Raw genomic sequence first — 129,559 nt, 5'->3', positions numbered from 1 at the left:
GGGTCTTACTCAAACATTAGGCTGCAGGGCCAAGGCTTGTAAGGAAACACCCCTGGCCATTCAGGAGCTTTCCTGCCTAGTGGCACAGGATAAAACTTCTCAGCTACCACACACCAACGAGCATCTTCTGCAGAGGAATTGGTTATACATGAGAACTTTTTTTTTCTATTTTGCATTCTCATTATATGATTTCTAAGTTAGTTGATCACACAGTTGATGAGCAAACAATAGAGCAAACTAATTTGATAAATCTTACAAATATGAAGGTGTCAAAAAGGAAGATGGGTAATCAGGAAGATTTGGTGCAGAAAAAGCATGCTCCAGACATGACTTGATTTAATTCACAGGGGGTTTAATTGATGTAAAAACAAAAGAATATTAAGAGATTGTGAGATACCGTAATAAAATTTAAACAGAAGTATTCTAAGGAATATCAGTAGGAATTACAATCTCTTTGCATTTATGTTATATTCATTTCAATGGTCTCAGTTCTTGTTTTGCCATTTTAAATTGTCTTGGGACAGGAGACAAGTCTTTATGCTTAACTGTACAGCATTAAACATGCAGCTCATGCAAAATAAATATAAAAGTAAATCATGACAGGCATTCTGGGATATTAAGTAAATCAGCACACACCTACTGCATAGTCATTCTTATTGAATATCTGTGGATGACTGAGGAGCCTGAAGAAAATGGGACATCTTCAGACCTGTGAGAAAGCATCAACTGGATAATGCTGTAAGCATGGGACAGCTTAAGACCCTGGTATCAACTGAAAAGAATTCTTTGATCATTTAATGTTACAGTAAATACAAGATATAATTCTGGACGTGGGCCCTGCATAATATTGCAGTTTTGCTGAAATTTTCTGCTGTCAAGATCATGATGGGATGTAGCACATATGCAAAAAAATATATTTGTGGGAGTAATATGATCCATGAATTTACAGCTATGCTTCCTAAGGTGGGGCATTGATGCAGTTCTGGAGATGAGGCCCTTGATGGCTGCTATGAATTCAAGCAAGATCTCAGCTCTGGAGCACCAGCTGGGAACAACTCATTGATTTGGGAGCCTCAGTTCCCAGGATGGCCATCAGCAGACCATCAAGGTAATCATGTGGGGATGATGAATTTAAAGCGCATAAAGATCACATTGATCCCCAGGTACTGGAAGATGAGAGGAAACCACTTAAATCACTTTCAAAGCCATGGAGAAGTTGTTTTTAAATTCTGTTCTTGACATAATTTCCCTCTCTTTCCTCCATGACATTTTCACTGTTTGTGAAGACTTGCAGAGGGACACAGAAGACTTTGGAAAACTTCTGTAGCTTTTCAGAAACACTGATGTACAGCTAATTTATTGAAAGCTTGTATGTGTAAGAGTTCTTCTTGCTGCTGTAGCTGACAGAGCAGCATCATTACTTGCCACCTGCTGAGATGCCTATCACAGATTGGCTCAGACAATTGCTGTTTACCACTGTCTGGGATTAAGACAGACTCACAACGAGTATTAAAACATAGCTCTTGTCAGACAAACTTGATTCATTATTCCTTTCAAATGCACCAAAGAATTAGTGGAAGAAAGGAATGGGACAGCATAATAATTCCTGGTTTCAATGTCAAGAAAGCTTACTTGTAAAATTAATTCAAATTGATTTGGAGTGGAAGTAGAAAGCTGTGGTAGAGATGATGATCAGTCTTATTGAGATGAGGGGAAGGGCATAGGGATCACTGCAGAGATAACATGAGTTTTTCAGAAATAAAAGAAAAAAAGAGTTACATGCTCAAGTCTCAGTAAATGCCTCAGGGAATTTGAGATCTCTTTGTGCCTTTGAAGATCTCTTTCATATGTTTTGCTTGCCATCTTCTCAAAGTTAAAGTAAATGGAATGTTCATGAAATTTGATTAAAAAAAAAAAGACTCAAAAGTAATTAGAAATAGAGAGAAAAGTAAAATATGACTGAACATTTGAATAAAGCAGCCTGGTTAGAAATAATTGAAAATCTGGGCTGTATATTTCCAGGAAAAAGCAATGGGGAAAAAAATGAAAGAAAAAAGGTGACATAATTTGCAATATAAAAGCAATTAATAATTCTATATATGGAATCACCCCACCACTTTGCAGGAAGGGAATAATCTTTTTTCCTTTCTCTGTCCTTCCATTACTGACCAAAACTAGAATATGTGCATCCTCTTTCCAAAACACTATTGAACAGTTGGAAGAAGCTCAAGAGTTGTGAGATCTATTTGAGACAACAGTCCTTAAATTGCCACAGAAGCTTCAGGTAAGTGTTCACATAAAAGTGGAGACTTCAGTGACTAAAATAGAAGTCAAGCCTACATTTTCATCAGAGAGCAAGAAGGTGCTCTTTAATTTTTCCATTGGGGCATTCAGGACTGGCATCATAAAACCTGTGAAAGAACAACTTTTTTCCTGAAGACTGGTCCTAGTTCTGCAAGACGGTGAAAGCAAGCTTGCCCTTGGCAAAGGATACACAAGGGCCCCTCATCCCTCCTGTGACAGAGATTGAAGCATCACATGACATGTCCTGGAGGGACTGGGGCTTTCAATCCTTTGGGATGCCTCCAAATCCACATGGCATGGAGGACTACTCTTACCCCTGTCTTCTTTGAGCTCGTTTCTCAACTGTGTGGCAGGTGTTCAATCACTCAGCAGTCACCTAAACTGCTCGTGTCAGAAGCTTACTAATGTAATTTAAATCAGGGGTAGGTATAAATCAGAGCAATTCAGGGCCACACTGTCAGAGACTATTTTGTGCTGCATTGAAACAAATGCTACCTTCAACAGAAAAATGACACCATATGAAACACACAATTCACCTAAATAGGAAGAGAAACAGGGCATAAAGCTTTTAAGGGTCATTGATTGATAGTTTTCACAATTCCTCCTAGGACAAACTAGCAATCCAGGAGGGATGAAAAATATTCTATCAGGTGTTGCCTGCTCTCAAAACTTTACATTTACTATGTACAGTATATATTTATTAAGAGAACAATCTTTCAGCAATATATCAGGAGGAATCTAAGTTTGGAGCACATTATCAATTGATTGGTGTTAAAATAATGAATTGCATGCATGCTAAGCAGATAAGAGGTAAGTGATAGTATTTCAGAATTAAATGTTGCTTTGGAATCTGGAAAGATTATTTATTGCATATTTATGATTTCCATTCCTTCTATGTAAATTTAATTTACTTCTTGTTACTGGCACTCATCTGTTCTGGGGTGACTGCTTGCTAAAAATTACACTGCACTGTAATTGAAACAACATGCTCACTGCTAGAACTTCATCTAATATGTCTGTGAAGGATTTTATGAACTAGGGTCTTAGAACGAATTCCATCAAGGTATTTCTACATTTCCCTTTTATGTCTATAAAAGAACATAAAGTAACATTAACATGGTGAAGAAACAGAAATTTTAATAGGGAATACAACATAGAGACATAGATATTCCCACTATATCCATCTGGTCAATTATGTTTTTCTGTAATTCCTTTTTCTTATTATCTGAGGCAAAGAGATGTCCCAGTAAGAACAGGAAGAGTCCCTAGGGAAGGAGAAAACTCTCAAATACTTTTTCTGTTATATTCATCACTAACTGTATGGAGTCCATTTGTGCCTTTCCCCAGTGTGCCTTACACAACCTAATGCCTGCAGCTGACGACTGCTAGGTTGCCAGGCTCCAAACAGATGGGAACACAGTCGGTGCTGTTTCTCTTCTGGGCACCATTTGTACTCTTTTCTCAGCACCCCATTTCATGCTGTCACAAGCCCAATTTCAAAGAAGGAAGAGTTTGCTAAAGCAGGAGAGATTGCCATCTTCTGCAATGGTTCTACACATAAGAATACTAGGATTTGATCCCACTGAATGGCTGTTTTCTGTGCAAACAGTAATGATCCACCAGAATAAAACAAGAATCCCACTTCAGATCGTGATGCAAGGAGTTCTGGTATGAAGGCAAGTACCCACTACAGCAGCCTGCAACAAACTGTATATCCCTACGAATGGTGTGAGGAAAAGCTCTCCCAGCTCTTGCCTGCCCCAGCCTCGTGCAGCCCAGCAGCACCATCTCTGAACTGGGGTGTCCAATTTAGCTGCAGTACCAACACACAGCAGGTGTAGGTGGCCAACAGGACCCTGACAGCAGCGGTGGTTCATTCATCAGTGAATAATGACTTTGTGGCTTGTTTCACTGGAGGACTGGTCTTTGCTAAAGGAGGCGCCACCTGACAGTCTGAAACAGAGCACCAGCTGTAGGGCAATGTGACTTTGCCTTCCAGCTTGTGCTTTATGGCATCTTCTTGCCAGCAGTGCTGAAGTTATTCAAACCAGTAACACTGCCAGCGTGTCCAGCTTTCCCCACCAGTTTCCAGTGTAGTCTAGTCTCCTCTGAATTTGAGTATGTGTTTTCAGGCAAGAAAGAGATAAGCTCTTAAATAAAAGTGACTGTGTGGATGTCCATGGTAACAATGAAAAAGAGAGGGGCAGAGTGGAAAATATGAAGCAGGGTGAAAGCCTCTTCTAGATAACAGATCCTGGAAAATGAGAAACTACTTGCTGGCCCATAATATATAAGCTGAAGTAATGTGTGAATGTTATTTTTATGATGAGCCACATCAGTGGGACAATCCTGCAGAAACCTGAAGTATTCTTGATAATTTCTGAGCATCCCAAAGAGCCTGGTTCAGGACATGAGTCACTTTTAAAAGGAACTCAACATTGCCCTCTCGTTACTAATTTGGGTTTTCCACCTCCAGTAGGAAGTATATTTTTAAATATCATTACTTGAACAAAGACAACATTAGCAAATCAAACTATATTGCGTAAGTACTATTTTTTTTACAGGAGGCCATAAAATTATGCATTTTATGCAATTTTTCATATTGTGTTCATTGAAAGAAAATCAAAGTGAATTCTAAAATTCTATTTTAGAATTAATTTCAATTTTTCTAATACTTAAACATTTTGGTTAATGCAATAATCCTTCAGTAATACACTAGTTGAGCATGTCATTCTGAGCTTTGTTCACACATTTTCAAAGGTAAACATCACTGTATGGCAAAACTATCTCTAGTCCCCATAATTCAGTTAGAACAATAAAAACTGCTGCATGTAACAATTATGATGAGGGCTTAAAACTCACTTGTCTAGCAAATAAGTATGAGCAATAATAACAACATTACTGTAGCACCAGATTCTAATTAATTACTCTCATTAAATATTAGCTGAACTGTGAGATTACTTATAAAGGAAGATTTTATTTTTATCAGTTTCAAATCTTTAGTCTAGTCTATACCAATCAATATTTCTGACCATGTTAAATATTAAGAAATAAACTCATTGAAAAAACATAATGGGATATGTATTCCACGCTGAATTCTCAATAAGACCAAAATGTAAGGAACTGTGTTGATTTAGACAGAAAATCTGCAGAAGCAAGAATTCTATTGCTTTCCTTCCAGAAATATGCTTGCTTAATTTACATGTTAAATTACTTCTTTGTATTTTTTCTTATTTAATTTTTAAAATAAATTTTATCAAAGCAGTTACCACCTAAACCTACCACTAAATCATTCACTAAAATGACTTAGTTTTTAATTACACTAAACAAAATTTGCACCCATCTTTGAAAAGGATGCATAGGAAGTACTGACCTGTCAGCCTCACCTCTGTGTCCAGGAAGATCATGGGACAAATCCCCTTAGAAGCTGTGCTATGGTAGACAGCCAGCACAGCTTCACCAAGGGATAGTCCAGCCTGAACAATCCAGGGGTCTTCTATGATGGAGTGACTGCATCAGTGGAAGGGAAGAACTACAGATCTATCTGCACTTAGGTAAGGCCTTTGACACAGTCCCCACAACTGCGTCAAACCCCAAAATCCTCCCCTCTGACCTGGAGAGACACAGATCTGATAATAACGAAATACAAGATTATAAGAAACACTCGGACAAATGCTTAGTAGGGACTGTTGTGAAAGGAAAAGGCTTAATAGTTTTAAACTGAGAAGGTAGATTCAGACTAGTTATGAGTCAGATACTTTTTATGATGAGGGTGGCAAGACTCTGGAACAGGTTTCCGAGCAACCTGATTTAGTTAAGATGTCTGTGATCATTGCAGGAGGGTTGGACTAGATGACCTTTGAAGGTCCCTTCCAATCAAAACCATTCTATGATTATAATGGAGGATCAACCAATATCAGAATTTGGATTTGGCTTGGGTTCTCTTTTTCAGGAAAATGTTATCTTCATAAGCTTCAAATGGAGAGGATATTTAGTGTGCTGACTGCCTCTGCTGAAACCCAATAAAAGGCACAGATTCCCATGGTAGACTATTCCAGTGCATAACAAAGTGAACAGCTGAAAAGAGAAAAAGAAGACTAAAATGAAAGAAGAAAAAGCAACTATCATGGGAAAATAAGAAGAATGTAAGACAATAGGAAACAATCAACCCTCCAAGTGCTTCTAATATACAATTCTCTTGTAACACCTAGGAGCCTTCAACCAACCGTAGCCATCTCAACACCCACAGGTTCCACTGAATGTCTCAGCTTGTGTTCTCCCTAATTGTCTGAAAACTGTAGAATAATAACTACATAGATAGGGTTAGAGCTTTAACTGGATGAAACATGTGATGGGAATTAGAGAATACAACTGAGGGATTCTCATGACCTGTGGTTCTCCCCCCTCTCTCTGACTACAACACATTGGAATTTTTCACTCTGAAAGAAGGACAGTATACACTGTCTAATTCCATAACCAAATAATTTTGTCTTAAGATGCCACTGTGGTTACCAAGTAGCAGTAATGTCATTCATCTGCCACATCGCTCACACGCCTCATGAACACATGGAAAGTGGTTATCAAAAATCTTACAGTACTTATGTATTAAAAACACATATCAACGTATCTGTTCCCCTCGAGAATGAATCAATATGTTTTGAGAAATTTTAGGCTGTATAATAAAAGAAAAAAACAGCTCAGAAAAATATTTATATACTGACAAATTAGAACAAATAGATAGGTGAAAAAATCACCTAGGCATTCCTCAGGCAGTTATTTCCTGGAATACTGAGAATAACTAGGAAGGCAAAGCAAACCTCCAAATTAAACAAGGGTTACTAGGAATGCTCAAGATGCTGTCTATATCTGAAATATATAATCCCAGGTGGAAACAGAGCTCTCAGTATTAGTCTAACTTTGGAGTAAGTAAAACTAGAATTGTATCCACTGGAGGATAAGTGATGATTAAACATTTGGAAGCTTCATCAGGTAAAGAATAGGAATCCAAAGATTAGAAAAGATAGAAAGTAAATGATAACCTTGTCTAAGAAGCATTAAACTTTCAAAAGAAAGAATGGGTCTTTTGGACCAGGAAGAAGCAAGCAAGGAACATAAAGGCAAACCTGAGATGCCAAATGGTCTCATACTGGTCTGCATCAGTTCAGACGAGACTTACCCCAGATGTGGTCCTTCAAGTTATTAAAATGTTGTCAAAATATGTTGAAGCCAACTAATTATCTGAATAGGAGAACAACTAGTTCTAGATGGGTTAAGAAAAGAATTGTTGAATGAAGTTGCTTCTAAAAAACTATCAGAAGTTTTTTAAAGTGGCATTTTAGAGGACTAAAAAGTAATACAGGTATCAGGAATAACCCTGGAAATTATAATTCAAGAAGTCCTCTTTACTTTATCTAAAACCATTTAAAAACCATAAACCATTTTAGCTAAACCATTTAAAATTACCATAAGATGTAAACCACCTATTCTTACACAACTGTGCAGTTTGTGCTATAGAACATGTATGGAGATTAACCCTTCTAAGTGGATGTGTACATTTGTGTGCTCACAGTAATAATTTCAAACCTGTAAGAACTCAGCAGCTCTTTTGTGAACTCCAGCAGTCCTTACCCACTTCAGCTGTGGCTGTCTGAACCACAGTTGTCTTCTTGATGTTCCTGTAATGAGAAAGGAATTTATTTTTCCCTATCTGGGCTGAGATAACAGCTTTGCCATACAGAGCTGACTATTCACAGAAACTTTTCATTTGTAAATGTAGCACACTCTGCTGTGGTATTCTAAATTTTCTATTTCTAAGCTGATTTTTGTGAACTTGTCAAATTGGAACTGCTTTCTGCTCTGCTAGTAAAGCCACTCAGTTTTTTAGTTCATGCTCTTCTGCTTCTTAGCATAACTCTCTTTCTCTTAGGGTCTGTATGGCAGTTCCAATTAAATTGCACTACCCTAAATATTTTTTCTCACTCTTGAAATATGTTTTTGTTTTGTTTTTTTTTATTTCCAGCAGAGTAGTTATGAAAATGCTGAAGAAAAGTAAAAACTTGCTTGATTCTATTTAAAAAGGAGAGGCAACAACAACAGCCAAGAAAATCTACTAGATGGTTCTTTTAATAAATACATTAAAGTTTCTTTTATTTTTCTCCATTTTTAGCGACTAACATAACAAAAACTTTCAGACCATCAAACCAGTTTTCACAATCTGCCATAAATTCGCATTTCACAGAAATAGTCCTGACAAGCACTAATAGATGAACGTTGTTGGTGCAATAATAAAACAATATAAGGCATATTTACACCATCCTTACATACAAAAAGAACACTGTACACACAAAAAAATCACAGATCCAGAACAAAGTAAATTCAATCCTTTAGACATTTTACGTTTATAGGCTTGGTATCAAACAAGTAATTCTCCAAGCAACAGGCAACCTCTTGCTTTTGTGTGATTCATTTGTAATATTGTGCTCATGCAAAATAGGTATTTGATTTATTGCATTAACATTGAGAGAATGTTGGGAATTAGTTCCAAAACCAGTTCAATTGAATTTTAAACCCTGTTTGTCTTCATCCTTAGTAAGTCTGAGTCATTTTTAATGGTGACATAAAATGAGGTGTTAACTGATGATTGAGATTTTTATTTGTTATGTTCCAAAATAATAATGAAGCTCAACAGACTGTGGTTAGAAAACCATCTTTCTTGACCATGCAATTTTTCTCTTTGCTATTATGAAGTGGTTTAGATGAGACACCTTTTGCATTTTTAAAGTTTCTATCTTTTTATATATATATATATTTAAAGAAAAACATGTACTATCCAACATCCACTGTTCACAGAAAGAAATAAGCAGCAGGAATAGCTCTGGTGGCAGAGTTGGCCAGGAGGAGGAGGAGGACATCAGTAAGAGGCAATGTAACAAACATCAAATGCCTCAGAGATATGTCAGGAAACAGTTGATTACTATAACCCATATTTCTGTAAGAGTTCAGACTGCCAGGGACGTTTGCGCTCTGGAAAGTAATCTGGAATGTGGATTTTTTTAAAATCTTGAATACATTTTCTCATTTCTTCCTCAATGCTCAGCTTCTCACACACCTTCTTTTTGGAAAGGTTTGTTTCTCTGGACTTGCTAATGAGAGTTTGAAAGAGTTCACTGTTCCTGCGCTTGTCTGGCGCTGGCATCCACTGCACCGGGGCCTTCTTCGATGGGCGATCCAATGTCAGAGTGTTTGGCTGGTGGGCTGTGGATGGCTGAGTGCTGGTGGCATTTTCTTGAGGGGTGCTCGCTTCCGAGTGACTGTCACAGCTTGAGGTGGACAACTCATTACAGGAAGTCCCACTTTCACTGCCCTTGTCCAAAACTTTGTCGTGCTTCCTTTCTTCATGGTCTTGTTTGGGGGAAATGGTTCGCTGGGGGGGCCCTAATAAAAAGCAGGAGAGAAAAAGTATTGAGCAAGCACTGCTTTACACATCAAACTGATCAGGTACCATTTAGAAAAACACAATTCAGAGTCTCAGCTGGCAAAAGTTGGTCTCATTTCCTTGTAGGCAACAAAACTATACCCAACTGGTAAACAAATTCAGGGTCTGGTCCTCAAAATTCTCACTCCTAAAAATGTTTACAGCAAGAATAACTTAACTGCCTGCCTCAGAATCCAGGTAATGAAGCGTGCACGATGCTCACAAATTAGCTGCACTGGAAATCCTTGCACCCAAGTTTAAATGAACTAGTTTGCTATTACACTGCAAGAAGTTTATTGTGATAAGTTAGATTTGGTTGTATAAGGGAAATACTACAGTACAATTTGCAAGCTCTTCACTTGAACAAAATTATTCCAAGGACTTCGACTTAAATTTTTTTTGGAAGCTCTTAAATCACTTTTCCTGAACAGTCTACTGATACTGTGCTCTGCAGATGTCAAGTTTGCAGAAGCTCTAGACAGAAAAAGGAGTATTAAACCTAGGGTAACAGAGAGATCACTCACTGCTGACAGAGTCTTTAGGGTTTTGGGGTTTTTTATCCTATAATGATCTCACTGCACTTCTTACTGTCAGTTGTTACCCAGACTTGGTGCAAGCTCAGATTCAGCTGTACACCTCCTGCTGCACAGGTTGGCAGGGAAAAGGAGGTTATGAAGTTTTACAGAGGCACACTGCCATGGCAGGGGGAGCAGCCCACCAGCCTCTTGGCAGGCACTGCTCAGCAATTCACATGCATGAAAATCAGATCTAGGCTCTTATTCCCTCCATATATAATTTTTGTTTTGAAGTCTTATGCAGAATATGAATGTGAAAAATAAGTGGTAGCCACTAAATCTGTACAAGCATTTTCAGTTTTGAAGACTTATTTGAAAACTCCAGCTGTGAAGTGAAATGATGCTATGCTGACATCATATAAACGTCACAATCTTAATTTAGGACACTAGCTAAAGATGACAGAAATATCTATGGAGTTTAAGGAGTTTTGAAATGGACTAAAGTATTTACTAAAGGGAAAAAATTCAAAGATACCCAAGGATCTAAATGAAAACAGAGTGGGGATTTAGTGGCAGTTGTGTTTTTCCTACAAATCCTAAAGGCATCCAAAGAGGTTGGGTATCTAAATATCTTATGAAAACTAGGTTATCCCTACAGTTTATCCAGACACCAGCATCAGTTTACTGCCATTGCCAGTACCAAAACTCAGAGTATGACAGTTCTACCTCAGGTCACTGGGACAGAGTTGCAAGATTTTTGATTCACTTAGCATTTTGTTGCTCAGAATTACAAATAAGAAATGCAATTACAATTACAAAAAATGCAGAAGCAATATGAACACCCCAATGGTCTTTTTGACAGTGCAGTTTTGTGACTCAAAGGAACCTAAGAAGATTGCAGTATTTTATATGAGACGGGGAAAAACAAAACAAAGCAACACACAAAGGAAAAGAAAGATTAGTCAAACAATAGCAGCATTCAACAACCTGCTTTTCTTTTGTTTTAGCCAGCATCCCAGGATGCTGTGTCCCATTTCTGTAGTCCATCTAGAGAAACCCATGAATAATCAAGAGCCAAAGAGAGACAACAATCCTACAGGGCTTGTAGTTACATTATGTAGAGTGAAAAACAGAAGCAATTTTCTATTCATTATATTCAACCCAAATATTTAACACACGGCTGCAGCGATTTCCCTTCTCCTTCTCTTTCATAAGTTTGATCACCTTCTTAAATAGATTTACATGCCTTCCTTCTATTGTTGTATCTAGCACTTCATTTCATACCTCAAACGATTACATGAATATGCTAAATTGAGAGTCAGCTGGCATTATCGAACTACTCTGGCTTTGCAGCATGCAATTATCAAACTGAGTCGTTAATCAGATAGTGATTTAAGTATTGTTACTCTGATTTTCAGTAACGTGATTAACATCAATATCTAATCTAGTTTACAATCTCGGCTTCTTCAAATATAACAACACACTCTATGACTAAGAATCTAAAGCTTTTTGTTTGCAGTACTCAGTAGTCTTCAAATCTCTTTCCTGCCCATTTCTTTTGCTGCAACTTCATATATCAAGATGTTATTTCTTGTTGGTTGCTTTGTACTTAGTTCTTTATTGGTACTCCTTGCTTCTCATGGGCTCAAACCTGCAATGTACTAAGGACCTATTTCAGAAAAGCACATTGAAATACACCTTCAAGAATATAAAAAAGATCCATTTCCTGCTATAAGATTATTCAGGAGAATGACAGTAGGCAGGTATTTAAATACTTTTTTGAATCACAGCCCTGAGGTTCAGTATGAACCTTACAGCACTGAGTTCCGTATGCTCCACTGAATTGCCTAAATTCACAATGACTTGAATCGAAACACAAGTTTCTCCCACATCTCTCCTTTTAAAAATTAACAAATCCTCCCTCACAAAGAATTCTTTATATACCTATGCACTGCTTTCTCAGTAGTGTGTTATTAACAGAAGCAACAGTTCTGCTAGAGGGGAGGTTTTCCTCACAGTGTTTTCTGCCTGCTGAAACCCAATAGAATTTTAAAATATATACAGAAGGATCTACAAAAGATTTGTGGAATTTTCAACACCAGGGATTATTGGATAAATTTAGCTACATTTCTAATTCAAAAAACATCTAGTTATTGCCCTTTTTGCTGCCACACTTTTCACTGTACCTCCTCAGCCATTCCAAGATAACACCAAAGACATTCAGTAGTTCAGTCTACCTGAAACTACTTATTTTCCAGGAGTGCAGAATAGCTCTTAAAAACTCAGAGAAGGTATATTTCCTCCACCGTGCACATAGAATCATAGGATCATTTAGGTTAGAAAAGACCTTTAAGATCATCAAGTCTAATCCTAACCTGACACTGCCAAGTCCACATGTAACACTAAAAAAATCACTGACTTGCAACCTGTCTCTCCTGCTCCTGTCTGTTCCAGGACCTTCACCAGCTGCTGGTTCCCCAACCTGGAGAGGCTGAAGTGAGTCACTGCATCTCGGTCCTCTCCAACTCATTCTCCTCTGCAAAGATATGTCCTGTTGCCTTCTCCACTGCCCAGTTCTCCAAACAGCTCCCAGGCAGCACTTCTCCTCCAGACAGTTCCAGTAGACACTTTTTCCTTTAATGGTCTTATCTGGCTGCATGTCTCATAGAAAATTAGAAAGTGAGCTAGCCCTTTACCTGGGCTTACTCATCACCTCTGCTATGGTGGTATCATGGTTTAACCCCCACCAGCATCCAGGTACCACACAGCCACTTGCTCAGTACCCCAGGAGCAGGATCTGGGAGAGAACCTGAAAGGTAATAGCCAGAGAACTCATGGGATGAGATACAGGCAGTTCAATAGGGAAAGCAAAAGCTGTGCACACAAGCGAAACAAAATAAGGAATTAATTCTCTGCTTCCCATTGGCAGGCAGATGTTCAGCCACCTCCAGGAAAGCAGGGCTCCATCACATGTAATGGTGACTTGGGAAGACAAATGCCATCATTTCCAATGCCCACCCGCTGCCTCTTTCTTCCCAACACTTCATGTACTGAGCATGATCTCACAAGGTCTGGGATATCCCTTTAGTCAGTTTGGGTCACCTGTCCTGGCTGTGTCTCCTCCCAGCCTGCCACACACCCCCAGTCCCCTCACCAGTGTGAAAAGCACAATTTTCTATTCTTTCATTATACTATGAAAAGCACAAAAGGCCTTGGCTCTGTGTAAGCTCTGCTCAGCAATAACAAAAACATGTTATCTACCCTGTGTTCACCACAAATCCAAAACACAGTTCAAGCCACTGAGAGGAAAATTAACTCTTCTCCAGCCAAAACCAGCGCAGGAGGCTACTAGACTCCAAAGTCTAACAGACTTGAAAGAATAGCTCAAAGACATTTCTATGATCAGGCAGGCATATTACATTTACTTTGACTGTATTTACTCCTCATCCGTGTTGCTCTCTGCACAGATTTTAGCCAACATTTCCTGAGACCCAACTAATAGAAGAATCACTGTCAATCGCTAGAAGATATGCATGGAAAATTATCTAGAAACTTATGAACTTAATTCTCTGAAGTGAAAACCTGCTTCTATCAGTTATGAAAACCAAAACAGAAACCAGAAGAAATTCTCTCAGACTTCCTGATCAAACAGGAACTGAGCAACAGAGCTCCAGTCAGAGAAAGAACAGGCCAAAAACCACAGCAAATCATACAGTGGCCAGAAACTATTGGTTGAAAATTGTAACCATGTATTTACATAAATTGTTGCAGATATTCCTAAAGTGCAGTCTGAATAACTATTTTAACCAGATTTTTTTAGCTCTATCTCCTGCATCTGAGAAAAATACCACACTGGAAACATTAAAAGCATAAAATAATGATATTCTTCTTGTCTATATTTCAGTTTTTGTATACACTTATTTTCTTAAATATTTGTACAGCAGTCTTAACTCAAAAGAAGTCATATTCAAGCACTGTTACCACAGAAGGACTTTGCCAAGAGATAAGCACAGGATGGAGTGACAGGATGGCGCTGACTCCAGGCCTGGTGGAGGAAGATCTGGTTAGCACTTCCTGGGTAATGCATCCAGGCAAGAATTCCTGCTGGGGCAAACTGTGTAAAGAAGCAACTTGTCCTATGCATATCACATATGTGTATCAAAGATGACCCCAAGTTATGGGGCAGATGGTATTTCTGACCACCAATAACCACTGAATCTCCCCTGCCAAATATGCCTCCGTGGATGCCTGGAGCTTGCACAGGAAGATAAGCCACCATGGTGGGAACTTGAGATAAGATAAAGGTGGTGCCTGTCCAGGTGTTACCTCAGACTGAGGGGCAGGCTAACAAGGCTGGGGGAGAAGGATGTATCACTAACAATGGGCAAAGAGAAAGCAGAATTTGCAGGCCACAGGGCAAGCCAATTCAGCAATTATGTTGAAGTCAGCTCCGACGGGGTAAAAGTTCTGGCAGGGGGAGATTGTGACTCAACTCATGGCCCACCAACCCAAGAGAAGAGAGACTGAGCATGGGACTAATTAGCATTAGAAGTGAGGAAATCAGTTAACCAATAGAATAAGAAAACTGTGTAGACAGTAAAAAGTTTTTAACTACCTTGGGACCCTCTCCACCAAGAAGTCCAGGGTGAAGAAGGGCCAGCAGGATGATGCTGGATTTATGGGTGGTGACTGTCTTCTGCTTGATCTCTCTCTTTCCCCCCCCTCCACCGCCAGCCCCCCTTTTCTATTTATTTCTATCTCTCTACCTCACATTTACTGCCAAATAAAATCTGTATTATTGACTTTGGCATATGGACTCATGTGCATCTTAATTTGGGCAGAGGCATCTCTCATTGGATCTTAACATGCTTGTAGCTCAACTACATCCTGGGCTGCATTCAAAGCAGCGTGGGCAGCAGGGCCAGGCAGGGAACTGTGCCCCTCTGCTCTGCTGAGACCCCACCTGCAGCGCTGTGTCCAGCTCTGGGGCTCCCAGCACAGGAAGAACATGGACCTACAGGTGCAAGTCCAGAGGAGGCCTCAAGGATGCTCAGAGGGATGAAGCACCTCTCCTAGGGAGTCAGGCTGAGAGAGTTAGGGTTGTTCAGCCTAGAGAACTGAAGGTTCTGGGGAGATCTTTTGCAGCCTTCCAGTCCTAAAGGGACTACAAGATAGATGAGGAGAGGCTTTTTAGCAGGGCCTGTTGCATTTTGAAAAGGAATAATGATTTTAAACTAAAGAGGGTAAATTTAGGCTAGATATAACAAAGGAAGTTTTTGCAGTGAGGGTGATGAGGCACTGGAACAAGTTGCCCTGAGAGGTGATGGATGCCCCATCCCTGGAAACATTTAGGGGACGGGAAATTTAGGGGACGTTTAACATTTAAGCTGGACGGGACTCTGAGCAATTCAATGTAGCTGAAGATGTCCAACCTTCACTGCAGGGTGGGGTTGGACTAGATGGCCTTTAAAGGTCCCTTTCAACCCAAATAATTCTTTCAGATTCTCCTTTTTTTGGTCAAATACCTGATTTCCTGTATGCACAGTGTCAGATGCATGAATTAATTTCCTCACTCAGCTACTTTATTCCTGCAGTGTCTCAAAGATAATTTTTTTTTGTTTATAATTCAGTTTATTTTTATTGCAAAATGTAAAAAAGTTGTGAACATATGCATAGACTGCTGCAGTTAGCTATTTTAGTAACTACTGTGTTGAAATGAATAATTGGAAATCTTAGCTCTGGAGTACAATAGTTATAGCTGGATGCAAGACATGCAGATCAGTTGAAGCTGATATAAAAATGGTCATTTGGGAAAAAACCATAACCAACACTTTATATGTGTTCAGTATGCACCACCTCAATCAAGAAGGATGAAATCTGCTGAAAACATGCTATCTTTTACTGTTGTTTCAGAAAATGTGCATAAAAGAAGTGAACTGATTTGAGTTTTATGAATTCCCTTGCTAGCACTATAAAATAAAGCCTGTTTGTTGATTTAAGTAAAAACCTAAACCAATTAAAAAATCAAACCAACAAACCCAAAATCTTGAGTCTTCCTGTGATGTAGTTTTAGTAAAAAAAAGTTCTTGAGGGTATTTTATCTTCACACTTTCCTGTTTCTTCAAATGTTTCTTAAAAACCCAAACTCAGCTCTACTTGATACAGTCTATTGAATTAATTAAATAATCCAATTAATTAAATCAGTTCATTTGAAATGACATAGCCATAAACAAAACTAACTCCTGCATAAGCAATACATGTTTTGTAAATATGTTATATTTATTGAGAATTTCAACAAACATCTTTAAGAACATTTTTTCTTTCAAGAGTATCTTCAAAAAATTGCAGCAAAATTGTTATCAAAATAATTATGTAAAATACTGAAACAGTAAATAAATTTCATGTTCTAGTAGATTTAATAAAAAATGAAAATAGGAGGGCAACAGGGCTTTAAACTGACAGTATATTGGATGGTTCAGGAACATAATAGCAATGAGAACAAAAGTTATTTTTATTTTTATCTGCAGAAGAAATAATATCTAATTCAACAATATTATTTGCAGTTTGCTTCATAGTTTTTACAGTATGTGAGCTGTACATGACTTTGCTTAAAATGTGATTTTTTCCACATTAGGAAATTTCACATAAGGAAAAGTCTTTATTTTTAGAGGCTACACAGGACCTTTACTCTGGAACACAGATATGTTAAACTCCTGAATGAATTTCTCCTCCACCTCTTGTCTCAAAATTACCTTATAGACAGAGTAGAATGTAAGATGAAACCTATTGTGTTTTATGATTTAATCTTTAGAATCTAAATAAAATTAACTGTAATTAATATACAATTACAGAAAAGAATACTCATCTAATCTCACATTGATGACTTACTCATCTAATATACCTAGGTTTTTATTACCTTTCACCAAGACTGGAAGTATTACACTAAACTGAAAGCTTAGAGAGAAGTCACCCGTGAAATCTGATGACAGATTATGGCTACTGTGGGAACACTTTCATTACCATAAGTTTGAGTACTTAATATCACACTTCAATGGTAAATGATTATCTTTTATGTCTAATTTCACTTTATTTATAAAAAAGATTACTTTTAAGAGCTCTGAAAGGACAGCTCTAAACCCCTGACATTTTCAGTGGCATATTAATAGTATTTCCAGTTTTAGAAGAAAATCCTGTTCTTAAGAGCTCAGCTCAACACATTAATTCACTTCGAGACCTGCACAGGACTCTGCTGGACTCTTACCACTTGATCTGTAGGTTAAAACTGTACCTTTATGGCTGGCAAATTTACAAGGTGTTTCCTGACTACTGCACTCTGTCCTGTTTATCAAAAATCAAAGCTAAATCCACTCCTTGGACCTAGCAGTAAAAGTTTATGTGGGTTTAAGTCCATTCAATTTGTCAAGAAAACTTCACTACTAAGTTTAGTTATCACAATTTACATCTCACTCAGTTCTGGGGGTCAAGGGATGAGGGGAGAAGGAAGGCCATGTCCCATTGAAAGTCTATTTTAAGGCTAATATGCAGGCCTACACACAAATTAAGTCGTGTGCAGTCCTCAGCTGTCCCTCTGGCCATGGATGAACTTCATCCATTATGAACATAAAAACCAAACAATGCTAAAAACTGAATATATAGTGTGAGAAATATCTAAATGCTCTTGACAAGCTCTGCTCTAGACAGCTTGCACTTATGGGAAAAATTGAAGAGCTCAGCATAGAAATTTCCATGAAATAAAACTCTGTGAAGTAGTCCTTATGCTGTGTGGCATCAAATTGCTTCAAGTAAAAAAGCATTCAGTTTCCAAATTGGGTTTCATCTGGTACAACATTCCAAACCACTTCTTAAATTAAAGGCTTGATCCAAAGAATGCTTAGTACATAAGAGCAAAGTAATTTTGAGAGAGGAGGATTGAAATTTAGCCTTTCCTATTTTCTTCCTCCTTTGAGATGAGTGACATATTGCTATGGATAGTCAAATGCTCACCCTTTCACATTTTTTGACCCAACTGGGTCTTGACAATATTCAATGCAAAGTAGAATAGCTTCAAAAATCCTGAAAATAATGTCCCTTTCACTTTCAATTACTTCAGGGTAAAGTATTCATTTTGAAGAAGCAAGTTGACTTCCCTCAGGCATAAGGGAGAATTAGTATCTGTAAGGCTTTGACTTATTACTGTGCTAAGTTCTGAACTCTTGGGTAAAAGGCCAGTGCTGTTGACATATCAACTTCAGCACTTGGAGCAGAACCTGAATTTTATGTGATTTAGGAAAGGCAAGCATGTTGGCCTGCAAATGAGACTGCCACAGAGAGGCTTGTGAATCTCAGCAGGGCCTCTCTGACATGAAGAATAGCACTTAGGTTACTCATACTTAATCAAAACAGTTTTGTAAACATGCCCTATGTTCTGGCAAAACTTCAAATTCATATCTACAGGGCATGTAAATTGGTTTGGCCTCACTAATAAGATGATTCTTAGCTGGGAGTCCAAAACTGCAAAAAATATAAAGAAAGTTTTAGACATAACTGTTGATCACATTTAAATCAAAGACAACACACTCTGTGATCTTAAGTTAAACAAAATTTATTAAAAAAGAAAAAGGTGGTTCATTCTAGTGTGAATGAAAAAAAGACCTTATCAGAAAAACAATTTAACAGAGAAAATAAGGTGAAAAAATACTGTCTCTTCTTGAAGAAAAAAAAAAAAAAGAATTATTAGTATAACTTTTCTGTACTTTGCTCAGAAAGCATATTTTTATTGGCCTTCCTAGACAATTCATCTTTAGATGAAATGATGCAAAATTACTGCAGATAAAACTTTAGTCCAAATGTTTGAGCAAAAGCATATGAATATTATGTTCTAAAGAATACTTCACCATAGACTTAATTATAAATTTTGATAGAATACAGAACCCATAATAATAAACTAAAGAAATTATGAGAAAATTACAAAGAAATCATGATGATTATAAGAGATGAAGGCAAAATATACTCCTTGATTACATGGAACTGCTTTACAACATTCAGAATTTAATAGGACACGCAAATTATCCCACAGTATTTTCTGTCCTCTACAAGCCCATGATGCATCTCACATGCCTTGATTTCAACACAGAATTTCAAAGTGTGAACTGTATACCAAGACTTATTGGTAATGTTTCAGAGTACTAAGATTTTTAGGAGTGTTTATTTTCTATTTCATGGATATTTCAAGAGGAAGAATATGTCTGTGATTGCACTCTTGATGAAGCCTCTTATTTAAATCTCCTTACCTGCCAGGGGAAGATAAAAGACACTGTGTAGCGACAGCATCTGTACTGGGCATAGCTCCCACAGGGGAAATTACCCTTTAATAGTGTTAAGCTTGATGGTGTGTGAATGGTTATGTGGTACTTGAAGTGAATGAACCAATTCATCTTTCAGATTAGGGCCACATGCCTGTAAGTGATAAGTGCTTTGTCTCAAAAGAAAAAAAAAAAGACCACAACAACATAAAAATATTTTACTGTCACATTTACTACCACCTGATGTTAAACTAACTTCTAGAAAGGGTGCAGTAGAATGAGTGAAATAAATCAATGAGGAAAATTTCTTTGCTTCTTTCCAGTTAAGCTGCATTTAAAATATTATCATTATTCATGACATAGAAAGACTAATTAATATATAGGGAGGGAACTATTTTTGTTATATGGAATGACAGAATAATAAATAATAAGTCCTCTGTGTCCAGCTTGTGTCAGATATTTCACCTGAATCTTGTTTTGAACAAATAACCTACCCACATTCTTCCATTTGTTACTTTTTCAGCTCAGTTTTGTGCTAGCCCAAACAGTACTTAAATAGGAGAGAGATGGAAATTCTGACATAGGCAATTTGTTGCATTCCAGTAAAACCAATGAAGAGACCACAGTTTTTTATTAAATACATTAATCTGAAAATTCTGAAGTCATTCTGCAAAGTGTCTTTTCTAGGCAGATAAGCTAAAGATGACAGGAAAGACCACTGGTTTTCATATCCAACTGCAGACAGAGTCCAATATTGAAGATGGTATTTTTATTTGTGAAGTTAGAGATGGCTATGACATTAATGCACTGCAGGACATACAAGAAGAAAATGAAAAGCTTGGAATACGAAAGTTTGGGATAGATAAGACAAGCTGAATCAGTAGCAAAAGATTCAAAGTCAGGAAACCACCAATACTGCCAATATCAACCCAGCAAGTATTATATGTGACAGATTTAGCCATTCCTGGATTATATCACTAGGTCAATATTTTGCAGCCAAAGATGTCAAACCTCCTGTTTACCCTTGAAGAAAGCACTGTTTAGCAAACAGATTGCAAAATCTTTTGCAAAATCCTAGAAGCAAAATTAAAAAAGTCTATCCTAGCTAAAGGAATATTGTAAAGTCACCTGCCAATTTCCTAGCAGGCAACACAAACTTCCAGAGTCAACCAGATGGTTCACATTTTCCATGTCACGTTCTGGGTAAATCATCACATTCTTCAGTGGTGGTCATATGCTATATCACTCTCCATTAACAGCAGAGCAATAGCAATAAAATACAAATATACTAGCAGCAGTATGGCTGAGTGATTTGGCTATTTTAGAATGAAAGTAATTTGATATAAAAGTATTTGACATGTAGAACGGTTGATTTTTTTTTTTCTCTCCACCTATAAAAATATTTTTCCCTTTCCCAAAATCTGAAAATGTAGGTACTTAAAATAATTTTGATGCTTGAAGGAGAATCTCAGAAATGAATGCATTGGTATACATGACAAATGAATACAGCTTTTATAAAAAGCATGCTTCTTTCATAACTTTTCTTGTTACAGTGAATAGGCCCAATTGCTTTATTTCAGTAACATCTTGGCAACATCTGGCAGATGTGCTTGTCATTCATTTACAAACTGTAGTCGGTTAATGTTCAGCTCTGAACTTGTATTTTTTGACTCATTATTTTTGACTGGTTTTCAGTTAAGAACTAAAATATTTTTTTCTGACCATAAGCAATGCTTATTGGTTACCTTTTAGATGCAGTATTTTCCCTAAAAGAAATAGCTAATTGATATTAAATGCCACCAAATTATAAATTTGGCCTTTGAAAGTCAGTAGGACTTATCTAGTGATACTCTCAAAACACCACAAAAAGGAGTTAGGGGAATGATCAAAGGCAGGATATTTGATTGTGTTGCTCTTGTAAACTCCCTTAAGACTTTGGAGCTTCTTTCCTTAACTAGTGCTGGGAGTAAGTTTACTTTGTTAATGCCAATCACTGGGAGAGTTCCATGACACAGGCTCATCTTCCAGCTTCTATTTTAGCCCTTGCAGCTAAAAGCAGAGGTAACTTCTTTTTCTTTCAACACCTAGGATACTGGAGAGTACCAGAGAATCTCAGTGGCAAGAATGCTCAGTGTTTTTAAGATGCTCTTTCATAACCATTTTCTTCACCTCAGAGGCAGGCTTGAGTTATAAAAAGGAAAAAAATTGATTAAAAGCTGACAGCATACTTGCAAAAGCTCTTGAAGGGCAGAAGTGATAAAAAGAAAGACAATCACTCCACATTACAGAAACATGTCCCAAATGCATCTCCCTCCCATGACTCACAGGACAAACTATAAATGACTGCTTAACCTGTGGGTTTAGGTTCTCAGTTCTATTTCCTATTCTATTTGGTATCCTCAGATAACACTCAGAGAAAGTACTGTTGAGCTGGGGGGGATACTGACTTCTATATCCCTGTTTATCCCTGATACAGGCCCCCATTCCCTGGAGGTCCCTCTGAGATTGCCCACTGTTATCATTCCCCTTTCTCACCTTCCCCTTTCTTTTAAGAACAGATTTATCTGCTGGTCAATCAGGCATTTCAGTCTGTAGTCAACCACATTACTGGCTGCTGCATTCTGCTTTGTAAATATTAATATTGGTTGGGCATCTGCTCAAGTGTGAAATAGTCTTTTAGCCACCAGGTCTGTGTTTGGCAAAGCCCTTATCAGACTTCTAAGCAATGTGAAGCTCAATCTCTTTCCACTCAAATAAGCAACACTCTTCTTTGAGCCACTCACATTTCTTTTTTCCTAAATTCATTTTAAATTCTCAGCTGTCAGATGTGGCTCCCTATGTGGCCATATAAATGTTTGTGCCAGAACAACAGGCACTGGAGGGAGGATGGGCAAGTGCATTGATGGGAAAGGACTGTACCTCTCAGTGATGGCTTACAGCAATGTGAAACATGCATGAAGCAATTACTCCCCTTCTTCTCTCACACACACATTAAATATATTGAGTTTATAATGCCCCCAACAAATACAGTTTACTTTCAACAAAACTGTACATGGAATGTAAAAAATGCCATCTCAAATAAGGTCTAGCAGTCAGAAACATATTTCAGTGGAGCTTCAGGGATTCAGTCTCAGTCAAAATCACTGCTTCTCTTAGAGGGTACAGCATGAGGTAAAGCAGAGGGAGACTGACCAACACAAAGTTTCAGAAATGTTTGCTTTGACAGTTTCTTTGTAGGAAAGTTTATTCATAAGTTATTGGCACAAACTCTCCTCTTTGGGGATGGTCAGTGGCCTCAGATACTTTGTTCTAACAGTATGAGCAAGAGGGGAAAAAAAAAAACCAATAAAAAAGAGAGGATCAAGCATCATGTTTGTGGTTTGTTTCCCCATTCAATTTCAGATACTACACTAGCAGTTTTTCTTGATAATTTTTATTTCTGTTTTTCTGAGTATCATATCACATACTTTTCTGTGTCAATTACACTGTCAGTTGCTTTAAAAAATAGGAAATCTTAATTTCTTCCTTCCAGCTCTTTCAATTTTCTTTTTTGTCTTTCCTTCTGGCATGCAAAATAAATTAATGTGACTTCAGAGAATGTGTGTAAGACATGACAATAGGAAGTTGTCATAATACCATGCACTGGCTTTGGCTTTAAAAAAAGCCATATGTTAAAGAATTATTTCAGACTTCAGCCACCTTGGTGGCTGAAACAGAATGATAATAGGCAGTAATCAAGTGCAAAACAATGGGAAATGCACTCAGTAATGTTTGGTTAGCAAGAACTAGCAGTGAATATATGAACTGGGCAAAAATCCACAGTGAATTAATTACCCTAAGGGTTGAAGCATTAACACCAAAGCAATTCAGAATATACTCAAAATCATATTTATATAGGTTATGCCCTTCCTTGCTGGTCCCCAGGATAACAGAAAGTTCTCAACCTGCAAGAATTCTGTGAAAAGACCAGAAATGTTTGCTGAAAACTTTCCTTAAGTAACAGTTCTGGTCATCAGTGAGGTCCTTCTCACTTCAATGTATGCAGCATGAAGCATATTTGAGACTTACATTTCAACTACAGCAGTGCCATTCACCTATTTTATCATTCAGATCTGGTACATGAAAAACTATAAAGTAACACAAAATTATACATGTGGGGCATTCCATCCTAAACCATGTAAACCCATGCCAATAATAACAACTCCCTATTTTAGATGCAAATTCCAAGATCACCCTAATGGAATAATTCAAAACATTCATTTAAAGCTACTGAAAATATGAATATACATGCAGAAAACTAAAATGATTTACGATATATTTTTAAGTAAAAAAAACCTACTCAATATGTAAGGGAGAACAAATTCACTTTGCACAGAACACCTCATTTTTCCTCTGCTAAAAGCAGAATAGTTTGTAAATCAGTTGTATGTCCAAGTATTATATATGCATATGAACGAAGTATTCTGACTATATAACATAAGCCCACAAACAGATAAAAAACCCTGGAGGCTGAATTCATCAAATGAATTCTTCTTGGGAAGCAGTGAAACAACACAGCCAAGCAATCTGAAATCTGTTTGTGATGACAGTTGAGGTGGTACTTCTTTCCTGTCACCATCCAGACAAAAAACCACAAAAAAAGACCAGTGTATGTGCCTTAGGACTGGCAGGGGAGAACAATGGAACTTCAGTGACTCAGATTTCCAAGTGCAATCTGCACAGTGATGTATCAGGGAAAGGGATATCTGTGCCCTGCTCATTTTTAGTATTCCCCAGAAAGGAACCCAGGATAAAAATACTCCTCTCTTGCTATATTCACTGGCCTCAGTCTTCCTGTAGTGTAATATTTTGCTTCCTACATACTTGTTTTTCCTCTATTTTGATTCCCTTATAAGCTAAAACAATTTAACCAAGCTTTACCAATGGTAGTGTATCTTTCTTATTCAGCTGCACATTGAGCTTTTAAATTCAAGGCAGTTACCCTGAACAAATTGGTTTTCTTGCCTGAAAATGTAATTTTCTTTTGCTTTTCAATGTCAATATTAAAGTTAGGGTTCTTCTGTCTCACTTCCCAAGTTTCTCCACCTGTAAAATGTAAGTTGTCCCTTTTGTATAAAGCTTCAAGACCTGCTGCTGAAAATAATAAATGACAACTGGATACTAATAATGTATTAGATTAAATGGTGCTGTTTTCTTACAAAATAAATTCCAAATTTATTTTGGGGTTATAGATTAAAGTACAGCTGGACCAAGAGAAATTAAAATCCAAACCATAAACTAGGTAACAGTTTTATCTCACCTGACTGTAGAAGATGTCCCTCTTTTATCTTCTTACTACTATTTCTGGTCTGCTAATGTGTGTGGTATGTCATAGTATTACTGTGTATTCACAAATTTAGGAGAGCAAAGGAAGTCAAAATCTTTAGTAGAAAAGATTAATGGTAGCCCAGGTATTACAAGTTTAGTTCTCCAGGATGCTTCTGATTGACTTTGTCTGATTTTCACTCTACAGTCAAAAGTTTATTAAATTCTCCCTTCCATTTTTTTTTAATTATACTTAAAAATTATAAACAAATGTTGATAAAAGGAAGAAAAATATGCTGATATAGAGTCCTACATTCTTCTCACAAGATACTGTAACTTGCACATTTCAGCTCTAGCTTTTGTGTTATGCTTAGTGTGCACAAAGGGCAGAGCTTTAGAGCTGCCTGTATTCCAGGCAAGGTCACAGATGGGAGATTTGCACTGGCACAGACTTGTAGTGACAGAAGGAAAACTCTGATATATCCTTTTATTTCCCCACGCTCAAGCTTCAGGGATCCACAAGTGGGAATGGTGCCTGCACTATGGTGGTAATCCATTGCTCTAGTTGGGTGTGGCTTTGCTAATTATACTAACATGAATTAAGAGGCACAATCTTGGCTATAAGTTCTATTTCTTTAGTGAAAGACTTTAAACTGGATTTTATGAACCAGCTATGAAGTGCTTTCTGACACAAATACCACCAGCTGTTCCTTGTATTAGAACAAAGACCATTCTTCACAGAAAACTTAATACCTTTTTGACTGTACTTTTCAACCTACTGTCAATGATATAATTTATATTTTACACTCCTCAGTAGATGTTCATAATAAGAAAACAGAAAACACAGGGTTTTTTTTTATTATCTAATCATAGTTGAGTTATTACATTTTTAAAAATATATTGGGGTCAAGAGGACAGTTGTTTCTTCTCTTGCTTAGGGTGGGTTTTGACTTCTGTCTTTTGTTTTAAGATATGTTTTTTTTCTTTCCAGTAAGGGAAATGCTTGTATTTTTTAAAAATAATGCAAAATAAATGAAGAAATCCATATAAGTTAAAAGAAAAAAGTAATCAAAGCTTTTAATAACTTAACACACTTTTGAAAATCACGTTTGTCTTCTAAAAACTACCTTTCTTTTACTAAGAAAAAAAAATTAAATTTATGTACTTAAAATACTTTAATTTTTGATGAAACATTTTTCACTGAAAAAATATTACAGTGTTTTGTGAACACAACTAGTGCTTTAAATATATTTTCCACATCTTACATCACTCTACAGTAGTCTGTGACACAACTGAAACAATTATTCCACAGATCACTTTTATGATATTTGTCTGAAGCTATTTTAATGTCTTCATATGAAAGAATAGAAGGCAGAAAGGGAAAAAAGATTGAAGTAATTGTAATGTGCATGATAAGTCAGTTAGAATAAGTGCATCTCTTGATTATGCAGCATCTATAGTTAATACAGATGCAGTACTAGAAGTACAGATACAGAAATACATTTCTACTAATGGCAAAATATTATATAATATATCCATACAACAAAAAATGACACTTATTTCCTCAGCAGGTAGAGGCAGCCAGTATTTCACAATCATCACTTCCTTTGCTTCCTACTGCTATTGTTGCATTCAATAATGAGATTTTCAGTTCTGCTATTCATATGGTCGCCTTTCTTATAGCACGGCTCAGATTCTGAACACAGTTACACTGCTGTGAATCCAGGTGCATGCCAGCAGTGCTGGTGAAGGTGCTCTGGTCTTCATCATGCTCACACATAAGAAGACAAGTCAGGTTCTGTTGTCTCTTTTATTCCTCTACATTAACCTGAATATGTGCAGGACAGACATACTCCTACATTCAGCAATGCCACAGCTGGACCTGGAGGTTCTCAGCTCCCTTTTAGCATCTGCTAAAACCTCTTGGTTTCCAAAAATTTGGAAATGTTTTCATGGCCATCATCAGAAAACTCTGTTAGGTTTATGTTCTGTACTGGAACTATTGTTTCCCTTGCATTTCATTTTTTATAGTTTCTTTATTTAAATATGTTTTTTAAAACACAGCAGTTAGAAAAGGATTCATCATTTTTAGATGATGAATTATTTTCTGCTTTGTAGAACAACCTCAGTAGGCAGTCCAGGCACAGACATATGCTGACAGCTAAAAGCCTGGAAACAGGGAAACTCTGCTAGAGATTGCAAGTGTTTCCAGAGTGAAGTGATAGCTGAGTTGAGTTTCTTAGGATGACATGCTGCACTTAGCTATCTAAGTTCAACCACATATGCCTAAATCTTCTCTTCTTGATGTGGATTTCAGTTTTACCTTAGCTGGAATACAGCTTAGAGATATTTGCCAGTCTCCTGTCATGTAAGCAATGAAAAATTTCAAGTTTTATCCTCCTCATGTTTCTTTGATAAAGACTTTACTAAGCACATCAAGCATTTCAGTTTAATGATAAAGTACAAGCAAAAGCTTACAGCCGGGAAGTGAATGGGTGAAAGAGGTTTGCAAATGGTATTTGCAGTATCCGACCTGAGACAGAGCTAACAAAAATAGCACTGGGTGAAATCCACACAGAAATCCTTCTTTAACCAGTACATAAGTGTCCACAAGAGTGTGCCATGCTTCTTTCTCTGCCCTGCCTGCCACTACAGGTTCCTCATGTCACTGGGGTGCCTGCCCAATGCTGCTTCGATGAGCATCCATGCAGGAGAATGGGCGCCTGCTTCCTGCAAAGAGGTCCACGAGAGCGGTGGGGCCAGACATCCTGCTCATGTTTACACATGGCTCAATGTGTCAGGACAGCATCACCCAAGGCAAGAGCCCTCAGGGAAGGGATGGGAGGTAACACTCTCTAGGGAGAAGCATCCATGCTGACCTTCAAGACAAGCTGCAAACCTGCCTCCCACTCCCTTCTGCTCAGGGACACAAGCTAGACCACCATGTCAGTTATACTTATTGTTTTTATTTGAGTGTTTTTTCAGAAATAAATTAAACTCTTGCTTGTATCAAGGGACACCCTGAGAATGGGTTCAATTTATAGAGAAGCAAGTATTGTCTGATGTGCATGGCTTCAAATGAAAGAAACAGTGATAGTCACTGAATGGCAGTCTGCAGCATTAAACCTGCCCCCTCTGTGAGCAGCATGTCTTTTCAGGATTAACAATTTATGAAGTTAATGCACATGTAAGTATGCAGCTGTCCTTTTCTATTTTTAATAACCAAAAAGAAAATGTCACCAAGTAAAGGAGAAAAAAGCTGTTTCTCAGTTGGGACTGTACAGAAAACAGTGGCAGAGTTATTCTCTGTGCTGTAAAATGGTACTAACCAATTTTATCATGGAACTTAAAAATACCAGATAGACCAAAAAATTTAAACTCTCTTTACTTTCCTTTTAGGTTATTATTGAAGTGTTCTTTGAAAGAACTTATTTTAACTTGGATTGTAAAATGATTCCTAATCTATGTGTAGCTTTGTATAAACAAGCATTAAAAAAAACTTACTTGAGATATTTCATCATTTAATTGCATTTTCTTTCTGTTTTACACAAGACTTAATACAAACAATCCCTTACTTTTCTGGGCATTTATGTATGAAGAATCTGTAAGTGCTTTGCAAAACTACATACATGAAGGAAAAACGTTCAGTGTTTAAATGCAGTAGTCCTCTGAGGAGGTTTATATGTAAACGTGCATTTTTCTGCTTGTCACCAGTTTCCTGGACTTGGGTAATGGATGTGCTATAAATACTTTGATAGGAATAGAATCTGCAGCTGCATGGAAAGATGAATTTTGAGCAATAAATATTTTGCTAGGATATCAGTACAATTTCTCACTCATTTGAAAAGTATTGTGAAACTTGTGCAGTAAAGATCTGAAAAAAGCCAGACAAGAAGAGGACTTATATAGGAATAAAAAGGTGGCAACAGATTTGACTACATGGGAGGCGAAGATGAAAATTTAATTGTTGAATTAGAGAAAAGTGGGTTCTTTTGTTCAGAATCATACTTGAGATGAGTCTAATTTAATAACTGAAGTAATGACCTTCACAAAGAAGCATGCTGCAGAAATGTGGCAACACAAAGTTGTAAGATATTACACAGGAAAAATCATACTGAAAATGATGCTGAAGATCTAAATAATAGAAACAGGATGAAAGGTAATGCCAAAAAATTCATCTTGGAAATTATCAACAAGAACTTCTTCTTTAAGCATCTGAGTGGAAAGAAAAGGAGAGCAAAGAATAGGATGTACTAATTGATCATAGCTCCTCTGAACAAAGTAATAGAGTCATTAAAGAAGAAGTTGTACGCAATTCCAGAACATAACAAGTGAGGAATACCCAGAAGGAAAAACTGTACTGCTCTGCAAGGTACAGGTAAGACCTGACCTAGAATACTGTGCTTAATTATGGCTTCTCATACTTTTGAAAGACAATTCAAATTAAAGAAAGTGCTTCTAGCTTTTTTCCTCTTTTTTTATACTTTTTTTTTATTTGAAAGCTCAAAAGAAGAAAAAGCAATGCAAACAGAAATTACAGTATTTGTACAAAAATAGGTTTATTTTAACCAATTGTGAGTTCAGAAGCTTTCCAACAAGCTAGAACAACAAGGTTTTGCAGTTTGATAAGTTTATACACATGTGGTTGCTTGAGATAGTACATATTCAGAAAATTGGGAATTGCCTTCCAGCCACATCTATGATGAGATCCCCAAATTAGCTACAGCTTTGGGTTGGATCTGCATAGATAATTTTCTTATAGGTACTTCTCAAAATCTTTTGTTAAATTAAGGTGAAAGAAAAGAACAAAATCAAAACCAGGTTTTCCTTAAATTGCTTGTGTTGTGGGCTGACAGATTTTCTCTCTGGGAGTTGCACACTTAGAGCTTTGCAGCTCAAACCCACTCAGTACACCAGTGAGGGCACCAGGCAGAATTAATCTTACCCCCCTTTGCCCAACCTACATTGCCTACAGTGCAATGCACCAGCTTACAGAAAAATGAATGGAACCTGCTTTCTGTCATGACTCACAATGAAGCTGGTCAGTTATACAAAACCCAAAATTTTATAAATTCTGCATTCTGCCCAGAAAATACAAACAAAAGCCCCCTACTGAGCAGGTCCTCCCAGGAATGTGCTCTACAGCTGGAAGTAGCACATGCATTGTATACATGGTGCTACAAACATGGTGATTAACAGCCAAGCTCTCAGCAGAGCATGTGGAATCAAGACACTGTGCCATTCTGACAAGACAGGGCTGCCAAATATTTTGGATGTAGATGAGACTAATAATCCAAACAAAAAAAATATTGCACAGACTTTATACTGGTAGGAGACAGGATGAGACTGTGTTAGAAGATCCGCTAGATTCAAACGACTTTCATCATCTATTTAAAACGATATATGCTGCCCTTGATCTTTTGGAAACTGTCTTAACAACTCTGTTTATGTGTAATGATAGCAGATCCACCTTTTAGTGAAACCCTGCCATCATAATTGGAGAGTATGTACCCAACATGCTGTTGATTTCATAAGACTTCATCACTTCCTTGGCTGTCAGTCTCAGCAATTGCAGTGTTATGTTCCTTCCTCCCACACTGTAATTTCTTTAGCACAGGGCAGGCAGTGGAGCATGATGTTTATGCTGCTATCTCCACTGCTGCTGCTACTTCATCGAATGCATCTGTGATACAAGTTGCTCAACCACTATGAGAATAACAATGTATTATGAAGCACGCTACTTATTATGCTAGAATTATTCAGTAACAGTATTTTTAATGAATATTTAATTTCAATCATCACCAAAAATTTGCATAGAGCTGCCTATAAGTCTCAAACAAAAACAAATAATTGTAATCCAGAGTCATTAGTGCTATGTTTATGAAGTCAATTCATACACATATGAAAACCTTTATTGTTTCAGAAAGGTAAGTCTTTTGGGGTTATGTTAATAACCTCCTTCCTGAGCTTATCTGCATTAAGGATCAATTACTGTGTTTAGAAAAAATAGTATACTGTGTTTACTTTTGGGACAGCATGTAACATACTTTTCTCCTTTGAAGGTCTCAGCAGCAACTGCATAGAATATTCACTGCCACCAGACCCTGTATATCTGTCCATTGAAGAAGAGCCTTTAAAGTTTCTTCTGTATTTCTCTTGAAAAACATATATTTATATTTATACACCTGTGCTATGGTTCCAGGAGGGAAACTTAAGACTTAAAATCCCTCTGGAAGCCAAAGCAATATACCTTTTTTGTAATATATTTATAAGGCAGATACCTGTATTGGTAATTAAGAGGAGCAAAATTCAACAGACATATATAAACAGCAAGGGCAGACACTGTCTGATAGATTTTGCTGAAGGGGGACAATCTAAAATTTAAAGTCTCTACTGTTCCCTTTGCACCTCTGGAAGAGGTTACTGCTCCCTGAAACAGTAAAGAAAATAATGTGCTGGCACCTCTGGTGCCTCAATTCACAGCCCAATAACCAAATCTATTAATAAAACAACATTTCAGTGTTGCATTAATAGATATCACTTTTGTTTGGTTCTGACATTGTAGATCAGAGACATTCCTTTTATCAGTGAGATACCATGTATTTCTAATGTAAACAACAGTGCAGCCTTTTAATTTATATTTTAGAAGTTGTTTTGCTCAATAATCCTGTAGTTCATAGATAATATTCTTGGTGAGCAATTTCCTGATATGTAGCAAATATTCTACCCATAACAGAATATATTTAATATGATGACTTTATATTCTCTATAATTTCATCATTCACACTTACTGAAAATTAGGAGAAAATGTAGATAGGTATAGCCCCTAATTAATTAGCATCACAGTGTGTGCAGAAAACACGACATAAATGCAACATATCATATATACTATGGAAAGCTATATGGAGATTATCTATTATAACTTCTATTGGAACACTACCTATAGTATACAATATGGTGCCCAGGTAAAGTAGTTTTCATTGATTTCACTGATATCAGTGCTGTTATAACTGTTGAAAATATCCATTTGGACTTATTTTATTTTTTAAAATTTATGTAGCCCAGTCCCCCATTCACTACTCCGCACAGTGTCAACTTTCCTCAGCCTACAACCTAAATTAATGGAATAGAGTGAAATCTTTGAACCTTGGCATAAGGCTGAACTGTGCAAAGAAAACCTCTACAGAAAAATACATATTAATAAATAAAAGAAAACTCATAGAAAACTCTACTGGGTCAAGGATTTGCCAGATGCTGTAATTTTTGGTAGCGTCCCCTGAACAATGATATGCAATGCCAACAAGCTCTTTTTCAGACAGTGTTTGGGCACAGCTTTAAAGAGAGTGTGGGTCAGGGTCTGTTCTCACAAGGTCAGTTGCACATGGCCACAGTGGTTTTGGGTGAAAAGATGTTTAGTGTATAAATGGGGACCTTTTGTTTCAGAAACAACTTGGGCTTTTTTAAGTTGCTACAAAGAACACAGTACAGATGGCCAAAATTGACTTAGCACTTGCTTCTGCTTAGCTTTCTTCTATTTCTTTGTTGAGAAGCCTAAGAAATAGTTCTTGAGGGATCAAAACCACACAACCCAGCTGGTGTTGGACAAGCACTTCTGCCTGTATCTGCTTTGCTGCGTTCTTCATTAGTGACCAGCTGCAGAGCCAGAGCTAACAGGCATTACATAACCCTACAGTAGCTCTGACATTGAGTTATGCCTTCCACAACAGCCCCCCATACCTTCAGTGCTGCAGTGTGCTGCAGACACCCTTCTGAAGTCTAAAGATACCTACAGGTACAAGACACTTGGGACAAGAAGTGAGGGAACAGTAATTTCTCCAATGGTATCTCCAAATGCAACACGTGTGCATCACAGTTTAGCAAGACATTACAGTTGAAATCATTAGGAGTTTCTTGTCGCAAAATGGGTGGGAACAAAGAAAGCAATTCTAGCCTGAAAGTAGATTTGCATACAGAAACTTAATTTATCAAACTGTGTGATGTATTTTGGAAGAAGAGAGAATACAAACGAAGAAAAGGAGAAGCAAATTTAAGATTATTATGCCTTGCAATTACATACATCTTTACACCCTGTACTTATTTTCTGACTTTTAGAGCTTCTATTTTCCAAACAAAACACTTCAATACCTTAACCGAAAACAAATATTTTGAAAAACAGAGGAAGAAGCATTTCCTAATTCTGTAAAGTAAAGTGATATAAAGCCAGCTAAGAGCGCAATAAGATAAGGAATACGGACTAATTGGTGATAAAATGTCAATATTCCAATAGATGTATGCCTGCAGTCCATTATATTTAATTAGGCTCTCTCAGGAAGCAATAAATCATGTAAAAGATGAATTGAGAAAGAAGTCAACTGACTGCTGGGAAACACTCATAGGTTGGTGTAGCAAGGCTAATCTTTAGAGTAAATTAAGAACTAGTCCAGACACGTTAAACAGAGAATTTGAAAAAAAGAGCAATGTCTAATATTAGTACAAGATAAAGAGATTACACAAAGGCACTGTTGATCTACTCAGGTTTTAATTATGATATCACCTATTGATATAATTAAAAAGTATTAAAAAAGACTCAAATGAAAAGAAGCACTAGACTGGAAAACTGGGCCGGTTACGCACAGCCCCATTCTGAAAACCAGTAACAAATACTGTGCAGCACTTGGACACTGCAGCTTCACTCTGTGTTCAGCAGGGCTCCATGGAGCTGCCCCTCTGCACTCCATCAACGGGACTAAAACCTGCAGTTTACAGGGTGTGCATGGAAAACAAAACACAAATGAACTGGTGGTCACATCTGCAGGATCAGGGCAGAAGAGCAGCAAGTGCAACACATGCTGGCTGAGCACACAAAACCAAACAGAAAAAGGGAAGATGACAATGAGAAAATAAAAGCAGTAGTGCTTGCAGCACTGAAGAGTGAAAATGCAACATAATTTAATGCATCTGTCAGAATAAAATCTATGCTATTTTTGCTGACATCAGTGATGGGATTTTATTTTTTCCATGGCTCTTCTCAGTTCTCCATTAAAAAGATTTCTGAAAAAACATATGACATTTTAAAAAACTTTAAACGCATCTGAAATACAGAGCACATGAAGCAAAAGAAGGGGAGGTTTTTGGGTTAATTTTTGGTGCAGGCAAGGCACAATAGAAATAAGATGATACAAGGAAACATATTTTTAGATTTGCTCAGAAAGTAACAACTAATTTTTAAAATGGTTTTGTTTTTGTAACCTAATCACAATAGATGTCAATTCTACTTATTTAAAATTGATTGGGTGAAACTTGGATAGAACTGACACGAAGTGCCATTTCCCACAGGACAGACCTTCTCTTGTCATGTGTAAAAAGCAATAAATAGTGCTCTTTTACTCAAAAGTGATGCTATGACAGTTTGCATTATGCGTTGAGACAGGCATTCAGTTACATATTTCAAACAGAATGGGACTCATGAGAGCAGAAGTTTGAAGACCAAGTTTCTATGATTTTTGGCTTTCAGGAAAAACTCTGTATTTTTTTTAAACTGCTTCTAATCTGCCCTTGTAAGATTTTACAGAGGAAAGGAAGAGAGAGTGGAAAAGTTCTCCAGGTGTTTGCAGATTTAACCATTATTTTGCATTTGCCATTTTAAGCTGTATATTATTACTCTATGAAATTAGCTCAGTGGTAGGTAAGTAGCCAGGAGCAGGGATTCATCTTCTTAACTTAGGTACAAAACCCTGGCTTGTTCTGTGCTAATCTTCAATTCGAGACTACTGACAGCTAACACATTACATCAAGAATTATCCACGGCACATTTTCAGAGCTGCACTTGAGCACCAAGGCAGCACTAACACACATCAAGTGCATCACTCCTGGCATCAGAGAAGCTTCATCAGCACTTGCTGGAAATGTGCTCCATTGCCCTTTGTAGACCTGTCCTGTGGGAGGTACAGAGTGGCCAAGATCCACTATGCCTTCAGCAGCTCATTCGTCTTAATTTTGTTTTTTATTAATTTGGAGATGTCCTTTTTATTTTCATTTTTTAGAAATGGTAGCATATCCATGCAATGTTTGCTGTGTTTAAATGCACTATTAATGTGACAACATCCAGTGAGTCCACACAGCAAGGGGAAATTTGCTCAATGATTTCTTTTGTATTGTGCAGGTTTTGGAAGACTGGCAGACTGGAAGACTTTCCCTGACATTTTCTGATAAATAAGAGCTGCTAAACATCTATTTTTCAAGAAATTTCCTGGAAAAATTGACAGGGTTTTCCCTATTGGATAAATATTTCAGAAAGGTTCAAATCTCCATGTAAATTCATTTGTTGGAATTTTTTTATTATTGCCCTTTAGAATGTAATTTAGATGTCAGATCATAGCCTTCTGGCAGTACTAAAGCACTTACTGTTCAGATTCTTTAGTGAAACAAGCCTCAAAATCACTTAGTGTCTGCAACAGACATGCAGCCACATCCTCAGACTCGTGTAGAATGTATATAGAGATAGGATATTTTTGGGAATAAGTTGAAGATTTGTTTGATTACCTAATTCCAGTTCAGAAGAGTTGACCTTGCTGTGACAGAGTGCTTGATATTTGCTCAGTTTAAAATGATGTACAGTAGCCTAGGTTTGCTGATGTGTTTTTGTGTTTTATTAAAGCCTACTAATACTGTCACATTTTGTAAAATAAAAAAAAAAAAAAATTGCTTTATACATTTTGAGAAAAGGACATCAAACTCTCACCCAAGTTAGTCTTTGTTTCCTGCAACACCCTTGCACTGAAATTTTCTTGAAAAACCTACAGGACAAGAATTAAGTATAATTTGATTCTTGCAAACCATCCTGTACATTAATTTAAAAAAATAATCATTACAAATCATATGTCTAGTGGAAATCAGCTAATTAAGGGAGAATTTTGCATTTAATTTTTGTTTCAAATTGTTTGTGTAGAAGAAAAAAAATGAAAACAAACAGCACCACACCTGATCAATACAGAATAAAGTAACCCAGCTGAAGAAGCACTTTGGTGATGGTTACCCAAAACTGCTCATATAGTTCTGTTGATGCATGCATGGAATCTTTCAATAATCACAGAAAAATAAAGCTTATTTGGTGCTTTGTCACACTGAGTCTGTATTTGGACAATGAACAGCTTCTACCTCCCACATCACTAGTGTTGGTACTTTTAAAGCATTTGCTGGTAATGGAAGAAAACCTGTTTATGCTACAAAAAGCTCAACACTGAATGAAAAGTGTGTCTGTCTGACCCAGAGCTATTTGGCTACCCTTAGATCTTACCTTCACAATCCCTGGCAAAGCTAAAGTAAGCATACAGGATTGCTGAGGTTAGAATGGATCTCTGGGGGATCACCCAACCCAAACTCCCACTCAAACCAAGATCAACTGCAGCAGGTTGCCTGGGACCATGCCCAGTCAAGGTCTGAGTATCTCCCAGGATGGAGACTCCACAAGCTCTCAGGGCAACCTATTTCAGTGTTCAACCATGCCCACAATCATAGGGGCTTTTGTTTGTTTAAACAGAATTCCTTCTATTCCCAATTGTGCTCATTGCCCCTATCCTGTCACTGGGCACCACTTGGAAGGATCTGGTTCCATCTTCTTTACTGTTTCCCAAAGATATTTATAAACATTGATAATGTAAATTGAGTTTTTTATTCTCCAGACTAAACAGTCCCAGCTCTCTCTGAGTCTTCCTATGTGACACAGGCTCTAAGCCTTTAATAATTTTTGTGTCTCCATTATGTCTATGTCTTGCTAGTATTGGGGAGCCCACCACAAACACAGCCCTCCAGATGTGTCTCACAGGGCTGTGTGGCTGAGCAGTGCCCAGTATGTATCCTGGATATTCAGGTATGGAAGAGGCCTGATATTGTCTTTTTTTCAAAAGAACACCTTAGAATCTCTTGATGTTACAGGAGACAATAGCTGGTTCATTGGGGACTGTGAAACAATGCTTAACAACGAAGTGTGAAGATGCAGTCATTAATAGATTTTATTCTAATTCCTGCTCTTTCATTTGTTTTGCAGTTTGATTTAATTAATTTCAAACTACATGACTGAAAGCATATTATACTTCTTTTACCCATGTTGCCTACATTCTGTATCACTGTGGCAAGAAATTTTAGATTCTCTGAACTAAGCAGAAAAGGTACGGGAGGGGGGCACAACTTTTCTTACATAAAATGGGAATCATCTAAAAGTATCATACAAACAACTTCCCAAAATTGATAATAACTTGTTATTACATTTTCTCTATCAAGAGCTTTGCACAGGATGCTTCTAGAGAGAACCATGTGAAAAACCAGAAATGACTCGAGGAAGAGCTGTCCAAGCTACCCAGGTAACACCTGAATCACACAATCACAGTTAATGCTTCCCAATCACCTTCTGGGTTAGAATGTGGCTTACTGGAATTATTTTTAGAAGGAGCATTGTTGTGGGAGGAGGGTGGGTGCACACTGCCCCTGTGTCTAACCTGATCTGACTCTCATGGTGAGGAGGAGTGCCTGGGCTCTCAGGCAGTGAAAACCAGGGCACACAGTGGTAGCAGCCAGCCTCAGGGCCACCCCTGGGGCACAGACACCGAGCCTTTGCATTCCCAGTGCAGAAGATGCACCCAGAGCTGCCATCAGTGTAAGAGCTTGGACGGGGAGAGAAACGAGATCTTCACTGACTCCTTTCTCATGGAGATCCACAACACAGCTGGCCACCAAAACAGCAGCTCCTTACCATTTTTTGGGCTGCTGGAAATTCATCAGACTTTAATTAATGTATGTTATTTTTGGGGAGAAGGGAGAAGTAGGTTATTTTAGTCTCCATTTCCAGTATGGAACATGGGAAAGGGTAGAAGATATAGGAGCATTGTAATAGGTTATTACAATTTTGTACCTCGAGAACTTTACAACTTCATACATAGGGTCAGAGTTACTGTGTCTACTTCAAAGATTTCTGTACTTCTGTTAGTTTACTCCCCATGATCAGTGCTTTCCTTACACTTTCCTTCAGATAAAGAAGTAAAATGCATTGATACTTCTAGTAACTAATAGTTATAAAGCAGAAAAGCTTCTTTCAAATTGTCATTTCTAACAAAATATTAAACCATTTGTAACAGCCATGCCTGATAAATACAAAGATGAGGAAGATTATGCATTTTCCTACCTGTACATTTCTGTGTTTCATCAGAAATTTATTCTTCAGGAAAGAATTCAAAGTATCTCTGATTTAAGTATCTTCTTTTGCTATCATACCATGTGTCACTACATCATGGCCTATATGGCATTACTACTATACTGTGAAGAAAAGTGATTTATTTACTAACAGAGCAACATAAACATCTATAATAAACATCTATTTAGAAAATGGAAAATAGGTGACTCTGAATTCAGTGCCTATTGGAAATATTTTGAATGCTACACACAGCAGTTAATTTCTTTTATTCATTGACTGTTCATCCAGATAATATGAGTATGTTCTAATGAAGCTAAATTTAACACCTATAAGTGTTCAGAAAGAAAGTGCTTTTCCTTTGGGATGTATAATCATTCATTTTTTCTACCTAACTACTAGCAGCATCCAGACAAATTCCATGATGAGAAATTGATACTAATCATGCGTGGCATAAAGTTGGTGATTTGTGACTGAATACTGATTTGAGTTTTGCAGATATGAGACATCAATTTCCCAGCAGTGGATCTTCTATAAGAAGCTAAAGAATTTTGAAGGTTAGTACTTTCTGAAGTTCAGCAGATTTTAAAGCTTAAAGAATTTTTATTTTTTTTTATTGTAGGTTACAGGAAATCTGAAGGAGGTTTTTTAGGCTGGATGACACAAATCAGGCTGTGGACCCTGCCTTCAAAAGTTCTACATACAAGGTTGCAAGCACCTAAAGATCACAGTTGCCTGTCTCAAAACACTGCCAAGGCCACAAGAGGAACTTGTCATAAGATAAGCCCTGACAGCAGGAACTTGAGATAAGCACAGCTAGGAGACATTTTCAACAGGAAGGCACTAATTCCAGGTCTAGTGGATGTGAGGTCTGGGTAGCACATCCTGGTTAATGCATCGAGGCAAAAAGTTCCCACTGAGGCAAACTGTGGGAAAGAAAGCGACAGTCTTTGCTTAAAAAACTGCTCAGTTGAAGAAGTAAGAAATCTCAGTCCCTCACAGCACAAAACAAGAAAAAATAATATTTAATAACAGCAACAACTAAACCTTCTTTTAAGGGGCTGATAAACTGTCTGATAATAGAAACTTACAAAATGAATCCAAGTGAGCTTAAATTACTGATTTTTACAGTGAATACCATCTATGAAAAAAAAATCTAGTGTCCAGTAATAATAATTTGGTCTCCTCCTCAGGAATTTTACAGTTACTATGGTTATATTCTGGATGCTGAAAACAGCAAAATAATAAAACCTAATTGGACTGAAAGGCAAAAATGCTAAGTCCTTTATTATAACAGCTGAACTCAGTAGCATGAAAAGCACCAACATATCCTAAAGGCATATTCTGGAAATAATTATTTCACTTTTATATAAAACAAAGCAATTAAAATTCTTTTCAAATGATTTCACTTATATACACTTATCTATTTCATTCCTGCCACTATATAGTGTCAGTAATCGGCAGTGGCAATCATATTTTCTGTTTCCATTTAGATGCAGAATATTTTCAGCCTATTTGATGAGATTGTGTGAAATACAACCTTTTCCTCACCTGAAAACCATGTCATCCCAACAGAGAAGCTTTATCATCCTCTCAAGAAAAAGAAATATGCTTGTCCACATGCTTGTCTTTGATAGCACTTGGTCACAATAGGATTTATTAATTAAGAGTCAGAGAACATCAGTCTCCTTCTAGACCACTGCAGATAGGGAAATTAAGCTCAATAATCACATGCTTTTTGGAGTCACCAAAATGCTTAATTCTGTTTCTCCCCACTATTCTACTGGTTGCCAGAGTTCACTCGCAGCAAGAAAGCTGTCAAATAAAAAAATGAATGGGGAAACAAGTACTGAATCTCTTCCTAAAGGGTGGCTACAAGTGAAAGTAAAAGGGACTTTGCCTCCTTCAAGATCAGCTTATTAATGCAGTACTAAAAGAGAGTTTGAATTTTCTGCACATAGCTTCAAATTCTAAATTCCCTGTTCTTTGAATTCCATGAGCTCCAGTCATGGAACAATCTCTCCAGAACAGGAGAACAACTATATTTGCAAATATACATCCATGTGAACAAAAAAAACAACCAACCAAAAATAACACCACCTTTTCCACCTGATGTAACCCAGTAGCAAATGTGACCTACAGACTCAGCTGTCAGGATGACTCAAGCAACTTTGCCTAACACACAGGTGATGCTAAACACTGCAAGGTGATGGGGAAGCCATCATTAGAGATCAGTACCAAAGTCAGCTTTGGTGACTGCACTGTGATACAGAAGCACAGTTTAGCTTTAGTTAACTTAAAGCTACCAAGATCCTATTCCACTAGACATTTAATTACATGTAGAGCTGAGCCCAGGCTCACACCAAGTGATCCTTGAACAATGCTGTGAACCTCACAGCTACAAACCCTGTCTTGCAGCCAGGGCAAGCAACAGCAAAGACTGTAAAAGAAAAAAATCCTATTCCTGGAAGAAGGTACTGAAGGTGTTAAGTTTACTAGAACAATGAAGAGAGATATAAATCTTGCAGTTTCATCTCAACATCTTCAGTTTGAGAGGCAGGGGAAAAAAATTAATTTATCCTGAACTTCCTCTTGCTCTTCTTTCTGGTGTGGAAGAAACAACTATTGACTTCAGCGTGCTGATAAATGAAGGAGTAGTTAGGCAGAAGTCTCTGAAATGACACTTTCTGAAGTAAATTCCAACTTGTATTGCAGTCAGAAGCAAAAGAGCTGTCAGAGAGATTTACCTCTCAAGAAGCAGTGTTTGGTAGGATGGTAGATCAAATTTTATGTTCTTATCAAAACACATGAATTCAAAACTGATTTACACTTTAGGGATGAAAATTTATAGACAAAGAATGTTTAAATTATCATAAGTAAATAAAAACCATAAAAGATGAATAATTCACTTTCATTAATGCTTTAGGCTGTCTTTCTCTTGAGAATTCATTCAGGAAGAATAGCTTTTTGTCCACTCCAGCCCAGTACTACTGAATTGGTTCTTACTATTCAAGCAGTAAGGAAGCATCCTCTCAAATCAGGCAGCACAATCAACTGTCTTTTGAAAAAAAAAAAATCATTAGTTCCAGTTTGTATGGGCAAGTTTTAAAGAGCAAATGACAAATTGATTTTTTTTTCTAAAATTCTAAATAAGGAAATTGTCATGTACAACTAATAGCCCAAATGATCAAGTACTTGGTAGACAGCTCTAAAACAGCGTTTCCAGGTCTTTCTCAACTTAGTTTTCCTGATACTCACTGCACCTCAACCCCAAACTCAGAACAGTCTTTCAGGTCACCAACACATTTTCTCTCTTAAGTCAGAGTCTTCATGGATGCCTACTGCTGCTACCTCCCCTTAAGGAATACAGTCAATACATATTCAAATTATATTTTAAAAAATGAATTCTAAGCCATTATTCACATAATTAAGCAGTTATGTCATTTTACCAGCTCAAGAAATGTATTTTACTTTTTTCTATTTTTTTTTTTTAAAGAAGGTACAGAAAAACTCACTAAGTGGCAAACTTCAGAGAGTCTTACCATTTTTTATTTACAGTTAAAAGCCCTGATGGCTACAGGTACTGTAATCATAGAGTCCAATTAATAAAAGCCCTTTTTATCTCTCACCAAATAATATTATGGCAATTTTTAGCAACTTCATTCTAAGGAAGAATATTAACAGAGTGTATGATTTTGCTAGAAACATTGTGGGTCTATGAATTCTGTCTAAAAAGAATTTTTATTGCAAGTGGAATGAGAAATATTTCACATCCTCTTCTGTAGCATGAGAGGAAAAACATTTTAAAGGAAAAACCATATACACCTAAGGAAATAAAAAGTCTCAAAAAGTCTCCAAAAGTCTCCAAAAGTCTCAAACCATTAAAATAAAACAGGTATTAAGTGAAACTTAGACAGGATTATATTCATAACTCTTGAATGGATGATTATGGAGTTCATTGCCTGTAAAGAAGGCAAAAAAGCCCCCAAACCCCCCAAATATTGGTATCTGCAGGCCTCCAGCAAAGCCAAAGCACTATGAATTTGTTAATACAGAAATACACCATTAGATATTGATTTTCAATACACTATATGACTTGCCAATTTTCTCATGTGAAGCCTCCCTGTAAGAGATCAAGAATCACGAATGACAGACTGGGGAATTTCCCACTGATGCACAGCTGTGCACACACACACACACACACACAGAGCACTTGTCACCTGTGTTCTGAGCCAAAACCAGGCAGGAACTGTGGCATGAGAGGAGCACAGGTCCCAGGTAAAGAATGCACAGCTTTGTGACAGAGTGTGCATTCCTTGAACAGCAGGCTCAGCACAGGTTGCAACGCCCAGCTCTGAGCAATGTTTGCATCAGAGCTTGCTCAAAACCTGGCCTGGTTTCATCTGCATCAGCCTGAAATGCTGCACCTCTGGCCTCAGAGGGAAAACTACCCTGGCACAGAGCCCACCTGCAATAGGGTGTGCAGACCAGAGGCTCTTTAATGCATCTTGCAGGGGCCTCAAGCTTCTCAAGTACCACCAGCTGCCTTTGAACAGCTTCTGAAAATCAGCATCTCTACCTGTACGACTTTCAATACCAAAATACACAGTGTTAAAGATTTTTCTGTCAGAGCAATTATGTATTTCTTCACAGAAGATTAAGAAGTCCCAACTGAACAGCAGCAAAAGATATAAATGGAGACCAAGATGTTAACCCTAATGTCTTCATATGCTTTATTTCACTAAAGTCTTAGTATTTTTCTCTTCATTTTATAAGAAGATTTACGTGCACCCCTGAAAAAATAATATCATTTTCAGAAAAATTCTATCTTTATCTACTGGAACCAGAAGACAAATAAATTTTAAAATCCTAATTACAGGAAGAGAGATACTAGTCTAGATGCCAAATCAAACCCAAAAAAGCAATAGGGGCAGATGGCCTGAAATAAGAATTCTTTCATGCAATGAAAAATCTCTTTAATCCTTAAAATGGAAACCCCCCCAGGGTTTCTAGAAGTTTTTGGCCTAAAGAGTTATATTTTTAATGTGTTAACTACTTCTGATGTTTTTCTGTATACAGTGTTCAGTGTAGGTTGTAATGCATTTTGAAATATCTGTATGCTATATTGGGAAAATACTTCACTTAAAACATTTTCTCTGCAATAAGAGGTTTAATGCTACTTCATTGTATTAAAAATACTCCACCTCTGAGAGCCTTTGTTAAAACTGCATTTCCTTTTTGGTAAGATTTCCTATATAACTTCTTTTTAACTTCTTCCATTTGGTAACATCATATTAAAATTGCAAAATATGTAATGAAGACAAGGCAAGATGCATTCTTGAAAATTCAGGATTTTCCCTAAGAAATGTACACAGTGGATGGAGGCAAAACATAAAAGAGGACAACTGTTTTCTGTGTCCAGCCTGGGACAAGCTTGGGAGAGGTAATTGATCCTTAATACAATGGAATAGAACAGTGTAATATTTTTGTTAAAAAGCCAAACATTGCTTGAAAATCATGGCCTAGAGATTTTCAAGCTTTTCAATCCATACCATATGGCTCTGGATTCCCAAAAAACCTCCAAGGAAGTTTTAGGTGAATCCAAGTTCTTATCAGGGTCTGAAGTTTATGACAGCAAATTCCCCATAAATAAATCCCAATTAACAAGTCCTGTTATATTAACTAAATAAAGTGAATAGTAATTACAACTGCTTGCTTAGCTAGGAACTGCTCTGTTGCATCCTTCCACCTCTTGAAACAAATGGCAAATATGAATCAAAAAGGTACATGACTGTTTCAGACAATGAGAGGGCTTAAATGCTTAAAAAACCTCAACTGATCCTGTGACCTCAGGTATTTGTCCTTTCAGGACTGAATCCAGCATGTCTAGAAAAGCTGATTCAACTCCTACCACCATCAATTGGCAGGATTAAGTGAAAACGAATACCTGGCAGAGATATTTTGTTTATTTTACATTATTTCCTTAAACATATATACATAAACAAATCACCACAGCTCTTTAGAAAATAGGAGGTTTCAATATTGGACTCAGGAACTGACTTCTTTGACCTTATTTTGTAAGGAACAATCCAGACAGTGTAACCTTGCTGTTGGCAGCATTAGAGATGAAGCTGATCTTAATTCCAGTTAAAGTCTTGCTTGCTCTTTGATCACATGAAACAAGGTCAAACTTATTTTACCTGAAGGTGTACCCTGTAAAACTCAGAAAAGTGCTACAAAGAAGCAATAGAATCACTCATAATTTAAATGACAGCATGTTTTATACAAAGGACTGTCAAAGAATATGATAAGGCTATGAAGTAAATTGAACAGAATTCAAGGAATCACTTGCAGGTGGTAGAGCTAAATGAGAAGGATTAAAATCATAGTTAAAAGAAAGGGCACTGGAAATGAAAGTAGCTAGAGACAGATGTAAAATCACTTTAGTGACTGCCTAGCATATTTATAGTATTTTACAAAGAAAAAATAATTGCCTATTAGGACAAAATAGTTATTAACAGCATACTAAAAAGAGAATGGAAAGACAGAAACTTGAAGAACAAAAACAGTCAATAAAGATGGGGCAGCCTGCAAACATATTTCAGTTGTAAGTTGAGGTGCTTTTATTGATTGAAGTTTTCTTGCTAATGAAAACATTTAGAGTTTCTTATACAGCTCGCATTGTCTTGTGTAAATGTCAGCAAAAAGATGCTGTATAAAGTTATCATGCAAGTGAAAATGGAGCAGCTAAAATTCTGATTTTCCCACTAAATTCTTCAGGATTTTTTGTGCAATACTGAGGAATATTGTCTCAGGTGTTTTATTTGACTTTTTAATGGTAAATAAATCAAATTCTTTTTCTTGTCTCCAATGCATGCACATACATACAGCAGTCTTATAAAACATTAAAACAGCAGAAGAAACCACGTAATGTTGCCCAATTGTTTATCCCAATATAAAGCTTTATGCTTTAATTACCAGCAAGCTTCACAAGAGACTAAACTAAAGTAGGGAAAATGAGAAGATCCACTGAGATGAAGCCCTGAGATATCCCAGGTTTCTATCAGTATCCATGTCCCTGAAATGTTCTTATTGCCTGGCAGTATCTCATTAAGATGAATGGGTCACTTCACAAGTCTTTGGAGCCTTCCTGAAAGGGCATAGAGATATGAAAGGGAGAAATAATAGCATTTATTTTCTGCACCACTTAATAGATATTTACTGGCATGGCAATCAGGTGCTTTACAGTTAAAAAAATTACACAGAGAACCACTCAAGTTTTTTGAGATTTTCCACTTTTCCTAAACAAGCTTTCACACTTGAAACACATACACACTTTTTTTTTTTTGTTCTTTTTCTTCTAATTAACTAGTTTAAAGTTTCAAATTCTTGGCAGTTAAAAGCTTCTATTCATATTGGTACCTCTCAAATATAGCTTCATGACAGGTAAGTGCTAACATACCTTCAGTGTGTATAGGTCTCTTTGAAAGCCTGTTAATGCAGCCCTCTTCCTTTTTAGTACAGGTGTGCCTAATGTACCTTCTCCAGCTGCTCTGAAAGTTGTTAGTTTGTCTTCAGAGTTCCCACTGACTGAAATAAAAGGAACCCTAAAAGCAGCAGGATAAGCCTGCTATTATCCTAGCTTAGCAGAAATTTCAACCTCCTGATCAAAGAAATGGGAGTGGGTAGAAAGACATGGTGGTAACTGAAGATCTGGTATTCCTCTAATTAGGCCAGTGTGATTTCCCAGGGAGCTGAGTAAAGGCTTAGACAATTTCATGTCAATCTCCTGTTCAAAATTTGCTGAGATGGTACACTTCATCCACCACATGGTGGGGATCCAGCCAAGCTCCTTCCCCCTTGAACCAAAATGCCTCTTGATAAGATAAAGATTCCCTTGGTGCCCAAGAGAAGTGAAACAGAGTCACTACTGCATCTGCTCCTCATCCTGTTTGGATTCTTTCTCTGCCTTCCTTCAAGGAATTCTAAAAGTCAGTCATGGTGCTATGCCTTCACTGCTAGTTAGTAGAGATAAAGGATTTTAGCACACCTGCCATCTTATCCAACACCTGCAAAGGAGAAGAGATTGGTTAACCCCACAGCTAGTTGATGGGTAGGCATCCATGTGATGGAACAAAACTCTTCCCAATAGAGACAGACAATGTAATAACATGATGTAATAATCTTGTAGCAACATGTTGGGAGATTCAAGCTGGACATTGGGAGAAACTTTGACACAGCCCAAGCTGCTCAGAGAAGCTGTGGAACCCTTTCCTTAGCAGTTTTCAAGACTCAGCTGAGCAGAACTGGCTGAGCTGTGAGGTGGGTGACTGTCCTCCTCAGGCAGCAGGCTGGACTCAGTGACCTTGGGAGCTTCCTACTCACAACATGCACTGTACACTTACAAAGGCCAAGCTGGATGCCTTAAGGCAACAAAAGGAACTGAGGCTGAAGAAGTGCCAGATGGTACAGAGGTAATTGAACCTGTTCCTTATCTGTGGGACCTTTGGGATTATGGATTTATCTCTAACTAGGTCCTTTAAGCATATCCTGATACTCTTCAAAGAGTCAAAATGGTCTATTAATTTTGTTAGCATAATAAAGCTTTAGCTTTAAGGAATCTGTAGCTTCCTTAGTGGCTTTGAGAACATGAGATCTATATTCCTTTCTCACATCTTTAAAATAATTGTCAATGCCAAAGTGTGTTACAATGCTAAAAAGCACCAGAGAAGCTTCATTATCCTGAGTTGGAATTTCTCATATCTATATTTTAACAATTACTTGATATAACATAGCAGCCAAAGCCTCAGCTAACAACACCACCATTTGGTGGCATATTTATCACTATATTAAATTTGCATACAGGCAATTATTTAAACAGCTATATAAATAATAGGTTACCTGAAATCTATCTATATTACTGGACATAAAAACTTCTCAGCATTTTTAGACTTGCTCTGGAGGATCAAGTCTTCAATACTATAAGATTGTGTGACATACACTGCAAAAAAATAAGGAAAATGCAGAAAACATATTCTATATTTCAAAATTATTTCAGGAGTATTTCAAAGATTTAGATTTTTCTTGAAGCATTTTCAGTTAATTGGTAGTAATTTTAAATAATCTGAAGTAGTAATACGTTGTGAAGTTAGATGCTTCATAAAATTCCATTTCATAAAGAAAAATAATCCACAAGATCACTTCTCTTATGCTAGTATTTTTCTTCACTAATTTATATTTTGCTTTGGAAATCTACAGTTCCTTTTTTTTTCTTAAAAGAAAGTGAATTTCAAAAATATTTTTAGTTTATTCTTTTGAGTAAATAAATTTTAAACAGAGCTTAAGTCAAAGGCTGTTCATGCAAACAATTTCCCAACTAAATTTGTTGAAAATATCACTTGCTGTTATGAAAGCATGTTGTTCCCAAGGCCTACATTCCAGCAGTTTTATAAATAAAAATTTACCTTACATAGGCATAAATTCTAAAAAAATATTTTAAGAGATAGTTTTAAATTATGTTTTACATAGAACTTCTTTAACAAATGGGATTTTTTATCATGTCCCAAATCTGATACAATATTTTAATACTTGAGTATCATTTTTCTATTGAAAATACAGATTACATGAAGACTGCTTATCAGTTCTGTTCATTTTTTAATCACCACTTCTAATATATCAGTGTTTTCTGTTAAAGAACTGAAACAAGGAATAAAAATATGCACATTAAGCCAGATGGGTTTAAGGCACCTTTGCCTGATTAACTGTTAGACTAGAGAAATTAGCATGTCTTAAGCAACTGAAAAAACACTCAATTTTAATGACACAAAGCCATATATCTATGGGAATTAATCCTGTAATTTAAAAAAGTGACAATAACATCGTAGAGCCAAAGGACTGTGTTTACTAAAAGCGTGGTTTTAGTAACTCACAGATAAAGGAAGCAAAGTTGGCATTATCTTTTCTTCCTGTCTTTCAAAAATTCTAGTGAAAAGAGCAGCTCATATGGAGCCATTTAACTTTTCTTTTCCTATGTTGATGTCAGCTTTGCAGTTATACTTGGCATAACAGCTTTGATTAAACATTTTATATAATTGTAAGCTTCCTGAGGGGACTCAGAATGGAACTATCAGGTGCTTGGGTTACATTCCAGATGGCAAGAGATTTGCTCAGCTTCACACTCCTCTTCCCACTGATGATACTAAACCACAGTGGAATTCATTTGCAAGTAATTCCAGGAACCATCAGGCTGAATTTCAAAGAATTAAAAAAAATCAGCAACTCTGCTCTTAAAACAAAGCAGATGATTTGCAGTATCTGTTTTATAAACAATTCCAAGGCTTTCCCTAAAATAATTTTTAAACATGCGTCTGCAAGGGTTGGGTTCCAGAAGTGCTGCTGTTGCACTAAGGTTACACATGAACTGAAATGCTTTTCAGAGTTAATCCTTTCCCACTCCTGATCTGATGTGTAGCTAAATGGATACTTGAGTCAACAACCTCTAGAAGCAGACAGCTTTGGTAAGGGCACGTTGAGAAGTCAGCCCACAATCAGATTCATTTGGGCTATCATCACAAATGGCCACCACCGAGACAAACTCCATTTACCACAGCAAGTTAGCTTCTGCAAGCAGCTGGGAGGGATCCAGTCTCACCTGCAGAAATAGCAATACCAAGGCACACCTTCAGGATGTTCAGGAACAAACCTGAGGACATCTGCCCTATATTCTAGGAAGCATCAGATGTGGAGGGCTTGGAGGACAATCACAATGACCACTTTCAGAAATCCCTAATGCACCTGGATCTGCTGTTTGCCATTTCCCTGTTTCCAGCAAACTGTCAGTTGTTCATACTTGTATCTCTATCTGCACACATGCAGACAGAATGTTTTAAAGTGTGATTATACATGCATAATGATAGAGCTGGACTGGCTTCAGGAGTTTTTCTATCCCATTAAAGTGGACATCTGAAATGGGACTTGAGCACAGTGGAAGTATTTCCACTCAAAGCTTCATCCCAAAAATTCTCTCTGGCTACTGAACACTCCTAAGGTCACTATTCTGAGTTCAGACCCAAGACCAAAGCAAGACTGCTTCTTGTCATGCACAAAACTGAACCAGGCTTAACTAAATACCTGCCACAATAACTACATACTGAATTGGACTTTGTCTCATTTTAGTATCCCAGAAGACTTTATCTGCTGGATTTTAGGCTCAACACCCAGCAGCAGACTGGCTTTCTGCTTCCCATTCTCAGTAACACAAAGCTGTGACAGCTTGAGGATGCCTGAGGATGAACAAGCAGCCATGGGGAAATGAGTACTGGTTTTGTATTTCATCAAAAGACAATAACAATAATGATGTGATTGTCCTGCTAGAATACACTGAGAGAGTGGTTACAGATACAAAGTCAGAGGAGAGGAGTTTGAAAATATACTTTTTTTCTAACCTGAAACCAAAGTTTTATTCTGTGTGTGGAGCACAACTGTAATGCAGAATGAGAACTGAACAACTACAAGGAATTACTGGCTAAAAATAAAGGCTCATCAGAGAGTATGTGCAGATTCACTCAAAGTTAGTGCAACAAGCAGCAGAAGTGGTAACTGCAGTGGAATTAATGCCTGATTTGTTGATCCCAATTCCTTTTACTCAGTCTGTATTATCCACTTTTTTACTGCTAGCAAGGAAAAGTAGAAGAGAAATACAGAAAATTGTATAACTTGATTCTCATCAAAAGCTACAGAGAAAATGGAATACCTTGGAATGGGCTTTTATGCAGTAAATCATAGTTTTCAAATGAAGATTCATCAAAATACTGTCAGAATTCATCATCCTCTAAAAAACAATCAAGGACTTTAACTGTGGGTAGTAATTTGAAAAATTAACATCAGTAATCTAATGTTGGACTGTCTTAGGAATGTAAGGTATGATTGAGTAACTCTTGGATGTCAGGTTATTTCAGGACACAGTTATTTCAAACCCCACTTCATTCTGAGTAAGCAGAATATAGAAATATTGCACTGGAGCATCTTAACATAGTAAAAATATGAACATGAACAAATTAATTTTGTGAAATGACCTCTGCTTTCTTATCAATATAGTTTGCAGATATTCCTTTGACTGATGGGATGTAAAAGTTAAAGCAGTATTTCACTATAAGGGATTCTTTGAATCAAAGAATTAAAAGTAATGTGAAAGAGAATGAAGGTCAGATATGTCTGACCTTGAAAGATAAGAACAAACTGCAACTCTTTAAAGCTTCTGAAATCATAAAAATAAATTTAAACGGAAGGTCATAAAGGATTTAGTTAATTTGCTCATGAATAACACTTTAATGAAAAGTAAAACTTCTGTTTTATCGCATGAGTAAAATGTCATGCCTGAACTATTTCACAGATCTAGCAACATAAATGAGAATTGAAAAGAACATTATTTCATCTCACATATATAGGAAAACTATTAAAATATGTAAACAGTAATATACATAAAATATTTTTTTCATTAAAATAATGCCTAGGAAATAACATTGTAATAATAGGAAAAGTCATATAAAGGTAATTTAAAAATTAATATATAGCCTAAAGATGTAACTTCAATTACATTTTAAGTTTGAACCCTGTTTTGAAATTACCATGACAGGCATTTAGAAGTATTTGTTTACAGTACTGGTATTTTTGGTGTAGTTATATTTAAACCTTAGTTCTGAAATTTGATCAATCAGTTTGTTAGAGGGTTTTTTAAATATTAAAATACCAGTCCTGAATTTGAATAGAGTGAAGTCTTCAGGACATAAGCATCAATTATAAACCACTGTTCTAACTGTCCTATTGATTTAAAAATAAAAGTGGAAAAAACATTCAAGTCATAGCATAGTCTTATGGGACAGGAAGAAACCCAAAAGCAGAGCTACAAAAATTACTATTTTATGTCACTTCAGAGACCTGAACTTGTAAAAAATTCAGAATCCATTCAAGGAACAACTACTTGAATTTAAATAACAAAGGATTATATCTTCTGTAGCTCTTACAGAAATCTTTGTGCAAGAGGAGAGTCAAAAATGGACAGTACAACATTAGTCAGGAAGGAAATCTTCAGAAGCACAATCCCTCATCATTTCTGCAAGGGATGATTTTGCTTATAGTTCACTTGATTTAAATCTACTCATTCTGTCCTCTACTTAGAAAATTCTTTATAAGACAAGTACTTTCAAAAGAATCTCTGGAATCATTCTCTTTCCATAAATAAAACTGCCAATAAATATCTCATACCTGCTACAAATTGATGTGTAATTATGTAACATCCCAAATTTTGGCAAGTTACATTTCAATGTCATAATGTCTGAGATTACTTGGATGTTCATGGACTTCTAGTCTGTCAATGACATAACAGAAAAAAGTAGTTATTACTACTCTGTTTACACAAAATATTAATCTCAATTCTTAATAGCGTAGAAGTACTCATAAAGTAGAGACAAAAAAAGTTTAAGCTATAGTAATTCTTCACATAAAGCTATTTTTGGAACCTGTGAACTACATAGCTATTCATAGTCACATTTTGTCCCTGCCAATATCTGTCACAAAAGTATTCTAGGAAAGCTCAGCTCAGAGCAGTCTTCATAATTTTTATGAATTTATGTTTTTTCAGTCCTTCTAAAATGCTGTAAAGCAACAAAGTTTCTCTATTCTTCTTGATCTGATTAACAAATAGGTATTTGGAGAGGTTTGAAAGCATGTGGAATGCCAGGAAGTTAGGATGACAGGATAAAATTATTTGCAGCTATAGTGATGTTACCATACTGATGTCTACTTAAGAAACAGCTTTGTCATACTGTTTACAGTACTTATTTAAACAATAAATACCTGAAACACCAATAATTTTTAAAACCTTAGCCATCTCTTGCATGTATTCTACATTTTTAATCCAGCAAGGTCTCCTCTGTTCAATTTTACAACCTTCTCCCTGCTCCTGAAGCAGAAAATAGGACTATTATCTATGGAGAGATAACATGGAAAGTTCCATCAAGAAATTATTTATCACAAGAATAATTTTATACATAGATAAAATAGATTCCTCCTTTTCTAAGAACTGTGAGCAATCTGAGGCCAAGACTGCCTGACAGACATGCTAGTCATTACAAGTAATCAGAAAATTTGTAAGGAAAGATGCATTGATGATGACACCATTTTAATGCTTCCAGGTTTTTATTTTCTTTTAGCACAGACTTGTATTGTCTGTTGCTTTTAGATGTTTCAGGAGACACATGCGAATATTTCAAATAAAAATGTGGCAGCTTAGAAATCTGCATTAGATATGTTTCAAAAAGCAGTTATGGGTCTGATGATGGCTGGCTGCATAGAGCTACTACAGAAGGGAATAAATCCTCCTTTTGTGCACCCCTCTGGGAAGAACAGCAGCTTGGACTCAATAACACACCTGTTCTTTCTGCATTTTTGCCCCGAGAGAAGATTCTGGACTGATTGAAACATCCTTGGGAAGGCAGAAGGAAGTGAATGTTCTGGTCTCTTACAGCACATGTTCCTTAAGGTGCATATTCTCAGCACACTGTGCCTTTCTGAGGTCACTGAAAGGACATGGATTTTTCCAAAGGAATCTAAAGGAAAAAGGGAAGTAAACCAGCATGCTTGGTTTGTTAACATACTGTTCCTTGTAACAGTCAAGTGTAAATATGCCTGACCTTCCCCTTTAGCTTGTTCGTCTGTAAAGGAATCAGAAAGAAAAGTAAATTTCCAGGTACACTAAAACAGGGAAAATTGGAGGATGAGGAAAGAGGCAATTTTTTGGTTTCTCACTAAATGAAATAAGGGTAAACTCATCACTTCTAAATATTAGCATAGTACTTACCCTGAAGGCAAATGAGACAGCTCAGATCGACATAAAAACCCTCCCACGGCAACCAGTAAAAACAGGTTTGGCATTTTTAGGACAGAGGTTCTGGGACTGCCTACACAAAAGATTCATCAAAAATTTACTGAAGCTGGTAATAGGGCAGCTTTTTCCTCATATGGGACCGGAGTGAAAATCCACAAACATTCAAACCTTTCTAAGAAAGGCAACAATGTACGTTTGTTTCTGAATGGACTACTGCATCTGTATCATCTTCATATGTCAAAAAGTCATTTGATTATAAGAATTTTTACAATGAAGAGAAAGACTAAAAAGACAAGGAGAAAATACAGCAAAGTGTAATACAGCCAGGAAAGGGAAAGCAAGGCGCTTTGGGATTCTATTTTAGGGCAATGTTTTTATTAATTAATCTCACAATCACATAGCATCTGTCAGCTGTGGAAAAACATTAAGGAAGAATGAATGAAAATTGTACTAGAGAGAAAAAAATAATGCATAATAAGCTGATTACAAAATTACCTCCTGTAGATCCTCAGAAGAATAGTAGGTTGAATTGTACAAGGAACAAACTAAATGTGTTCATATAACCTGTGCTGGGAATCAACAGAGTCACATCTGGCTGATACAAGGGAAAAATGCTACCTGTGCTTTCATTCTCATGGGCAGAGCAGATTGACACTATGGGTGGCTGAAACCACAGAGATAAATATTCATTAGAAAAGACAGGCATTGCAAATGCAGTGAAGCCTCTTTTGACACAATGAACCATTTGCAGGTGTATGTTCCCCAAGTGTGTTCATTTTTTTCATGATTCAGACAATTTAGCTGGATACACTTTTACTGGGAAAAAAATAAAGAACAGACTGCCTGGACTGTTTTTGCTCCTCATTTTTGGCATAAGTCTTGGAATCAATAAAATGAAATAAGAATCAGAAAACAGAGAATGGTTTTCAAGAGGTACCTATCAAAATGCATTCTGAAATTAAGGTTTAAGATGTGCATATTCCCCTGAACAGACCTCCCCTGTATAATGAATAACAGTTACAAGTAATGGATTTTGATATGAATTTTAAACAACATTCTAAAAAATATTCTCAAGTCCCAAGAATTTTCACATGCAAATAGACATTTTCTCTGTAATTATATATAATTAATATTTTGACACAAAAATCACAACAGTAAAGCTCTAATTTATGGAGGTGTTTTACATTTTACTTGTATCACTAACCACATAACTATTCCCTGTGCATCCCAGAGGTCTCTATGAATCACCTTTTAATTACTTCTCATTTCCTAAGAACTACAAAGAAGGTTAATGTTGCCCTTTCATATTCTGTGCACTTCTTTTTCAAGAATAGAGAGTGATTTTAGTGATTTCCTTCAGCTGAGTCCCTGGCCATACTGCTGTGGTGTGTTGGTATTCACGGTGCAGTGCCAGAAAGATTCTCACTGCCAGTTATGTCACAGGTTGATTCTATACCATTAAAAATATATAGCACCACTGTCAACTAAAGAAGATAATGAACTGAAAAGCTCCAATGCATTCTTAAAGGGTGGTTCTAGTAAAGGACCTCTAAATCTCAGTAACTGCTACGTGGCTATGACCAGGAAAACTGCTTCCATGCACTAAATCCATGATGACATGGTGGTGAATGGGACTGCACAACTGGCTTCTCTTCCTTTCTGCCTGTTAAGAACAGCTGGTTTATTTTTGTATTTCTATTCTCTTTATTCTCTAATACATTGGATATCAAAACATATGGGAAAACGTTTCCTTACCAAATCAATTATTAAAACTGAAGGTGTTTTATTTGTCTTGGCCTCAAATACAAAGCAGATCAATTTCCTTTAATTGCACCTGAGGAATTAGAATTGTGCTGCTAATGTGCAATTCTGCTTTTAACATACTTTATCTAATGGTATTTAAATGAAATATTTGGTGCACACTTTGTCCCTAAAAGTCAGGCTTATTTTTTATTTTCCAAGATAAAGAAATACTAGTTTTACATTCCATTAAAAGCAATCATTGTAGCAAACAGTTTCCAGCAGAACACTTGCCTCTCTGCCTAGGTGTTTACGTGTCCCTTTGTGTATGTCTGCTTTCTTGTAGCAGCTCAACATTTCTCCCATCTATGGCATATGTCACAGCAGGTTATCAAATACTGTGACTTGGAGCTATGAAGGCAAACAAGTAAAAGATAAGGAGGTTCTCATCTGTATTTATATTTCTTATTACATTCTTTCTGTATTTCCTCTTTCCCATCTCACAAAATTATAATAAACTCATCATCCACCCTGGGCCCACAGATGCTGGGAAGCAGATACAAGCAAACCAAGGAGTCTCAGGGGAGGCTGTCCCCAGACACACCATCAGTGTCTCTGTCCAACAGGCCAACACTGCTCAGCACAAAATGCTTCTGAGCCACTTCTGCCATAGGAGAACTCTATATTCAAAAAGCCTCCCATGAGCTCTCATGCAGAATTAACTGAGATGTGGAACAAAATATAAAGGAGTCTGACTTAAAAATTATGCAGGCAGCTTGTGACTGTGTACAATGTTCTCCCAGCCAATCAAGCTTTCTTTACAGATCTTTTTTTCCATATAGGTAAAACATCTTCCATTCCTAGCATGATTTGTTTTGAACACCTCATTATATATGATTAAAAGTTTAACGATGTTTTGATACAATAGAGCTTTTGCATAATTACAAGAGAATGACACGAAGCTAATACTAAATATAACATTTTGTCCCTAATTCTATACATGAAACTTAGTTAAGCTTTTACAGAGCATCTGCAAAGGTTTCCTTGAATTCTCCCAGTGTTTGCTTTCGTGTGAACAGGGTTCATCCCTCTAAATTATGATAGCTGCCAGTAACTTTAAATTATTCACAGCTAATGACATAGAGGAAAGCCCTCAGCACTCTTGAGGTTAGAAGGACAGATGTGGTGTTAAACTGGTATTCTGTCAGCTGTGGAGGCATGATGTCTGTACAGCCACTAAAACAGCCTTAAACTGCTAATATGCCACTACAGCACTGAAAAGTAATGGCTCTGAAGCTCAGGGTTTAGGCCATCATGTTCTGAGAATCCTGTAAAAAGTGAAATGGATATAGTTCGTGCTACAAAGACAACACTCTAGTACTCTAATAAGCTAACAGGTTTATTTATATGCAATCTTGTAAAAAAAATGACCACTTTCTGGCCTCCATTCTACTGCTACTGAGCACCTGTAACTTCCCTGTAATTAATTTATCAGTAGTTTGGGCTTTTTACAAGATTTCAGAGTAGGCATGAAACATATCTTTTAAAGCATGTTATATAACTAGCAAATATTATCAATTTCCCAATAATTCCCATTAATTTCAAATACAACTATTTGGTTCTCTACCAAAATTGGTTTAGAAAGCCTAATCCTTCATATATTTTGACTGACCTATCCACTTTTAAATCAGTCCGTTCAATCTTCTGGATTTCAGGATGCTAACAAGCTATCTGGATATCCATAGCAAAAAAGAAAGTGCTCATTGCTAGACATGAGTGCTCTGGTAACAAACACTTTATGTGTCACATCATCTACTGGTGAGTGTCCAGCCATAGCTCTGGGCTGCAGATTTAGTGATCCCAATAATGTACAAGCTTTGTATTGGAATACAAGACCATGAAGATACTATGATAATTATTTTTTCCCTGTGTCCAACCTTCAGTGAACAGTGTCTCAGTCATCTACTGTCTCTCAGTATCTGAGAATTCTTGTAGGACTTTTCCCACCTTTCCCCTTCTTCCCTTCCCAGGAATGTGCATTTTGTACAATAGTTCTTCTCCCCCGAAATTGTGAAATTGTACAGTAAAGGAAAAGTATTTTGAATATAAGATATTACAAATGCACTACAACCTTAAAAAGACAAGTGAACTCACTATATGAAGAAAGATAAAATGATGGTGGGACATATTGAGAAGGAAACTATAAAATCAGCTTTTTCTTGGTTGATCATTGTCTCCACATCCATGTGGAAACACCTGCTGCAATAAACAGACGTAACAGTATGTGCACATAGGTTTGCTTGCAGTTTCTTGTAAAAAAACATTTGCAATGCATTCCAAAAAAGTGATGACCAAGGAATGAAGTACATGATTTTACAGGTGACTCTTTTTTTACAGTAACAGAGATTTAATTTTTTAATTGAATTTTTACCTGTACTGCAACTTGCAGTAAGATTGAGAATTTCTGTTAAGGAGAATCCTCAGCTTACCATGTAGGATACCCTAACTATCTAAAATAGCCACAAAAATCACCCTTTTCCAATTAGGGCTGTTACAAGTTCTTTGCAATATTTCCATAGATCTTGAAATTACAATTATGCATTAGAGAAAGATTGTAAAAAAGAACCTACATTTTCCTATACATGAATCATTCAATTGAAACAGATTTTTTGTTCCATTCGTAGATGCAAAGTTTAGCTGAAACCACCAGGCTGAAACTTATACATTAAGAAGAAATTAAAAAACCAATATGTAATAGTACCAGCCAATAATGCCTTTTAAATTATGTCCCAATGACAGCAACCTTACTACAGTTCCTCAATGCAAGCCAAACATTTCATTAATAAAAATGACAAATCTCATATCCCATTTAATCTTACTAGTCTTATTTACACTGTTTTATAATAAAGCCATTTCCTTTTGCTATAATTTTTCTAAAGAAGTGAATGATGCTTCTTTATGAGACATTAGATACATGCACTGTATTTTTTTTGTCCATTATGTTAGCATTTTATTCTGAAATAATTCCCAAAGGCCTGCTACCAGGGGACAGCAGATGGAACTTTATTCTTTTTAGTGGCTGCAAAACTTTCCAAAGTAATATATGTCTTGTCCATGTATTCATCACTCAGCTCTGATGCATGCTGACTAGCTCTCAAGTTAGAAACATACCTACACAGAAATGGAACTGAATATACATTCTCTGTCTAGTAAAGGTTTACTCTTCTGAGAGGTACAAGGGAAGTCCTGAGACCATTCCTTCAGCACTGCTGAACACTGCCTGTGAGGATGGGAACTCAGTGCCTATGAAGATCCTCTAGACTTCGAAGCTAAAATAGACCTCTATGATTAGTCAGAAGAAGAAAAAAGGAGCAATCTATTACATGCATGAATAACCTAATATTAATTGCCAGCAAATGAAACCAGCTTTTTCTTTTAATGCCTCAGTCTCCTACATGTTCACCATAAAAAGCTGAATTTGTGGTACTGGAAGGTCAAAGAAACCAATTAAGAGCAGTAGAACCAAATGGACACATTTTGACTCAGGCAAGGACAAAGAGTGGAACAGTAAATGCTTTGATGGGAACCTCAGCTGGAGTAAAAGGATACACATCATGACACGTCATTACAAAGCACTGAATATGGCACTAAAGTTGCCAAGAGAAGGAGACTGGGTTCCATTCACCTTGGCAAAAATGGGAGGATCAATGTTGTGCCAGTTGGAGATTTTGGTTTATTTTCACATTTGTCTCTAGAATGAAATGAGTCAATTCTGTGACATTAACAGAACATTAAAATAATTTTAATTAATTTGGAAAAATCCTATTTTGACTTCAGAACCCACTGGTTTTTCTGCATTTTTCACTCATCACAGGAGTTTGTGACAAGTTGAGTTCCTCTGTGCTCTTTTATAGGATTGTGCGTAATGGCCTTGATTTTGAGTAGGTTTTCTGGAATGTCATTTCTTAAATTTTTTATTTCCTTTCCAAGAACTCTTCTTAATACTGTTCTCTTCTGTCTATATATCCAGTTATGTTTCCATGTGCATGCCTTCCTGGAACCCCTTAGTTTCAGAAGCCATATGAATATGGTTGCTTTTCAAGTAACTTTCAGTTTAATAAGAATTAAAAAATTTCACAGCAGTGTTTACTGTTTCAGCTTGGGGCAGGCTGCTTGAACCTTCCCACACAGACCTCCTGGATTATACTAAACTACAAGTAGGTTCTCCATCCCCTTAGTGAGGAAAGCCAGAAGCAAAAAGAGAAGGAAAAGACATAAAAAAGATGCCTGCAGCTAAATTTTACCTCTTGTTGCTTTCAAGCAACCCAGCACAATTTCACCAAGGTTTTCAGTGGGTGACAGGTAGCTGGTATCACTCACAGCTCACTACATTGTCAAAAAAGCAGGGGGGAGGCTGAAAGCCACAGAATTGTAACACTAAGAAAGGTTAATAACATGACAATTTTCAGGAAAAAAACCCCTGAGCTCTAAATTTTTACTAATTTTGTTGCAACTTAAGACAGAGTTTGCCAATTCTACAGAATGAGAGATATCACTAAACACACACCTCCTCATCTCTTCTAGTAAAATGGAAGAGTTTCTCCTTAAAGGTGTATCTACTCCCTAATAACTACTGTTCTTCCATGGTGGTTTGCCCATTTTGGATTATGAAAACATTGTGGAATATTTCAATTCTCCCTACAGTGTTCAGAAATGATTTAGCTATTCTAATATATTTTAACAGATGGACTTATTCAATAGCTGAACTTTTAGGTTCTATCTCCTTTATGAAACATAAGGGAACTCAAGTCCACAAAGGTGAACTGTACTTAATGGCTAGTCTAGGGACACAAAGAAATTTTATACAAATAATACTAATTCCAAGCATTCAAATTCAAAAGACAAGCTCACAATCACAACATTGGCTTTAAAATCTTGAAAGGAAGAAGGGAAAAGGATTTGTTGTCTTCATTTCATCCTACTATGGTGAACTTGTCAATCATTTCTTTCTAACTTACAAATGCCAGTAACCACTTTAAAATAAAATAATAATAATAATAATAGTAGTAATAATAACAACAACAACAAAAAAAAACAAAGCTTAAATTCTGAATTGTAAGGTGAACCCAGGAGTTTCCTTGAAATTTATTGAGAAAGAATACCAAAATTGAGGGGTATATAAGGATTCTTGGTAAATCAAGGAAACTCATAGAATTTAGAGTAGGTAAAATGTTACATTACTTGATGTTTTAATGAGGAGAAATATTCAATATGTTATAGCGTACTAACTGTATGTGGCTTCTAAAGACATCATCTCATAAATAGATATCAAAACACTTCTTGACTACAATCAGAATCAGTACAGCTACTTCACAGATGTAAAAACTGGAACAGATGGAAAAACCAGGACACAAAGGACTGAAACTACCAGACAAAACCCAGCAAAACCCCTGCATTGACCTTATAGCTCAAAAATCCAACAGAAGTATGTATTCCTTCTCCAACAACATCTCAAAAGAGGCATTTCTATTTACACATTTTACTTGTAGACAATAAAATGTCCAAGATGAACAAAATGCAGCTTACTGTGATGTCTAGTATTGTGCAATTTTCTCATTAATTTTTATCTAAAAACCCTATTTACATGCTTAGCATCACCACCTGGTAAGAGCCATTTCCTGAGAGCTTCAGATCTGACCTAAACGTATATACCTGTTCATTTTGTCTTTCTGAAGATGTAAAGCTTTCTTAAATTAGAGTGAAAACATGCCAAATAAATTCAAATTGCTTTGACTCTGTCTTTGATACCCAAAAAAATTAAAGTTTTTAATTTAGGCAAGTAAAGGCAGTATAAGTAAAGGCAAAGTATAAAAAGAGAAAAGAAGAAAGGATGATTTCAAGGTAATATCAATGTCTTTGCCCTATGAATGAAAAAAAATCAAGGAGTGGCACATGATTAAATATAGTATACCAAGTACAACACTTTTGTTGCTATTTAGTGCAAATATTTGGCAGTCAGCACCTAAATTTTATGATTTAATCCTGGGAAGACTTATGTGCAAACTTAAATTTACTCCAATGCTTAAAGTTTATTGTGTGCGTAAATCTTCAGTATCACATCTGAGTCATCCATTTAATCCTTATGATATAAAACAGTGTGTCACCATATAAAGTAATGTATCACTCATTATTTTTGGAATAGGAAATTTTGTCTGGGAAGATCACTCTGACTACATGGAATAACAAGGCATCATTTCCAAAACTGCACAAGAACACTCCACATGAGTAAAGCTGGACATGCAAATAATCAGATATTCAGAATTACAGCTCATGTTTACAAATCTCAGAGACTTCAAAATACAAGATCATTTGGCTGATTATTCACAGATTACAACTCTTGCCTCATTTTGACCTCTCACATATGACAAGCTATTATGTTTTGAAAATGAAAAAATTAATTTTGAAACAAAGCATGGCCCTAGAAAATAAAGCATAAAAATGAACTTATACTTGCAAACGCTCTGAACTGGAAAAAGGCTGTGTTCACAAACAGCTTCCGTTCATTATGGAGCATGTTTCTAATTTCCTACTGCTGACTCACAGCAATTAAGCCAGAAAACATAGTCAAGATAGAAAGACAGGCAATTCACTATTGGCAGATAAGCTTATTCACAGTGTGAATTTGGCTCTCAGGACAAGAAATGAGGTGTCACAAAATCCTAGAAAACCAAAGTTTCGGTGAATTTTAATTTAAAAATTACAGCAAATGGAAAGAGGTATATGGAATAATTAGGCTGACAACATTATGGTTTTAGTTATAGCAGGCATAGCAAAAACAGGCAGCTGAAAACAGAAGGAATATAAAGCACTGAATATTATTTTAGTGATGGAATAATCTGTCACTGACATCAAAGAAAATGTTTGGGTAAAAAATGCATTGCTCTGACAATATTAAGCACCACATGCAAACAAAGAAATAAACAAACCAAATGTAAAGTTACAGCGGGCCAAAGAACAAAAGAATCAGAGTCATAAATGAGGCTTTTGCATGCAATCTCATGAGCTAAGTATTCAGAGACAACAAGTTTTCAATAGCAGGTCAAATATGCATGAACAGAGGCTTGGTTAATACTCTACTATAGTAATATCAGGCATATTTTAAGCAAGTAAACTTTCTTTTATTCATTTAAACCAGCTGTGAAACCAACTGTGCTCAGTACCAAATGAGAGTTCAGAGATGTTTCTGACAGTCAATGGCAGCCACTCATACCAGTGTTTGCATGATGCCACTTGACACCTGGCTGTAGAACAACAGAGGACTCCCAGATCCCCAGGGAACTGCTGGTAACCAGAAAGCTGGGATAAAACACTGGTACCATCTTCATCACACTCTCATAAGCACAGCCATGACAAGAATAAATAGTGGAAACTACTTCAACTTTTTCAGCTATCTACCTAAAAGTAACATGTTAACTTCTTTACCTGTATCTGCAAAGGGAGGAAGAGAGTGGGTGATCTTTAAGGTACATTCCAACCCCTCAACATTCAATGATTTTGCATTTTAATATATTCTCATCTGCATCCAGCTGCCTAAGCATGCACTTTTCATAGGAAAAAGTCTTTTAAATTGTGAGAGGGGACACCTTGCTTAATTTGCTTCATACATATAATTCTTCAAAAGTCACTTTGTCTTCTATTTCCAGAGCGGGCTTTTTCAAAATAGGTTTAGTTTTCAGTGAAGGGCATTTCACAAAGGAGCAAATGCCCTGCATGTTACTGTTATTTCAGATCACCAGCAGTACAGAGTATTTGATGTTTTAAAATCAACATGTTGAAGAACACTAAGGTTAGATTATGTTACAATGGTCCTTGCAAGAGCTGCTGCTGCTGCATTCATCATTAAATCATAAAGTGCAAACTACTGGTCTGGGCAAGCCTTCCAGCACAGATGGGCTGCCCCAGAAGGCAGGGATTTTCAGCTAGCTGAAACAAGATAAAATTATTTTCCACTTTGCCCCTGAGCATTTAGAACCAAACAAATAAAAATCAGTCTTTGATTGGTAGTTAAGTGAAGTTAAGAAATACTCGTTGCTAGTGGAAACCCAGGACGGGAGCAAACACTGTGCCTAGTTTTCTAAGTAAAAGTTGGTGTCTGAAAAAAGATGCATAAAATTTACATAACTATATATATAAGACTAGAGTTTAAAAATATTTTTACAATCAAATGCAGAGAGTGTTGTAAATTTTTTTCTTATGCAGATGATGTTAATGTCCTTCACCATCTTCATGCCATTTAAAACTGGAAGTACATAGCATCATTGTTTAGAACTTGGCAACTATTTCTCATTCTCAAGGTCAGATGCTTATCTACAGCCACAATACTTCAATCAGCACCATTTCTCTTTAAGAATAAATATCTCAGACCATGGATTATCTTTCATAAGACGAAAAAAATCTGAGGGTAGGAAATTCCATGTCTCTTGCATTCTGTAAAAGCACTTCTATCTCCATCCTTTGAGCATTATTTTTTTTCTCTTCAGCTTTTCATGTTGTCATTGACCAATAAAAAAACTTATTCTAAGTTTATAAACATGTATATTTAACACTCCTTTTCACTGTCACAAACCTTATAGTATTTCATTTTTAGGGGAAATTATAATACATTCTATTTTACATTAGCCTTCTCCAATGAAAGAATTTCAGTATCGGGGTTCCCAGAACTCCAGACAGGAAATTACAGAGACAACTGAAGACTGAGATCCTAATGTTCACAACAAGAAATTGTTATTTATTCTTATTTCTTCTAGAAGAGGGATGTACAGAGTCCCAGCTAAGGGTCAAAAATATCCTACCAGTCCAAATATGTTAAACATTTGTAAATTTAATAATGGTTAACGAAAAAAAAGTCATACCAGCTCAAATTCATTAATTTAAGCCGAACTCAGTTATCAGCATCTGAATTTTGATACTGGAAAGTGTTTGATATGAAGTATTCATGAAGGAGAGAAAAAAAATCCTGCAGATAAATTATGAATTATTTTCTTAGCTCTTTTTCAGGACACCAAGTGACGTTCTTTGGTGTCTCCAAGTTTCCTCTGCTTTAAACATAAAACATTATCATATTTTAAAATTTCATGATCAAGTCATAAAGATATTACAAAGGATCTGTGAATAATAGTTACTTCAAGAGTATTTGAGATAGCTAAAGTTTAATGTTGACTTTAAAATGAATAGTTTTATCATTTACCAACAAAATTGTCTAGCTTTTCCTGGTCAAGTTTCTTTTGGAGAAGATATATTAAATTCTAGGGAAAATACATAGTTTGCAGAATTATTTCCCAAAGTGTACCCACATATCTATTTTCAGGCCTCATGCTTTGGTGTACCAGCATCTACAATTCAAATATTAACAGCCAAATATTTTTTGCACATTTATATACAAGTAAAGGAAGTACCACTATAGGATCATCAGAATACCTTTCTGGGCATTTGCTATTTGACATTGATCTTACCTATTCTTCATGACTCTCTCTTTTGCAGCATAAGCTTTAAGGCCATGTGTACTTCATTTTACTACATGACACCTTCTGCCAGCAGATCTTAATTTTGATACTTTCAAACTCTGCTTCTTATAAATGGTTAAACAGCTCATTTTGTATTGCAACATTATAATTAGCTTAATATCACCTCTTAAAAACATTTTAGACATATTAAAAATTACAGTTTTATTCAGATGCAGTTTTAATTTTAAGAGCATGAACATAGCCCCAGCTGAAATCAAGGTAACATTAAAGGAGGTCATGTCATTATCTTAAAATATAAATTGTGCTGGTTTTGGCTGGGGTAGAGCTAATTTTCTTAACAGTGGCTGGTGTGGGGCTGTGTTTTGGATTTGTGCTGAACACAGGGTTGATGACCTAGAAATGGTTTTGTTATTGCTGAGCAGGGCTTACACAGAGCCAAGGCCTTTTGTGCTTTTCATAGTGCCACACTGGTGAGGGGACTGGGGGGGTGTGGCAGGCTGGGAGGAGACACAGCCAGGACAGGTGACCCAAAGTGACCAAGGGGATACCCCAGACCTTGTGAGATCGTTGCTCACTGTATAAAGTGGGGGGGAAGGAGGAGGAAGAGGGAATGTTTGAAGTGACAGCATTTGTCTTCCCAAGTCACCATTGTGTGTGAGGAAGCCCTTCTCTCCTGGAGATGGCTTGAAATTACAAGTGAAGAAGGTCCTTTGTGAAATGCAATCTAAATGCAACAATATCATAGCTCCAAAGACATCAATTTGCACTTGGAAATCTTTATTTCAATTCATTAAAATTGCATCTGTATATCTAAAAAACAAATTATTGGGGTGTGGTTGAAAAATTGCTTCTGGATAAAGAGTTTGGATATTAATAATATATTATGACTTCTGTTTAGATTTTGTATATTGTGTTATGCATTATTATTTCTTAATTATGTTTTGGCACCAGCAAGTAATTAATTTCCCTCATATTTTTTATTTGAAAGACTTCAAGAACCTTAAGGCATTCTGTGAAAGCTTTGAACTTTAGATCTCCTTTGTACTTTCAATTTTTCTCCCCATTCTGCTGGTTCATACTTAAATTCTGAAAAACATTACAAAAAAGGTCACAAGTGAAAAAGAGAGCTGTAGCACTACTACAACAATACAGCATTCGAGTAAATAGAATGAAAAGTAAATCTTTATAAACACACTTTATGAAGGCAACAGAAACTCTTGTTGAAACAATTCAGTAAATTGGTTTTTTAGTCACACTGTTATCACTAGAACTTGCATCTCAAATCTGAAGCTATTATAGAATTGAACAGCCTTGGTATTCAAGTTTTCTAAACCATGGGTTAAATTAATTTTGAGTCATCTAAGCCCTGATGTTTTTCAAATTTCCCCAGGTATCTCATACTTTCCACACAAGAACCTTTTTATTTATTATAGACCTCTTGGAAACAGAAACCATTAGTTATTCCTAACTAGGACTGTCATTTCACATATAAACAATTAAAATCAGCCAAGTACCTTGGGTTTAGTCTTCTAAAAGGAAAAGGCCACTAAGTATTTCAGAGCATTTCCAGACAGTCATAAGTACATGATTCCCATGTGGAATAATCAGCTTTCTGTAGCAACAATTCAACAAAGCATGTGCAATGTCTTCCTAAACTATTGTTATTAAGGAACAGAGTGTAGTTTTGAAACACCAATGGCAAGACTCAACATCAGCCCAATTTATTACAAGGATCACTGTTTTTGATACACTTAAGGTTACACTGTATACTAGCTTAGTTGTATTTTGTATCTTCTTTAATTCTGTAGTGTTATTTTTCATGCAGAGCATGTGTCCAGCTATGGCAATATACTGGTGTTGTTAGCTAAGCATCTAAAAAAAGCAGTGTCATTAATATCAACAACATTAAATTGTTTTCATTAATTTATTAAAATATTGTAAAGTTTCAAGAATTACAAAAGGCAATTAGTAACCAGCAAATTTATCTATTGCAAAGAATCTCTCTCTTCGGTGCCAGAAATGCCATAAGTGCACAGAAATGACATATGGCCATAAAACCAGACAGGCTGATAGCTGGCAACTGGGTAAATGAACAGTAAAAAGGACAAAATACAACAACCTAAGTCAGCACTTACCATGACAGGCTGTCGGTTTGGTTTCTAAAGAGATGCAATGACTAAAGAAAGAAAGCTTAAGAAAAATCTCAATATTGAAAAATGCAAAGAAAGAGGTAATACCAGTAGTGGTCATGATGGACTTGTTGATTTTCTCTCTGAAAAAGACATCAGATTCCTACATAGTCATGGAAATGAAAGCAAAAGGCAGAAAACTTTATGTATGCATAAAAGACCACTTAAATTATATGGGGTATAAATATCCAGGTAAGATGCCATTACTGCATATGCAAAATATTGTTTCTGAACCATGAAAAAATTCTATCACACACAGCTCCTCCCTGTGAAAGTGATTTTGTTCATACTACTAACCACCAGAAGCTGCACTTGTTTGCTGCTGGCTTCTTCACCAAGACATGTCCCACTCCACAAATACAGCCCTGGGGCTCTGGCAGGAAGGGTGCAATCCTGCAGAAGAATGAGCAGAATCAGCAGGAGTTTGCTCCTGGGAGAAGGAAGCAGCAGTCCTGAGAACATGCAGCAAGCACTCATAGCCTGAAGAGTCGCTCCAGTCACTGAAAAAGAGTGCTTGGAAATTGGATCAGTGTACCAGAGATGCATTGAGCAACTCAATATAAGTGCTTCTGCACTTTGAATTTGATTTCTGAATTCAAGAATGATTTTGAAACAAGAGAGAATCTTCCCAAAGTAAACATGCTATTCTTTCAACTGGCCACGTTTACCACTATAGGCACTTATTGCACCTGATGTATGGAAGAAGAAGATATAAGAAGAAATCATAGCTAGTTTTCTATCTAGACATTTCTATCTACATCCTCTGTCATTGACTGGATATTTCAGTTCCACAAATTCAGCTAACTGATAAGGGTACTGCTGTTTCCACTGCTGAGCTCTGAGGAATCTCTGAATGCTGCAACATTGGCCATTCCTTCAACCACATATTGTGGGTCTGCCCTTCCTCTGTGCAGTAGTTCAATCACCATCCTTGTGATGCCCCACTCCAAAATGCTGCTGGATTGTGCCATTCCCCCTGCAGCAAGTCTGGATATTCATTTCCCTCCTTGGCCAACCAAGTCCTAGAAATGACCACCACATAGTCACCAGCAGAACATGTTCTTCCTGAATATTAAGAGAAAAAAAACTTGGGAAAAATTATCCAGAAGAAAAAATCATGTCACTATATTCTTGAAGAGATGGTTGTTGAGTAACATTAGCTATGTTAGACCATACCCCAAAAATTCTGCGTTTCAGAGCATATCCAGGAGAAAGTGTTAAATGAATGAATCACTCGACTGATTACTCTGTGTGAGACATGAGATGCTATCCAAGAAGCTGTTGTCTCGAATCTGTATTGATGCCTCTGTGCTTTTCAAAAAAGAACACCCAGACTGTGGCAGATTATTACTTGAAATGAGTCAAGATCACAAACAACTGGTGCAGCAGTTTCTGCTCTTTGTCTGGTGTGACTAATGAATTACCAGGTCCTGTCATATCCAGCAACAGACCGTCATTTCTAATGAATTTGAGGACTTTGCTAGGAATCTCACTCATTTAAGCTTCAAATGATCAGGCTGAATAAATAATGTAGACAGTTAAAAGTGCCTTACAAAGAACTGCCAAGGGAGACCAGCCAACAAGTCTTGTTAGATCCCTCATCTGTAGCAGGTCACATCCACAGCTGGGCAAAGACAACCTCTGAGCAGCAGTACTACAACACAGACTGCACCTATGTCTCTGTTGAAGGTGAGGGATTTATTCCACCACCAAGCAGCCCCCATTCACAGCCCAACTCTCCTTCCTCTTGTTACTCAAGAAAGACACAGTGCTGCTGTGCCTGCAGTGCAGAGGGACTTGCAGTCTCCCAGAAATCTTGCCCAGTTGAGGGAGGTAGATATATTTGCAGATATGTGCTACATGTGCATGTTATAGAGATGGGTATTACATATAAGGGGAAGGAATGTGTATGTACAAGAGAGACTACAATTTTGGTGAATAGAATGGAAGTTTACACAGCTTGTAGGGAGATAATACAAATACAGATGAAAGACTAAAATAATCTGCATTTAAAGATTGTCCCAGAAACCCCACAGACAGACCAGGCAGTAGAGGTGGGAAATGTGAAGTTATACATACCTGGTATGTATATTTTTTCATGCTGTGAGTAATTGTACAATTGCTAACCATCTCTGTGGTGGTGTAAAGCATGGAATAATCCTGAATTTGATCCTCATTGCATGTGGGTAAATCAAGTTGCTCTAGTAAAACAGCTCTGTGTATCTGCTGCAGAGACACTCTTGTCATCAGCGGACAAGGTCCTGGCTAAGAGGGAACAGGTGAGAGATGGGAAGGTTTTATTCCCACTACTGCAGGAAACCTGTCAGCATGTGCACTGCAAGTTTCAAAGAATCTAAGAGTGCAGAGAAAGAATTTTAGGAAACTTAATTTTTTCACATAGTTTGGTTTAGAGGAATGAAAGACTGTCCAGATTATTTGCATCCTTCTTCTGTACTTTTGTTTAGTGTGGGAATATTCGGGGCAAAGATGGCAAGAATGTTGTCTCTTCTTAGTCCCACATGCTTTTCTTTCAGTAAGGGGCCTCTGACAAATATGCACTGGTGAGAGATACAGTTTTCAGCCCCATATAGTTTCAGAGCCAGGAGGGATGAGCAGAGTTGAATACTGAATGCATCCCTCTTCACCAGCTGTTGGCAGGCAGAGGATTATTGCACGCCCAAGTTGACAGAAACAGCAGACAATTGCAAATCAAGTCATCTGTGCAGAACCCTGTAGCAGGCTTGAAAAGTGGCAACTAAAGGTGAAGATATGAGTACAGAGAGAAAGTGCAAGAAATAAAGAACAAAAGTTGTTGTTTGAAAGGCTTGCTATTGATGGTAGCTTTTGATAAAATTTATATCTTCATTAATTTTATCTGGGCTACTTCTAAAGACTGGGAAAATGGTTCAGGGTCCTTAGAGCTTTTATTCCAACCCTGCCTTGTCCCTCCTCTTCTGTTCTGTTTCTCCTATTCCTATCAGCTTGGCCATCTTCTGTACGCTTCTGGTGACATCCTCAAGGTGTGGAGCTCCCCAGTCTGCCAGGGCAGCATCCAAAAGGTGAAGATGATCAGCAAGAACACAGTGCAACCCTCACTACATAATTGCTGAGACAGAGAGCTGCACCCTTGCTTTCTACAGCAAGGGTGCAGTGTTTTGTGCAAACTTTACAGGCTCATAGCTGCTTCTGCATTTCATTGCTCCTAAAGGATGAGATATTGCTCCAGATGGATGACCAGGTCTCTCAAGTACATCTTGTGTACCATAAAATTAACCTGTCTTGCCTTGTCTGAAGCAGCTGCATAAGGATCAAATGTAGCACTTGACTTGTGTGGATTTTAATTGCATCTTAGACATCTAATTTCCCATCTTACAACACAGAGACATATACAGGCCCCAAGAAATTGGAAATACTCATGCTGGATGGGTACTGTTGAGGACAGTGCTTGAAAATTGATCTTAATGGGAGGGAAGGGCACAGGAAGGTGCAAAACATTACTAACAACACATGGGAATGGAAAGGCTGAAGCTAGAAGAGCAGTCCCTAATGCTGACAGACTGTAAAAAGGGATGGAAGAGAAAAGGCAGATTAAACAAATGGGCATAGATGAAAGGCAGCTGGTTGTGCCTGGGAAGGATGATGATTCAACAACTCAGTGCTACTCAGCAAGAGACAATCTTTGTGAACACACAGCTAAAGTGAACTTATTATTTATACTAAAGCTGCTTGAAACAAGTGTGAAAATAGGTCACAACTGCAACAGCCTAAAGTACCATGGGAAAAACAAGCAGAGCATGTTCTGCTGTGAAACAAAGAGTCAGAAGTCTGAAATCTGAGCAGTTGTATGAGTGAGAATTACAAGGGAAGTGCTCTCAGAACAGAAGTATCTTCACTCAATTCTCCTTTTCATATATAGTAATTTGCTAAAGATCATGACGGATGCATCTCGGAAGCTGAAGACAAATAAGGGCAGAAACTTCTGGTTGTGTGCTGTTAATGAGAAATCCTGAAAACTAAAGATTTAAATATGAAACACCTACTTATCTTTATTGCCATATGTTTCAAAACCAAATCCAACCTATGGTGCTATTAGCAACATCAAAGCTTTTGAAATTTTTCTGGAAGAATTACATTTTCCATTTGGCTCAAAGACACAGAGGAAGGCTTTTCAAAGCCCTTGGGAATATATCACAAGAACAGTTACATATATTAATAAGAAAATGCCCTGGCCTTGTAACAAAAAGACCAGCTTGCACATTATAGCCAAGTCCAGAGGGACATATGCAGGTGGGCTGAAATACAGGTGGACTAATAAGCAAAAATACTGATACCAGCTCATTTCCATTTCAACAGGAGCTTGATATTACATATTAATGAAAAAGTTGGAAATCTTTCAAAGAAAAATGTGCTTGGTATTTCAAAAGCAGCTATCATTTTAGCATATTGTGTGGAACTAAAGGCCAGAGGAAAAGATTACTTTTCAAAATGCTCGCTCTTTTTTTTTTTTTTCTTGCTTAGCTACTCCCCAGCAGAAATAGTGGAAATGTAGATTTTAACCTTTCAGATATGTACTTCACATGATTTCACTGATTGTAGTGTTACACTTTCCTGTTTCTCTGTGAGGCAGTTGATGATATTGATGAAACAAACGGCATCATATGATTACAGGCATCAAGCCTTTGATTGACCAAGGATTCAATTATAGACATTTCACAGAAAGAGTACGAAAGATTGCAAAGCTTTAACCTGGTAGGTGAAGTCATGCTGTGCAGTGTTTTGACACACTTTCCATCAGGAAAGTAATCAAAAAAATGTGAGGCTTTTTACATGGACTTGGTGAGATCATAGATGCTGGACTATAACTCAAACATAAATGGCCATGCTAAGCACTCTAAATGTTGGCCTTAGAAAAAAGATAGTTAAAAACCTATGTATTATTAGTAAAATATACAATTTCATTTAAAAGCAATGTAAGTACTTCTCATAAGTAGATTTCCATTAGACTACTCCCAAATGACTCTGTCTATTATAGTCTATAAATAGAATGCCAACTCACAAGACACAGACTGGATTTTGTGCTTGAGAATCAATCGGTCTGACAGTGCCAATGATGCCTTCTGTTATTAAATATAGTTCACAGCCAAAAATTACATATGTGAACATATGTGTAGAATTGGCACTCCAAAATGCACCACTTGTTATGGTGAAGAATTAGAAACATCTGATAATAAAGTTTTAAATTCTGAATGTAGATGTGGAAATGTCACAAAATGGGACTTGTGAAAAAGAGGTGAATAAAACCTCATAAAATCTAAATCTCTCACTACTTCCTATTTATTGCAGAATGCATCTACTCCATGCAAAGTTCTGAAGTGGACAGTCATGATTTTTGTGCAGAAGAACTACATTGCAGGAATGCTTTAAATTCACCAAGTACCAAAAGCCCAAGGCAAACAAAACATCTCAGTAAATAGTAGTAGGAATGTCTTTTTGATTCTAGAAGAGATAATGAATCCTATCACTAAAACACAGCAGTAAGCCTAATTTTAAAGTCACATGTAAGTTATAACTTTAAAATTAGCATTTTTTATTTCACTCCTACTCTTAATATAGTCTCCTAGCAAATTGGTACATAAAAAATGTCAAGAGAAAACAGCAGGAAACCATCAGGTCTTCCTTATACGCTCTCAGACTCTGATAACCTGGGTAACTCAAACTCAAGTATGATGCAAAACAAATGCAAAACTTGGTCATAAGAACACACTGCAAGTGTGCAGAGGGAGAAGGGAAGTGTTGCTGGTGAGTGTGGAGTGGGGAAATCCCCGAGCTGGACCCGACAAGCAGTCAAGAACATACTGTGCACTCAGGCTGGGCATGCCTGCGCTCCTCCTGAAACGAAACCAGCTCATGCAGAGCCAGCTCCAGCATCTCTTCATCCACAGCACACTAAACCCTGAGTCTGAAAGGTTCATCCTTGGATGATCAAGAGCTGACTGTATCTGGATGAGCTCAGCCCATTTATTAAACACATCGCCTCTAAGAGTGGCTACAACAAAGGGAAGCTTTTCCTTGCCATATGCTGTTTACTGAACAAGGTTCAAGTGTTGAAATCTCCAGTGTGTTAGCTGCTTGTTCAGCTAAGATAACACTTCTCATAATGACTTTTCCCAGGATTATGGATGTTTCTTTAGCCTGTCATTTTGCTACTGTTAGTTTTTTATTTTTTTACAAAAAAGACTAAAAGTACTTTTCTTCTTTCCCTTTTTTTTCTCTTTCAAGCACTTAGGTTTATTCATGTAATTCCTCACCTGTGATTTGATTCTGCAAAGCACTACAATCTCCAGTTTTTCACATGCTTAGTGTAGCCCTTAAAAATGATTTGCAGATTTGTATTTTATTCTCTGATTGCATTACACTTTATTAAAAGGAAAAGGTAATCTCACACATTCTGGAGATGATATGAGCACTAAATCATATATTGAAAGTGCATTAAAATCTCAACTGTGATGGAATAAACAAGTCTGAAAATAATATTACTAATACTCACCAAGAGAAATAAGACTAATTGCTGGTTTTTACCTTCTCATACCATTGCACTTTCATTGTCTCTGATGACAGACATTGCTCTCAGCCTATCTGTTTAGCTTCAATCATAGGATCTAGAAATATTTTTACTACAAACTTTGAGAACCACTATGAAACACACAATATGACTGAAGATGGCTGCTGAAGTTTCAGCTAATTTAACTAAATAGTCTTTTCATGTTTTTATTTACTCCTGGGAAAAGTAGAATTCTGACAGACTATAACCTAGATTGCTCATTTCACTCTAACATATGCTAAATTTATAACTTCCCCTTCAAACTACTAATGCTTAAAAAAATAATGTAATTAGTACCATTCTTTAACTCACCAAGAAAGCATACTTTGCTTCTAAAACATTCAAATGTTCAAGAATTCTATGCAGCTAATTTTCTTGAAACACTACAATAAAGTTCATTAACAACAATATCCAAATCCAAGGAAACAGGCTATTATGTAAAAATTTAAAAATATATTTGAATCCAGAACAATTTAGAGCCAAATATATAACGTAAAATCATTTTAACCCTAATGTATGTAGTTAGATGGCTACCATAGTTGAAAACACAGTTAAAAACATAATTAGACCAATCATTTTCTACAAAGAAATATGCTGCTATTATCTCAGTGGGAGATAACCCTGGCCTTTAACTTGAAATAACCCTGCAAGTTACCTTCCTGATAAACAATGCAATATTAATATCACAGCTGGGAGCAGTTTTCTGAACACTCACAGCAGGTATCAAATTTGTGGCTTAATTCTTGTCGGAATTGTAGCATCTCTTTCTAATGGATATCTTTAGCATCAGGTAAGAGGAAAAAGTAGAGTTCAAGATATAATTAAAGAAATTTCATATTAAGCTAAGGGACAAAATTATCCACAGAGCAGCAAGTATTAAATCATGAAAAGCATGAAAGTAACAAATTATTCAAGCAACATTTTAATGGTATGATTAAAGATTCTTAGTTACCAGTAATAGAAAAATAAGCGTATAAAAATTGAAAAAACCAAATACCTGGGGAACCCTTGTGTCTGTGTTCAGCTTATATTGAGATTCCAAGTCAAACTGCATGATTTATTATTGTGCCATAGATAAATTTTTGGAGGGCCTGTTGCAACAGGACAAGGGTAATTGTTTTACACTGAAGAAGGGTCAAATTAGATTGTATTTTTTTTTTACCATGAGGGTGGTGAAACACTGAAGCAGGTGGTGGATCTCACAACACCCAGAGAGGTGGTGGATGCCCAGTCCCCTGGAAGCATTCCAGGTCAGGTTGGACAGGCTTTGAGCAACCTGATTTGGTTGAAGATGTCCCTGCTCATTGCATGTGGGTTGGAGTAGATGTCCTTTAAAAGATGGTCTCCAACCCAAACTATTTTATGATTCTAGAAAAAAGAGATCTCTATTAAAAAAATGTATCAGTAACAATATTAAGCACTTTCCAGATTCTTAGAAAACAAGAAACACTGCTTTGACTAGAATAGGGTAAAAGCCTTTCTTCCACTTTGAATACCACTAATCCCAACCAAACCATTGCACACCTTTTAGTATGCACCAGGGTGAGAGGCTCTCTTTTTGACAAAAACCACATTATTTGGTAACAGACTAAAAATCAAATGTAACACAGATGCATAGTAGATGCACTGAGCTCAGTTACGAGATTATTCCAGATTGTATAACCATGGAATTATCTTGAAAAAAACAAAAAAATCCCTGTACTTATAGAAAGATTTCTGTAACTAAACATAATTGCCAATTAGGAAGTTGTAATAAATGACAGAGTATTCTGCTGTTCTTTACTCTCAGCTTAATCTTACGTCCAGCTCATTCTGGCATTCATCATGGCTTCTCTTACCTTCTGCTAACACTTGAGATAGAAAATCAGAGCTTTGGTCTAATGGAAAAAAAAATCAAAACAGAAAACTATGTTTCCCAAGGAAAAACAAAACTGCACTCAAAATTTGAGAAATATTTGTTTTGTGTTTGATGCTTATGACAATCACATTGTAAGGAATTTTCTTTTACAGTATTTAGTTGTTTGGAGTTTTTGGGGTTTTTTTAAGTGTCTTTTCCATTGTTTCTATAGTAGCTCTGGCAATTATAAAGAGCAAGGAGTTTTTATAGCTATAGAGTGCTCAGCATTTTATGCATCAGAACAGCCAAAAAGAAACTTCTGAAATCCCATAGTCAGCAGCTCTTATCTACATTTCCTTTTAATTCTACATAAAATAAAGTGAGATTAATGAGAATGTCAGCTGTCACACCTGTCAGTGTTAAATGCTGATGGAATAAACACATTGAAAGTAGAGCCTGTGTATTATAACATATTGATGTTCTGCTGCATAACCAAAAAATGCCAGTCAGTGACTTTCTGTTGCCTTTCACAGAATCCTTCCTCCCAAATTTTTTTGTAATCTTTGCTGTTGAGGAAAGACCTATATATGTTTACATGAACACACATACACACATATTTACATATATGATGTCCAAAAGTTATTCTTAAAGGGATTCCCCAACACGAAACCTTTATTTTTTTAACAAATATAGGTTTACATTCTTATAAAAATAATTCAGAAAATCCCCAGTGAAGACTGGCTGTCAAAACATCTGCACAGTATGACAAGCAACAGTGGATCTAAACCTATATGAAAAAGTATCTGGACTACCCCATTCAAGTAGCCACTAAAACTACATGTTAAAAATATTTTATAGAAAGGGAAGGACCTGCACCTGAGGACACACCTTGAATCCTGTGTCCAGTTCAGGCCGCTCACTACAAGAAGGACATTGAGGAGCTGTGGTTTGCCCAGAGAAGGGTAACAGAGCTGGGGAAGAGTCTGGAGCACAAGGCTTGTGAGGACCAGCTGAGGAAACTGGGATTTTTTGGCCTGGAGAAAAGGAGGCTTTTTCACCACTCTCTACAACTACCTGAAAGGAGGCTGTAGCCAAGGTAGGGATCAGTCCCTTCTCCCAGGCAGCCAGCACTAGGATGGGAGGACATGGCCTCAGGTGGGGCCAGGGGAGGTTCAGGTCAGTCATCAAAAGAAATTTCTTCACAAAAAGGATTTTTAAGGATTGGAATGGACTGCCCAGGGATGTGGTGGAGTCACCATCCCTGCAGGTGTCCAAGAAATAACTGGATGTGGCACTTAGTGACATGGAGTAGTTGACAAAGTGGTGATCAGTCTAAGGTTGGATTCAATGATCTTGGAGGTCCTTTACAACTTAAATGATGCTGTGATTCTGTGAATTTGATATTTAAAAAAAAAAAAAAGAGCAGCTTTGCATTTACCTGGCCACACTGTCCCGTATCTCTAGGTTGTGAGGGTTGCAGCATGGTTGCAACATGGTGGTGGTAAAAAGACACAGCAGCTTATAGAGAAGAAAAAACACCTAGAAACAAAAGAGATCAAGAAAAACCTTCCCAACAATAAAGGGTTCAGACAAGTTAATAAACTAGGACCGAAAGATCAGCAAAGAATCAAAGTAGTGTGAAATGTAATGGGGTGAAATGTAATACTACTACCAAGTGAACTGATTGCTGCACTAATGACAAGAAATTTGTCATCTGAAGAAAACAAGGCATGTGAAAGACGTGACTATCTTAATCAGATAAAATAATGTCTGCATGATTTGGCTTTGTGAAAATAATGAATGTTATCCTAAAATGTGTAAAAGCCATGGCAATAATAAAAACTTATTAAATGCAATCTATACAATTCTCTCTTTTTTCATAAAATTAAAGTTAAACAGAATCAGATGCAGAAAATAAATCTAGTAGAGATCAGAGGAATCAAATAATAGCACACAAAAAAATCATGCCTTGTGCATCCTAGAAAACCAAAACATAAAATATCTGATTGTTCTTTTAGTGGAAGAAGACATATATATGAACTGTAGCAGTAGCAGCACTTAAAAAGAATAAATTGTCTAAAGCAGAGGCTGGACATTTTAAAGTGCTTTCTAACCAACAAAAGTAGTGATAGTGAACAAAGTGATAGTTCCTAAATTCATGCAGATGTACATTTAAATTGACATAGGATGATGTACATTTACTGACTAATGTAAAAGATTAGCTCTTTAGAATTTGGAACATCACTACCACATTCACATCCTACTTTCCTACAAGCCAACCAGTAAAGCTGGAAGTTGCACAGAGAGAACAGTAAAAGAAAAAGCTAAAGGTCTCTCAATGGGTTACTAGAGGAAATCTGTTATCTTTACCCTTGGTCTTTAAGATACAGAATGTATTCCTAAATGAGGATCGAGAGAGGAAATAATCTACCTTACTCAATTCTGTATGATAATTGATTGCTTTCCTATAAAAGGAAATGCAGTATTATATATAAAATTAAGATTCACTACTAACCTGCAGAACAGAAGACCCATCCTGTGATAAGAGGAATATCTATCACTCCACTCCCACACAGCCACATTAGAAAGACCTAAGAATCTCTAATCTTTGCAGACCACATTATGATATGATCAATTATATTTTAGCTCACAGAAATAAAATTATTATTGTATCCCATTAATTTAAATACTCTTTAAAACAAAAATGAAGCAGACTGAGACTGACTTGTGGCAGACCTCAGTTAGAGCTAATCCTTCATAGTCCTCCTCAGCAGAACTACTTAAGCAGCCATGAATGTGTGGATTTGTGGCTCACTGCTGTATTTGTACCAGAATTGTACCAGACCCAGGGTTATTACTTTACAGGGATTGCACTTCCAGAAAACAGAATAAGGAGCATCCTGACATCACCAACTGGGCAACAAATATTAGCAGTTTTGAAACACAAAGATATACAACACCAATAGTTAAGGAAAATAAATAGGTTTTCAAGCCTTACATATAATGATATGTTTTTCATAAAAGAACTGTAACAACATGAAGCTAAAGGCTGCAGCCCTCTTCACTATGCTCTTCCATTAAATACAGTAGATTATTAAAACTTGTGTGACAACACAAAGCTAAACTTCCTTCATCTGCACGTCACACTGACTGCTGCCTGTATTGCCATGACGAGTCAGAGCCCAGTAAAATGTGAAGCAAAATTCATTATATCAGACTGATCTATTCATGCCAGATAATAGAAGCATGCAATAAAATCAAACTTTTGCAAATATTCTATACATGCTACTATGGAAACTTAATAGGAGGTGGGTTTTTTTTTACCTTTTTCTTTTCACATATTGTAATTTACTAGTAAATCAAACAATGTCATAAAATCACTTAATCATTTTGGTTGGTAAAGACCTTTTCTTAAAGGCCTTCTCTTTATGAAGTTAACCTGACACTGCCAAATCCACCACTGAGCCAACTCGTTCAGGAGGATTCAAAATCTTTTGTAAGCTGAGAGGAGGTGTGAGGTAGCATTCATTATTTATTTTCCTAAAAATCATCATAGTCAGAAACAAGTTCCACCCTCCAGTCAGGGAAAGGAGAATTACACACTCAGAGTACAAATTCAGCAATTCTTGCCTAAGGATTTTTGGCAAATGCTTCAAATAAAAATTAACATCGCCCCCAACTTAAATGATTTTAAAAATGCAAACGAAAAGGAGGAAAAATACATGATATGTGGTTTAAGAATGGAGGAAAATCTATAATGTGATTTGGGAAGAGCACACAGGAATTGGGGTTTTGTCTCCTCATTGCGTCGAACAAATTTTCTCTAGTTGTTTTGAAAGATTTTTTAATTGGTCTCCCTGATACAGTAAATAAATAGTGACTGGTACTAAAAGGTATAGATTAAAGATAATGGAAGAGAATGTTTTAGGGTGGATGTTTCATTTTACAAGATTTAATTCCACTGATACTTTAAATGTCAGAAAGGAAAGTGAGTACACTAAGACCCAAAATGATAAATATCAGGCACGTCCATCAAAGTCCAACAGGAATGTACTTGTGACTCCACCGTGTTCTGGGTTTTGCATTAGCAGTTGATCAATTAAGTCATTCTTAGCCATTTAGAAAATAAAAATGCTTTCTCTCACCTTGCCTTACTCTTGTTTCCAGCCTTCTGTGTCAGCCCTGACTTTTTGTCTCTAAGAAGTATCTCCTTGGACACCAGCCTGCTTTGCCCATTCCCACCCCAGGAGGAACAGCACCACCTCAGGCTACCCACTGTATCCAAATGCCAGAAATAGAGATCTGGGGAGCAGCACAGACAATGACAACATGCAGCATCCCAAACTGTAACAAGCTTCCAAAGGAAGAAAAGGAATAATTTTAATAGTGGTAAACAAGTTCCACAGGACCAGCCATTTTGAATATTTAAATTAAAATGCCAGATCTGTTTTTGCCTTCTGTCTGTATATACTGCTGTGATCATTTCAGATAAATATCCTGTGTCTTTTGTTGTTGACTTCTTAAGAAATAGCATGATTGAATATGATGTTCCCTTCCCCCTCAGACAACTCCTCTTGAATTTTAATGCTTCATGATTCTCTTGTCATCTTTGTAGAGAACAGTATTTTCCATAAACACTCACTTCAATATAAAATTTCACAAAGCTAAAATGACAATGAGGCGATGTTAAAATTACATACCTAAACTGGAAAATCAAGTCCACAGGACACAGTACAAGTAATCGAAATAGCCAACAGATGTTTAATTTTTAGGATAGCTTTTAAAATTCTTTTAATAGAATAACTTTCAAGTTGAGTAAAATTGGCCATTTTCCCTTTTATTTCTTAGAAACTTTTTAAAGATAAGAAAATTCACTACACAATGATGTAGCAATATTAGCACAGATACTCTTACATTTCAGTTTTGCAAGTTACTGCCTCTAACAGTGGGAAGGGCATCTACTTCAATACCTGTGGTCCAATCATAAGACAGCACACTTACATAAATTCTGGTGACTTTCTAAAATGAGACAGAAAGTTTAAAAACTGCAAAAAAAACAAAAAAAAAAAAAAAAGGAAAAAAATATAGACTCCAACATCTTATTAGCTGTTATTTAATCTTATGACTACTTTTTGTGCGTCTGCCTTAAGAAATAAAATGCATAGAGTTTTATTACTTGTGCACTGCAAGGCCACAATTTACCACATGCACCAACTTTTGAGTTGCCAATCCTCAGATCTCCACACTAAAAAAGTGACATAACTGCTCCACATCTGAAGGAAACAGGCACTTGCTAAATAAACAAAAAAGACCCCTACACAGATTTCAATAGTAGTGACAGCCTGCATAGGAAACTAGAGGGCCAAACTTGCCTTGGCTTAGCTGGTGCAGGCATCTGCCTGTACAGCAAGAAAACATTCACCAGAGAGCTGGGCTGGTGGGAACTTGGACATCCCAAGGTATCTTGCTGCCCATAATCTCCCTTTTTTGAGAAGTGGCTGCATATGAGGAGAAAATGTCCTAACCATACGTGAGGGACCTGCACAAGCTGCTGACCAAGTTTACTGACTGTGAATAACCCAGGGCAGCTGAAATGACAGTGTCAAAAATGCTAATCTGGCTATTGTTGTAGATCCCCCAGCAGAACACAGTCACAGAGCTCTGCAGACTATAGAAGAAGTTTCTCACTTCTCCAGTTGAATCTAGCAAACAACTTAGTTTTTTCTAGATGGACTGAGAATTTGTATCTACAGCAGCAAACAAAAGTAGTAAATAATTCTGAGTATGCTGCAGAATTTTACTCATAAATGCAATAAATTACAACAGCATAAACAGTGAAATTATGTAATTCAGCCCCTGTTAAAAAAAAATGAATTGAATGAAAAAGAAGGAAGCATAGCATTTTATAAAGAAAATACCAATCTCTTGTTTCTATTGTGCCACCCGAAGAATTGCATTTATTTAGACCAGCATGTGACTGTAGGAAGCAACAGTTAAGGAACGCCAACAAGGGAACCAGCTGTTTTCCATATGTGTGGCATGATGGAAATGAGAAAGCAAAGACAATTAAGAAACAACCAAAGCTGATGTCTCCTAAAGGTTTTAATTTTGCTACAAATGAAATTAAATGTGATAGAGTGGACCAAATGCACATATCCCACAGCCTCCAACTGCTGGTAGAACAATGTATTTCAGTCAGAAGAAATTGTATAAGGAAACAGAATTTTTTTAATTAACAGTAACAAAACCACCAAAATGCACACAAAAGCCCCTGAAATTGAGAAAAGAAATGTAAAAGAAAAACAGTTTCACAGTGGAAAGCATAATGATTTAATTTATAAGCCTCTGAAGAGGAGTATGACCAACATGACCCAGCATTGCACATTCACAGCCCAGAAAGCCAACCTCATCCTGTCCATCTTGATCCTCCTTCCTCTTGGAATTTCTATCAGCTGAACACAACTGGAATCATGAGTGGTAGTTAAGGTTTGTTCTTTTCTGTACCTTTTCTGTCTTTTTCTAATTACCTCTTCCCAGAATTCTGAGTACCATTTTGAGAAATCTAAAGTCAGATAGGCTTGGAGCCTATGCTTAATGGGCTACTCTAATGTTCTGTGGAACATTAACATGTTTTAAGTTGATTGAACATTGCTCAAAAGCTTTTGCCAAAGTTCTCTGATTTTCTAGGTTGCCAGTAAAGGCTTTTTTTGTTGTTTTGACCTCTTGAGAGTATCTTGTTGGTGTTTCTCCTATGCATCTAACTCAGAATATGAAAAGAAAAGCAAGCCCTTTTAAGTGTCTCATCAAGAGAGGTTTTACTGGCCTTACTGCCTGTTGGAACAGAACCAAGCTGATCACAGGGCTGGAGCACCTCTTGCAGCAGGACAAGCTGAGAAAGTTTGGGTTGTTCAGCCTGGAGAAGAGAAGGCTCCAGGGAGAACCTTATAGCACCTTCTATTACTTTAAGGAGAGCTGGAGAGGGACATTCTACAAGAACATGTCATGAGAGGACATGGGGAATGGCTTTAAAGTAAAAGAGGGTATATTTAAGTAAGAATGAGATATTGAGGAGAATTTTTTCACTGTGTGGATGGTGAGGCATTGGAACAGGCTGCCCAGAGAAGTTGTGGATTCCCCACCCCTGGAAGTATTCAAGACCAGACTTGATGGTAATTTGAGCAATCTGATCTAGTGAAAGGTGTCCCTGCTCACTAAGGTCACTTCCAATGCAAATCTGTCTGTAATGGCAAGAGAAGAATAGAAGCTGTTAATGTCCAGGCAAAAAACAGGAAGACAACAGGAGTACTTAATGAGTATTTTGCAAGAGTATCTGACAAGCAAAGCCATTCAAAATTGATGAAGATTATGATAAGGATGCTTCTCCGAAGTCCAGTGAGTCAGAAGGATATCTTCCAGGCAAAGGATGGAGTAATTCAAGTGCAATCTACCAAACTTGATCAAGGGGATGGCATAAAGGCTGCAGTGAGAAGTGCTAACATTAATTTGGCATGAGTGGCAGTGCTCTTGTTCCTGTGGTGAAGTTACATTTTTAGAATCAGAAGGAGGCCAATGAAATAGTGGGAACGGGAAGCAGCAGTACAAACCCATAAGCAGTACTAGCTAAAGAGAACATCTTGAATGTTTTCCTTGTGAATGCCTGATTATCAGAACTGGACAGAGTTGGCATTCTGTTTGGGTTTGTTTTTCAGGAACACAGCCAGAGTAAACCCAAGGAAACAATCTAGAAGAGCACAATGATTTTTTAGGAAATAGAAGTTTTAATCAGAAGTGTTTACATTTAACAAACAAAGGTAATCCTTATGCTTACAAAATCCAGTTCTGGAAGACAAACCTCCCGCTTTCAATTAAATCATGAATATGAGTAAAGACAAATCATTTGGGTGGTTTGAAGTATCCTGGCATTCATTTGTTCTTCAGATTCAGACAGAACACATGAGCAAGATAAAAATCCTCTATTAGAGTGAACTTCTCTCAGCTTGCATGAATAAAAAAAAAAGGTTCCTGGGGTTCCTTCTGTTTTGCAAAGTGCTTGACATGGCTGATTAAAAAAAGAAGGAAAAAGAAGGGGAAAATGAAATGGCTGCAGAATGGCTACAGGTATCCAGTGGGCCTCCCTGCTTCTTGAATACTTTCTATAATCCAGTCTTGAAAACTGAGTGCTTTGGAAGAGCGAAACTCCTTGTACCAAGGGAAAGTCCCAGTTTTACCATCCACCACAAGATGAAAGAGAACCAACCACAACAGAACACAAAAACAATCAACAAGTATCATCCCCAAGTTCAAATTTCTCCATAATACTGTCCATATAAACAATTTTTTCTCAAACTCTGTGTTATTCTTTCTACTGATGGGAAGAAGCCTAATTGGAAGGCAAGTTTCTGTTTTATGAAACCTCTGAGGGAAGATATTTATATTCAAATTCAGAAAGAAAAAAATCCCTGTTGCAAAATGAATAGGTACATCCATTGACAATCTAACCTGGCAGTTAGAAAACTCATCTGGGAGGTGGGAAGTCTATATTCAATCATTTGTTCTCTCTGATTTAAAGAACTGGCAACTCTTACCTCCCACTTAACAGCCCCAAGACTAAGGCTCATTTTCCCACACCAAATTCCCACTTAGAACCATTTGTTGCTTCCCTTAACTAGCAAGGATTCATCTAAGCAATACTATCAAATATAATTTGAATTGCATTTTTATAGTAAGCCATCTGCATCTTTAGCTCTGGCAGAGTTATGTAATAAATTATAGACAGGACTATCACTTTCTGTGACATGCAAAAACTGACAGCAAATAGCAGCATATTTTGAAAAAATATTCAGTTTCTGTGAATATTGCAGCAGAAGACAGATAAATATCTATTTGGCCTGCATTCCTTCTGGCAGTATTAATGACATTTCAGCTATGGCAGATCCAGTAAAAAAGTAGGAGAAAATTTGTTTTCCTGTATTTCAATTTGGCTTTATCCAGCTCATTCTGGAGGGATGTAGAAAAAAAAAAAAAAACCTGAATAAATAAGGCAGAAAATGCATGCAGTGAGGTCCCAGGAGCCACCAAGTTAAGCTGAATTTTCTTTAAGAAAATGTATTCACGGCAGTATGCTTCCTGGCCGCAGGCAAGAGGCTTCCAGATTTTTAAATGTTTAACTGCAATGAAAAAGGTGAAGGTATTGCATCAAATTTTCCTTTGTGAAGTATAAATTGGACAGAAACTTAAAGCCATCTTATTTTTGAACAAACCATACAATGAGAATAGTGTTCATAAATTTTACGAAGAGAAAATGTCTTTGACAACTCTTGACTTTCTAATTTTTGGGTGTTTTTTCAGGTGCTTTTACACGTTCTTCCTTTCATCTATTCCTCACACAGTCAATCAATCCTATGTCAGGTGTCTTCTTTTTTTTTCTACTCTTGAAGGTATTTAATTTCTCCTGATAATGATATGTCTATTTCTTTTGTCTTCACTGCAGAATCTCTTGATATTTATTGTTTTAAAAACTTCTGTCCCCTCTTTTCAGAGCATTAACTGGAGTTTTCTTTCATGAAGGTTGAAAATATGAACAATAGAGATAGACGCTTGCTTTAATGATCCTCTGTTTTCAAGGACCTCATCCATAAATTTTGAACATTGTTTACTAATTTAAAATTGAACTCCAGCTACTAACTTCCAGCTTTTAGCCTTCACCTATTACTGCCACATTTACTCTTCCAGAGCCCATTTGTTTCTAATCATGGTGTCCCTCAATCCTCATTCCAATAACCTTTTATTTAAGATACTTCAAGTCAGCAAACTTCCAGTTTTTCAACTAACACACAATCCAGGACTGCATCCCAGTTCGTAGGTGGAATTATGAGCCCCAGCACTTTCCCAGCACTAAAACAGCAATACCTAGGTGCACCCCAGCACCTCTCAGCTCTCCACCACCACCCCTCCAGCACTTGGTTTTCTTGGAAAGAAAAAGAAGCTGTGTTTTCTCTCACTGATTTCTCGGTATAGACAACATATGGCTCAAAACTGTGAGGCAATCTGCTCAGAGTCTGGCTGCACTCTCAGCTCTAACTCAATACAGCTTTTCACTTGAAGTTTCTATGCATGCAATTCCTTGGGGACAGCACTGAAAGGCAGCCCCAGTTCATCTCACATCCAGCCAATGCAAGCCTGGTTCGATCAGCTTGAATAGACTTCCATTTGTACAAAGAGAAAGGGAACAAAAATTGCATTTTTCTTTGCCCATCCATATGTGGCTCATCAAAATCCAGTCTCCCACCTGCAATTCTTTAAGCTATGTATGTAGAAGGAAACATGAAACAGAGGGATTTCTTTCCCCCTGGATAAATTAAATCAATTCCCCTGTCAAGCACTAGTGCTAAGGCACTGCCATCTAGTGTGGAAAATCAATATAACAAAGAAAGAGGAAAAACAGAAGGAAAAACAGAAAGGAAAAAAAAAAGTACAAAGAGCATTTACAAAAAGGCAGATGAAATTCTATTGACTTCCATCAATTTTGAATACCCACTCATGGTATTCATAACATTCATCATTCCACTTTATGGTAAAGCACAGAAGCCCTCCCTTTTAAGGAAAATCCCTGACCTGACAGGCTACAGTGGATTCCATTAGATGGTACTGCATCATGTCAGACAAACTCAGCAGAGCCCTTGGTCACAGCAGCCTCATTTGGTGTAACTCTGTGAAACTAAAATCCTACAGTATTTAATGGTAGGAATCTCTTGGTATAAAATAGCTTTTTCTTAACTGCCACACATTTTACTGCAAATTTACAGTTTCAAGACTTGATTCTCTAAATCATGTTATATGGAAAGCATTGCAACATAGCAATCTGCAAGACCAGAAAATCAGAAATTTTTGGATTTTGCCTCTTTGTGTACTAGCTGAAGATTTTCTCTTGTCTTCCAAACATTCCTTTCCATGCAGCCCTAGTTTCCTTTGTTTTATGTCCTGTGAAATTACCTACAATTGTTCAATGAACATGCAAAGGATTTGACCTGTTTTGCTTGGACCAGCTTTGAACAGATGAAGTTAAGTACACATGACATGAACCAATGGAGCATAGATTGGATAAATTTACAAAAGTTGCAGAGCCCTCATAAAGACCAATGATTATAAACACCTTTATATTATTTAGTATTTCTACAACTTGTTGTAATCTCTATATTACTGCCGTTATGATCAAGAATGTTAAACTCTTGATTAACACTGTTGCCGACTTCTTTCCAGAACTGTAGCAAGAGAGTTTTATGTATTGCTGGTACAGATATCCTGTATCATCCTGAACAAAACCCTCTCTAGAATACAAGCTACATCAATGATGGAAAGTTCACACAACACAAGCCAAAGGGTTGTGTTTGAACACTGTGCCACTTGAGTTTTGATTTATATTTAATGTGGACACAGAGGGACAGACTAGCTGACACCATCAAGACATCCAGATGTTCTCTAAGTGGATGCAGGTGAGCTCATAACAAGGGTATCTGAACAATCTGCCCAATCCCTCCATCGCAATAAACAGTGATGGAAATACACTACACCTTAACAACATATGCCCCACCTAGAAGAATAACTTTTGAGAAAAAAACATATTAGTAGGCATAACTGACACAATTTCATTGATATTGAGGTGTTTTGACAACCTACAACTGACACAAGAACTTAAGATCTTTTTTATTATGCTGCTTCTCTATGATCATGTATCTATATTTAACTATTAGGTGTCAGTCAAAGCAAACAATATTTCTGTTTTAGCTTGTTGTCATAAGGGAATTTTTAACAGCACAAAGAACCTTCAGCTACATCGCTTCAGCAATCTTTTCAGTAATGTGGGAAAAGCAAGAGGAATATCCAACATTTTTTTAATATAATCCTAGTAACTAGTGCCTCATGTTCTATTCTTTCATTAAAATTTCAAGAAGGAAAAAATGTAAACTGTTGAAATATCCTAATAATTAACTACCTTGTATTTACTCTATGCATCCATTCCACAGTGTATTGCTAACAACTCCATATTGTTCATATTTCCTTTACTATTATTTTTAATAGTAAAAAAGGCTACTAAAATAATCCTCTTCAGCATTTTTGAAGTTGCTACATAAATTGATTCAAGCTATGCTAGGGGAAAACTACAGAAGCTGAAAATCAGCAGCTAAAAAATATGTCACAATAAAGGAACTCAAGACTGATTAAAACCATCAAAATGGAGAGAAACCCAAAGAAATCCAAGGCAGTCTGTCACCTTCATGAGAGATAGCACCAGAATCTCTCTAAAGAATGACAATAAAAATTATTTTAAACAGTGGTGATTTTCTAAATTTGTGACAGTTCTTTCTTCAAGCAACGTGATCAACAACGACAGTGCTACCCAATTAGTAGTTTGATTACTTTTTCAGATACTTTCTTAACTGTAGCATATTTAAAATTCTATGGCTTTGAATTTGGGTCAGAAAGTCCTACAAGGAACTTTATCCTGAAGCAATTGTTTCCCTTTTAATAGGACACACTGATGTAAGTAAAAAGACAACATAAAGCTAAAGCTTTGAAGTTTATGACTTTGAGAATAATCAGAATTTATAGCTTTCTAGCATCTACTTAATTTACCTGCAGCAGTTCACCTCCCCTTTTCTGAGAAGTGTTTTCAAATAGCCAATGTCAATGTAAATCACATCAGGGAAGAGAACCAGAAGATAACTTAGGAGCAGTCCAACCTCCAGCTCAAAAGCCTGGTCAGTTATGAGGTTGGATCAGATCAGCAGGGCTGGATCCAGAAAAGTCCTGAAAGCCTCAAAGGACACACAACACACACAGCATCACTGCACAGACTGTTCCAACACCTCCTTAATGGAGGAAATGTTTTGCCTTTCATCAAGGAACTTTTAAGTCCATTAGGAAGCTTGAAGGCTGAGTTTTATGGCCTACCATATGTAACATTTAACAGTCTTAATTTCCTGATCCACAGCCTACAACCATATACCTTTTTGAACTGAAATTATGGCAACATGCTCTGGACCAGCAGTAATTGTCTAGTAATTTGCAATAATCATGCTACATGACTGCTTGATAATAAATAGCTTTTACTAGCATTGCTTTCACTGTTACAAACTGACCCAATTGAGCAAATTAATGAATTAGAGCTAACCACGGCTAGAAAGAAAAGTGAATTTTGATAAAATGTCAATTTCTGGATTGCAAAACCTACACTACAGACACGGGATAAGGAAGGAAAGAAATAAGTGTGGTTTATTGCCAGTCACGGAGGTGATAAGAAAAACTAAATTTTCCAAACCAGCAGTCTAAATTCAAATTTTTCTATCCCTGCTGCTTGCCTGGTACTCAAAGTGCAGATGGAAATTTTCACTGAACTTGACTGGATTTTCTGAAAATACATTCAAAATTGAAAGCATTGATTTGGAGGTCAATTTTAGTTTCATATTATTCTCAAATGGGATTCATTACATGGTTCATTAAAAAGGTTAACTATTTTTGCTAGTAATCTCACTATGATGACCAAGGATAATCCTGATTTCAAAATAATGTATTAAAATATTTAAAAAAACCCAAAGAATATCTTCTCAGTGTTCAGAATATTTTTTCTGTGTTCAGAAAATGCAGCCAAGCAACCACTCCAGGTTCCTTTGTACCTTTATGCATCATGGCGACAATACAAAAAGTCTTGCATACATAATTAATATTAATTATAAATGAAAAAATTTGCCATAGTCTAAAAAGCAAATAATTTTTTCTATTTTTTAAATTTCAGATTACTTATTGCTTATAACAACTGCTTTTGTCCCTCCATACTTCACAGACAAATAAAGGATATTTAAATTAACTCTATTAAGTTTGCAGTTACTATTGAATTTAAGCTGCTTCAGCAGCATGGTTGCAGGAACACAAACAATGTGCCATAACACTGCATAAATATTGGTTAGATGCAACTCTGGTCTTACTGGTGCCTTTGACCAAGAACCCTTTGTTTTTCTCAAGGAGTTATTTCTTAGGTATTTCGCTCTATAACAAGTTTTTTAATTGTGGAATGCCCCACCCTGACTCAGTACTCTGGCACTGAAGCATACCTGTGACTATGGTGCTTGGCCAGGGGTCATTGGAGGATGCAGCTCTTGCCTTTATATATATATATATATATGTATGTATGTATAAATACACCCATGGGACATCCCCAGGGCTGTACTAGCCCTGACAGACCCACTGGGATTCCCCACCTTGCCAAGAGCACCCAAAAGCACCATGAGCCCCATGTACGCTTTTGGCAAGGGTGACCAATGCTCAGCCTTGCTCCTAAGTCCATGTCAGACCCCTCAAACCAGAAAAGGAAAACCATCTTCTGAAGACATGGACTTGCACAGGCCATGCAGTTTTTATTCATGGCATCCCTAGAAATGGGATTTAGGAAGGAAGCACTGCCAGGAGACAGTAGCTGGGGAACTGATTAGACAGAGAGCATTTAACCTAATCTCCTCTGCCACCAGCACATTCTGCTTCCTGTAATTAAATGTGATCACAGATGCAATTCTTTAGGGGCATAATGCCACAAATTTAGACACCAAACTACTTCAGCTATAGGTGGAAAAAATAAATGCTGAAAGTAGAGGAATAAAAATATGAGGGTTGCTATGACTGGAGGCTGAACTACTAGACAGCTAAAAGTCACATGAAGATATAAACTTAGCAGGTGATGAGGTAAAATTCCTAAAATTCCAATAATTTTCTAAATAACAAACAACTCTGAAAAGTTTTCTCTTCTATCCTAAAGAATTACAGGGTTATTTTGAAGCCAAAGGATGTAATTATCTACTACTCCATATGTTTTAGGGGGAACAAAACCACACAGACTGTCTCTCTCTAAGATTTAGAGAGGTTATATTCACTTCCTGTATCCCCAGAAACTAACTGACAGTGTGAAGATGAGAAATTTAATATAGGTAAACAAGCACAGCTTTCTGAGAGGTTGGTAACAGAAAATTGAAATCTATGGGTCCTGGGAAAATAGAAATTCCAAGCAGGATTGTTAATTACAGTGGTCTTAGCTCCATTCCCTAAAGAGTTTTGTTTTACTCTTTAAATATGATAAGACTTAACTACACATAGTTCTTCTCCAAAGAAGGGATACTTCAAATGGTAAGTCAAGCAGAAAGGCAGGTGTGGGATTTGATGCCAGAATTTTGAATTTAAAAGAGGATAGAAACAACTTTGCTTGAACAACAGTCCCATTCTATCTTGCATCACAAATAGCCAAATTATTTTGTTCTTTTTTTCCCCCTGACGTCCACGTAGATTCAGCAGTATTGATCAGCATTTGTATAAAGCTGTATAATGGTATTTTTAGAAGGACAGAATGAGTGATATTTATATTACCATACACTGGAAAGAGGCAAAAATAGATGGAAAGGCAAGAGTAGCCATGCCTCTGCTTTGTTTCAGAACTGCTCAAAAGCCACAGTAGGCATTAACAACAGAAATAGTAACAGCTGTCTGAAAAGAACAATACTGGTGAGTGACTGCCTATAAAAGGGTGACTGTGAGAAGAAAGGAAAAAAAATGTGTTTACTAAGAAAAGCTAGCAAAAAGTATTGTTTAGTTTTAATCTTTCTCCCCTGTATTATCTACACATTACACTAATTAAATTGTTGGCACTCAATTTTACTGATTTATTTTATCTGCCTTCTAGCCCTTCTGTAGTTGATTTTCATATTATTTTGTATTCATGAGTTTCAATGAGAATGAAAAAGCTTGGATTAAGAACCAGAGTGTTACAGAATAGTTCTGTATACACAAACTGGACATCTGTCATTACTCTCATAGTTTTGCAGGTATGGTGGTTTTAATGATGATTTGAGTAACAAAAGAGAGGTAATCTCATTTAATTAAATTGTTAGTAAGAAGTTATGAAATTAACCTTTTTGCAGAAAAAAAAAAATTATATAATCATGAATATATGCAATATTGGGTCTTTTTGCTCCTATCATTAAATAAAGAGTTTCACAGATCCCAGCAACATATATAAAATATTCACTAATACAAAGCTTTTGGAATGATAGCACACTTCCAATAACTTCTGTGGAATGCACTGACATAGTTTTAATACTTGAAAGATCCTCTGAAGATCTACATTCAATAAAATATAGAATAATTTCACTACTAACTTAAGTCGCAGGAGAATGTTTACAACAGAATGTAACAAGAGTCCCTGAGCACTAGTACTTCTCTCTTTGGGAATATTTGTTAATACAACCAAAGGGTAAAACCCAGCAGGCATGAAAGACAAAAGATGCACATGCATCTGAAGGTTATTGTTGTTCACTTATGCAAAAAATAAAATACACTGATTCAGTTTCCAAACGTCTTTCTGCTAATGCAAAGAGAACATCTCTATAATTATTAAATACAACTGAACACAGGCTAGGCAAAGACTTGGAATCTTTCCTTTCATTTATAAAAGTCAATGATGTTGATTTTTCCCCTCAGTTTCCCAGCCCACACCTTCTACCCCTGAAGAGGTGTGCAGAATACCTATTTCAGTGCACTGCTTGCCATGAGCAGTTGCACTTGGAACTGAGTTGCTGTCTCTGCATTGAGTTAGTCACAGTATTTTTTTAAAAAGTGTTGTACCATTCCCTTTCAAAAGGAAGTATTATTTTTTATTCTATAAGCTACTCTAGTTTTCTTTTTTTGCTAGGTGCATGTCATTGGGACAGAACCAGGTCAGGTCCGGGATACGTGACTGGAGCAGAACAGAGCCAGCCCAGGGGCGGTGGCAGTCCCCAGAGGCTGCAGCCCCTGTCTCTGCACCTCCTGCTCAGAGCCTCTGCCACAGGGTTCAGGCATGTTAGGAACAATGAGAAAGGGCACAACTTCATTTTGACCCAGCTGCTCTCAGCTGCAAGGTATTGATGAAGGAATCACTGCACCAGCTGTAACTCAGAGCAGACTTCACACTTCTCCACTTAAGGCCAGGCAGACCCACAGCACAAGGAATGGGCAAACACACTGCTGCAGATCCCAAAAGAAGGCACAGCTCCTCTTTTGAGCAACCCTGGGAGAGTAACCTCACAAAGAAATAGTATTTGCATAAACGTTTAAAGCATTGAATTCATCTTGTTGCTAGAATCATGAAGCTCATTAACAGCACTGTGATTTTTGCTGGTGAAGCCCCCAGAATATTTAGAGCTGTGATGATATGAATGGAATTGCACCTTGCAGCAAGATGCACCCTTTAGTTTGTCTTCTGAAGCTACACTGTCAAAATGCAACCAACATGATAAGTTTGGCTACCACAATCTTATAAAATGCAACCAAAATGGAATGGCATCAGTTTTTAAAATTGCCATAAAAATCACAAATCATCACTGCCTAACTCCTGACAGGATTTTGTGTATTAGAAACATTTACAAAACCAAATTACCACTCATGTAGTTTGAATTTCACCTTTATGTGAGGGACTAGCACAAGGCTATTTGTTGCTTCAGTCCCAGTGAAGTTTCAATTTTGAATGGAACTTGATTATTAGTTTCACACACTGTTGGTCCTTATATATATGATTAGTTCCACTTAGGTCAAAGAAAAAAAAAACAAAAAGGAATTAATTCTCTTAATATTCTTGAATTTAGATGAGGTAAAAGCTAAATGTGCAACTACTGACTTAAAAATAAAAAATTTAAAAAATACAAAGCATTTAAATGAAAGTACTGAGATCCTGCTGAGAATCATATTTTACACATAGGACCTTTTTCTCCTAACGTTTATTCAATATATGAATTTTAAGTACAGTATAAATTACTTCTTCTGAAAAAGAACATGCAGTTTGATAAAGCTGGAGTGAACAACCTCCACAGGAAATCCATCATGAAGCATTTGATTTGCTAAAGCAAAATGGAATTTGCCTAGTAATTTTTTTAAGGATTTTCCACTGGACTTCCACTGGCTTGGTTTATAAAAGAACTATGATTTGAGTGGCATTAGTACTCCACATGCTTTAGGGAAAAAAGCATGTCTTGTAAGGAGAAGTGAAACAAAATCACCCTTGGATATAAAAACAACATCAGTTTGTTAGGTTAGGATCTAGGCTGGTACAGTGCCTCCAACTTTTTTCAATCATAGTCAAGTAACCACCAATAAAATAAACAGTCTGTAGTGCAAAAAAGCCCTGCAAACACAACCACGGCCAGCTTAACTCTGTAACAGCCTTCTTAAATGACTCTAGCAGTAAAGTACTCCAAAACTGGAGAAAGAAAATCTGCAGAAAAATCTGGGAGCAGATACAGAGCAGCACCATTCACCTCTCCTGCAGTCAGTGTGTGACACCCAGGACCTGCTGAGTGGCTCAGACAATGCAGGACAATGCTGAGCCGGCTGCAAGCCCCACTAAGCACCACACCAGTCTGGAGCCACCCAGGACCCCAGCAGGGTGAGATGGATGCACAGCACCCTGTGCACTTTCCTTCTTGACCCATCTGGGTATTCTGAGCTCATCCTTACACTGAGCAATACATTTTGCAATTACTTCTGGCCAGAACACAAGCAATTACTGCTGGCTGCTTTGTCCAGGCCATGCTGGTGTTCAGCTGGACCAAGAAATGGACCTTTCCTGATACTCTTCCCTCCTCACACCCACAGGATCTTACTTTTGACCTCTGAGAGAGCTGTCTGAGCAGCTTTTAACTTCTGGACATCAGTGTGTGGAACTATGCCAAGAAAGGGGATAATGTGACAAACAATGAGCAACCTTGTGGTGCAAATCTCAGTGAATTTTTGTTTCCACACAAATTCTCACCACAGTGTAACAAATGTGGTATTTGCAGCAAAGGAGAAGGCCAGCCATGGTGAAATACCAGCCATATCACACTGAGAAAGCAAACATTGCAAAATATACTTTATTAGCAGTAATGTTTTAATTTTAAATCATCTGCCTGGAATAATATTAAAAGACAGCTTTTGTATGCATAACTTCTGTGCTTGAATAGCAGATAACTAGAATTTCGTGTAGATGCTAAAGAAAAAATAAAATACGATTTGCTCATCTTACTGTGAAAAAATAAACATTTCCCAGCAACTACTGTCATAAATCCTTGAAAATCTATGAAATGATCTGACACCAAGAAGTGGTTCTCCTGCAAAATATTACAGATCCAGCAAAGTCAGCTTTTTCCCCCAAGTAATCCACAAGAAATACCGGTCTGGGATAATATCAAAACCAGTGTGTTTCCATTTCCTGACATCAAAAATAACAGCTGCTTCCATCAATTCTTCCTTATTCTTTATCTAGCATTGATCCTGGTATATAATATCCAGGATAGTTGATTTTCTTAGTTAATCTCTAATTCTATTTTTTAAATACCACACAACATTTTCAACACTCAGCTCTAAATATTTAAAAGGATCCACAATACTTAAACAATGATTTAACTGTAGTAAGGTCAGAAACTGGAGACAATGGATAAAATGTGATCACAAATCATTGTATTGAGTTATGCATATTTTGAAGGAAGTGTTAAAAAAAATCAAGAGGCTCCTGGCATAGTTTTTCACTGCAGCAGTGCCTTTGTATCATCTGTAGAGGAACGCAGGTTAATTTTTTATTGCAAAGTCAAATCTGTTCAAAGTTCTTTTTAGTCTCATATTTTAAAATAATTCTGAGATAAAGTCTATTGGTTGAAATGATGACTAACATCAGAATACCAGTTTCAGTAGACTAGATTATCACACATTATATCAAGTAGCAGCATAAGAGTAATATTCTTATATTATTAATTATGACTGCACACTTTGATTCATCCCTTTATATTCAGGAACATATATTTTGGAAGAATGACAAGATAAGAAGCAGTCTATTATTTACTTAATTTTAAGCTGTATTAAGAGTTGAGCTGAAATTATAAAACAGAACATCCTAAAGTTCTGCACCAGTTTTCCAAAGTCAAAAGACTGCCTACAAAATCTCTCTTTAAAGGGTTTTGCTCAATACTGCTGTCAGAAACAACATTCTAGATCTTGAAACTGTTAGAAATCTGAAGCTTTTCTACACTTTGCTTGTGTTACTGATTTAATCCTTCACATCACCTCACCTCACTAAAAATCTGTACTCTAATCTTTGATGCTCTGCTTCAGGTTCAAAGTAAATTGTCCCAGTTTATCTCCATGTGTCACAGAGATGTAACTTCCTTGGTCTCCTTTTTCTCCTCAATGTCTTACATATATTTATTCCAGATTAAAAAAACTCCACCAAAGGTGCAGTGATGCATGGAGAAGATCTTGGCATGGTCACAGTAACCATTTGCAGGACGGCTTTCACACCACTCAGCCCTCAAAAGAGCAGTTTAGGGTTATGTGCCAACCCACCAACCCCTCACTACCCCAGTGGAATGCTGAACTGGATTTGGCACTTACAACACCTCAAAGTATTTTACATGCAATGACACAATCAGTGTTGGTTAGGTTTCATTGTTGTTGGGTGGTTGTTTTCTTTTTTTGGGGTGGGGGTTGCTGCTATCATTTTGTTTGAGTTTGGGTTGGTTTTTTTTCAAAATACCATACTGCCTCCTAAAAAATCACTTCTTCCAACTGCTTATTCCCTATCTGATTACAAAATTATTATCACTTGTTTATGACAATTTCCATAGCATCCAGTGTAATCTCAAAGTGCTGTGACTTCAAGTGGAAAATAATCACCATAAATCCATGCTAACGTCGTCACCTGTTATACAACAAAAACAAGAGAAAAGGAAAACAGAAACTGTCATATGTGAAACAGGAGTGTCAGCATAGAAAGCATGTCAAAATTTTCAGGAAATATTACTGTATTCTTCTTAAAATAAAGATGTCAGTTCAGCATAGTAAGCTTTCAGCTGAGCACAATACTCTCAACACCCCTAAGTCACATTGCATAGCAGATGTTAAAAGCAAAATCCATTAGGACTAATTAGATTCTACAGAAGAAAAAAAAAAAACTAGTAATAGCATGCACAGGCAATCTTGCATTACACAACAGTACTGAGAGATACCATGAACCACAAAAAAATCCCCTAAAAACATTAAACATGTAAATTTAACCCTTTTCTCACAAAATGTAAGCTAACAGATGTTACAGTGCTTGCAGCCACAGGAAGGAGCAAGGTCTCCTGTCTCCAGTTAGAGGCAACTTTTGTGATGGCCATGACCTACTGTATATCAACAGGTAATTAATTAATCTGTCATCCTGTATGGCAGTGTGAAGCTAAGCAGCAGAAGAGTTTGAGCATCCTTCCCAAACTGCTTATGCATCTCATGTTACACTAACCTGACCCAAGTCATCCTCATGTGTACTAAGGTGAGAGCATGGAGCCGAAAAAAACCAGTTTCTGGTATTCTCTGATAGAGCCTTTTCACTACCATATAGAAGTTTACTCCTTTAAGTGAGCATTAAGAGACAGAGACAGGATTTGTAATGGACACGTGGAACAGATCTATGAGCACTTTCCAGAACTGAGCCACCAATGCAAGGTACAGGCTAAATTCTGGCCATGTACTAACTGGGAAGATGAATCTACCATTGCATGCATGATAGCTCAAACACCACCAGGGGCAAAGAACTTAATTTTTCTTTTTATAGGATTTATACATACAAAGAAGGAAATCCGGTTTTGTATTTGTCATAACACATTGCCAAAGGCTGAAGCATTATTTCCTGGTAAGCAGTATCAAATAACCTCTGGTTCCTCAATCAGAATTAGTCTGCATCTATCCCTAGATATTAAGCAGTTCATGAATGAGTTTAATGCATATGCAGTATCCCAGGTGAATTTGATCTTCCAGAATGTTTAAGAATATAAAGTAATTTCCTTTTTTTTAGAAAAGTGATGAATGATCATTTCAACTACCAAAGTTTGAAAGATCCTAGAAACGGACCTGAAATATGTTTCACAAGCCACAGATTAAACCTTTGTCTTTCTTTAGTAACTCTTGGGTAGAAACTCATTAAGCTGCTTATGGCCTCAGAAAACAAACAGAATGAATATATCGTCATGTAGGTTTCCAATCACTTTACTATCTACCATTCCTAGGAAACAGAATTGTCCACAGTCCTCAGGAGAAATGGTGAAAAATAAGTTTACATGACTGCTATGGACTTACAGACCAACAAATAATACAGTTGCTATTAGTTGCAGCTGCTCATGCTGTGAATAACAAATGTAAATGCAGGTACGGCTTTTTCCAGTGGGATATAAAACTGGGTTTCTTCTTTGCTAGCACCAAATTAAGGCTCAGGCACTGTCCAAAACTGGAATAGGCTCCCTAAAGTCTTTTGTCTTGATATTTTGTTGCCTGTAAAACACAGTCCAGGGCTGGACATGAAAGCTTTTGAAATCAGCAACTTCCTACCTAAAACTGCTTCCTCTTCAGGGCTCATGGGGACATTTGGCAAAGAATGAATTGAAAAGCAACTGCTCTTCTTCTTGTGTATTAAGCTCTGCTCATGAGCAAGGAAGGAACATGGCCCTGGCTAAGGCTGCTGGAGAGCTCTCAGCCCTGATCCCTCTTGTCACTCTTGGTGCAGAGCACAAGGCTTCCAAGGCTCGCTCTCCCTTTGCTGGATTCTTGTGCAGCTGTCAGGCAAGGCAGCAGCACACACACAATCCATCCAGGGCATGTTATAATTATTATTATAATAAAGTGTTGTTTTATCAACAGTCTCCATCAATTGAACATCTAGTAAGACTAAAAAAAAGACAACAAAAAAACTAAAGCATTTACTTCAGCCACTGTTTCACATGTTTCTCTTCCCATTTTGGTCATTTTCTTTAGTGTTGTTTCCATATTGCTATATTTCAGAGAAATGTATCTGATCATAAAACAATATATAAAGTCGTTATACAAAAAAGATTCTAAATGCATAACAAGCAGCCAAATTAAAATACACCCAACACCTTTTCAGCCTATTTTTATGTTAGTCACTTTTTTGCATTCAGAAGTAAAACAAAACAAAACTCCCACCTGAAAAATTAAACAAAACCATAAATTTTCAGTTAACTGTATAAATTTAAGTAATTAACTAACTATTTTACTTTTCACATCAGAAGCTTGAAGACTAAAAACCAAAACAAAAATCATTACATACAACATCCAGTTCATCCCTGGCATTATTCCAGATAAATCAGTGGTATTACACTGGGGATTAATTTGGAACACTGATGTGAATTGGAGGACTCTTCTACACAGCAGCCTCATCGTAACATACACACAAAAAAAAAAAATAACCAAAACATTATGAGCATCACAAATGCTCATGGAAAAAATTATGCACCTACAAATCTATTTATAAGCAAACAGTACGTACTATTTCAAGGAAATTTTATATTATTTAGAAAATAATTTTATCAAATTTTCTGAGAAAGAAGGTTTAATAATCATGTAAAATACTTGATAGAATTCCATCCAGGAGAATGTGAAGCTCCTCTAGAGCTCAGTTTTCACATATCCCATTGAAATATGACCAGTGATAGGTTATGCAATTAATCTTCAAAAACTGTTTTAATCCAGTTTCAAAGATTGATCTGAGTACTCAAGTCTGCTCAGCAAATGGAAGTCACCATCTATACAATACAGAGCAATATAAACGAATGAATTTCTCCTCCCCGTAGAAAACCATTCACACTTCCCTCCTCTGTTAAATACCGTGCCTAAGTCCAGTTTTACAGGGCAAACAAGTTGCTTCTGTTCAGCTGCCTAGCCAGTGAAGTTAGTCAGAGGCTGTATCTCCCCCCCCACCACAGAGGCAGATGCTCTGCCAATTCATCCCTTCTTTGCTCAGGGAGCCTGAGACCACACAGAGGCAGGAGAAGAGAGAAGTGAATGCAGAACACATCTCTCTTCCGCCGGCTCGCTCGACTCTCAAACACATCTGTAATGTTTAAGGCTGCCTCTGCCCTTCGAAGACAAATCTCTGCCAGGGGATGGTGTTCTCGATCCAGCTGCAGTTTCATGACCCGGACCCGCTGCTCGGCCAGTGCCCTACATAGCACTACATACTTTGCCAGATTGAAACTCATTCGTCATCGCTCGGTTTTCCTATCTGCGAGTGACCCGAAATCTCTAAGGCTACCCACAGCCAACCAGCGAAGTTGCTTACGAGCTGTGTAAATGGCTATGGAGTGGTTAATTTCTCTTTCCCAATTTTCGTCCACCTTGGACCCAGACTCTTTCTCGTTCCTTAGGAAGTTGGTTGTGCCCTCTCTGCCCCTTCCCTCACGGGGACCGTGCCCAGGCGCAGTGCGCTCACACGAAGGAAACGCAGCGATAAAATATTAAAACCCTTCCTTGCTCGGGCATCTCTGCGTCGCCTCGCTGGCGGGAGAACCGCAACGCTCCGCGCCAGAGCCGCGCCCGCACCGCGCCCGCCCAGATGGGCAGGGACCCCCCCCCCCGAGGTCACAGCCCCCCGGTCCGTGACCAGTGACCCTTCCCTTCCCCCGGGACACCCCGACCCGTGCGGGCTGCCCCTCGGCACTGAGAGGCGGGATCAGCCCAGGCTGCCCCACGAGTGTGCGGGGGGAAATGCTCCCACGCCGCGCTCCGGACGGGGCAATTTAGGCAGTCCTGTCCCGCCCCCCACAAGGCACAAAATGAAATTTGAACTATGGCGGTGACAGAGCGGAGTGAGGGGAAACGGGGCAGCCCCCTTTTCTCTCCAGCTACATGTTGCTTTGGGACACCGAGCGCTCGGGGGTGCAGCTGTACTTAAGGAGCACCCGCCGGGGACGAGGGCGAGGGGCACGACACCGGGCGCGGGCAGCACTTACTGAAGAAGATGTACTCCGTGTAGCTGCTCCAGATCTTGTCGTCCCTGTACTGGTTGATGAAGGCGGCGGTGCCCGTGGAGTTGCAAGCCACCATGTGGAAGCCCGCCTCGGAGAGCCGGTCGAAGGCTTGCTCCAGGTAGGTGAATTTGAGGTAGAAGCGGGAGGTGTACTTCTCGGGGGGCCGGTCGGGGTCACGGCTCTCGTTGAGGGTCTCTCCGAAGACCTCCTTGGCCAGGGCGATCCTACCGCACACCATGATGCGGGCGACGCGGCGGAACTTGGCGTCCGCCTGGTTGTCCCGCACCGTGGTGTAGGAGCCGCGGTAGCCCACGGTGAGGAAGCCCGAGCGCTTGTCCAGCGCCGCCCGCTGAAGCCGGTCGCTGCTGCCCTGCGAGTTGCTGTCCTCCAGGTCGCTCTGGCAGCCCTCGTCGTTGAGAGAGCTCTGCTTGGTGACCTTGGGCGACAGCAGCTTCACCAGGTCGCCCAGCTGGAAGTACTCGGCCTCCCGCAGGAGCCGCTCCTTCTCGGGGAAGTGCTCGGGCAGCGCCAGCTGCTTGTCCCGCAGGTAATCCAGCACGTACCTGAAGAGGAAGCCGTCGCGGTCAATGAAGAAGCGCGCCCGGCTGTCCCTGGGCAGCTGGCGGGCCGCCGCCGGGCCGCCCCGGCACGGGGAGAACATGGTGGCCAGCGTGCTGTCCGGGACGCTGAGCAGCGTGGAGTGCCTCGTCACGTACACCTGGCCCCCCACGTTCAGCTCCACCACCTCGGGGAACGGCGAGCCCGACGGCCCCGATACCATGTCGCTGATGGGCAGGATGCTGCCGCCCGCCTCCTTCAAAGCCATGGCTGCGAGCGGGCGGCCGCGAAGGAGGGTCTCCCTCCTAAAAAAGCCGGCCTCCCTCCACCCCTCCTTCCCTCCCCTCCCCTCCACCCACACCTCCCTTCCTCCTCCTCCTCCTCCTCCTCCTTCTTCTCCTCCTTCCCCTCCTTCCCCCGCCGCCCGGCGCGCCCGGAAGCGCCTGGACGGAGCCGCTGCTCCGCCGCCCTCCGGGGCGGCAGCGGGCGGCCGGACCCCGGCCCGGGCGGTGGGACAGCCTGGGCTGGGCTCCGGCCAGACCCGACCCGAGCGCGCCCCGGCGCTGGCTGCTCCGGCCGGCGGGGCGCGGGGCCCGCAGCCGCGCTGGCCTCGGCGCCGAGCGGCCGCCGGAGCGGGCTGCCACTTTGGCAAGCGCTGCCGCGCTGCCGGGCTCGGCCCAGGGAAGAGCCAAGCCCATAGCGGGCTCCTCCCCTCGCTTCGGCTGGCTGCCTTCGGTTTGAAATTAATTTTTTTCCCCCCCTTGAAAATCTCCCAGCCTCCCCCAAATGCCTCTGCCTGTCTTACGCTGTCGCTCCGGTCGGCACTTGCAGTGCTAGAATGATAGTCGTCCTTCCAAGAGTAGCATCCAGCAGGATGCATATGACAGCATTTTTGCCCATCTTTCCTCTATCAGCATGCCTTTAATATGAGCAAAGAGGGCATTAATAGAGGGCACAAAAGAAACCAGCGTTCTCCTGTGCTCGTGGCACAAACCTAATGGGTCCTGATGGGACACAAATGCTGTTTTTGATGTGAGGATTCGCTATGGCAAGGCACACTGGATCTTGATTTTCAGAGAATCTAAGCATGCTCTCTAGATGATGATGGAATTGGGGTGATTCAGAGCAGAAAAAAGTCAGCTGCCTTTAGGATCCAGATGACAAGACACTGATTAGGAACACATTAGTGTCTGGATTCTTGGCTGTGAAGCAAGCTAAATTTCTACGATATTTAAGCAGTATAGAGTTTCACATTTTTATATTTCTAGTGATAGCCACAGCTCACCTGCCTCCAGATTTCTGATGCATGTATTTGCAGGCTGTGCTGCTGGAATATATTAGAGCCCAGATTTGTGCTCATGCATTGGCTAAGAGATGTACAATTGCATTTGCCAGTAAAAACCAAGGCCTAAACCTGACTGTTTCCCTGACTACCAGTGCCAGGCCTAAGTGTGACTGTTAAGCTGGGTGTTTCATACATGGGAACATTTTAGCTTTTTTTTTTGTAATCCTTTAAATGGTGAGGGTACAACCATTAATTGTGCCACCTAGGCAGGAGCCCAACTTGTTCTTCAATAAAACAAGAATGACTTCAGGCCTGGGGATAAAAATCATCAGCAGGTAGATAGCTGCAGTCTGTCACTTCCTTGCTAGTGTGCTCAAGATGACCAGTCATCCAAAGCTTGGTCAGGGTCTTTAAACTAGTAGTAAAGACTTCTCTGCTTTAAAGAAGTAACATACACATCTACAGCACTTCATCTGACCTGTCTTAGATACCTCTTTCAGGGTGGAAGAAGTCAGTCCATGGTGATACTTTCCTTACTTCATTTGCTATTGACTAACCCTAAATCTCTGTTTAGAGAGAGCTCCTTTAGCTTTTACATGGCTAAATTGAGAAAAGACTCCTAGAAAATTAGATGTGTTGTGCTTCAAACATAAGAATTTTGTGGAAGTTAAGGGTCAGGCAAACAAATGTACAGGAAAGATTTCAGGAAAGATTTCTGCAGTGTCCCTTCTTAACCACTTAACTGAAACCAATTAATAGCTTTGAAAAAAGAAATCACTGTAAGAAACAAAGTAAAAATTTGTCCCTTTCCTTGTTTATTTTGTTTGAAATGGTCTTAAATGCCATAAAAAACATTCAAACTGCTGGGCAAGAAAGAAGGGCATCATTGTTTATTGACAATTTTTGCTGTATGTTTCTGTAGGTTTAATTCCTTGGGATATGAGAGGAGTCAGTTTTCATTGTCTTGTTCATTTCTCCAGGGGACATTGTTTCTCTTGAGGATTCAGATGAAATGTTTCTGCTGATTTCTATGAGGACAGATTTCCTGTCCACTGTCTTCTGTGCAATATAGAATAATAGTTTGCCCACATCTAACACAACTCACTCCATAGTATTGCATGGCTGTGACACTGTAGCACCACCCTTATGAGCAGCACTGAACTGTTCCTATGGTCAGAGTGGTGCCATTAGCATGAGGATAATTGCATTTGGTTTTCCTCTCCAGAAGCCTGCAGCTGCAGCAGAACTGTATCTTAAACATTCTCTCTGGTGACTTGTGTTTGCAAGGATGTGTAGTCTAAGAATACATACTTCAACATAGAGTGAGATAACTTGCCACACAGAATTTGTCAGTTTGCATAGAAGTCATGCATAAAACAAATATTAATGTAATACTTAGGAAAGTAAGAAGTTTCTTCTCAGGATTATCAGTGAAAGAAGGGACAATCTGTGCTACATTCTTTCTAGGCTCAACAGCCACTGTGACACTTGAAAAATCCATACACCAAATGTTACAGTCACTTACTTCTGTACTAAGCTCCTGTATGCTGTTTATGATTTGGTCAGCTCACGGTTTCCTCTATGAATAAGCATATACTAGGCCCATCAATGCCATTGTCTGAGTTGATGAAAACAGTCCATGTAAACTCCAAAGGTAATTTTTCATGAGAATGGACAGAGAGAACTTGTTTGTACTCTGTGGAGTAGGAGCCATCTTCTTACAGGTCTACATTATGTGCTGTAGCAGCATCCTGCAGTGCTGTTTGAGTGGAGTCTAAGGCCAGTACAATGGAGAAAAGTAAATCTTTAAGTACATAAGTAAATATCCTTAAACTTCAGACATGTAATGGTTTCTGATGCTTAAGGCAAAGAAGAAAAATGCAGGTGAAAATCTGTCATGGTCTGTTTCTTTATCTGTCAGGACTGTTTTGGGATTGGGCTGAGGAATTCAGTTAGTTGGAGATTCCCTTAGGTAGGCACATGTGCAAGCAGCAGGCAGCAGCAACAACTAAACAATCCTTTTGGAAGTAGCCTGGAGGGAGCCTTTTGGAAGTAGCACAGTCAGGATAAGTTCCTCAGATAAAAATTTTCTTTTCACTGAAGTCCTTCCTGCCCTGGAGTCAGTTGGTGTGCTGGTTTGACCAGTCTGCATGATGAACCTCAACTCACCTGAGAGGATCATGCTGAGAGAGGGGAAAAACAGAAAAGAGGGTCAGGAAGATCATCTGGACCACATCATGTCGATCAACCAGGTCATTCTAATGAAACATTCATGTAGATAAAAGTATGCATTTACTGCTGCTCAGACAGTTCTAAAATGGAAATTAGGATGTCAGTAATTAATACATTTATTTGGCTTACTGCTCAGCCAGGTTTTGAACTGATTTACCCAGGTAAAGGTAAATTTTTTACATATAAAAAATGCTACACTAATCTCTTGTGAAACTGTATTTGGTAAAATTGTTAAATAAAACAGTGTTTCTGAGAAGGAGAGAGGTGAAAGTGAGAGTTTTCTTCATGAGAGACTTATTTTAAAGACACTCTTGAGTATGATTAAAAAAAGAAAAATCATTCACTAATACAATACAAGGTGATTGGATAACATGAAATAAAGGATACATAACCACTTTTCAAATTAAATTGTAAAAAAAAATCTTACTTCTCTATAAAAATGAACAATCAAGTAAAGGATAATGTGTAGTAAAAGAACAGATATTCCCTTAGAGAGAGAATGATAAAAATTCTGTTATCCCAGCAACGGAATAAATTAAGTGAACTTTTCTAGTAAGGAGAAAATTCTTTGTCCTGAGCTGCACAATCAGGAAAGAAGAGTTCCTGCAAAAGAAGTTCCAGATGATTACTCTGAGCAGGTCTGCAATAATTACAGAAATCATCTAATAAACATTTAAGATCATTATGTTGTCTTTCAAACAGTCATCAGCACAAAAACATATATTAAAATTGTAGACAGGAATGTGAAAAACTGCCAGCAGAATCATATCTCCAGCACTGTTGTACTCTGGCCCAGTAAGCCTACAAGTCTTGGCCACTTTCACAATTTCTTCTTTCATTTTGGTTGTCATTTCTGTCATTTTCACAGATATTAATATTTTCCTGTTAAGAATTCTTCCTGTTAAGGTCTTACTTGCTTCTCTGTTAGCAACAAAACATCATTCCAAAGTACTGATTTTTCTAAAGACTTTGAGCTTGTCTGTTTTCCATCCACCTACCAGTCAACATTTCAATACATATGTTCTGTTTGTTCCTTATTAGCTCATTCAGCACATTTTTCTTCCAGTCCTAAGATTCATCCTTTTTAAACCTTGGATGTATTTATATGTAACATTTCATTATTCTGAAATGATGGGAATTACAAGAATTTAAAAATGTTTGTATTTACATTGTATTTATATTATAACTGTATTTAATTAATTATCAGAGTTCAAGAGAAGCACTAATACATGTAGATGTGCTGTGGGAATTTGTGCATTCAGGACCTAAACAACATTGTATACATTTGGGTTAGGACTATAGATTATTTAGTTGCAGTACTGGGCCTTTAATCAGAAGAAATTAGCCTGTAGGCCTGATTCTGGGAATCTGGGAACTTTCTTTACAGTCTGTAGTTATTTATAGCTCAAATTTAAGTTGCATTTAAAACATAGCAAGCAGTTATTAAGGTTTTAAAAATGATGAATTCTCAGGGAAAAAAAAAAAAAGACCTGGTGAGAAGTTTTGTAAGCCAGGTTAATCAAGAAAGAATTTAGCAACTTTTGCTTCCCAAGGACTGGAAGTTTTACTCACTAATAGTTAATTTATCTGTTTTCTGACAGCATTTACAGAGGTTACCACTGTGAAGTCAGCTCTGTTGTACTGTGGCTGAAGTGATTTGTTTGAATTATTCATGACAACAGCTGCATTAGCTTTACCTGACAAGTTCCTCAGGTCGAGAGTCATTTTTCACTTATGAAAGTTAAAATTATGCCTATGCTTTCATACTGTAGCAGTTTGGGGTATTCCCTACTAACTAACTAGTATTCCCTGCTAACAATACCAAAGTGAAACTAAAAGAAAGAACAACCCCAGAAATTAGAAACCTTTGTTAGAATATTTCAACTGTATTTTTTTACCCATACATATATGAGAATAATTTGATATTTTATATTATTGGATTTATTCGATGAAAAGTGCACAAATTTTTTTCATCATTAAGATTAGCACTCAGAATTAGCATTCCAAAAATATTTCGTTCATAGTTCCTTTTCAGAGCAGAAATTTGTCTGCTATGTAAATTTACACTAGCCTAAATCTGACTGAATTCTAACTTCAATGTGTCAAACTCTGCATTTAACATATTCTGCCTATAAACACCCCCATAGCAAGAATCTGTTCACTTGCTGTTAATTAGACCTAATAGCCTGAACAGTTATGCAAGTGTATTCCAAGTATGACAATGACATTTTTCTCACTTTTCTCAGTGTAGGCTGTATTTAGCATTTGAATGTACTATTTTTTTCCTTCTTCATTCATTTATCTTTTTGAAAAAAACATCTTTTAAATATTGATCAGTGTGAAGTCATTTCCACAGAAGTACTGCTTATTGATGTTCTGCTCAGCTGCTCATTTCTTTCTTATTCCCAAGCAGCAATTTACCAGAGCCTGCTGAAATGAACAGCTTGACAGAATATATATATATCTATATATATATGGTATCATATGGTTTCCTTATAGTGAAGTTAGGCTGTATTTCATTAATACTTCCTCAACATTAAGACATTTAATACGGTCACTTGCTATAGCAACAGTTTTTATGCACTTACACACCTTTTTGCTGTCATCAGAACAGGGTATCTCATATTCTCTTGCTGCCATTTCATTGTGAACCTAAATTGAATGAAATACAGAAATTTCAGGTAGTCAGGACACAGATGTAGTGGTACACACTTGTGCTGGAGCAGTTGCAGTCTGAGTCTAACTGTTTTGTGAATAAAGATTTTGATTTTTCTGTGTTTTGATAGAGTCTGCACAATCCCAGCTCCTTTTGGTTTCAGCTTGTGTTTGCAGTGTTCAGGAGTTCTGGCAAGTAGGCACTTAGTGTCTGAGTGGGTATGAATCTACAGTCTAGCACACAGAAATGAATGCAGAGTGTTTATTTCAGGAACTCCCTACAGTAGTGCAAATTATGGCTTCTCTAAATTCAGTACAGATTTTTCCTGTTTGCTCTAGGTTATCTAATTTTGGAATAGATGATCATAACAATCTTTTCTTCTTCATTAAGGGAGAAAATTCCAAAGAAAATATAATGCATAATGCTTTTCCAGTTTAAAATTATGCTTGAGTTTCTACATGCACAAAATCAAGAAAAGTCATTGTTCTGGTAATATCCTAATTTGCCATGTTGTATGTCAATGTTTCTGTTAGTTAAGTGAAAAAGGAAGAAGACATGTCAGTCAAGACTCTGATTATGCAAAACACTTAAGGCCACATCTATAACAGAATATTCAAAAACCTTTCCCGATCCATAAAAATTAATATGACTGAGGTACCTAAACAGGAGGTACTATTTTGGCACTGGATATACAAACATTTTTGCAGTATCTGAAGAGCCCTATTGCTTATGATGAGAGTACTGATTAATGTAAAAAGTATGCACATGCAATGCATGATCAGAGATTATACTAGGTCTTTGCTTCTGTGTTAGTTATACTGATGTTTTATTAGTAAAGCTTAAAACAATAATTCATAATATTTTAGAGCTTACTGTCTACTCATGTCCTTCACAAGAGGCAAAATAGCATAATGAAATATGATTATTTGTTTGTAATTTCCATATACTTTTATTCTTTCTTTTGTACTTATTTTCTTCCTGATGTTCCATTGTAAAACCAAATCAGAATACAAAGATAGAATTTCTTTGTCATGCAGGGGGCTGCATTCACAAAAGAAAGCAGCAGAAGGTGTTACAATGATAAATTAATGATAGCTTTAAAAGAAAAAAAGTATGGAAGTGACAAAGCTCCAAAGAATAGCACAATAAATTAACACAGGAGAATGAAAAGTCAGTAATACTAATAACAATGTGCATTTGATTTTACAGCCAACCAAATTGTTATCGCTATCAAAATAGTATTAGACTGTAAGGAAAAAATAAGAAAGTAAAATTCATAGAGGTGTCTGCCTCCCACACTTTAGAAGACAATAAAAAAAATCAGGAAAATAGACAAAAAATAGACACATAACACAGTAAAAGACATTTTGGTTCGAATGCTGTACCACATTATTTTCCCTCGCTGTCATGTTGATAGTTTGAGACTGTTCTGTGTTGTAATTGGCAGATTTTTTTAAGAGTATAACTATATCTTAAAAGGAAAGAAGTCAAAACTACAGAAGCTTGTCATACTTGGTCGCACAAAGTGAAAGCTGAGAGGAGTACAATTACTGTACATGACTATGGTATGAGTTCTGAAATCCTGAATGGCCAGGCTGGCCCAAGGCCAAATAAGTTGAAACTGATCCTAGATACATTTATGCTGACGACAGGAAGGAGGTCAGTTTCAGAAGAGGGGTTTTCTGACCCTCATACTTTATTGCTAGAATCAAAAGGACAAAAAAAGAAAAAAAAAAAGAAAAAAAAAAGAAAAACCTGAACCAAACAACAGCGTCATCAAAACAGCCTTAATTAGTTTCAAGATGTTTCTAGGAAATAATAAAATAATAAATTTGATTTCTAGCCCAGTCTCATATTCCTGGTTTCTCTGAATTAGAGCACCATTTGTAGATACAGAACTACAGTGTTCCTGGCACAGCCAGATTTTTGGTCATAGGGACTGGTTCTCCTGGCACCTGCTGCAAAGGAAAGGAAAGAGTTTTCCAAAGGGTGTCAGGGATGACACAGGTACTGGAAGGACCGGCCTGGGGTGATGCTGCCCTGGATGTAAGAACAAGGAGGAACTTTCAGGGCTGAAACAGTGACTAAGACCCATAATTGTAGTGATGGGTCTCTAATCTCACTTTTACCACTGACATAAGTCTAGAAACTTTTCTTGTTGCCCTTGATGCCCTGGTCACATTTAATTCTGCCAGGGCATTACCTTTCCTAACCTCATTGCTGGCTGGTAGGACAGTCTGTCCCTCCAAGGCTACCTGTGCTTGCTTCCCCCCTTTGCCTGGGCAGCAGTCTTGGCCAAGGTGCCTGTAGCAGACTCCCACTAAGAAGTCACCTGTCCCTGCCCTGTATTTCATCCTGGATCCTCATATCCAACCCATAGGCTTTTGCCTGGCTCCTCTTCCACTCCCAGGGGGAGCTCCAGGCACTCCATCTGCTTATTGACAGAGAGTATGACACCCTCTCTAGCCCTGCAAGGTCAAGGAGCAGATCCTCCTGGAACCTGTGCTAAGGCTCTTGGAAAATGATGAGGAGATTGGTCACAGCCAACATGGCTTCAGTAAGGGCAAATGGTTCCTGACAAATCTGATGGCCTCCTGCAGCAGGGTGACAGTGTTGGTGGATAAGGAAAGGGCAGCCGGCATCATCTTCCTGGACTTGTGCAAATCATCTGACCCTGTCCTGCACAGCATTCCTGCCTTTAAACTGGAGATCTGTGGATTTGGTGGATGGACCACTTGACTGATGAGGAATTGGTTGGATGGTCATGCTCAAGGAGTCGTGGTGAAAGGCTCAAAGTCCAAGTGGAAGCCAGTGATGTGATGTTCCTCAGGAGACAGTACTGGGACCAGCACTGCCTAACATCTTTGTTGGTGACATGGACAGCTGAGAGCACCAAGCTGAGCAGGCAGTCAACATGCTGGAGGGAAGGGACCTTGACAGACTTATGAGGAAATAGATGATCTTGGAGGTCTCTTCCAGCCCAAACTATTCCATGTGATTCAACCTCCCTGTCTCTTGTGAGACTCTTTCAATAGCTGCTAACCCCTTCTCATTTAATATATCAAATGGGGAGGAAGGACTTCTAGAAATTATCTGAGTGCATCAGTAACTCAATTTCTTAGGTATTGTGATATTAAAAGAATGTCTTATAGTCAGCTGCTCTATTCAAGCAAACTGTAGTCTTACCTTAATGTGGCCTCTCTAACAAGTACATACATAGAGAGGATGAAAACAAAAAGAGTAAATGTAAGCAAGGGTTTGGGTGGGTTTTTTGTGGTGGAAATGTGCTATATGACAGATCAATGGGAAATTGATAAACATTAATATACAATAATGTAAGCTCAGTTATAAAAGGATGTTAAAATGAATATATAAAAATGGAAATATATTTAACTAAGTAGATGGGAGGGTGAAAGAGCTAGTCATATGAGGGGAAGTAGGCTATTATGGCCACAACTTAAATCTGGTTTGAAGATTACATTATCTGGGCTATTAAAAATAACAGTCACAGATTAGATGAAATCAGCAGAAATGTGAAATGAAAAGTTTGTGAAATGGGAAACCTTTGCCTTCCTTATGAGCAGCAGCCATCAGGAATGAGACCACTTAATTCCTTTTCACTTTGGGGCAGAGGAGAATGTAAAAAAATGTTGTAATACCAACTTAAATGAGCCAGAAAATGCAATGTGAAGAGGAAAAGTTTGGGTTTTCCTTCCAGCTGGTCCAATCCATGCTATGAGAAAAGGCAGAGAGGAGTCAAAACATTCCCTTATGCATTCTCTGCCATGGCTGGTTTTCACATAGTCATTGACTTGCTTGTTACTTGAGTGAAAAACAATTGTGACCTGGTCATTCCTAAGGCTGCAGTGTCATTCAGCACTGAATCTGAATTGGTCTCAGAGAATAAACTGGCTATACCAGTATGCTGTATTTTACCTTCTCCCAAAACAAGAGCTCAAGTGTGAAATGACTGAGTAAATTAAAAGGCATATGGAAAGGTCAAGAGAGCTGTAGGAGTAATGAGAGATTTTCTTAACCTAGTCATAGCTTTGAGAGACTCAAGTGGAAGAAATGAAGCTGGTAGTATATATATGGCAATAAAACACAGCCACTGTTTTCCTACACCATAAGATTCAAAATAGTTTTAGCACGAATACTGCTGAGAATTACAAATCCCACAAATATGAAGAAAGCATGGAAGATGTCAAGCATAAAGATGAAATGAAAAGAAAAAATTGAGGTAAAACAGAGATGAGTCCTATTAAGCATCAAACTAATGTGTTTAAGGAACTAATAATTAAAATCCAATGGCTTGAGGTACTGGGAATTCTAAAATATTTCAATTATTGAACATACTAAAGGTACTTAGTGCTTCAAGTAGTGTAGTATAAGTGTAATTACACATAAGTGTAATATTAATACCAGCACTAATAAAGCATTAACACAGAATTAAAAACATGGCCAACTAATTTTAGATTTGACTAAAAAGTGTCGTCTTAACATTGGTTCCAGTTTTATAAAGCACACTTCATGTTATAATCATGAAATATTACAGGTGTTGCTCATTTTTCCATCTGCTGGAAATTGGGATTTGAAGGATCATATTTTTGGAGTCTTACTTTTTTAATACCTGATTTATTTATTCTTTGTGTATGTTGCAAATGCATCTTAGACCTGTCATTGACAGCCTGTGTTCTCTCAGCTCCTGGGGTCAACACAGCAGAATGACTGCTATGGGGTTGAAGTTTACTTAAGATTAGGACATAACTCCTTGCAGGTGATGCTGATCAAAAAAGGTTGAAATCACTACTTTAGCTGAATATAAGATCTATCTTCCTCACACCAGTCACCTACTTGTATAATCTCAGAGCTTTTTATAATGAAAAATTATCAAGTAAGACCCTCAGTTCTGTTCAGTAACTGAATTGGGGATGGAGGCAGAAAAAAAATTCAGTACAATTTTTTATTTTTTCAGACTGTGACCTACATGAATAATGACCTACATGAATACTTACATGTTTTTTCTTGATTTAATTTGTATCTGCCTGGCTGATGACAGGTTCTGTTTGCATGCACAAGAGCAACGTCACCATCCCAAAGTGAAAAATATCCTATTTCTAAGATGTATTATAGAAAAAGGGAATTTTTCTAAGGCACAATAGGGTAAAGGAGCATATTCTAATTACTTAGCCCAGAGAGTCTGCGTTGCATGTAAATCATAGAAGAATGTGGCTTATGGAGCCATGTTTATCTCTGGGAAAAAAAGCACATCTTCATCAATAATGTCAAACAAGCAGTGAGTGGGACCAAACTTTGCATGTGTGGAGGGTGTGTTCTCAAGCCAATTTACTCATCTTTTAGGCACTATGTTGTAAGATATTATTAGGTTTCTACTACATAGGTAATCATAGAGGCTGGTTTTTTATGAGGTAAAGAGGCTGGCTGCCATCCAAGAATTTTTACTGCATTAAAAGAAAATTTGATGATAGTGCTAAATTCACATTATCTGTATTGAGAGCATCCTACCTAGGAGCACACAACACTATTTTAACAACTATATCCAAAGGATCAACACCTTTAAACTCTTTTACTTAGAAAGAGGCAGAAACAAAAGACCTTTTTTTTTTTTCTTGAAAGCTTTTCAGTCTAGTTTTCTTATGATCATGTTTAGTGTTACCAAAGTGATGATAATGGTCTCAGAACATACAACTTAATGGGCACTAGCCAGAGCTGACTCTTGAGGAGAGGCAATAAATTATGTGTTGGACCAGATATATTCCTAACAGAGCAGTACACAAATATATTTTCATACTTATGAGTAGGAAAACTTCCTAAATAATTGATTGAGACTAGCTGATCATTGGGAGGAATATTTGTAGGGAAGATAGTAATTGCTTTCAATAGCATGGAAGTCACCTTGAAGAAAGCACCTTTGTATTCCTCTGATCTATATGACTTACTGTGTAGAAACCAAAAAGGAGAATGCAGCAAATTAGATCAAGAGAACAGAAATTTAAATCTTAGAAACTTAAAAAGCAAAGAAATCAAGTAAAAACCTAGCTTCCCTGAAATCAGCTGCAAAATTCTCATTTACCCTGATGAAATTTTGCCTGGGAAATCTAGAGTTTATCTCAACTAGAATTCGAATTTAAAAGAAAATAAATCTAAGTAGACAAATTCAATGTTATTATAATGCAGAGCAATAATCTAAAATCTCTAACCTGATATGAAATGACTTGCTTTCCCATCCTCAGCCTTTTCTAGACCAATGCTGGCTTGAGGGGATTTGTTACACTTGGATGAAATATGTGAGACAAAAAGCTAAATGAATCATGTAAAAAAAACCAGTGAAAGTGCTAGAAGGTGCAGAGGGAAAGATTGCCTGTTAGAGAATTAAACAGAAAGGAGAGTGGAAAGGACTCAAAAATATCACCTGAAACAAGAACCTCCAGTTCTATAAAAACTTACTCCAGAGACTTTAGAAAAAACTAGTTTTAAATGTAGGGTTTTTTAATAACCATTTTTTAAAATAGAGGTTTATATCTGATCTATAGCTATTAATGATGAAATTCTCATATTAAGAAACAGTACTGGGCCTGTGTATTCCTTAAATCTCACTTAAACTTTGCAAATTAGGTGTGAGACAATAAAAGCTGTGCATTTTGTGAAAATTGCCATAGAGCACATTTTTCCAGTTTTTATAATGAGATTGAAATACAAGCAATTATTTTCTTCAAATGAGCAGTGAAATGCTTTCTCCATGGGTCAACCATGTCCCATTGTTTTGTTATCACCTGCATGCTTTAGACAGATACTGAATTTCATATTCAGTTGCTATACTGCATAGACTTTTTATACAGAGACTTGTCTGAATAAGGTTACATTTATATTCAAATGACAAGTTATGATTCATATTTTAAAATTTTGTTTGATAATGCTAAATAGCCTGATTAGAAATATATCATTATGGTACATTATGTCAACCAAATCTTTTAGAGACAACAATGAAACTGCCTTTAATATTTATCTTTAGTGACGTCCAGAAACAGAGACTGAAGCCAAGCATGATCATGCTGAGAATGGAAATTTGAGGAGTTGTCCTCATTTATAACAAACACACCCAGCTGGGTGCACAGCTGCTAACTAAGGAGCCAAAGCATCAGCTTCCTGCTGCCTTGGAGGGCCTAATTACAAAACCCAACTGGACTGGCTTTGAAAACCACAAACATAGGCTCAGGATTAGTTTAAGCTTATTCTGGAATACTGTCAAGGTAAGTCATGTCACTAAGTGACATGATGATGTTTTAGATGTCCTACCTTGACAGTATTCCAGGGGTATTTTATTCAGATCCAAGGGGTTATTAAGTGAAAATAAAGTACTGTACTTCCTGGGGTACTTAACTTTAAAGTCCTAACTGACCCAGTTCGCCTGATCTCCTTTTACAATACCTTTAGGAAAAAGAAAACAAAAACAAAAAAGAACACCATGCCAATCCACAGGTTTTTCTTCAAAATGGAAGTCCAATACATAAACAGAAAAAATGCCCTTTTCAGTCCAATTTATTTAGCACATCTCATTAAATGAAGATCTAGAAAATCAGATAAAAATACAATGTATAGGTCCATCTTCCTTATTCTTGTTGTATAATCCAATGTTATGGTGAACTAGGAAGCAAAACTGTCTTCACTATATTTAGATATTATTGTAATTTCACCAAAGTTTTCTACATTTTTGAATATTTTAAGATAGTACAGAAAAAAGATTTCATAAAAATTAAAAACTGAATTTAATTAGTGTGTAGTGCCTTACCAACAATTGTGGACCAGCCACTCTAACGGGAGGACCCCAACTGTAAAGTCTGCAGAAAGTTTCCTTTGCTTTCTGTGCATCATAATAAATTTAACATGGGGCTTAATATCGGTCAATAAATCTTATTGACTGATATTGTCTTCCAGACTTGGTGTTAAATTACTTCTTTTTACATTTGCTCGTTCTGATCATTTATTCTTTTTCTTTTCATTTTTCCTAGTTTAGAATACTGTTTCTCATAAACACTTAAAAATGAAAAGTTCAATTATTGTACATATGTTGTACTGTACAAAAGAGTGGGCAAACCAATTAAAATCCAAATATGTCACTTAAAAGTTATAATATGAACTGAATATATTTTGTCCAAAGAACAGATCCTGCATACATTCTTAAAATATTGGTAAATATCAATTTATCAGTCAAGTTCAATTATAAAATTCATCAATCAAGTGATGAATGAATGGTGTAAGATGGTAACACAACAGAAGGATATGTGAAATAATGTGCAAGATTCTTTCTGCATTTCCTCTGATATCTGCCTTCCGTGTTCTCCCATTCTGCAACTTTATCTGCTCTCACTCCTTGCCTTACCCCGTTCTTGTCTTCTCTTCCTTAAGTTTCAGGGACCTCCCTCTTTTCTATGGAAGTGTCAGGAGACATTCTTTAGAAGCAACAGGTGACAATTCTTTGTCTTGCTTCTTTGCTTAAAAAATTGGAGCAAGTTTTTGTAAGGGCAAATCCTTGCTCTGTCTCCACACTTCCTTTTGCACCTGCATGGAAAGGACAGTTGTCCCAGAAGAAGAAAATAAGTTTCTTTTCTTAGTACAGACTGATAACTTCATGACATATGAAGTCAGAAAAGCTAAAAGCCTTCTCAGATACCTTTTAATGCTCTTTGGGATTACTTTGTCTGGTATTTTACCAAACAGTGAGGCATGCAAAATTTCAAGGAAGGAGAGGAGAGTTTTCTACTTTCTTTGCCTCTTGGAGCATTTTGATCACTTCTGAGTTCTTTGACTTCAACAGTCAGATGGTTCACTAGTACAAGACAGAAATCTCATAGGAATTCATGAAGTTCCATTGCCCACAATGTCAAAACTTTCACATGACTTGTAACATGCTTTTCATGCATTCTGTTCTTGGGCAGCTGCAGGAGAATATCACATTCAGACAAACTAAGGAAATGTTTGCATGCCAGAGTTCTGTTTAAATGAGATTCATATACCCCCAATCACATCCAAAGGATAGCTTGATCCACGTGGATTTTTGGTATGGGGATTTATAGTCACCAATAGCTTTGAAAAATGGACAGCACTAAGATAGTATCTTTAAAGTGCTTATGTTGTTTTCCTTCATGTTATATCATAAGGTCATGGCAGACAACAACAAAAGTTCAGGCATCTGTCTTTCAGACAATTTAAACCCTTTGCTATAACTGTCACTTTTAGCCTCTCCAATCACAATTTTGTTTTCATTCCAAATCAGAGTTAAAGTCCAGGTACTTGTTTTAATTTGTGCAGCTGTCATTGAAGGTTACAATTTTTTCTTGCAGTCTTCTTCTGTGTGCTTTTCCTTTGTTACAGTAAATAAGAAAATAATTTTCTTAAACACTGTTTTGACTTCATTTCTGCCCAATCTTTGTGTTCTTGCAGATGCTTCCTGCACATTCTGGAGTGCATTCCTGCAGGTGCCTCCACTGCTCAACCTGGGACTCCTGGAGGCTGAACATGGCTGAAGAACATGTGGGGAAGCACCTCCAGACTTGAGCAGCTCTGATGAACAGCCTGGAAGTGAAAGACAAACTGTTAAATGAAGGAGAACATTATTTACCCTTCTTAGATTTCTGCCATCATATTACATTAAAAGAGGGTTCAGGACTCAGAAGCAGATGCTGCCCTGTGAGAATGCAAGGCACAGATTGTATATGCATTTGCAAGTGTGTTGCATAGGATCAAAGCATAAAAGCAAGTTTAATCTTTTTTTATTAATTTATCAGCTGCAAATCTGTTCTTTATTTGTGTGTAAAGATTCCATTATCTACACTCCAGGCATCAGCTTCCTAGTGATATTAATGAGAATGATGTAAACTTGTTGTGATGACATTAATTTAGTTATAGAAAAACATGTTTCCAAGTAATGTAACAGTAGTTTTCTAGGACCCACATGTACCCTTTTTCATCAGTAGATGTGCTTATGGTTTACAGGAACACTAGCTAAATACAATATAGTATTTATTTAACATACAACATGGACAATTCTTTTTTCCTTAGTATTTTAATGACGTGGAAAAACTTCATTCTGATTATGTAATACACCTGTACCTTATTGAAATGTTCTCATATTGAAAATTTCCTTCTACAGAAAACAGAACTACAGATACCAAGTGGTTGTTTTCAGTGACTCATCTATTGCTACTGGTTTCTAAAACTGTCCATTTGTTATTATCTAGAGTTATAATTCCTTAACCACACCTTATACCTCTGTTGTTTTTAAGTTCTGCTAATTTAGATTCTTATTTTTTCTGTGGATGGATAACTGTAAATTGTGCAGCAGGCTTGGATAAATTTTTACCTGTTGTTACCAGCACAGTAATGGTATAGGGGAAAAAGAACTCAGGATTAGACCAAATCCTAACCATTCAGGTGTTTCTTGCTTATTTAATGCAAGAAATAACATTCTCACACAATCCATTTTGTACCTGCTGCCAGATGATATTTCTCTGATTCGTGGAGGAAAGTCCATGTCTTTTGTCCTCTCTTTCAGACAGACACATTTATGGCAATCTTTCATGTTGTTCTTAACCAGAGGAAAATTCAGGCAAAAAAATGCAAGGCAGTGATTAAAGGTTGAAGTTATAGGGAGTAGTCCTTCGTTGATTCTAAGAAAGGTTGTTGCAGCAGCCAAAAGACACACGCCTATACATCACAGAGCTGTGCCACATCTAGCAAAAGAAGCTTGATGCTGCCAGCTTCCTGGTAAAAATCCCTTTTAAATCACAATAAAAGACTAAATCCCTAGCATAATACTTTCTGAAAAGAAAAATACAGCCTGCCAGTATCCTGCCTTAGCTGGGAGGTAAGGAAGATTTCATTCACTGTTTATCAGTGTTTATGCCCATGCCCTTTCTGTACAGATGGAAATGTAGTGAAGCAGAAGCTATTTGGGAAATAGAAGCAGGCTGGCAAAGACTTACAGCAAGATATGAAAATAAAAGGCTCAGTACTATTTGTTAGAAATGGCAATGCAAACTAGCTCCATATCTGGAATGAAAGCTTCACTTTTTCAAGTGCTGTTAGCTTGTGGGTTGTTTGTGGGGTTTTTCTACAGTTTCTAGTCTTGAATACTTATTAATAAATGTTCTTAATTAAATGGCTAGTTTATATTTAAATTACATAGGAATGGAAAGCTGACCAAGGAGGAAGAAAACTAAGGTGTCAAATTACTGTGTCTGAAGGTTTGTTGAACTATTTTTAGGACTGTTTAATGTGCCAGTGTCACTGCTGGTTCTAGCATGTATTCTTCCAGCTCCTGTACTAAAAAATAAGCTTGATGTCTCCTGAGGGATTGATTTTTTTTTTCTATTAAATATAGGATATCTCTGCAATCTTTCAGAAGTGTGTGTTTCAAAATATTGGAAACAATAATTGAAATAATTAAATGCTCATACTGAAACATAGAGATACTTTTTCTTGAAGGCTGAACAAATCATGGATCCATAAAACGGGCAAGAAGAAAAGAAGAAAACCCTCAGAGACTCCTATATAGAGACTCCTCTATATAGGTCTACAGTCTTGAGGTCAGTGCTTAGAAAAGGCAGCTAAGCTTGACAGGAAAGCAAGAAATGAAAGAAAATATATAGACATGCTCCAATCCCCAAGGTATTACCTTCTCTGCCCTTCCTCCACCTTACCTGTACTGCCAGAAGGCTTATCCTTGTGCACTGCACTCTAGTGCTGATCCAGGACTCCAACTGCTTTCTTCCAGAGGAAAGCCTACTTAAGAGAGGCTGCCTTTGCCCCTGGCACAGAAACTCTTCTCATCTGCATGGATAAAGTGAAGGGTTAAGCTGAAGTAGTTAAAGCAGTCATCTTATTTAATTTAAAACAAGATGAAAAGCAAAATGAACAGAGACTGAAGCATGTGGTTTAGAACAGAGTATCTCTGGAGTCCCTTAAGCCCTTCACAACTAAAACATCATGACAGATTTTAGTATTTTGGAATCTCTCCCTTTCTCCTACTTCTTCCAGAAAACCCTTGATGTTCAATACCAGGGAAAGTTTGTAGGTAGTCTAGTCTGTCCCATGCCAGGATTATGTTCACTGGTATTATGCCGGTTTTCTAGCCACCTCCAGAGCAGCAGCTTGTTTTTTCTCTTTGTCAAGGATATTCTTTTATTGGCAAGAATAGTATGAAAAAAATACTGCAGTATTTTCTGTGGAGACCAGCCAAAAAAAAAAAAAAAAAAAGCTAGCCAATTTTGTCTTCCTTTTATTTGTTCTTTATCTCAGTTCCTTGATATTTTCTTGTCCTGTACCAATTAAATTTTTTGCCAGACTTTTTTTTCACCCCTTGAATAACTTTGTTTTTCTACTTTTTAGCCAGGTATCTTAAGCATTATTTTTCTAGATTATTGGAGCATCCTCTCATTTCTATTTTTTGCTGTGGTGAATCAACCTTCACTATGCATCAGTGCAGTGTGTTTTATTCGTAATACAGTGGCCACAGTCTCTGGCTATCTACTAAGATCATCAGTTTTAATACATCTCTTTTAAGTGATTTCTTCTTGCTGATCAAATAGATGGAAAATAATAACAGGGAATCAAAAGACAAAACCAATTGCAATCTGTATTTCAAATGAAATGAGAATTGCTAGTAAAGCACTTAATTTTGCATATCTGAAACTAAAAAAGTTTTCATTAACATGGGAATATGAGGACAGCCAAGGATGAGCAATAATTCTGAATCAAACCTTTTCTATAAAAATATTAGTTATTGCAAGAGAGTATAGCTATAATCCAACTTTGTCAATATATTGAAAGATATTATTAGGAACAATAAATATGTGAACCTTTGCCAAGATGTTCAAGATTAAATTTCCAAATCTTATTCTCTTAGCTATCTTTAAGTACTCTGTTCTTTGTAAAATATATTTCTATGTATAATCCTCCACACAAGAATGACCCTGTGGCCATGAAAATTTTGGTCATTCTTTTTCCCTCAGAAAACTTTGAACAGACTACATTCTATTCAGCAGTGTACGTGTACATCTGCACTGTCCTTCACAGTATATGTAGAAACTAAGAATTTGTACCTTAAAGGCTAAAATAGAATCCAGAGAATTACCAGGGTCCCAGAGTCATATAATGACTTGGAATTTATCAGGTGAAAATTTCCAGGACATCAGTTACTGCTGCTTGCAAATACAGATGAACATATCACATCATGTCTTTTAGAGTCCTCTCATAGATAAATCTTCCATTTCCTTTTCACAGCAACAAGACATTGACATCTTATCTGGTGGCATGCAATGAGTTATTTAATATGAAAGGAATTACTACTACTACTTCTCTTTCATTTTCATCAAAAAAGCCCATTGTTTGTAGAAGAAATTCTTGCTTAAAGCCACTAAGTTCATGCCCTCACCTGTAATATTGTAAATTTTCAGGTTTGCTTCAGCCTAGGGCCAGGCATTGAATACAATATTCCAGTCCTTCTCTAAAGTGAAAATATTCCTATCTGATGTCCTCGCATTTTGTAGCAAAAATCGTGGAAGTACTATCAAAGTTGCAATACAATCAGTATGACTTTTCTAATACAGATGAGATCTCCAAATGGGGAATTTTTATTGCTGCTTTCTTAATTGCTGCAGGGTTTTTATTCTCTTCAAAAACAGTGGCAACTGAATTCAACAACAGAAAACACTCTCACATATCAGGCTGATAGTTCTTTTCAAGTCTTCTTTCAAAATTTTTCCCTGTATTTATCAAAATTGGTAAAATTTCAAGATGAGCCATCCAAATAACTTTCTCACTACAGATGGCTTGCTGAAAGTGCTCATTTTTTCCCACATAACCCTTCTATGTGAGAAAGCCAAATCTGCCATAGTATTGAGGACCACGCTGTCTCAGGTTTTGGTTGGGAATGGCACAAATAAATAGAAATTGTGAGAAGGCTTCCAAGAAGAACTGAGTTACAGGTGAAAAAATACAGCAACTCTTTGAAATATATAAAGTAATTCAAATAATATCTTAAACTCTCAAAACTTGTTAGCCTTCTTTGGCTATCTGAAAAGTAAATCCTGCTAAATCTCACATATGCCTGCAACCACATGCAGAGACTATAACAAAGTATAACAGATTTTTCAAATTTTTTTTCCCCTGGGTTATTTTGCTTCTAGTATTATCTTTCTCCTAGCATTTCTTTAGATTAGCACCTCTGTTGTAGTTTCTTTAGTGGTAACAACAGGGAGAGTGCTGTCTCAAGGTGGAAACAGTAGCCATTTAAATAACACACTGCTTACAGCTGCTTAGCACAAACCCAGGTAAGATAACATAGTGGTTAAATTCCCCATAGCTATTACAACTTGTCTGCATTTATGTTCCATTCTAAATGCTGAATAGAGTCCTCAGGACAAAGCTGAAATGTTCATTCTGTTGCTTAGATACTACTTTCACAGGCTTCATATGAAAAATCTGTGTATACAGGCAAATAAGCAGATAAGTTAATAGGCTGAACCTGCAATGGTCAAACATTAATCACTCCTTTTGTACTATCTTTTGTACTGTATTTCAGTGTGGAAGAAACAGGTGTGGACTGCATAGAACACTGAAACAATCCAAAATGAAAATATCCACGCTTTGCTGGGATGCCTCCTTCATGCATAGATATTTGGGGCCACTTTACCCTAATGAAACAAGTTACATGAATCTGCATTCATTTGACTTTGTGTATTCTTGCTGTATAGGATACAGAAATGAATATCCTGTTTGTTTACTTATGCAAGAGTCACTTATAATTTGTGACATTGCAACAACAGATGAAAACCAAGATCGTATCTTAAAGTTAGAAAATCACCTTTGTGACATACACTATCGGCTTTATTCCATAACTGGGAGGAGTAAAATTTGAAATGGTTCCAATATTCTATTCAGAATGCCCAAATTATATAAAGTGAAAACTGCTTTACTAAAAATAGATGCTGTTCTGCATAAGCATTAGATTGGTTCCTACTATGCCATATCCTCAGTAGAAGGGGAAAAAAAAAAGGAAAAAAGAAAAAGCAATTTTGATATGTGTTCTGCTCTTCTAATTAATTTGTTAATTTTTTTTAGCACCAATAATTTATGACTTGGAGCAACATGCTCAACAAACTGGGTGTTATGTAAAAGCTGGCAGTTACAACATCAGAATACAACAGCATTGCCTATTATGTACTTAAGGTGATATATACTAGTCTTGTGAAACACGCCACAAATTATAAAGCATTTTGGAGCAAATCCATTCTGCTCTGCTCAGCAAAATGAAATTGCTACACAAATTACTGGTTTTGCCTTTTGTTATATTTTTTTGTTAATCCCCTGCAAGATAAGTATGTACTTTCATAGGCTTTGCATTAAGGAACAATTGTGAAAGCAACAGAGACAGAGCAGAATTAAATACCTAGATTCAATGCCCAGTACCTCTTTGCTGGAGGGAAGAATAGATAGCAAAATAATTCTGAATTAGAAAACAGTTATGCATTGTAAACAAATTTTCACTCCTTGAACTAGATTTAATTGGTTATTTAGTTCTGCCTTCAGCATTATTTTTATATCATTTCATCATTTAGTTCATATAATTACTGCAAAGATTAAAAAAAATCAGTCAAGATATTTAGAATGACAAATCAATCTAGCTATCTGCATTAAATGTATTTTCCATCAATTTCTACTACCAAAGAGTATAAACTATAAGCTGCCAAGTACCCCTTCTGATGCAACTTCAAGATGAATAATTGTGTATATATATAATTTTTTATTTTTCTGAACCTGAATTTTTTATCTGGCAGGGACATAGTAACTACTGACAGAATTACTGGTCTTTGAAATTCTTCTGTAAAGAGTTATTGTAACAATAATGACATTCCTTACATTATATACTGTCCACAAAATTATCCTACAGTAGATTATAATTTTCCAGGCATGGGTTTTGGTGAGAGAGACTGAATTTTAATGATTGGTTTCTATGTTTGCTTTTATGAAATGAGCCATGCTCAAATATTATCATTATAAATATGCTTATTAAAAAAAATGAACTTAATCTTCTCACCAAGAATCATGTCTCAGTAGAGGTGATCAGTTGTTTGGGTTCATTTTTCTTTAAAAGAATATTATTAGATACTGTATTTTTGTTAAATACCATGCTTGATTTTTTTTCCTCAACTTTTCCCTGAAATGTGTTTCCAAACTTTATTTTCTACAGAAGTCAGTGGTTATTTAACATCTATTTTCCACTAAAAACCAAGAAAACAAATTGTATAAATCAAGAAAACAAAGAGACACAAGGATTTAACCAATATTTTGACAATTTATAATCAAACAAAGTCATATTATGAATTTTCTGCTGTGAATCAGGTAACATTCTTTAGTTCCTTCCACCTGCATGACACAATATCTACCCTCCTTTTTGCCTCCCAGCAGTCCCTTACATTGTGCAAAGGGATGCATATTGAAAAAGGGAATGTTTTTATAGAAAACCAGTTCAACTATTTGATACCTATAGGCTTTCCAGAATGGAGAGGAGTCATTTAGGTACCTAAAATTTATGTACCTAAATTCCTCACCAGAGGGGAGTGCAGAAATGGGAGGGAAGCATCCAGTCAGCCTTCAGGCCAGACGATCCTGATGTGCCATGGAGATCCCTGATGCTTTGGGTCAGGTACTCACCAGGGCAATGGGCAGCTCCCTCCTGGCCAGTCCCTGCAGAAATCAGAGTATTCAAAAGCAGGGAACTCGTGCTCAGGTCTTGTCCTGGCATGGAGTCAGAAATCCTGGAGGGCACCTCTGACAGCAGGAGGGCCGGGCAGGGCTCCCACACCCCACAGTGCAGCCATAGCCTGAGACCCCTACTTGAGTCTTCCTTCTTCTGAACTCCTCTTTTCAATCAAGGGCTGGATCCTGTTACACTATAAAAGTATCTATTTCATGATAAAAGGTGACAAGAAGTAAAGTCATCCTTATGGAAGTTAATTTGATATTTAGAGTACCACAGTGAGAGGGAGCAAGCTCATTACAGCACACCCTCCCACTGCAGGCAGAACCAGCAGGGAGAAGAGGCTCTGCAGAGGAGTGACTTTATGCCTCTCAATATACTGTTTTAGTGATGGTGTAGGGGTACATCTTCTAGTGTTTGAAAGAGTTATATCATATATATAAGACTGTGGTTTCCTTTACTGTTAATTAAAGCAGTTTGATGCCTCAGCAGTAGATGGTTCCTTTCTGTTTTTAATATAAGTGATACAATATATAATACTGGAACTATCATAAATACAGGTACTTCAATTCATAACTTATAATCAGTAAAACTCTACTTTTAATCATAAAAGCTGTCCTTCAAGAGCTCATAAAATGGTCATGTCATGTAGACATAATGAGAGGCATTTTAGATTATTATTTTATTTAAACATTTATTTATTCATCTGTTCATTTACTTGAAACACATTTACTCATTGTTTTATTCTTATGATTCTTGCACCCATCATGAATAATGTAGTTACATTATAGAAAGCTGCATACATAGAAAGCTGCAGTTCAGCAAAAGTATGTCAACACTTGAGCATGTGAGTTGTCACTTTGAAGTCACGTGTATTATTGGTCAAACCACAAGGGAGTACAAGTGATCTCAGGAGAGCTTCACCAATGGTAGAGTTTGCTTGAAATGACTGGGTAGATCTTTCAGTCAGCCCTTCTGTGGCAGGACAATAAAAAGGTGATATGACATGTTTGATATATTTTCTTTGGGCAAATAATAAAAACTATTTTAAAATTAATTATTTTCTACTGTCATGAACAATCTGTTCAGGAGCTCTATGTCCTTGAAGACAAGAATCTTAAGAATTCACCATATGGCCTGAATTAGATGGATTCATGTGGAATAATTCAAACCATTTACATTACTCATCTGCTACAGGAAAATATACACTTATGTATGACAGAGATATATATATATTCTACCAGTGGAGCTAGGCATCAGGACTGACTTCTGAAGGGCATTCCAGAATTCAGGGAAGATGTTTGAGGGTGACAATCTCAAGGCTTGAATGAATGCAAGCATACAATGGTGAGGAGCCACAGCCAGCAGCAGTAATTTCCCAAGTTGACAGAATTCAATGAGGACAGAGACAGCTGCTAATATTTTTCTATTATTATTTTTATTTATTTATTAAAAGAAAAAAACAACAACAACCCAAAACAAAAAGCAGATAAGGAAATAAGAAACTCATTATTTGTAACCAAACACAGGTCTTAGTTAGTTTGGGTTAAGTTCCCAAACTAATTTAAGAGCTTTTTTGTCAATCTGGGGAAATCTAGAGTAGATTTAGAAGCAAAGTCAATGAACTTTTGAAAATGATCTTCTGTTTTATATGATTTAGTACTCTGCCTCCATATGGAAAATCAACTTAATGTTAAGTGAATTTCAGTATATCATTCCAACTTGTATATAACATTCTTGTCTCCATTAGAAACTTCCTGATAATGTGTGCACTGACATCTGATGTCTATGAGCTGGTAGGGAGTCAATACTCCTGGTGTGCTGACCAAGAGTGAGAGGTAAGAATTCTGTTCATGCAATAGAGATTAATCTTCCACTGCAGTAAGGAATGCATCTAAATTATACAAGATTGATCATGCATCCCAGCCTAACCCTTTTAAGAGTATGCACACAGGTGGGCAGCCCTGCCATGCAGCTTCACTAACTAAACAACACCACAAGAGATTCTAAGAGTTCTACAAAGACCAAAAGGGGGGTAATGCACATGTAGACATCTAATTCTGACAAGGCTGTGTTAACAAGACAGCAACATAAGAAGTTGAAATGAGAATTATGATAACAGGAGGTGGTCACTAACTTGAAGGAATTAAGTAGAAATTACCAGTGCAAACATCAGAAATGCTGAAGAGGTATATAATTAGGGACAACAGGATAAAGTAATACAAAAAGCCTGTTTATTTGGGAGTGGATGAGAGTGGTAAAGGGAAAAAACTGAGAAGCTGACAAGAGTGAAAAAGGGAATGTAAGCAGAAGTGTGTCATTTAACTAGCAGTTTAGCAGTATCTACTGGGTAGTCTTCTGTTGATCCCACTAGGAGAAGGCAAATCAATCTGTTATTATTCTGATAATACAGGTCTGATTTTTTCTGGGGTGAGTAGGGGTATTTGAGGAGTTTTCTCCAAAACTGGTGAAGGGATACATGAAGGGGGTGGACCAATCCTAGTAGCTGTGGTACTGAACTTTTTAGCAGAATCCATATTTAGGCTTAGGTATTGAAACTTACAATAAATAGACTTACAAAGGCTAGCAAGGCAAACAATGCATTTCTAAATGCTGAGAAACACTCAGTACCTTATGTGAACTTCAATTCAGTATTCAGTATGTCTGTTAGCTGCCAAAACTGCTTGTCACTTACCTGGAAGTAGTGAAAGCACATATTTACTCAATCCTGTAATGGTTATATGGGATGGGTGAGACTGAGACTCAGTTCTGTTCCTTATTTGAATTAAACTCACATCTTCCCCAGCATAGTAAGTAATTATATCACATGGATGCCTCCTGATCTCTTTTGGGATATTTTCTGCAAAATACTTCTAAAATTACTGGATCAGATTTGATGTTTACCAGTCTTCTATTTATGCCTAGAGGCTTAGATAGTCTCACCAGGGTTATAAGGAAATTTTGAATTCATAAGATTGGAATGTGCAAGCCCCACTGTCAAACCTCAAGCACATGTGTGGGTTTTTGAATGTGTTCCAGTTATAATGCTAAATACTCCAGATACATTGTCTTGAGTACAGCTAACTTTTGGGTTGGGTTCATAATTTTTTGGAATCTGCAGGAATTTTGCAGTAATTTTATACTTTGCTGATTACAGCTGAATGTCTTGCAGTCATTTTCTGAAACAGAAGACGATATACAACACAGCATTTTTTGTACACGACAGAAGCTCAGCATATGCTGTTTACAGTTTTACATTACCTTCAGTATCATAAGGCTCCAGCAACTGATAGGTGCTTTAGAAGCACTGAGAATTTCTGCACGTTTGTGGTTTTAAGTGGTCTATGATTGTCCTGCTGTGAAATTACAGAAACAGCATACTTTGTAGCAAGTTCCATTTTAAGTTTTCCCCCTTCCAATTGTAAAAGCAACCAAATAACAACACTTTATTTATTTTCTACTAAACTAAACAGTTGTAAAATTCCTATAACATTCCCAGTGGCTTCCATGTTGCTGTATACAAGCTGATAAAACTGAAATCTTCTCATAATGTCCTGCTGAGACAGAGGCTTGGGTTTTGTGTTGATCTGAACATTTTCTATATAATTTCTCTCTTGCTTTTCATTCTACTAACAATTTTTTGTGCTGCTTGACCACTTCCCATTGTAAAAGCAATCTAGTTTCAAGCATTCACTAACATGTGGTAATTCTAGACTCATTAAAATTAGACTTCTTCAGATATTTCAGTGTACTCAATGTTAAATTCTTATATCTCATCTCAGATATTTATTTTACTCAAGTTATTGGCAGTTTTGCCAATAAAAACATTCACAGCAAAATGTTGAGAATTATCCTGATGTTAGAGAACAGAAGATGTATTCACAGGCCTATGGTGCATGTATCAAGAGAAGTTGAGACAGCATAGTCTCACAAAGATGAGATTAGGAGCAACCTGATAACAGCTTACTGATTTCTGAAGAACAGATACAAAAATGCAGACAATCTCTTCTCAGCTGTGGCAAATGGCAAAAGAGGCCAGGTTGAACATCAGAAGAAACTTCAGAAGGAGCTTGGTGCAACACTGGAACACCTGTGGATGATGTGGATTTTCTGGGAAGTTTTCAAGATCTGACTAGACAAACCAATGGCTGAGTGCTGGGGATAGTAACGCTTTGATGGGGAGGATGCACAATGTGCCCCTCTCATGTTCCTTGCAAACAACATTTCTCCAAGGCTGTGATGTAATTCTGTCCTTCTCCCTGCTTAATTAGTGGAAGTGCATGTGGAAAATTTTGTGGATTTTTTTTTCTAAAAATGGGTGATTATGTTAATTGATAAAATAGTTTAACAGAACTTCATATTTTTTTTCTACAGAAAATAAGCACATACATGAAGAGCAACTAGGCCTCATTGTACAGTAAAGCTTCAATCCATTCCTTCCTTTTTCTTGTGAAAAATATGGTGATGATGGAAAGTCAGACTGTAAATTACCTACATGGAGCCTTAGGTTCTAAAGGGGATATGGACTGCAACTCTTAAAGTCTTGGACATTTATGAGAGATGTTTTATTCCCTACCCAAAAACCTCTTTTGCTTCTTATCCTTCCATTATTCAAGGAGCATGACTGAATTATAAGCCAATGATTATAATTCCTTTATTATCTAAAACTGAAATCTTTATGCCTCCTATAAAAGAGCGCAGGGAGACAACACCAGTAAAGAAGCATTCAATGAAATCCTTTCATACACATTCACACCCAATACAAACTATTGCAGCAGATGGAAAACTGCCATAGGAATGTATTCTCCTTCCTTTCTTGCATCCACTTCCTTCAGCCATATAATGTAATATTTGCTTTTACTCATAGAAGAGCTACCTGCAACAGTGCAACAGGGGTGTCCTAGCACTTAATGGCCAGGCTCTGAGCCCACACTGATGGGAGCAGTGTATGTTTGCTGCTGTCTGTATTGTACAAGGAAGATGTGCATATGATGCATTGTTTTTAAGATTCACGTGCAGAATGAAACAAAACCTGTGGGAAAAAATCAAATCTGGCATTTACCAATATAGCAAAAACTATCAGATTAAATAATTAATTTTTCATTGGAGTAATCTATATAGCTTGTGCATCAAACCTTGCTTGGGAAAGTGATTTTACAGCCATGATTTATGGGATCAGTAAACAGAGATTACCCATCATACCTGTCAATTTTTGCATTGCATTGATAATTTACAAAAATAGCTTTAAAAGTAAGTAGGGTATACTTCATGATTCCCTTAAGAATATGTATGGTCTTGCTAGAGAGTAGGCATCTCCAAGAGACCTTTCAGAGCTTTAGCAAGGAAAAGCTTTTGGATCCCAGTTGAGTTCTTCAGTGTATAAGTCTGCTGTGCTAAATATGCATCTTATGAGGAGAAAGTTGGGTACTGAATAATGAATTCTGCCCAAGCCTCAAGCTTTCTTGGACTATTCCCTATAAATGTCTGATGAATTGGTAAAGCTGCACTAAAGAAATAGATTAAAAACTGACTGATCCCCTCACAATAGTGACCTCAATTTTGTAGATGCTAAGAATCACAAACTAATCAAACAGTCTCCTTCTTTTCATTAGAGACAAGCATTTTATTTTACTTCTGATTCGTATTTATTTTTTCCCAAGGACCTTTTTAGATTCTATCAACAAGTAAGACCATTTTCCCTAAGGTATATTGTGATTTCTCAGCTCCTGAAGCAAAAAAGATATAGAGGAAGCAATGGCATAAGTTAATTTATTTACAAGTACCTGCTTCTACTGATTAATGTTTGTCTGAACCAGAAGGAATCTGATTTTGGGTTTTGTAATTTAAAATGTGAAAGCAATTCTTCTAATACAAACTTTCTTTCTCAGGCATGTCATAGCTACTTTACAGCCCACAGACAGTAGCAAACTGTCTATTTTTCTGTCCTTAAACCTAACCCCAGATATTGACCAGCAATATGATGTTGGCCAGATATTTCAGGTCTTGATATTCCTACAATCTACTCATTGATATTTGCTAATGATCTTACTCCAAGTTTACTGTAGTACAACTCAGAGTAAAAGCCTATCCTTTTTTTGCATTAGTTTCCACTCTGGGCTCTAGAATGACCTTTATTATCATCCTTGGACTTTTAGGGAGGAGTTATTCCCCTTTCTGCAAGAACTTGTGGACAAAATTGTACATTCTGCATCAGCTTGGAGGACAGCCTACTCAATCAATGCTCTCCATTACTCTAAAATGTAAAAAAAAAAAAAAAAAAAAAAATTCCTTTGCATTCATCAGCATCTGGTGTTTTCAACTTTAGCACGCCCACCTCCCCATTAATTTA

The 129,559-nt window shown here is 37.2% G+C and overlaps 1 protein-coding gene and 1 long non-coding RNA gene across 3 annotated transcripts; both read right to left on the bottom strand.

Annotated features, from left to right (window-relative positions):
- Positions 1–8,409: 8,409 nt before the first annotated feature.
- On the bottom strand, positions 8,410–101,307 carry KCTD8 (potassium channel tetramerization domain containing 8). Of its 2 annotated transcripts, XM_077177575.1 has the most exons (3): positions 101,063–101,307; positions 99,682–100,262; positions 8,410–9,738 (listed from the first exon to the last, which is right to left on the bottom strand). In XM_077177575.1, exons 1-3 carry the CDS (start codon positions 101,155–101,157, stop codon positions 9,278–9,280), a joined length of 1,137 nt encoding a protein of 378 aa, XP_077033690.1. In that variant the 5' UTR covers positions 101,158–101,307; the 3' UTR covers positions 8,410–9,277. The 2 variants fall into 2 exon arrangements, with proteins under 2 accessions (XP_077033690.1, XP_054489271.1); XM_054633296.2 differs by lacking the exon at positions 101,063–101,307 and having other exon boundaries at positions 99,682–100,600.
- Positions 101,308–113,974: 12,667 nt separating this feature from the next.
- Positions 113,975–123,567, bottom strand: LOC143693975 (uncharacterized). The gene is made up of 3 exons (XR_013182130.1): positions 123,165–123,567; positions 118,151–118,280; positions 113,975–116,024 (listed from the first exon to the last, which is right to left on the bottom strand). It is a non-coding gene; the product is annotated as an uncharacterized LOC143693975 (long non-coding RNA).
- Positions 123,568–129,559: the final 5,992 nt, after the last annotated feature.

Source organism: Agelaius phoeniceus, chromosome 4, assembly GCF_051311805.1.
Source record: "Agelaius phoeniceus isolate bAgePho1 chromosome 4, bAgePho1.hap1, whole genome shotgun sequence".
NCBI lineage: Eukaryota > Metazoa > Chordata > Aves > Passeriformes > Icteridae > Agelaius > Agelaius phoeniceus.
The sequence above is the reverse complement of the archived record's forward strand: the minus strand, read 5'-3'. Positions and strand labels throughout refer to the sequence as shown.

Coding starts and splice junctions, on each gene's coding strand:
- KCTD8 (XM_054633296.2), bottom strand. CDS start 100,525: ATGGCTTTGAAGGAGGCGGGCGGCAGCATCCTGCCCATCAGCGACATG. Junction 9,739..99,681: donor CACGGAGTACATCTTCTTCA/GTAAGTGCTGCC, acceptor GCTTTTTATTAG/GGCCCCCCCAGCGAACCATT.